The 101,405-nt window shown below is 50.0% G+C and overlaps 4 protein-coding genes across 4 annotated transcripts; 2 read left to right on the forward strand and 2 right to left on the reverse strand.

Annotated features, from left to right (window-relative positions):
• Positions 1–1,447: 1,447 nt before the first annotated feature.
• On the forward strand, positions 1,448–29,916 carry CLCN1 (chloride voltage-gated channel 1). Its single transcript, XM_006185376.2, is given in 28 exon segments — positions 1,448–1,716; positions 4,371–4,491; positions 4,888–5,019; positions 5,480–5,608; positions 5,865–5,998; positions 7,119–7,196; positions 8,234–8,312; positions 13,263–13,388; positions 13,701–13,785; positions 14,005–14,106; positions 14,407–14,491; positions 14,761–14,910; positions 19,647–19,661; positions 19,663–19,717; positions 19,910–20,020; positions 21,599–21,798; positions 21,800–21,813; positions 22,058–22,191; positions 24,159–24,403; positions 24,696–24,807; positions 25,147–25,226; positions 25,464–25,475; positions 25,477–25,503; positions 28,616–28,720; positions 28,814–28,900; positions 29,506–29,634; positions 29,636–29,770; positions 29,772–29,916. Coding segments are annotated over 28 exon segments (2,970 nt in total). The 5' UTR covers positions 1,448–1,536; the 3' UTR covers positions 29,880–29,916.
• A 4,158-nt stretch (positions 29,917–34,074) lies between these two features.
• Positions 34,075–40,381, reverse strand: FAM131B (family with sequence similarity 131 member B). The gene is given in 8 exon segments (XM_032483554.1): positions 34,075–34,698; positions 34,911–35,054; positions 36,152–36,349; positions 36,628–36,721; positions 37,035–37,070; positions 37,382–37,402; positions 37,404–37,492; positions 40,216–40,381. Coding segments are annotated over 8 exon segments (1,083 nt in total). The 5' UTR covers positions 40,244–40,381; the 3' UTR covers positions 34,075–34,225.
• Positions 40,382–58,292: 17,911 nt separating this feature from the next.
• On the forward strand, positions 58,293–67,069 carry ZYX (zyxin). Its single transcript, XM_032483556.1, is given in 10 exon segments — positions 58,293–58,406; positions 58,408–58,507; positions 58,968–59,167; positions 59,317–59,409; positions 59,524–60,078; positions 64,195–64,315; positions 64,460–64,629; positions 64,765–64,943; positions 65,830–65,950; positions 66,499–67,069. Coding segments are annotated over 10 exon segments (1,746 nt in total). The 5' UTR covers positions 58,293–58,304; the 3' UTR covers positions 66,604–67,069.
• Positions 67,070–67,146: 77 nt separating this feature from the next.
• EPHA1 (EPH receptor A1) lies at positions 67,147–81,831 on the reverse strand. Its single transcript, XM_032483555.1, has 18 exons — positions 81,671–81,831; positions 80,608–80,675; positions 76,238–76,519; positions 74,850–75,255; positions 74,466–74,621; positions 73,806–74,150; positions 73,541–73,668; positions 73,145–73,295; positions 72,623–72,719; positions 72,329–72,396; positions 71,422–71,547; positions 70,354–70,539; positions 70,149–70,210; positions 69,824–70,030; positions 69,518–69,667; positions 69,067–69,260; positions 67,585–67,740; positions 67,147–67,502 (listed from the first exon to the last, which is right to left on the reverse strand). Exons 1-18 carry the CDS (start codon positions 81,750–81,752, stop codon positions 67,424–67,426), a joined length of 2,943 nt encoding a protein of 980 aa, XP_032339446.1. The 5' UTR covers positions 81,753–81,831; the 3' UTR covers positions 67,147–67,423.
• Between the last annotated feature and the right edge of the window lie 19,574 nt (positions 81,832–101,405).

The raw sequence follows: 101,405 nt of genomic DNA on the forward strand, positions 1-101,405 counted from the left end.
TCACAAACAGGTGAAACCTTTTGTGTTTCTGAAGCCCCCAGAGAACATAATTTCACTTTGGGGTTCCGTTTTCTTTACTGAGAAAGTATTTCTTCCATCTCACACCAACCCCTTAGATCTCTTTCCTTATCTTTTGCCTACAGAGAAGGGAGAGATCACGGACCTTCAGTCCCTCAAACCATCACACATTTGTAATCTTGGCTATTGGATTATAGGCCTTCAGGCTTGTAGGATTTATGTCAGAAAAGGTGCTTTTAATGGTATTCGTCTTCTCACCTGCTTTGGACTGTCTTGTTTAGAACAAAATTTAATTGTACCAGGCGTTTGGTGTCCCTACCCTGTGGTCCCTGAACTTGAACTGTCCTGGGACAGAGCACACTTGGGGGTGGGTCCTAAACCACACATTGGCTCCTGTTTATAACTTTTCTTCTATCATGAAGAGTTCAGAGAGGAAGGACTGTCATAGGAAAATTGGTTTTAAAAATGCGATGCCAGATAGAGTAGTTTGGCCTTGGCCAAAAATTATTTATTGGCCTGAAAAGGGAAGAATCTCAGAGTACTTCCCTGTCATCTTTTATGACTGTCAGGCTCATCACGACAAGTGCCCACTCCCTTCCCCCCTTGGCCTCCCTGTGTCCCTGGCCCACTTCCCCTTCTCCCGTTGACTCACCTGCCTTGATAGACCTTGGGGGGTTCTCCACAGTCTAGATGGACACTCGGTCCCTCCCTGTACATCCAGGCCGCTGACGTGGCTGACAGATCAGTCTGGGAAGCAGAATAAAGGCCAGAACCCAAGACTATTACCCTTGCTTCCCAGCAGAGCCCCACACCCAGTGAGTGATAAAGGTGGGGTCAAGGAGATGGCCTCAAAGCATCACTGGCAGCCTCTGGCAGACAGAAAAGGCAGAGCTGGAGGAGAAAACTGCAGATTGGTTGGGTTGGGAGAGCTGGTCTGACGGATGAGGACTGACCCTCAGGAAGATGTGGAGCTGGGAGCAACCCTGCAGGGAGGGATGACTGAGGGGCACCGGCTGCTCTCCCAGGGTAAGACGCTCCCCAGGCTTTCCAGACCCTGCAGTCACTGCATCCGGCTCCCCAGCCCTCACCTCCTCACGTACTGAAGAAAAGAGGTGAGATGCTTAGAGGGGAGCACGCAGGTTTGAGAGCAGGCAAACCAGTTTTCCATCCTGGTCGGGATGATATTTATAGAGGGACCAATGGCTTGGGGCTGGAAGCCTTCTAGTGAGTAAGGAGGGGGACAGAGCTGCTGGCCCTGCTCAGGGAATTCCCTGCCGGGCCATGCCCTGTAGGTTCTCGTCCCAACCCCTCCCCCGCACGGCTCTCACACCTGCTTCGACCCCAAGCAGATCAGATGTGGCAGTGGGGGGGGTCATGTGACGGAGAGAAGGCTATAAATAGCTGGGGGTGGGCATGCTGCCCCAGACGCCTTGGGGACAGGCAGGAGGACAGGCTTAAGGAGCTGTTCTGGAGGGAGGGCAGGGGGCAGGCAGGCTCGGGCCGGCCGGGGCAGGGAGCATGGAGCCACCTGAGTCCCATCGGCATGGGGGCGAACAGAGCTGGTGGGGTACTGCTCCCCAGTACCAGTACATGCCCTTTGAACACTGCACCAGCTACGGACTGCCCTCCGAGAATGGGGTCCTGCAGCATAGGCTCCGGAGGGATGCGGGCCCCCGTCCCAACGTCCGCCCCACGCAGGTAAAGCCCTAGGGAGGGGGGCGGTGGATTTGAGGGTGCAGTGGTGCCAGCGATGGAGGGAAATGAGGAATTAGCTAAAAAGAGGGAGCAGTGTGATCTTCTTTTGTTTAGAACAGAACATGGTAATGTGTTCAAAATATGAACACTCTTCAAAGGTCTGGGTTTAGTGAAGTGTGCACTTGTAGCTGCACTGGGCTTTAATACACGCGTTACTAACAGAGCCCCCGAATCCTGCGGGGAAAGAGCAGAGCCACACACGCCCGACAAGCCCGTGCTTACATAACCCACGCGAGGTGCTTGGCAGGGGAGCCCGCACCTCCGCGTGTGTGAGCTGTCGCTTCCACCCACCCTCGCCTGCAGACGCCCCCAGATTCCTCCCTCCCCCACCCTTGGCAGAACACACCCAAATAAACACTCTGTAGAAGGCAGAAGAAAAGAGTCAGGATGAGTGGAGAGAACAGGACTGAATTGCATGTCATCAAAGATAGTCCAGTGTCAAATGAGCAGAAGAAATGTAACCAAATGTCCAGGTGGGAAGATTAATCAGTAAGAACGTCTGAAGTGTAGGCACCTGGAGAGGTACTGCGATTGCATGATTCCAGCGGGAGGGGCTTGTGAACCCATTAGAGGTGACCAGGGATAAACATCCCAGGAGCGGGGATTGGTGGGTAATGGGCATCTAGGAAAGGACCATGGGATGGGCACCACTGAGGGACAGGTTGGGAGACGGTCACAGAGAAGTACACAGGTTATGATTAGCGAGCAATGTGCGTTCAGAGAGCGACAGGATGGAACCTGTCAGGAGGACCAGGAAGTCAGGATTTAAAAGTGTTTGAGCCAACAAGGGTGCAGACTGGTTCCTTTAGTTTAGGGGGAGGGTCTAGATACAGCCGGGAAACTGATGGCTGGCCTGGACTGGTGGTCTCAGCATCGGGGGCCATGAGGGTCCAGGTCTCACTCCTGATCATCCTGAGGTTGGTGGCTGAGGACAGCCTTGGAGAATCAGGTGGGGGCGGGGACACAGAAGTCGGGAAGACTTGAATGGTGAGTCAGAGCTGGCTCCCTGGAGAAGAGGGGCCTTGGAACCCTGTGGGATTGGACAGAGACACCTCTCCTTGTGGCCCTGAACTCACTGTCACCCATGTGTGCAGTCACACATGGGTGGGACGACAATGTGGGTACAAGTGCCATGATGGTGCCGTCTGGTGACAGCAAGAAAACCAGGGACCTAACTAGAGGAAGCTTCCTACTAGAAAAGAATGCTACAGTAATTTGGGAAGTCGGGTTGGGCAGGTGTCCACAGGGCCCTGGACATAAGTTTTTCTCTATTGAAATTTTATTATGGAAATGTCAAACATACACACAAATAGAGGGAGCCATGTAATGAGTCCCCAGGTACCCTGGCCCAATGATCAGTTACCAATATTTTGTCAGCATCGTTTCATCCATCCTCCACACACTGGCGTTTTTGTTAACAAATCCAGACACCACACCCCTTTCAGGCTTGACTTGTCCCTCCCCTCCTAGCTCTGCCAGCTGGTGAGCCCTGGTCCAGCTGGCACAGATTCGGCTGTTTCAGTGTTTCCCATCCCATGTTTGGTAGAGAGCACCCGCTTCTCATCTCCGCCAGCCTGGGACCCAAGGGGGCTGAGGCGACAGTAGAGGGATGTGAGCTGACCCCTGTGGGTAGTGTGTCCTCTTAGGTCCCAGGTAGGGCAGGAGGGAAAACCGGCTTCCCTTGGTCACTAACCTCACCCTAGAAGACGGAAGAGCCGTGAGCAGGGTGTTCGTGCCTAACCAGGACTCAGCCACAAACTCTACCGCTTGTATTGTGAAATCAGATCCCTTCTACCCAGGCTCTCCCAGAACCAGCAATGTGGCCTGGCCTGACCCTGGCCTGAGGACAGAGTTAGTGCAGTGGGGGTGGGGCAGGCTAAAAGCCTTTGGAGACCTTACACAGACACACATGCGTATGCACGCGCATGCGCGCACCCCTCCCCCAAACACACATGGTCTACTCTGGGATGCGAGTGGAGGCTCCCAGATCTGAGGGGCACTGCTCTGCCCTCTTCACATTTTGGTGAACACCTCATTACCCTTCTCCAGGAAGAAGTGGACTGACTTGCCTTTTCAGGGCTGGGTCCTGTGTGTGCATAGGAGGGGAGGTGGGTGAGTTTCTCTGAGCCTGAGCGTAACTGAGGGGCCTCAAGTAAGGCTAGACACACCAAGGCCAGGTGCAACCAAGAGTCGCCTCTAGTCCATCCTCACCCTGCCCACTTCAGTGTGGGGCGTCTGGGGAAATGAGAGAGAGAGGGGCTGAGACACAGGAAGCAGTGACACATAACATCTAAGACCCCAACGCCAGTGTTAGCATCGTTCTGGTAGCATCGGTCCCCTCGATGAAGACTGCTATCAACCAAGATGAGTACAGATGGGCGAGGTTGTGGCCGGAGAGACAAGGGTGAGGAGGGGAGTGTGGGGATGGAAAATGGGGAGTGGAGGGCAGGAAGGACCACAAAGTGACCCTGGATGAGGCCCTCAACTCCCAGGGTTTTTAGTGGCTGCTTGGTCGTTTTTCCTGCGGATCTATGTGCTTCCTTCTATTTCTTTTGACTCTTCAACGAGACAGACCTTTCCCATCTCCCTCTGTCCAGATCTACGGCCTTCACAAAGAGCAGTTCTCAGACAAGGAGGAGGACATGGGGATGCCCAAGAAGACGGGCCCCAGTGCTTCCATGGACAGCAAGGATGAGGATCACTATTCTAAATGTCAAGGTGATGGGGACTGAGGAATAAAGGAATCTGGAATGGAAGGAGGTACAGGGCTTAGGACACTAACTTGGAAGTCCCAGTGCATACTTCCTGCCTCCACTGCCCCCACGTGCACACCAAGCCCTCCTCCAAGTGTTAAGGACAGGACATGGCTCCCACCTCCTTCTCCCTCTGCCTTCCTACTGTCCCTCCCATGCAGCCCCAAGAAACCAGAGTTTAGAAAAGAATCAAGTAGCCAATGGGGAGTTGGACTTTGGTGGCCTCCAAAGGGCAGGGAGGTGAGGAGAAACTCGGGGAATGAGACATACAGACAAGACTGAGGGCCCCACACCTCCCCCGTCCTCAGTCACACCGCGAGAAGTGACTGGTTACCTGCCCCTCTCTACTTTCCCTTCCTAGATTGTATCCACCGCCTGGGACACATGGTAAGAAAAAAATTAGGGGAAGACTGGATCTTTCTAGTGCTTCTGGGGCTCCTTATGGCCCTGGTTAGCTGGTGCATGGATTATGTCAGTGCTAAAATCCTTCAGGGTAAGTTGAACCTGGTCCTTTGCCCTCCCCATACTGCGACTGTTCTAGAGTTTCACCTGGGGAAGCTTGGGAGGGAGATGGTACACAGAGGAGATGAGGTGTGACTCTGACCCAGGACAAGACCAGACAGAGACCCAGATCCATTTTTCCTGCCCCTTCCACCTGCTACCAGCCAAGCTGTGGGGGCCCCTCTAATAAGGTGACCAACTTGTCCCAATTTTCCTAAGACTTTCCACTTTGGGCAACTGGAAAACATCTGGAGTCCCAGGAACCCCTCAGTACAAGGTAAACCAGGGTGGCTGGGCACCCCGCAGCCTCTAACGATGCACCCAGAGTGTGCATCTCTGAGGTTAAACAGGAGAGCCAGGCGGGAGCACGTTCCTAGCACGCTGTCCTATGCTGCGGGCGGGGGGGGGTGGCAGTGACATGAGTCACTGAGCCCAGACGCCTGTCTCTGCAGCCTACAAGTGGACCTACTACCACGTGCAGCCCAGCCTGCCTCTGCAGTTCCTGGTCTGGGTCACCTTCCCTCTCATCCTCATCCTCTTCAGCGCCCTCTTCTGCCACCTCATCTCTCCCCAGGCTGTTGGTGAGAACTTCTGGGATCCTACCCCATCAAGCAATCAACATGATCCAGCAGAATCCTATTGGCCTGGAGAACTCCCACTCCCCCTTCTTTCCTCCCCCAGCCTCCTCCCAGCCCCCAGCCCTTTCACTGCTTTGCCACTGCCCCTCCTCCCTGCCACAGCCCCCTTGACCCACCCCCGTGTCCACTGTCTGGCTGTCCATCTCTCTTTAACCTCCAGCTTGAACCTGCATATAACGATTTTTTAAAACCCTTTTAGGCTCTGGAATCCCTGAAATGAAGACAATACTTCGAGGGGTTGTTCTGAAGGAATATCTCACGCTCAAGGCCTTCGTGGCCAAGGTTGTGGCCCTGACTGCGGGGCTGGGCAGCGGCATTCCTGTGGGGAAGGAGGTAAGATAGCAGTGACTGAGGTGTGCGCTCAGGCAGAGGGCAGCCCTGAGTCTGGAGGGAGCGCTGGGGGTAGACGTGGACCATGGCACAGGGATGAGCCAGGGCCAAGTGACATTCCAGAGGGGAGGTACATGGGAAGGTCCTTGTCCTGGGGGCAGAATGACAAAAACGTCAGAGCTGGGAGGGCCTTTGAGCAGAATCTCGCACCCTGGGCACTGTTGGCATTTGGGGCTGAGGTATTCTTGGTTCCGGGAGGTCTTCCTGTGCATTGTAGGACGATTAGCAGCCTCTCTGGCCTCTACCCCCTCCATGCGAGTAGCAGCCCACCCTGTGACAACCAGGATCTCTCCAGACATTGCCAAGTGTCCCCTGGGGGCAGAATCTTCCCCCAGTTGACAACCACTGCCTTAGAGATAATCCAGACAAATTCTGCGGAAACTGAGACCAAAAAGAGGCTGTGCTTTTTTTAGGGTCATGCTTGTGGGAGTTCTTGCCCCATTGCAGCCAGAGTCATCTTTTCAAAATGGAATCAGGAAAGTCTGACCTCTGGTCAGGAACTGTGAATGGCTCTCCATTCCTCTTAAAAGGAAGTCCATGCTTCTTCCCAGGGCCTAGGGGGCCTGCAGTGATGGGGCTCCTCTCTGCCAGCCTTCTGTCCTCCCAGGCTGCCCCTCCTTCCTTGTGCTTGGGTGACAAGGCACTTCTGTTCTGCCACCACGCAAGCTTGCCCCCGTATGGGGGCTCCTGCATCTGCGGTTCCTCCAGCCTGGAACATTCTTCCTCCTGACACCCAAGTAGCTCACGCTCTCATTTCCATCAAGGCCCTACTCACTTGTGCCCTCCCCACCCCACCCCACCCTCTGTCTTGTCTCTCTCTGTCTTCTTCCCCTCTCTCAGCTTCTTCGTAGCCCTTGGCATTTTCTGAAATGATGATCTGCTGGGGTGTCCCCTCCCTTCCTCTCTGGGATGAAGCTCTGGGAAGGCAGAACCTCTTTCCTACTCACATCTGTATTTCCAGCCCCTAGTAGGTGCCTGGAGCGCCCGATGTCAGTCCATGAATGCCACCAAGCCCCCTCCTGGCCCCTTGCCCCTGACCCCCTTTCTGCCTCCTCTCTGCCAGGGCCCTTTTGTCCACATTGCCAGCATCTGTGCTGCTGTCCTCAGCAAGTTCATGTCGGTGTTCTGCGGGGTGTACGAGGTAAGGCTGAGAAGGTAAAATGAGGCGGGGCTGCGCGCTCGGGGTGTGAGGACCGGCTGCCTTGGCTCCGGGCTGGCGGCGGCGACGCTGAGCCGGGCATTGCGCTAACCCCCGCTCCCTCGCCCTCCACACACGCGCCCCACACGCGCCCCACCCGCCTACTCCAGCCACACGAGGCCGCTGTTCAGCCTGTGCCGGTCCCTGGACGCCCCTCCCTTCTCCATCCTTGCCCCTGCCTCGGGGTCTGCACGTGGCCCGCTCCTCTGCCGCCCCGGCTTCCATTCCCCTCCTCGTTTCCCTCCCGTGCCGCCCCTGTCCCTTTGTCGTTCCCGGTCCCCCACCCGCCTGGTCCGCGCGCTTCTCTGTTGCAGACAGTGCCTGGGCGGCTTGATCTCCTGGTGCCGGCCTGCGCGGTGGGCGTGGGGTGCTGCTTTGCAGCGCCCATCGGAGGCAAGTCCCACTTCCTCCCTACCCCGGTGGCCTGAGCGCGCCTTGGAAGGGGGGTGGGGTGGCTGCCACAAGCTTCGGGGCGGAGAGGGGTGCTCGCTAAGGGACTGGTGGGTGGGCCTTCAGGGAGTGAGCTGGATCACAGCCCCTGGTCACCAGCCACCCAGGCTTTTATTACCAGAGGGCTGGCTGTGTGTTCCTTTGAGGCTGGTGGCTGTTTCTTGCCAACTTTATTGGTGCTGTTTGCAGTCCTTTCCTGTCTCCCTGGCTATTGACACTTTTTGCCCTGATTGCCCACATCTCTAGCCCCTCTCTGGTGACCATTTATTGGCTTACCTTCCTTGCATATATTTGCCTAACATTTATTTCATTTTCTATTTTTGGCCTTGCGCTATGAGGTCACTTCCTGTTTGCCATAGGAACTGAGTTTCTCTTGGCCTGGGATGGTTGAGGGGAGATGGGGCCACTGGGATTCCCTGTGACTTAAGCCTCTCTTTCTGCCTTATTCCCCACCCTTGCCTGTTCTCCTTTCCTCTCTGCCCCCACCCCACCCCTCCCATCTGCCTCTGTGTCTGTCTCTCCCCTAGTAGCAGCCATACTATTACACTGACATGCTGACGGTGGGCTGTGCGGTAGGAGTCGGCTGTTGTTTTGGGACACCACTTGGAGGCAAGTGATTTACCCCCACCTACAGCAGTCCTCTTGGCTGTCTGCTCCCCACACAGTTTTTGTCAGCATCCCCAAGGACGAGTATTATCCGTTAAGACCAGACTATAACGAGAAGAGCTTTTAGTGAGCAGTTACTATGTGCAGCCAATGTTCTAAGGACTTCACATCCATTTCTGCCCAAAGCTGTACAAGATCAATATGAGAGAAGAGAGTGACTTGAGCAAGGTCATCCTGTTAGTAAGTGGTGGAGCCAGGAAGGAAAAGTCTGGCAGCCTCTCTGGTTCCTCTATCTCTACTAAAATCTTTCTGTATTGTTGGATATTTTTGCCTTTCACTCCTTACATCTTCTAATAGGGGACTCCTATGTATGTTCCTCTTTTTTTTTTCTCTTTAGTCATTCATTTTTGTGGTTGTTGTTTTTAACTGAAGTATAATAAACATCTCTATGTGCTTCCTTCTCCAAGGGAAACTTACCTTTGGTTGTATGTTGTTAAGGAACAGGAGTTTAGGTGGATCTTATTTAGATTAATGGTTAGCTTTAAATGAGGGCTACAGATGGGAGTTAAAGGGTCATTATTCCTTGACAGCAACTTGAAACTACATTGAGCTCTTTCTACAAGTGTTAGACGAAGGGTGACCTTTCGGATTATTTTCCTTGCCCTGGATGACTAACCAGTGGGCCTGGTCAGAGAAAGCTGTATCTGTTTATTTACTCAGAGATATCAGTTGTAACCAGATTAAGAGAACAGGGATGATATAGATCATTCATTTGATTCATGGGTGACAAAAAGGACACGCCATGTTGACATTTGGAGAGGCAAAATTGCAGGAAAGGCATGTGCTTCTAAACGCACCAGCTGTTAGAGGACACTTTTGATTACATTATGAAAATGTAATCAGTCTTTCTGTAGAAGAGTCTTCATGAAGCTCAGATGACTTGGCTCAGGAATGATACATGGATAAACATTTAAAGTGAATGAAAATGTCTCTGCTGACTTGTACTGACCCCACACCAGTGCCCGCAGCGGAGGGAGAGCAGGTCAGCGAACGTGTCGGCTAGCGTCCTGTTTGCACTTCCGTCGTCAGCTCTTGTCATTAAAGTCTTTAGTCCCCAGCAGTGAAGGGTAGCGTGTTTGAATTTCTGCACACGTTAAATGTTCACACGTACGTTTATACCCACTTTCGCCTTTATTTGGTCTTTTGCCTTACAAATCCAGAAAGTCTGAAGAACATTTTTAGACAGGCAGAATTTTGTTGTTTTTCTTTTTAATCAGATTCTTTTTAAAGTGATAAGCATATGAATTTTTTGCATAAAACTGGAATTTCTGGGATGAACGAGGAAGGTTTGTCATGATCCTGTGAAGGAAATAGGAAAGGCAAATAGGAAAGTTGCAGACAAAACATGGCTCTTGACATAAGAAAATTATCAAGCATTGAAAATTTAAAATGCCATTTTCAGGATATCTGTATTAAGTGGCAAATATTAAATGGACTTGCAGGTAACATTACTTGATTGGTTTTATTTTATGAACATAGACTAATTCTGAAAGCAAAAATTAGTATTAAAATAATTTATTCGCTATGTAGTCAACTCTTAATTCCTTATACCAGTGAAAGGAATCTATGTCAACATTTGGCTAAAATGACAGACATCTTTTTGCTTCTATATGTGCCCTCTGCCGTGAGCCCTCTGGACACTGTGCTGAGTCCTGTGCTCTCAGGCACCCATGGCTGAAAGAGTAGACAGGCAGGCAAACAGACCCTCACAACCTACTCAGAGAAGCGTCCCAATGGCAGTGTGGGCAAAGTGCAAGGAAGACCGTGAGAGCAGCGTCTTCTGGACAGAAGAAACAGCATTACAAAGATGTAAGGGACTGTCATTACCACAGATGAGTATTGCTAGAAGATTCAGAGGAAGGACTGACAGGACATGAGTCTGAACAGGTATCTGGGGGCTGAATTCTGCAGATCCTCATAGGAAATGCACAAGAATGTAGATTTCATTCTTTAGGCTAGAATTTACCCAAATGTGTTTTACAAAACACAGTTCTTCATGGTGTTAATAGATTTAACATGTAAACAGTGTTCCAAGGCCAGATACGTTGGAAAATACTGTGTTAAACAGACAGTGTTTTTAACTGGAGAAGTTATCAGAACGTTTGATGTGCTGACCTGCACTGTGAATATCCCAAATATGGCTCGCATACAGCATGTCCCACAGAATCTTTTGCAAGGATCTTCTTACGGGATTCATTATCTCATGGGCTTGACTTAGGGAAATGCTGTGATGGGTGAAGGGGAGCCATGGAAGAATTTCAAACAAGGAAATGATGTGGCCAGCTTTGGCAGATATGTGCGAGATAGAACTGGCCTGTGGATTAACAGGATTTATCCAAGATTAACAAGAGTCTTCTTGTTATGGTTATAGTCCTGTTGCTGGATGGTGGGAGACGGAACGGGGCAGAGGCAGAAGAGACAGAGAACAGCATGATATATGTGGGTGACAGAAAATAAAGTTGATGGCACTTGGTGGCTGATTTATGTGAGGATATGAAAGATAAGAAAGGAGGGGCAATTTATACTAACTTCCAATTTTATAACAAGGAAAATGGGGTGGATAGCAGTGCTGCGAGCAAGATAGGGGAATACAGGAAGTGAAACAGGCCTGGGGGAGTTGATAAATTTCGCTTTGAATATGTTGAGTTTGAAGTTCCTGTGGTGGATCCAAGTGATGTCAAATAGGCTGCTGGGTCAGTGAGTCTGCAGTTCAGGAGATGAGCGGAATACGGGACGTTGTTAACCAGTAGGTTAGCACGGAGGTGGTAGTTGAAGCCATGGGCGTGGATGCAATTGAGCTAGCGGGCCTATGAGCAGCAGGAGTCAGAGAGCAAGGACAAGGCTCTGGGCAGAGACAAAGGCGCCAGAGGAGTAGACAGAGGAACCTGGGGGGTGGGAGGAGAGAGCAAAATGACGGAACCAAAGAGTTCTGAGAGTTTCCAAATGCTGTTTGTGTTTTTAGTGCTTTGTTTCCTCTGAGCAGCACATTTTCTGTTTGGCTCAGGCAGGTACTAAAATTAGCTCTCATTCCAAAGTACACAGTGACAGACTGTTGGGGAGAGTGTCCCAGAACCACACCGTGGGAAAAGAAAATCTAGCCTCGGATTTCAAAAATGGGTAGTAAAATATTCATGCGTTTCATAGTTTAACCAAAGCCAACCTGGGTTTTATTCCTGCTAAAGGGAAAGAGAGGCTTGCTCCACCGGACTCCCCGCTGTGTCAAATCCTCCTTTTAGGCCCAGGAGGCAGCGGCCTTACCTGATGAGACTGGAGGCACAGGGCCGAGGGCCGATTGGCGAAGCTCTGTGTCCCATCTATTCTCTCCGGCTGGCTTTCTTCCTTCCCCTCCCCTCCCCTCCTCTCTGTTCATACGTAGAACAAGCGTTGAGCCCTGTACCAGGCTCTGTGTTAGGTGTTGGGTTCCAAGGAACTTTCAGTCCTGGGGGAACTCAGCGATGTAAATAAATAACTGTATCCGAAAGCGGCAAGCGCTCTGGTAGTGACACTGGGCTAACCATCAGGAATCCTCTGCCCAAAGGCAGCAGCTGTCCACGAGGGAGTAACCGTGAGGCCACCCTCCCCGAGGCATAAATGACTTCCTATAACCAGTGACTGTCACCTATGGAAGAGAGGGTGGGTTCCTGAGGGACTCAAGGGATGTGACTTTGTAATATAGAACAGGGAGGAGAGAGAGATGTGAGATGCCACCAGCAGAGGGAAGGAGGTGGCGGTGTAGGGCCAGCCAGCCCGAGCCCCAGGGAGAACAAGGGGAGAGGGACCTTACCAAGTTCACGGGCTCTCTTGGGGCTGGGCTGCTTCTCCGTTCATCTAACTATGGGCTGCATTTCCTTGGTTTTCCTTCATCATTTTTGATAAAGATGAGGCTTAACCAGGTGATAGGTGATTCTGTCTTCATTTTTGACTTGGCATCTAATCACAGTCCCCTCCCTTATTCTTTTTTTTTAACTTTTTTTTTTACATTTTTTATTGATTTATAATCATTTTATCCCCTCCCTTATTCTTAATATATTTAAGGATTATTTTCTTCGCAACTCTTGAGTCTGTCTTTTATGTCCTTATTAGCGTCCTTGCTCTGTCTCCACCAACTCGTGCTCTTTATATGTCTGCTTCCTCATTTTATGCTCCAGGATCTACTGTCAGAAACAGTACAACTTAGCTTTCCTTCTGCCTCGCCCACCTTTCTTAAACATAACTGTTTTTAACTTCTTTTGCCTGTTGGTTTTCCCCTTGGCTTTGTTTCTTTTCGGCTGGGTTTTTAATATTTTTTTTTTAAGTAAGACAAATCCTCTTTCTTTTCTTGCAATATTCAATATTGTCAGCTCTTACAAAACCCTTTCCTATTCATTTTTCTTGTTTTTCCTTAAGAAGTTGCGATGGGGTGCGAGGTGCCCAGGGGGAGGGAGGAGAGATTGAAGTGGGTGTTAAGGAGAGTCCCTGTGAGTCCTGAGCTCTGCTTGGCCCTCTGGTGAGCTCCAGCTCTGGAAGCTTTCTCTCTCGTAACTTTTCTGCAGGAAGTTTTCAGCAACATTTAAATCCCCGTGGTTATCAGACAACTGTGAATCCCACCCTACCCTGCTTTCTAAGGGATGGAGAGGGCATCACCACCTGACCCTCACGTGCTGTGTGTTAAAACCCCTCATTTCCCATCATCTCTGTACCTTGCTGAACCGCATCCCTGACCTGCAAAAACCTGCTAGCATGAGCAGGTATATGGTTAAGAGTGTGGGACACTCCAAGAGATCATCGCTTCCTGCGACTGCTTCTCATGATTCAAGTTTCAGCAAAAGCTCCTCAGCTCCCGGGGTGGGAGGCTGGGAGAGAGCCTTATACTTCTGTCTGCACCTGACCTTCCCTACTTCCTTGTCCCTGTAGGCGTGCTGTTTAGCATCGAGGTCACCTCTACCTACTTCGCTGTGAGGAACTACTGGCGGGGGTTCTTTGCAGCCACATTCAGTGCCTTTGTTTTCCGAGTGCTTGCCGTGTGGAACAAGGATGCTGGTAACAGGGGAGCCCTAGGGTGGGGACAGTGTGAAACGTGGAGGCTGGTAACTGGGCTTGGAGGGGAGCTCTAAGGGCCGTTGCAGAAAAGGAATGGATGGCATTATTTGGGAAGTGGGAACAAAGCCTAAGGGCATAGGAAGAGGATAGGGGAGCAGCGTTTATGCTGGTAGCATTAGAAAAAGGAATCTAAACAGAAGAGGAGACATTGGCCTTGGAGGAAGCTTTAATCCTGAAACCTGATGACCTTGGTTCCCCTTTGGCGGGTTTCGTGATGCTCCCACCATGATCCTTGGCCTTTCCCTCCTATAGTCACCATCACCGCTCTCTTCAGAACCAATTTCCGAATGGATTTCCCCTTCGACCTGCAGGAACTCCCAGCCTTTGCGGTCATCGGGTCAGTGGGTTTGTCTGCCCTGGGACTGGTGAGCCAGGGGTGGGGTGTGGCTTTGGATTGGAAGGGATCCAAGATGGGAAGTGGGGGCAGGCTTGCACAAAGTGTAAACTGTTGAGGGGAGGTGGGTAGAAGGGGAGGGTGGGTGCCTGATATCTGTTTCCCTGCGGTGGCTAAGTCCGAGGGACGAGGGCTTCGTTTGTGTGTAACTTCCATCCTCAGGATTTGCTGTGGGTTCCTGGGAGCTGTGTTTGTGTATCTGCATCGCCAAGTCATGCTCGGCGTCCGAAAAAACAAGGCACTGAGCCAGTTTCTTGCTAAGCAGTGAGTCACCACCCTTCTTCTGCCCTACCCATTTACTTTCTGGTTTCTCCAAGAGTTCCTCCCTTTTAATCTTTGTGGAAGACGTTAAATGCCTCTAGGTGGCTTGTGATAAAATATGGAAGCCCTGACAGTCTACTCGGGAAGAGTGGCGTGGTTTCCCCTTTAAAGGCTGCTTGTTGGTGGAGAGAAGGTCCGTGTGCAATGACCTGAGACTACAGTGGACAACAGGAAACTTGGGCCTAGACCAGAGTCCAGTGTGATGCTAAACCAGGATGAGGCTTCATTCTGTTTCTTTTTCAGCCGCCTGCTGTATCCTGGAATTGTTACCTTTGTCATCGCCTCCTTCACCTTTCCACCAGGAATGGGTCAATTCATGGCCGGAGAGGTCAGCTCCAAGGGAGCCAGGGGCAGGGGGTCAGGTCACTGAACACATGACTGGGACTAAGCTGGGGCTGGGCCACACAGACAAGAGGAAACAGCACAGATGTCCCTCAGGCTTCTGAACTTGGGTACTTGTGCCTGAGGATAGAGTCTCTCCCTGAGAAAAAAGCAAAAGGATCCTATGAAAAATGAGTTGGGGAATCGGTTCTCTTACAAAAATGGAAGTACTGAACACCCCTGAGAACTGCCCCCTTTTGCTTCCTCCTCTCACAGTTGATGCCTCGTGAAGCCATCAGTTCCCTGTTTGACAACAATACGTGGGTAAAACACGTAGGGGACCCGGAAAGCCTGGGCCGGTCTGCTGTGTGGATCCACCCCAAAGTCAATGTTGTCGTCATCATCCTCCTCTTCTTTATCATGAAGGTACCTACACTCCTGACTCCCGAGCTTCTGTTTCCAATCTAGGAACCAGGGTTTGCACAGGGGAGGGGAGGGGAGGCTAAAACTTCATTTGGTCTTTGTCCAACCTGAAAAGAAATAGCTTGGAAACCGGAGCATAAGTAAGTTGCTCATCTGTAGAAGTGAACCATTTCTGGGTTCATTGTTCCATTCATGTCAACTTAGGGATGGTGCCATAATTATTATAACCCTTCTAAAGGTTCCACTTGCTAAACTGTTGATACGTCACGGCAGCCAAGTAAATAAGGGCAAGATAGAGTTTAGCAATACACATAACTGTAAAAACCTCAAATAAATTAACCAAACCCCTCCGCCTATTAGATAATTAGGAGCTTCATTCCCCATGTGTCTGATTATCAATTTTTTAGATGATTTACATATCCATTTTTCCCCCAGTCTAGTGGGTAATCTCTTTTCTAGAATTACAAAAGGGATAAAATATTTAAATCAATTTTATGAGTGACTATAAATAATTTTTATAAATGTTATTATTCTCTATCTAGGTAGTGAGGCTGGGAAGATTTTGCTATTCTTAAACCAGTTTCTTCTAACTTCAACTAGGAAACAAAAGCTTATCTCACGTGCATGCGTTCTATCCCTTACCTGCCTGTCAGGTGTTTGCAAACTTCTCCATTACTGCCTTTTGCAAATATATTTTTATTTCCATCCTTGGTTGTGACATCTGTTTCAGATGCTGATTGCTTCCCCTGTTCCCCTTTTCGGATGATTACCTTATTATTAAAGTATGTCTTGCCTGAATAATCCAGCATTTTCCTCTGCGTATTAGGGCTCTCATTTGAAAGTCTGTCCACATTGAACTTTCATGTTTTTTAATACCTTGCCATTAACTTATTCTTGACACTTATTGTGAGTCTGTGTTTCCCCAGGATATAAGTCACTAAGTTATACTCATATTCTAAGAGCTGTAGTGGGTCATTTATTCATTTATTCAATAAATATTATTATGTACCTAGTATGTGCCAAATATATAATACTTGATTGTTGAGCTTTGGCAAATTTTATGCTTATGGTTGATTATTTAAAATTTTCCTTCTTTGTGTTTTGCTGTTCATTTAGTGTGCTTGTCAATGATCTTATGATTAGAGCTACCAGGTGCTTGACACACCAGGTTCCAACTCTGTCACGTACATTCTCAGGATTTGCTGTGGGTCTCTGGAAGCTATATTTATGTTTGCTCTTTCCCATCCCATTCCAGGTGGGTTAATTGAGTCTACAGCTCAAAAATTTGGAACATCTACTTTATTAATTAGATCATTTTGATTTCTCCCTTCAAAAGATTTGATATTTCTGTCATAAAGAAGTTCTCAGTGTCTTGTTAGGAATTTGATTTTTGGAATTTCATGATAGTAATCTTCTCTAATTTATAAACCCCAACGTCCTGCAATTCATTGGTTTTTATTTTTTAATTTAAAAAATTTTTTATTGAAGTATAGTTGGTTCACAACATTATGTTAATTTCTGGTGTGCAACATGGTGATTTAGTTACACATACGTACATATTCCTTTTCATATTCTTTTTCATTATAGGCATTTTTTAAAATTCTATAATTGAGTTTTGAGTACACAGACCCATCTGGTAACCACATCCAAGTTTTTTGATGGCACCTCAGAATTTATTGTTCAATGATAATAATTGTGTTTCTGATACTTGTCTAGACTGAGCTATATGGGGGGAGAGTATAGCTCAGTGGTAGAGCACATGCTTAGCATGCATGAGGTCTTGGGTTCAAGTCCCACTACCTCCATCAAAAATAACTAAGCAAATAAATATGATTATCTCCCCCAAAATTAAAAACAAATGGAATCATAGACTAAGCTATATGGTAACTTTGGGATGATATATACTTTTGAAATGTTAGGCATTTGAAAATTTTTGGAGAAACAGAATTCGGTATATATTTTCAACATTTCCTTCACACCTCACCTCACTTCCCCAGATTCCCGAGTATATATCTGGATTCCACTTCACGGATTCAAGTTTATTCTGAGAAACCAAGGATTATAGAGAAGGACTCAGCTATATGGCACTATTATTAATTTCTCACTGAATTATATCCTTGATCATGTTTACGTCATAAGTGAATCAAGAAAAGAAACTCACATCTTTGGGGCTGTATTTCAAGCCCAACTGTTTGCAGTAGGCCTATAATATTCTATAATATTTTAAATATAAAACCATTCATTGCTCTAAATCCATGATATTACCTAGTTATCACTGCTTCCAGCATTTTCACTGTCCTATCATTAGACATATAAGCGTACCCTTATTATTTCCAAAGCGTGGGCAAGCCAAGCTAAAATTTTGAAAGTGACCAGAACTGTTTTTCCAGTCTGATATGAAATTTAGCCTGCGTGGTCTTCTGGCACTATCCGTGCTCACAGATCAGGGTCTCAGTCCAGCTCTTTGGTAGCATTGATGAAGGGAGCTTCCATCTTCTTCAATCTTAAGACATGGAAAGTGCCATCTTGTTGTAAGTCTGGCGCTTTTACAAGAAGCATGAATATAATTACAGCTTCTCAGTTTCCCTTTTACTAAGTCTACCGTTTCTACCTAGTATCACGAGTTCTCCACCCAGCCTGAGGCTCTGTAGAATTCTTCTTGCCTGATCTTCCTGTGGTTCCTTCTTGTGAAGGGTCTAAACAGAGGAAAATCTGTGAGAACGGGTCTCTAGTTTCCCAGTTCTCTAGAACTGGGTGTTTAAAATCTTGGGGGCTATTTGTGTTCCAGATCACCTACTTATACTGCTTCTGGATCTTCCCTTTCATGTGCTAGTAGCTTAAAACGTTTGCAAATCTCAAGTGGCGTTTTCTGTGCTTTAGGAGCTGGTGACTTCAATGTCCTCTGATCCTGATTCTGCTCTTACACATATCTTGGAGGATAATCTAAAGTTCATCCTCTAAAGCAGATCGATCAGCCACATATTATCTGTATTACTGGAGCTCTCAGATTAAACTGAGCCTACAAAATCCCCTGTGGCTTTCATGTACTTATTCCAAAGAGACAGGAGAGAAGAGTTCAAGGGGTCTCAAAATGTTATATGTCAGGAATCTCTTAAGAAGCTTAAACTACAAGTGCCTGGAACTCCATGTCCGGTCTGATGGGGCAGCCCCCCGTGCTGTCTGGTCATCCAAGTTTAAACAAGTTCTCCCGCAAGCATGACTGTTGGAGATTTTAAGCAAACATTAGCTCTGAGAAGCTTTTTTGCCTTGCATGAATACTGTTTGACCAATCTCTCTCCCTTTCATTCTTTCTTTCTCTCTTTCTTTCTCTCTCCTTCCCTCCCTCCCTCTCCTTCCTCACTTCCTTCCTTCCTTTCTTCCTTCTTTCCTTCCTTCTACATACTACCTGAGCATTTACTGAGCATTGTGCCGATGCTCAGACAAGGCAGAGACAAGCTACACACTCGAGGAATTCTCCATCCTTATCCTCTTCATTTGTACGTGTGACTTTGCAGTTCTTAACTGTTTTCAACAGTCATAGTCTGACATGATGACATATGTATCTTCCTCATCTCAGACTGTCTGGGATGAAGCTTCTCAGAGCCTTTATCGTTGCCTCTTGAGGTCAGCCCTGGCTCCAGGGAATCTTTGTAAGTTTCATAAAATTAAGACATTTATTTCTCATTTGTTTACATTAAAGTTGGTGCAGTTTTTAAATTGTAAACATTTTGATCCTGGCAATTTGTTTTGACCTTTAGCTGCCATCATCTTTCACCAAATCAGTTTGAGATCTTTTTCTAAGATTGGCTTACTTATTTTGGAAGTGATATGTAAACCTGTTGCTTAATTTATGTATCATGTTTCATATTTTAATTTCTTTGACAGTAATTTCGAAAGTTCAACCACTACTCCTTTTCCCACTATTTCTCAGTTCTTGTGTGTTCTTTGCCGTAGAATGTACATACTGCTTTTTCTGAAATCATCTCAATTTTTGTAGGACCACTACCTGGCAACATTGGCCTTGGAGAGCTTTTTTTTCTATTATACTGGCCGATTTTGTCAGCTTTCTCAGTGTACTCTTCCAGTAGGGTCAGGACAGATCTGTTTTCTGATCCTTTGTCTAAGGTGATTTGATGTTAAAGGAAATGGCTCGGGCAGGACAGTCTTCACTCCAGGTTCCCTCTTGAGGTTTGCCATATATATGGCCTCGTAAATGACCATCTTGAAGCTAAGTCAGTCACCTAGTAAGTCACGATGACTTTAAGGTGTCTGCCACTTAGAACTAGGGGGTCTTTTTTCAGAAACATAATCTGGCCAGGAAAAGATATCCTCCAGGTTCAAGAGTTTCAGGCTGGTCTGCTGAGAGGACCTTTTTGGGCTAAGAGGATACAGTGGGCTAGGGCCTGTTGGGTCAGTGACAAAGGAGTCCTCTAGGGCTCCAGTCCTTGTTTTGACTGCCTAAAGGGAAATATTATTACTGCAAGTAGGAACAATTGGGATTAACCATCTGGAGGAACGTTCTTACGGTGCTGTCTTTGGTGATCTCTTAGCCTGAGCGTCCCATGTTTTTCTGGAGGAAGGGAGGGAGACAGACAAGACGGCTACCAGAAGGATAAGCTATCCCAGGATTTCTATAACTCTTGAAGAAGGAAGGAGGAGGATAGTGGGAAGGGGGTTGAGTGTGTATGTGTGTTCTGGGCAGAGTTGAGAGGGTGTCTTGATGTCTCTTTTCACCCCAGTTCTGGATGTCCATCAGTGTCCACCACTATGCCCATACCCTGCGGAGGCTTCATGCCTGTGTTTGTGCTCGGTAAGTTCTGATGGGAAGTCTGGGATCTTACTGATGGCTGCAATCTAGTGCCCTGGGAAAGTAAGGAAAGACCGGGAATGCTGGGGGCTTGTATTCGGTTTTAGTGCCTGAGGAGGGATTGGCTCTGAAAAAAACAGAGGATAAGGACTTTGGATCTCTCAACACCTTCCTTCTTCCTTTGTCTCTCCCCAGGAGCTGCGTTTGGAAGGCTGGTGGGAGAGATCATGGCCATACTATTCCCTGATGGTATCTTATTTGACGGCATCATCTACAAGATCCTGCCTGGGGGCTACGCAGTAATTGGTGAGACACACTCCACCCTCCTGTAACCCCACGTACCCACACTCGAACTCTCCCATGACATCTTCATCCCAGGCTACACAATATGTTTTAATGTAATGCTATTTAATTCAACTTTTATTCAAATAATCAAGCCTTGGCTCTGACTCTCATTAGCTCTTATTTAACATCTTAGAGCCTTAGTTTCTTCACGTAGAAAAGGGATTATGGGGATTAACTAAGATGATAAGGATGAGGGCGCCTACTATTGCCTCTGGATGTTTGGTAAAGGCCTTTTTTTTTTTTTTTTTTCTCCCAAAGAATCATGGAAGCAACAGTGCAGGTGACTGGCTTGAACACTCCTAATCTGCAGGGACTTAAGAGCACATGACTCAGAGCTAGGAAACATGGGCCCTGGACCCACCCTTGCCTCTTGTCACCTGGGTGACCATGGGGCAAGTTAGCTGCCTTTCTGCACCTTAGTTTCTTTATTCTAAAATGACTTCTGAGATAGCTTACAGCCTTAATATTCTGAGAGTCTGAGATCTTTTCCATGAAATCTATAGTCCTAGCCAACCAAAACCATGTCTAAGAGGGACCAGTATATTCCCCAGAATCATTATGCCTGCTGCCTCCCTCCTGTCTTCACTGAAATCTCATAGAATCTAAAGCCGTGCCTCCCTTTAATATAGAAGAGCATATCAGCTTTATAGGCAGCCTTACTTGCCCACCATAGTTCTTTGCCAAAGCCTCTTTCCCCAGGAAGAGTCCCCTGCTCTTACTCCCCATCCTCATGCCTGTCAGGTATCCCCGCAAGCTTGCTGGTGGACATTTCCCAGTATGCGTATCTCCTGTGTCAGTTCATGTTCTGGAGTATATTGTGTGCACCATCCAGTAGACTCATACCCCCGATATTTTCCTTTTGTGACTTTTTCTTGTCCATTTTCATGTATGGCTTCCCCAGCATCTTTTCTCATAGACTATCCCCGCCCCAATATTTAAATAAGAAATACAGTTAATGCACTAGGGCCTGTTTGGGTTGGTGGGAAAACATAACCAAAAACAAGTAAGGCAGAGTCTATCTTCAAAGAGCTTATGGAATCATGTTTTAGATCTGCAAGGGCCTTAGAACTGATTTAATGACCCCTTTAGAGATGAGAGCGTGGGGTTCCAGAAGAATCAAGTTCTACTCGTACAGTTGAGAAACAGTAGAATCAGGGTTCCATTGCTCATAAATTGTTGGCATCAAAACCTGAGGTCCAAAGCAAAATGCTGTAAATGGGTTTTTAAATGCTCAGTTAAGAGTGATCCAAACTTTTAAAAGCAAGGAGTAGATAGCGCATCACTATCTTTATTTTACAGATGAAAAACTGGGCACTCATACATTTTTGTAAATTGCCAAAGGTCGTAGAGTGAGATCAAAATGATGATTTTCTAACAGTTCAGCATTCTGGCCCCCACTCTTGACAACTGGTTATCTCAGTGACTGTTGGCACTGACCAGGGTCATGTCTCCCGATTCTAGCTCCCTCCCGTTACATCCCCACTTAGCCTCCATGCCAAGAACAGCCCCCCTAACCCACAGTCCTGTGTCTCATTTTAGGAGCAGCAGCGCTGACTGGCGCAGTGTCCCACACAGTCTCCACAGCCGTGATTTGCTTCGAATTAACGGGTCAGATTGCTCACATCCTACCCATGATGGTGGCTGTTATCTTGGCCAACATGGTGGCTCAGAGCCTGCAGCCCTCCCTTTATGACAGCATCATCCAGGTCAAGAAGCTACCCTACTTGCCTGACCTTGGCTTGGAACCAGCTCAGGTCAGGGGCACCAGCTGGAATTAGTTCAGATTTGATGGGGTTGGGGTGGGAGGTTCCAAGACTGAGAGTGAGGTTAGGGTCAACATCTGGAAGCACTACTTTTAAAATTATTTTTATATTCCCATGTACTTAATAAATGTTATACGTGATCAAATGCATGGCAAACATCACAGGAGGAATGGAAGGGACAGCAAAGGGACAGGCATATGGTGGGGCTAACCCCCCGTGCTTTCTCCTTCCATAGCAAATTTACAATCTTTGTTGAGGACATCATGGTACGTGATGTGAAGTTTGTTTCAGCTTCCTGCACGTATGGGGAGTTGCAAACCCTGCTCCAGACCACCACGGTCAAGACTTTACCACTGGTCGATTCAAAAGGTCAGTGGGAAGGAAGGAAGCAGTTAATGACCTGAGCTAAGGCTCCACAGAAGTGGAGGAGGCACTATGGTATGGCCCTGTCTGTAGGGGCCACCCAGTCTGCTACAGGGAGCACCCAGCTTGTGCTCCTTAGGGAACATGTCATCTTCAAGGAAGGAAAAGCATGGCCACAACACAAGCACAAGAAGACAAAGATCCAATTAAAGAAATACAGTTGAGTCTCATTATTCCTTGTAGTTATGTTCTATAAAGTCACCATTAACACTGAATTAGGGATACTATACTGAACCATTGCTCCTAGGGGAAATACAGGGTTAGGTTCCTGCAAACTTCTGGTCACCACATTTTTTTCAAGTAATCAAAGCATACACTTGTCTTATGTGTGTGTTTCTCCTTTAAGACATCTTATTTACTATCTGTTGTTAATTCAGTAACATTGAATTCGCCACGACCAACAGCACGATGGCTCATGGCTGAACAAAATTTATCTGACACAAGTATTTTCTCCTTAAGTCACATCGCAGCCTTCTTGCTAGGGGGCAATTTTAAACAGCAAAATCACCAACACAAAACACAAAAATGCAAAAAGCTTGGCATTCAATGAGACCAGGAAAGGAACACTTGCTTATAATATGAAAGCTGGGGAAAAAAAAAAAAAGGCACAGCATTACTTTGTTCAGACTCAGCTGGAAATCTGTTTGGAGGGGGGTGGCTCAGATTTTTTTTCTACTCTGCATATGCTGTGAATGAGGGGGTGAGCGTCGCGAGGACTTATTTTGGGATACAAATATATCTTAGGCAGTAGGTGAATTTGTAAATAGGGAATCTGCAAATGAGGCTCAGCTGTCAGTCTTACAGCCTCTTACGTGGTCCTCTTTGCTGCTTAACTAAGTGATAGCTGTTCGTTACAATTTGAGGAACAGATGAAATTGTTCCATATGAAGGAGGGGACAGTTTTAAAGAGCAGTGGTTTCACCTCTTTCACGATCCTTTCTCCCCACCTTTGGCACTTGGTCCTGCTTTGTATTATTTCTTACTGTGGTCTGTATAACTGTGTGTTATCTCCCTCACTAGGCTGGTTGTTCTTGAGGGCAGACACTATAACTGCCTGTCTCCCTCAGACCGCCTCCTTATCAGTAGTTAGTAGATATCAGATAAACACTTGTGTAATGTTTGAATGAATGTAATAGAGACAATCATGTAGGACCATTTGGAGCCATTTAAATGGTTAGTTCTGATTTCAGATCATCAGTGTATCTGAATTGCCCGGGTTAGATTAGTTTTAATATTTTTCCAAATAATTTCCCAAACCCCAAACACCTTTTCAGTGGTCTCTAAAGCAGTGGCTTCTCATTGGAACAGAGGTGCAGCCCAGGAGGTGAGGGCTTTTATAACAATGACTAAGACCTAACAGTAAGGTTTGTCTCAGTAACACTGCCACAGTCTTGTGGCCTTAAAACTTAATGAAAATGGTAATTATAGTAGCAGAATGCTGATAAAGATATAAAAGACCTTCCCAGGAAATGTGGGCATTTTATTGACATCTAGTAGGAGCCAGAATCTTTAAGTGATGAAGTATCAGTTATCCTTGTAGACGTCTTTCTAAGTATATTCACATCTCTGTCTATGAATGGATTTTGATATTTCTTTTTTTGGAGACAGTGTTGATTTGCCTATTTTAATAACAATTTCGCCTATTTGCAAACAGTCTGTGTGAAGGCTGCATCAAAATAAATACAAATTAGCACCAATTAGTGTACTGTCAATTGGGTCTACAAGTTCTAAACGGGTGACATAAAAGGGATCGAGTGAGGTCAATCCTGAAAGACTTTTGAAATGAATTTTTAGGAAGAGAGAGTAGGATCTGAAGACGGGGGCGCTGGGCTTCTGTCCCTGAGTTCATCTTGCTGAGCAGGGTGAGAGGGGGAGCTGAGCTGGCCCTCAGGCTGATCTCAGATCTCCCCCAGAGTCAATGATCCTGCTGGGCTCTGTGGAGCGGTCAGAACTGCAGTCCCTCCTGCAGCGTCACCTGTGTCCTGAGCGGAGGCTGCGGGCAGCCCAGGACATGGCGAGGAAGTTGTCTGAGCTGCCTTTCGACGGGAAGGTGCGGCTGGCTGGGCAGGAGCGCCGTGGCATCGGGCCCCAGGGTCGACCTGAGTCCTTCGCCTTTGTGGATGAGGATGAAGATGAGGACCTCTATGGGAAGCCGGAGGTGACCAGGCTGGGAAGGGCTAGGGGAACAGGACAGATCAAGACAAATGGGAAGTAGAAAAGGGGAGGGTTAGATGCTGATCACTGACAAAGTCAAAGAGACTAGTGCCCCTGGTTCCAGGGACTGAAGGAGATAAGGTTGCAGATGATGGTAGCAGAATTCAGAGGGATAGGGGACTTCTGACAGGGGAAGAATAGCATTAGATAGATTTCCCAGGACACCAGCTGGTAAAGGCAGGAAAGTACTAGGCAGCTTCTTCTCTGGGACTGAGAATTTTTACTATTCTTTACAGCTGCCTCCTCTTCCTTCTCCTCACCCCTTTCCTACTGCCCCACTGCCTTCTGAAGAGCCTAATGGGCCCCTGCCCAGCCACAAACAGCAGCTGGAAGCACCGGAGCCTGCAGGTGAAGATTCTCCCATCATGCCCCTCACCCTTGCCTCATGCCTTGTGGGTTATCTCTGGGCACTCCTCAACCTACAGGTTACTACTGTGAGGGGGGGTGAGGCCAGGGGATGGTGGCGGTGGGGGGATTCTTTTCATTGAGTCTCCATGTTACTGTCCCAAGGCATGGGGGCAAGGGCTGGACGAGGAGGGTCGAAGAAAGAGTGTCTGTGGGGGTGAGGTGTGTGGGAGAAGGACCTTTTGCAGCAAAATGTCAGGGACTCCTTGGGGCCCCTGACCGTTTCCTCCCAGGATGGATATTGCTTTGTTTCCATTTCCGTCCACTCACCACTCCTCTCAGGTCAGAGACCCTCCATCTTTCGGTCCCTGCTGAGCTGCTTGCTGGGCAGAGCTCGCCCCACAAAGAAGAAAGTGACCCAGGTGAGAGGAGCTGTGTCCACGTCGGGGGATGAGGGAAAGGGGACTTGTCTTTGACGAGTGAGAAACCTGTGATCCGTAAGTCGGGAGGGAAGAGGTCCCAGCAAGGAGGAGACCCTTCCTCGTATGGAAGGGACGAGGGGTTGGAAAGAGACATCCGTGTCCTGGTCACGGAGAGATGGCTAAGTTTCCAATAGGAAGGAAAGGGGAAGGAACTTGGACCTATGCTTTTTTCTCTAGGACTCAACGGACTTTAGTGGATAACATGTCACCTGAAGAGGTAAGTAAGGGGAACAGCAATGTGGGGTGGACTGCTTTGTCAAATGAAGACGTTGCTCATTGTTTTGACCTTCATTGTGTTGTTGTAAGAGTAAGATGCAAGTCTAGGCAGGAGAGTCTTGTTTTTTTTTTTTTTCAGGAGAGCATTTTGAGAGGTTGTAAATGACTATGAAGAGGGTTCTGGGCACACTGCTCGGAGGTTGGGGCACATGCTGGTGGTGTTCTCAGGGGGACCAATGTCATTTCAGAGGAGGGAGATTTTGAGCTTCCATGTGTAGATGGCCCCATGGTGCTAGAATGAGCCTTAGACCTTTTAGACCTTAGGGATATTCTGGACCTGGCAGAGACTATGAGGGAAGGACGAGATTTACCTGCTGTAGCATTCACTGGGCGGCCAGCACTTGCTGAAACTGATGTGGAAGAACAGCATGGAAACTAAAATGGGGAAATCAGTGCTTGGTAAGGTTTCAACGCTGGATTGATCAGGGCCCGGAGATAGTGGACAACTGGAAAATTTCAAGAAGCGAGACTGGGAAGGACCACAAACTGAGAGCAAATATTGACAGTGGTGCCTTGTGGGGACAAATGCCTACTTTCTAAAGGAAGTAGTTATGGAGTCCATGAGAGAGAAAATCCAGCGTTGAGTGGGTTTGGTTGTGAGCAGTGAACAGAATGTGGCCCAGCGATTGGAAGCAGGCAGCTGAGCTGTGCTGACTAAAACTGCTCTTGGGTGTGGAGAGACACCAACAAAATCCATTGACTATGCCTCAATTTGAAGAAAAAGAAAGAAAAGAAAAAAAATCCATTAGCAACCATTCCGTTTAGTGAAAAAAGAATACGCGCTTGCTGCAGAGGCTGAAAGGTAGAACTTTAAAAGTATGTAGCTGATGAAATACCACAATGCGTATTATCTTTAAATAAACATCTATTTGGATATCCAGCATAAATACGTGCTAAAAATTTAAAGTACTCAGGGCTGGAGGAAGGGGTGGTGCGTGACAAGAGGGAAAGGATGTTTTCCCCTTCTCCCCATAACACCCCTCAAAACACACACATTTCCGATAAATGACCTGAAAAATCAAATGGATGATCACAGACGGGGAAAAAAATCCAACTCTTCCTTCTGCCTACAAACAGGAATCAGATGGGTCGTGGCTACAATTAAAGAGCACCTCACTAGACACTGAAACCAACAATACTTTTTTGGATACATCAAAGAGAAAAAGCCGACTCATTGATCAGTGAGGTTATTTAATGACCACTGGAAATAAAGGGCAATCGGGGATAAAAAGAAGAGAGCTCACATGTTTTTAGCTGATGTCTTTCTCAAGGAAGACGTTAGGCAGCTCTCAACTCCCAGGGGACCCACTGAGCCATTTTGGAGAAATAAGATTCAGCAGGAGTCAAACTTCAGGATGTTTTGAACACGGTTTTCAGACTAGATCAAGATGACACCCTTGGCAATATCAAGATGATACCTCTGGGAACAGTGAAATAATTCAATTCTAGGTCACCAGAAGTCCTTGCTATGACTTGTTTAATTCTGCTGCTCTGTTAGGAACACACATGGCTAGTGCCCCGGTTTGTACCTGATGCTGAGCTTTTTCACGTGGAAGACACCACACCCGGAGTAGACAAAAGCTGGGGGTCCTGGAACATGATCGAATGGCAGTCAAGGTCAGAAGGCCACCTCTGTGTCATCTTGGGCAAACACTTAAGCACTCTGTGCTTCTATTTTCCCATGTGTAAAATGGAAGTAATGATAGAGTTGTTGAAGAGGATTAAGTGAGTGGAGACAGGTAAAGAGATTAGAATACTGCTTCGTGCAGTGAAGGTGTTTGGTACACGTGCACTGGAAGTGGTTCTGCTGCTGTTGTTCCTTAAAGGCAGGCATAAATGGAACCACGGAGGCCAGAGATGATCACCGAAAGGTCCAGGAGGACAGGATCAACCAATCCAGGGTGGGCAAAGGCCTGCCTCCCTGTCTTATAAGTAAATTCTCTCTGCAATGTACCTGCTAAGTGGTCATCCATCCTGTGCTGTGAGAGGTGCCCAGCTGTGTGTGAACCTTTAGTCAGGGAAAGTGAGAGTTCAGAGGAGGTGTGATTGCAGTCCAGGAAAATCAGGACCGACCAGATGGAGAGTCAGCACTGTGGAGCAAACACTGGGCATGAGGACTAGGGGATGGCCTTCGGTGGTGTCCTCTGAAGCTTGGGACATGTAAATGTGGACAAACGGAAAAGCAAAGGAAAGCAGTCCGTCCTTCAGAGGGGACAGCCCGAAAAGAGATTAGAGAAAATGTTAAATTCACTTACAAGAGCCAGAGTGATACTGGCTTGTTTGGAATCTTGGGGATTTTGGCTTGCAAATCTAAAATCCAGAGGAGAGTTGGACTTTGTGCCTTCACGCTTTGATCAGAGACAAAACCAAACACCTAATTTAAACCAAACACACATACACACAGAACGGCTTGTTCAAGCCAACTAGGTGCCATGTGACCCAGTCCAGCTCTTCAAATCCAACAAATCTTCACTGTGATCCGCTGTGTAAAAGGCCGGTGTGCTGCTTTCTCCACAACACACAGCGAGTGATGCCACACAAGACTCCGCAGCAGCTCCGTCTGGTAGGCAGAGCCAAGGCCAGTGCCATTACTGAAAAGGAGAGCAGCCCCGCAGAGCGCTAGGGGACCTGAAACATGGCACATCTGACTGGGAGTGTCGGGAGTGGGGTGTGGGGTCAGGGTGGGGCCCTTAGGGAAGCCCAGGCCAGCAGCTGCAGAAGCAGAAGCATGTCTGGTCTGACTGGAGCAGTGGGAAATAAGACTGGAAAGATGGGTAGGAAAGAAGAAGCCTTTGGAGCACCAGAGGGTGGAAGAAGGAACCATGTTCTGAGTGCCTGAGGGTGAAGGTCGATTTGGGGCCTGATGGGGGCGGAAGGAGGGTGCTGTCCCCTGGGGGGAAGGGAGGAGGGCTCCTGATCTGGAGGAGCTGTGATAGTTCATTGCAGATTTCAGGCTCATGGGCCAGGGCTAGGAGGGCTGTTTGGGATTAAGACTGTGGATCTGAGGTTGAACGGGGCTCTGCTACTGGGTGACGGCCCTCCTCTGCCGGCAGATTGAGGCCTGGGAGCAGGAGCAGCTGAGCCAGCCTGTCTGTTTTGACTGCTGCTGTATTGACCAGTCTCCCTTCCAGCTGGTGGAGCAGACGTCTCTGCACAAGGCAAGTCCTCGCCCACGCCCACCGCGCACTGGCTGCTGAGGGGGCGGGGAGATATGCGGCCCTGCGCTCTGACCTGCTGCTCTTTCCTCGCAGACTCACACGCTGTTCTCCCTTCTTGGCCTCCACCTTGCTTACGTGACCAGCATGGGGAAGCTCAGGGGTGTGCTGGCCTTGGAGGAGGTAAGAGCGGATGTGTCCCATTGGAGCAGCAGGAGGAAGGGGTGGGCGCCAGATAAGGAGGTGAGGTGGGGAGGATGGTTTTAACATCCGGGAGGTCCCCCAGATTCTCCTCCTATTTCTCATGCAGAGACTGGAGGGGGATGGGGTGCAGCCAGCCGGAGGGAGAGAGGATGGCAAAAGGCTGTGTGGTCCTGTGATCTTCCATGGACCTCATGGGTTTGAGGATGGAGGTTCAGGGCCTGAGTCGTGGCTTCATAAGGGTGCACTATGTAGGGTGGGGATAGAGGGAAGAGCTAGGAAGTGACTGAAGGAGGCCTGAGGGTCACTAAGAAGGGGCCGAAGGAGGACCTGGGTCAGGGGTCTTGAGATTCACTGCTTTGCAGGTGGGGCTCTTCAGCCATCACGCCCTCTTTTCCCTTTTCTGTCTTCTCCCTTTGATTCCTCCCTGCTGTCCATCTTTCTTGCTACTCAATTTCTTTCCCATTCCTTTTCCTTTTATTGTTTCTGTTCTCTGTTCGTCTCTTGTGTCTGGTGTCTGTATCTCTCACTACTCCCATCCTCTTTTCTTCCCAATTTTGTGCTCTCCCCTCCCTTCTGCTCCCCAGCTGCAGAAGGCCATTGAGGGGCACACCAAGTCTGGGGTGCAGCTCCGCCCTCCCCTCGCCAGCTTCCGGAGTACAACTTCGACTCGAAAGAATCCTGGGGGCCCGCTCCCTCCTGCAGATGCCTGGAGCCTTGCCTGAGGATGAAACTGGGGCCACTGGGTCAGGGGATGTGGCTCCTGCCTCCCCAGAGACCCCGGTGCCATCCCCCTCCCCAGAGCCCCCTCTCTCCCGGGCCCCAGCCAAGGCAGAGGGTGACCTTGAGGAGCTTGGAGCTGGTGGAGAGTCCGGGGCCGGAAGAGGAGCTGGCTGATATCTTGCAGGGCCCCAGTCTGCGATCCACCGATGAGGAGGATGAGGATGAACTGATCCTTTGACCACTTCCTGGACCTCCTCATAAAGACTGTCCAGAGACCTGGGCCAGAGGGTGGCTCTGTGTGGGAGAGGATATGTCTTGAAGTTGGAGAGATCGAACCAATATCTGGTCCCTGCTGGGAATTTTAAATTGTGATAGTGATAGTTTTGGAGGAGGGGCCAGAATTTGGGCAGAGCGTAGCCTTGGTCAATGATTTGGGCCATGTTCCCCCATCCCCAGACAGGCAGGTGGTTCTGACCCCTGTGAAGGGCCCTTGATGTTCCATGTTCTCCCTGAGTTTGTCTGTGCATGTGTGGGGAGTACCTGCCTCTCTCTGGCTCCCCTCACTCCCCAACAATTCCCCAGTGTTCTTGTCCTGATATCTTTCTGGCCTTGCCCATCTGCCCATCAGTTTCCCCAGGCAGGGGTGGAGGGACTGTGGCCTGCCAGTGCCATTTTGGAGGAGGAGATGGGACCACCTCATGGCCTTATGGACTGATGGCCCCAGAATATACTCACAAACTGTCCACAGCCGCTTCTCTCAGAGCCCCCCACCCTGTCCTTCACTTGCCCACAGCCACTTCCTGAAGTCGGCCTCCAGACTCCATGTGGCTCCCACTGTCTGCCCCCAGGCAGGGTCATTACCAGGGTGGTGGAAGGCCAATCCCGTTTCGCCCTCCTTTGTCCTCCATTGAAGCAGTGAAATGTGGATAAAGAGACTATCGGGGGAACAGCCTGCTGAGGAGCAAGGTCGCAGGAAGGCTCTGTGGGGAAGGGGCGGTGCCTTGTGGCTAAATGGTCCTGCGGCCCCAGTGGATTTGTTTAACTCCCTCTGGCAGAAGTTCCCCCATCTCACACCACAGCTTCCTCCAGTTTCCAGGTCACTCCCTCTCCCACTGTAGTTGTTGCTCTGTTCTGCCTGTGAGTCAGCTCTGCCCTCCAGCTGTTCTAGCTGGGGCTTCTCCTGCCAAGATCCAAGGCTCAGGGCAGCTGGGCCACTGGTTCACCCAGATACTAGCCCCTCTTAGGGACTGGTTATTTGTGTTCCTCTTCTAGGGGTTCAATGTCAAGATGGCAGACCTCTCTGATGCTTCCCGCACTTGGGACGTCATATCCCTGTCACCCCAAATCAGCAACAGGGAGCCTGCCATCACCCTGCCTTTTCTCCAAGTGGTCCCAGGTGCTCTGAGCAGCCAGAAACTCCTGCTCCCACATCCAACTCTTTTGTCCTCCCCTCCTTTTATGCCTTCCTTAGTTCTGCTGTTGTGCCCCATCCCCTGCATTCTCCTCCTTCCCCACCCCATGCCCGGCTTCCATCACCCCCCCAAATAAGACACTCATAGTCAAAGGTGCCACCACATTCTGTTTAGTGCCATTGAACACAGCCAGGAGCCCTCTCCAACAACAATACATCCCTCCCCCCTCCCCAGGCCAAGAGAGAGAGAGGCTGCAGCCTGGGGAGGGGGCTGGCTGTGGGCATTGGAGCCCATGCCCGTGTGTATATATAATCTATAATATATCTATTTATATATAATTCTCTCTGTAATATATGTCATAGAATCTCTCTTGGGCCTGGGGAGGAAATGTCACATTAAGAAAACATGCTAAGACTGGCCATAAAAATGGGGATTCCCCAGACCTGGAAGACGGAGAGTGGGATGAGAGGTGGGGGTGAGGAGAGATGATAAACTCATTCACCAAGGTTCCCTCCTTACCACAAGGATAAGAAGGAACATGTATGTGGGGGAGTGGGGGACAGTGGGAGGGGAGCAATGGAAGATTTGGATTTTCCTTTAATAAAATGAATTGAAAATAAAAGTGCACCCCCCACCAAAAGAAAAGCACTTAGCAAGAGAAGTTTCATTCACAATGATATAAAAACAGCCCTGTTCTGGGGCTGTTGTAAAACGTGCTGCACAGCCTTTAACCCCAAAGGAAAAGCAGCCCTCCCCCACCCCCCAACAGCCTCTTCCTGCACATGCCCCTCCCCTCCCCAGAAAATAGGCTATAAGCAAACCCCATGCACCCTGCCCCCAGCACCAGAGAGGCAGTTCCTCCCTCCAGAAGAGTCCTAAGAGGGTCCCAGGCCAGCTCCTCGGGTCTTCTCCCTCTTCAGAGTGGAGGGGGAGCTTCTTGCAAAATGCAGACCCCTCCACCCAACCTCTGGTCCGCAGCGATGCCAGCACCCTGGGGATGCCGCCCCACTAACGTCCCAACTCTGCTAGAGCCCTTCAGAGTTGTAATCATGTTTTGGCAGGGATCGGCGGGAACCGTTTGGCTTCCTCGGGGAAGGAGGGAGGAAAGAATGCTCCTTTAGGTGACCTTTCCTAACCCCACAGGGCCCTGAGCAAAAAAGGAACTGTGATGAATGAACCCGCTCAGACTGGATGTCCACTGCGGTTTGGGGGCGGAATGTGGGGCACGAAGGGAGTGAGACTAAGAGGAAAGGATGATGCACTGAGGGGGCGGGTTGACCCCGTGAGAGGAGGGAACTGTGACATGCAAAGCCCCAGGGACCTGCGGCAGGCGTGCGGGGCGGGGCCGGCGGCGAGGGCCGCCCACGCCGGGTCACGTGATCACACAACCCACAGCTTTAGACGAGGTGACTTCACCTACCTGTGCTCACCTTGCCTGCTCCTGTTTCCTCCAAGAACCAACCTCAGGCAGTCACCCTCCCCTCCCCCGATGACGTGGGACCCGGCCCTGGTTGCATTTCAGGCGCGTGCGCGTGTGCATGAGAGTGTGGACGCGATGCGCAGGGGCGGGGTCGTAGATGGACAGAAACACCCCAACTTTCAGCTTCCTCATTCCGAGGAAATAGAAGTCTGGAGCCTGGGGGTGAGGATGGTGTGTGCCCAGGTTCCGAGAGAGGGCCGCAGTAGCTCCCTTCCGGGCAGGGGAGACAAGTAGCAGGACCCCTGACAAAGTTCGGGTGGGACACGAGGCCTCGGAGCCGGAGCCTTAGTTGGGCGTGAGAAAGGAGGGAGGTGGGACAAGGATCCTCTCAGTGTGTCTCTCCTGCCCAGGTTCTGGGGCACCACTGCAGAGGGGAGGGGCAGTGCGCTGCTGCTGCCTCTCCCGTCAACCCGTCCACCCTGGCCCCTGCGTCCCGACATCTTGCAGAAGCGCCGGGGCTTCACGTGCTGCGCGGAAGTCCCCACCAGAATGGAAAGTGGGTGCGGGAGGGCGAGCAGTTTCAGGGGTGTATGTCTCAGTGTAACCCGTCCTGGAAAGAAGAATACCCTGATTCTCCTCTCTTCCTCCTCAGGAGGCCTAGGGAGGGAGGGGGACCTGCGCGGCCCTCCTGGGAGTCCTGGGAGGAGGCGAAGAGGAGCACGGGAGAGCCCACGCGGGCCGCTCCTCGGCAAACACCCTGTCCCGCCCGGATCTGACAGCACCGGACTCCTCCCTCCACCCTACTCCACCCTGAGTCCCCAAGAAGTTATAAAAATGTAGAAAAGGCAAAGAGAAAAGTGTAAACAGCTCCAGAGAATTAGGGGGTGGATGGAGGGAGACACAGCTTCATGCTTCCCTGTCTGGCCAGCACACCTGCATTCTGTCACCTGCTCAGCCCGGGGCTCCCAGGCGGGGGAATGGAAGAAGGCAGAAGAGGGAAGCAGGAGCTGGAGCAGCCAGCCCTGGTGGGGTCCCTTCCCAGATCCTTAGGGTCCTTCTTTTGGCTACAGGATATTCAAGATCCCAGAACCAGTGGCCACGTTTGTTATCGGTCTCACCAGTGATGGCCTGGTCTTTGGGCAGCCCTTGAGAGAAGGAACCATGTTTGTGCCCCGGCTGCCACGTCCACCTCCTCCGTGACTCCTGATCCCAGAAGCCAAGTTTCCTCTGAGGGCAGATCGCCACCCTCTGAGGAGACGTGGTCTTTAAGTTGCTTCTCCTGTGCCCACTGAGCCACGTCTCACAGCCCCTGAGGTCTGTTCCTCGTATGAGAGATGAGCTTGGGCCACAGCCAGAGAAAAGAGTCGGGAAAAGCAAGAGTGGCATGGAGAAAGGAGGCCTTCAGACAGCCACAGTCAGGGCTACAGGGAGACGAGAGCAGGGAGTGAACTGAGATCCTGGGGACGGCCATGAGCCGTTCTGCGCACCTGTGCCCAGAACACAATCACAGACCCAGAAGCCGGCAGCCAAGTGAAGTTCACAGCCATCTAGTTCCTGGACCTGTGGGTTCCGCAGCGTAAGCCTGGATAAAATCCCAGCCTGGCCCTCCGTTTTGCTGGCGAGGATTGGCAGCTCCTGGGCTCCTCTAGGTCTTCTGCTCCAGTTGCAGCTATACTGCTGGGGGAGGGAGGATGTTGCTGCAGCCATGCCCCTCGAGTGGGAGTGGAAGGCAGGGCGTGGCGTGGGAGGAAGCTAGTTGTTCGCCTCGCCCTCCTCCTCATCAAAGGACTGCACCCCTGAGGATGTGACATCAGACACCTTCCGGCTGAGAGCAGTGGACATCTCGGGGTCTTCTCGTGGGGAAAGTGACTCCAGGTCCCGGCATCCCGCATCCTCTTCCTCCTCGGGGGCCAACGGCCTCTTCTCCTCCTCAGCAGGGCCCCTTGCTAGGTCCACACCGCCCACCCCTGGAGCCCAGTCAGTGTCTCCCCCCAGCAAAGGTGGAGGCTCCTGAGCAGAGTAACCTGAAGCAGGTTGGGAAGGCCCCATTTCATGTAAGCTAGGCTGTGAGTCATCGAATGCAGGGCCAAGATAGGATCCTGTGGCTGGAGAGGCAATGAGGGACTGGTCGCTTGCTTCCCAGGCATCTGATGACCCCAGACAGTACATGCCCTGGGACACATAGGAGTGAGGCCATCCATCCATTGGGGCTTGAGCGAGGGCATCTGTAAAGAGAATCACGGATGTCGGTGGGGTCAGACTCTCAAAGGCAGTAACAACAGCACAGAGAACTGAGGGTGAGGCGTGGAGGAGGGAGGGGAGTAGGGAAGCTGATATGAACAGGAATTCTTAGAACAAAGGTGAATGGAGGTAGTCTAGATGGTTGAAGAGGCCTCTGAGGCCTCAGGGGTCAGGTTCTGGAACCATCATCCCTCACCCTGACTCTCCATCAGCTCCTGGTAGTTGTCACTGTAGTTGCAGCCCAGTGGTTCCTGGGTGGAGTTAACACTCATGTCCTCACCGTCCATAGAAGACCAGGCCATGAGAGTGGCCTCAGAGATAGCAAACTGTTCCATGACACCTGCAAGAAGAAATATAGTTAGCACAAGCTACCTCTGGGAAGCCTAGACACGTGCATGGGGTCGGGGGACATCAGTGTAGCTCTTTTCAGTAGAAATACAATGCAAGCCACTTATGCAATTTAAAATTTTCTAGTAACGATATTAAAGACAATTAAAAAGAAACAGGTGAAATTAATCTCAATAATACATCTTATTTAATTTAAAATATATAAAAGATTATCATTTCGATATGTAATCCATATAAAAATTACTGAGATATTTTATACTCTTTGATTCATATGAAGTCTTCGAAAGCCAGTCGACATTTTACCCTTATAACACATCTCCACTCAGACTAGCCACGTTTCAAGGTCTCAGTATGTGGCCGGTGGCTACTGTATTGGACACTGCAGCCTTTGTATATGTCCCAAAACAAGGCAAAATCATGGGGGACTCTCCAGAATGTCAGATTTAAGATTCTTAGGGGCAAGATTTGGGGGACCTTCTGGTGAGATATTCTAAGGGATTGAAATTGGGGATTTCCAGAAGTTTTATCTTTGAAAGTTTTTAGGCCAGAGTTGTAGGTAGACTATACGCTTGCCTCACACCTGCACTGAATCAAAGCTCTTCTGGACGCCCCCTCTCCTCACCCAGGTCCCTCGATCTTCTGGTGGTTGTCACGATAATGAGCCCTGTACATGAATTCATGACTGCAATATGCAGATGGGCAAAGGCTAGAAGAGAACCTCAAGGCTTTTCTTTCCTTCTCATCAAGAAACATAAGAAGAAGCAGAGCTTTCTGAAGTCTAAAGCCCCAGCTTTTTTTTCCTGTCTGAGGGAATTCGGGGGTTGGGTAGTCCCACCATATAGGAGAGAAGGCATCAAGTGGACCCATAATCCCATGTTAATTCCCCTCAATTTCTGAGATAATAATGTAAATAAGTTGAGGGCTCTTAGCAGAATTAACAAGTCTGAGTCCTTGAAATTAGAGCTAGCTGGGAAATTGTCTGATGGTCATCACATGGACAGAGCCAGTCCTGCCACAGGGGAGCGGGTTGGAGGGTCGGTCTCCAGCCATACTGAAAATGTGTCTATTAAGGAGTTGGGGAATAAGTACCTGCTAGGAAACGTGCCTCCTTCTCACCATCGCTGAGGTCGGAGTAGGCATCTGTATCCCTGCGCACGGCCTCGTGGCTGTGTTGCGGCTGAATGGCTGGTGCCTTCCCCCAGCCCTGCCACTCAATCATGTGGGCCACCCGGCCCTGCCCCATGGCTGTGGGCTTTGTCACGTGGTCCTTCATGCTTCGAGAAATCCCTGAGGGGCCAGACATTCCCCACATCCTCCAGAACATCACACAATACCCATACCAGACCCCTTTGATTATCCCCTCCCTAGTCCCATAAGAGGGGCAGGGATGCCCCAAAGCTCCATACCCGAGGGGTGGCTGGAGGATGGGAGGCTTGATAGAAAGGGCAAATAGGTCAGGGGTATGGGGATGAAGGTCTTCTTCAGGCCTGGAGGAACAGGGAGACTGAGACCAGGAGCCTACAGGTAGTCTCCTGTCTGATGCATCCCCAGGTCGGGAGTCTCACCTGAGAACGATGACTTGGCCAGGGCCCCAATGCCATAGGCGTTAGAGTTTCGCTTAAGCTTCGGAAGAATGGAAGTGGTGTCCTCCATGGAGAGCTGGGGTAGGGGATGTGGGAGGAGGGGCAGAAGAATAAGAGGGTGTGGGGTGCTTTATATGTGGAGGACAGTCCATGGCTTCCAGGAGGAAGGATGTGAGCTAGGGCAGGTGACAAGGAAACCATTATACCCAGGAGTCCCAAGGAGGCCTATCCCCCAAGCACCCTTGAAATTTTGGGGGTAGGTAAAGACTGTGAAGACTCGCAGTACCTGCTGGAGCCAGGGAGCACTATGTCCTAGGGCAGGTCTAAGGGAGAGCACAAGGAAGAGGAGTTAGGGTGGACTGGGGAGGTCTGGGGGAAGCTGCACTCACATTGATGCCATCCCAGGAGAAATCCGTCCGGGTTTGCTGTGAGGAGAGAGGAAAGGGAGTGGGTATCTCGGGCACTTCCAGGAATGCAAGTAACCTCGCCTTCCAGAAGAGTGTGGAGTAGGGAGGGCTTTCCTGAGATTAATGCAGGGAATTAGGGTCTCAGGGTGGAGCATTTGGCTTGTGTTGGAGGAAAGGAGAAATGTTCTGTGAAAGGTTCAGTCTGAAGGCATGTTTGGGATGTTGTCCTGGAATTTAGGACGATGACGGAAGGACGAGGCTTTGTGCATGGTGGTTCCGGGGACTTTTAGAGGTTCTTTGGGAGGAAAGCTGAGCTCGGAGGGCCTCACCTCGGTCGATGGCCGGTGGATGGCTGCTCCCATGCAGCGAGCTGGTGCTGTCCATGTTGATTTGGTCCACATCCTTCAGGCCCTTCCAGTCGACTGCGATCACCTCATTTCCTAAGGTGGACAGATGGTTAGTTCCTCCCCTTTCATCTCCCTATGCCCACCCCAAAAGCCCCTCTCCGTTCTTTTCCTTCAGAATGCAGAGGCCACAAATGGGGGCCAGCCCCTGCCAACCCCTCCCTTCCCTCCAGCTACTGCTTCCTCTTCTGATTGACCATTTCCTTTCACATCCCTGCTCTCCTCAGAGTTTTGGTAGGAGAGATGATGCTGAGCTCAACCAAAAACAGCACATTCATAATAAGGACCTACTGTATAGCAGAGGGAACTATACTCAAGATCTTGTAATAACTTACAATGGAAAAGGATCTGGAAAAGAATATATATATATATCTATATCTGAATCACTTTGCTGTACACCTGAAACTAATACATCATTGTAAATCAACTACACTTCAATTAAAAAAATAAAAGGCATAGCCCACCCAGAAAAAGTGTTCTATGGCCTTATTTGTTGTTTAAATGGAAGAGGCAGTGGCTGGGTTTTAGCGGGAAAATAGTGCTTCCACTCTGTCCAGGGGAACCTCTGAGAGCTTCTGTAGGGGAGTATGTGGGAATGACACTTGTCCTCTGTTATGTTTCTACAAGTAAGGGCAGAACTCTTCTAGGAACAAGCTTCCCTAAGTGTTGGCTTTGTTATTTGTGAGGTGGAAGAACTGTATCTTCCCTGGAGGACCCTCCATAGGAGTTGATGAATTTGTGTGACAGGAGGGAGTTTTGGTGGGGACAGAGGTAAGACCTGGGTGTGTTCACCTAGAAGCAGTGGGAGCAGAGGAAGCAGCGAGTGAGATGGAATCATTTTCCCTGACTGTGGGGAGATGAGTGATGGATTAAAGGGGAGTGAAGGGGGACAGCAGGAGGGCAGCAGGGGACTCTTTGATACAGGAACTAAAAGAATAGGAGCTCAAGTCAAAGAGAAGACAAAAGACAGTGGGAGAGGGTGGACAGGGCTTGAGGGCTTACTGGGAAACTGGAGGCCGGTAATTGTTCAGCCCAGGCCAGAGGTCCTTGTGAAGGGAGCCTGCTGGTGTGAGGGCAGGGTGTGCCTACTGGAAGGCTTGGGGAAGAGGCACTTGGTGGTGGATGCTCGGGATTCAAGCACCAGATGGCTGCCAGAACCATCTGACCTTTTAGATCCTTTCTGCACATTAAGTTGTATGAATGTGAATTTAGGATTAGGGGTCCACTCTTGAGAAGGGGTGAATTGAAGGGGCTTGGGGCACCAGGAGGCATTCAGCATGCAGTAACATAGCTAGTGCAAGAGGAAGGGATGGCGGTTACCAGGTCTGAGAGAGCTAAGACCCGTCCAAAGTGGGAACGCTCTCCCCTGGGGCTACGGGGAGTGGTGACCTGGGTCAGACCAGAGGCTGTGGCTGGGAGGGAAGAGAAAAGATGGATATCTGGCCGTACAGAGTAGGAACGGGGCAGGCGGGGAACAGTCTGTGAGGAGAAGGGAGATGGGGAGGGCAGAGTGGGAGAGGGCTGGGGGGGTGGCCTTTGTAGGAGAGGGAGAGCTGAGTCAGAGCCATGGGGGGCAGGGAGGGGGAGGGAAAGAACCCAGAGAAGAGGTGAAAGCAGAGGAGAAGGGGGGTATCCATGGAAATAAATCGGGGCTCAGAGAAATCAGGCTGCCGGAGAGTGAGTTTGTTTGTAATAATAATACGAATTATTCTCTCAGCCTGAGGTCACTGGGGCATGTAGGCGGGAGAAATTGGAGTTGGAATGGGAAAAATTGAGGGGTTTGGGAGAAGGTTGAATCAATCTGTTGAGCTGTGAGAGCGGAGTGGGTGCATGGGGTTGGGGAGAAGGGGGTGGTAGCAAGGCAGAGGTGAGGGGAGAATTAGGAGGAGCCTCTCTTCCCTCGCTCAGTCAAAGGTAAATAAAGAGCCGGCCCCGCCCCGCCAGCCCCCGCTGACAGGTGCAGTCAGGTCCCCGGGATCTCTCGCCGGCCGGCCCCACCCTCCTGGGAGCGGGCTCCCGACCCCTCTCCCGCGCTCTGAACCCCTGCCTTCTCCGGGCGTCCTCGGCTCTTCCCCTCACCCCAGCCCAGCCCAGCCCCATTCCCTTCGGGCGTGGAACCCATTCCCCTCCCCAAGGCATCAGGCTCATCCCGCCTCCGCCCCGGAGGGAAAATGCACGTGAACAAAGCAAATCGGGGGAGGCAGAAACGACAGAAAAAGGCAACAGAGAGGGAAAGAGATGGGGGCAAAACATCAAAGCCAGATGGAGGCGGATGGGTGAAGAATGCGAAGGGGACTCGGGGCTGAGAACTGAGTCTGGGGGTTCTTAGAAGGGGGGCTGCTCCAGAAATGGATGAGGAGGATAGGAGGCGCTGGGGAAGGCAGAGTCGAGGCCGATGGCCTGGAGGTAGAGGGTGAGGGGACGGGAGAGTAGGGAAGAGCGACGGAGGAAAGAGAGGAGGTTGGTGGATGGAGAGGACCGCGCCTGGGGGAGGGCAATGGAAGGAAGCAGGAGGGAGATGGAGAGAACGGAAAGAGCCCAGAGGGATGCAAATCCCGGAGGCGCAAGAGGAGAGCAAGGAGGAGGGAAGAATGCAGGGACCGCGAGAGCTCTCAGGGAAAGTGAGGGAGCAAGGCCGGGCCGGGCGGGTGCGGAGAGAGGGACCCCGAGGGGCGCGGGGGGCGGTGGGGGAGGGGGCCAGAGGACCGGACCCGGCGGAGCCCTGCCTCCGCCCGCGCCCGCGCCACCGCGGTACCCACCCACGGTCCGGGAGCCGATGCAGCCCATGGCTCCGGGCCTCCAGGCCGGGCCCTCACCGACGCGGGGCGGGCGCCGGGGGGAGCACCGGGAGCCGCGCCGCCGCCGCCCCAGCCGCTCTGCAGCGCCGCGGCTGTCTCCGCTCGGCTCCGCTCCCCCCTCCCCTCTCCATCCCTCCCCACGGCAGCCTCCGTCGCCGCCGCCGCCGCCGCCGCCGCCGCCTGGCTCCCCCGCCCCGGCTCGGCTCGTGGCGGCGGGGAGGGGGCGGCCCGGGGATTGGCTGTGCCGGCGCCTCCCCGCCCTGCCCCCGACCCCGCCGCCCCGCTCCCCGCGCTCCCCGCGGCGCTCCCTCGGGGAGCCGGGCTGCCGGCGGAGCCTCGCCGCCCTTCCCTCCCTCGCCCTTCCCCAGTCCCGCGCGGGAGCCTCTCGCGGGGTCCCCGCTGGACTCGCGCCCGGGGGCTGCTGGAGGATGCCCGCCTTGGGTCTCAGGAACTGGGTGAAGAACCCCGGGCCCACCCTTCGGATCTAGGGGATTGATTCTGAGAATCATGGTTGGGGATGCCTAGGGAAAAAGTGGGGCGGGAGTGAGAATAAAGCCTAGATGAAGGTCCTTGGCCGCCAAATCCCGCAAACACTTCTTTTCTTCCTGGGGCTGCATCTGGGACACAAATGGGAGCGTGACTGGATACAGCTCCGATTGCTCTGCGTTTCCCATGCGCTGTCTTGTCCACCCAAACAGAACGAGAAGTCTTTGCAAGTGGATAGTGTATTAGACTTCCCTGGTGCTCGGCGCTCGCGGAAAAATCAGGGCATAGATGTGGGGATGGTGCGGATAATCTAACTCCAGGCCTGATCGGGGAGGGAGAATAAAAGACAATTCAATTATATCTCGGGAGAAATAAAAATGTCAGGACCCAAGGCTGGATAGAAGACAGTTTTATATCCAATGTAACTTTTCTGAGCCTCGGTCTTCTCTGACAGATGAGAGGTTGGACATCAGGACACCAGGCAAAAGACAGGAGGATTGCCCTCTGGCCTGTGGGATCGGGTCGGGTGGGTACCAACGGTCTCCTCTGTGAGAGACTGAGATCTAAGTGGAAAGGGTCAGGTGGGCACTTTAGTTAAGGCAGGCAAGAAGTGGAGTCCATAAAAGTCACATGAGAAAAGAACGAGACCCTTCTATCTAAGCAGTACACCCAAGTGTAAGAGAGCCCACCGAGGGAGTACCAAAATAATTCAGGGTCTATTTGGTGCCCACCTGCTTTTATGTCCTCTTGAGGTTGGACAGGGAATAGGGCAGGGGCCGGGGACCCTGGTGTGGTCATGGAACAGGGAAAGAGACCAAGTCCTATGGAATGCAATTAAAAAATTTTTAGATTATGAATAGGAAGCTAAACTTTAGGGTGATCACCACTATATTCTGTGGAATCCCAGATGAGAGATATGGGAGAAGATACTAATAATTTAACTGCAGATTTGGGAGATGGGATGATGGAGAGAGAACTGATCTTTGGCTTCTGTGCATGAAGAAATAAATGAAATCTACATTTACAAAACCACGAGAGAGAAGAGGGAAGGGTCAGTTGTACTGAGATTTTATTTGTCCAGTTTACTTTGTGGCAGGATCTGATGTCTTACTTTGACAGTGGAGAGGATTAGAAAGCATTTTTCCCCCATGTCAGCTTTTGTTGGTTATACAAAAGAAGTATCAAGTCGCTTCTGCCCTCCTGGAATATATTGTCTAGCTGCAAGGGAAAGAAAATGGAAAGATGATTTTTAAAAAAAGAGAGATAAAAGAAGCAACAGCCTTCATTGCTATAGCAATGCTCCCAAATCCCTATTGTTTGATGAGAGAAAGCACTGACTCCGGTGGCCAGTTCTGCTCACACCTTCTCACCTGAAACAGCTCTCCCCTTGGGGTGCTCTCTGATTCCACCATTCTCACCATGACTCTGGTCCAAACATGAATACAAACCTTCCCCTGTCTCCTTAACACAGCTGTACAAGGCTGGATTTATCCAAATGATTTAAATCAAGTCAATACAAGGGATCCCAGGTCTAAGACTCAGTTCCATCCCATGTTCTGTCTTAAAGGTATTTCCAACATCAGTGAAAAGTAGAATCCCAGAGGCACAACACTGACCTGCTTCTCACCATTTAGAGACATTCTCCCAATCTCTTTGTCATCTTCTGAGCCAAGGTCAAAGATGCCAGTTCTGGTATGAACCGGAACAACCTCTCTGGAGGACAATTTGACAGTACTGATCAAAAAATCTTTAAAATATGCATTGCTATTGTTAACTAAATTGTGACACAGCAATTCCATTTATAGAAATATTCTAAGAAAATAAAAATAGAATGTGGACAAAGATTAAATCCATAGCACCCATCAGAGCACAGTTTATATAATAATGAAAGATTGTACACAACCCACATGCTCAAACCTTTATTTAATTAAATCAATTGTGCTACAGGCCTATAATAGAATACTGTACAGCCATTAATACTATCTTATAACTGTATTTGTTGACAGAAAATTATTCGTGATGTATTGTGACTTTAGAAAGAAACAGGCTATGAGAATTAGATCAACTTTTGTTTAAAAATCACACACACAGGTAGATTCTTCTCCTGCCTTTTGTCAGGCCTTCCATCCCAAATAATTTATGGAAATCCTTGAGGAAAGCCTATGTTTTACAAATGTCCAATTCTGCTCATTAGTTAGTTTGACTCTCAATGAAATTACAATATTAATAAGTCCATTTTGAAGGTCTAAAAATATAGGACTTTGGCAGAATGCCCCAGTATAACACTGGCACGTTCTTAACTGGTCCCTTGAAACACAGCCCCAAGGTGAAATTATGCTTCCATCCTCTCTGTGGTTGCTGCTTCGTGCTCCGAATCTCCTGTGGATGGGTCTTGGATAGAAGGAATAAACCCAGTTTAGAGATAGTACTGTCTTAAACAGGGACTCTTGTCCCAGGATCCATGGACAGAATCCAGAGTCCATAACCTTGGATTGGAAAAAAAAATCTTCATGGTCACTAACTTGTAACTGAAATTCCCCACGCACTTCAGCTATGCACGTAGGCAGCAAACCACAGCTGTATTAGAGGTATTGTGCTGTGTCTTTATCATCCATAAAAATTGCAGATGTTTCCATTACATAACAGTTGTAGATTTTTTACATATCTTATGTTCATCACTATTTTGAAATTATGGTAGTACTGAAGCTGCCTCAACATTTTCTTATTTAATGCTTTTATAAAGAAGCAGATATATTACTATGTTATAATTTTATAATAACTGTATTTTTATATAATTGATTCCCTTTGTAATTCTATGTCTTTTGTTTCCACATTTAGTATTATTCTGAGGGGGAAACCATGGATTTTCCAGATTGCCAAGGGGTCCAGGGCACAAAACAGTTTAAGAACCCCTGGCCTTTAAATACATATTTGATGGTGGTGACGGTGGTGGGACCTCTAATTCTGCAGGAGCTTAGCAGTCCTGTTAATAGAACCAACTTAAATGACCAAGCAAGACACTTAACATCCCATTTTGAAGCCTGGGTCCCCAAGAACAGAGATACGTCCCTTTTATCTGCAGGACTGAAGGAGACACACCAAAGGCATGCCTGCCCCCAACAAATGGAGAGACAGTTCTAAAATACAACAGCCTAAGAAAGTGCTTCTTTTGTCATAATGGGAGACACTAGATCAGTTAGGGGATTATGAAAAGATGTGACTGAGGAGGGGGACGTTCAAAGTATAAGAGGGGAAGATGAATCGATACTGAGTGCGAATTCCTAAGGCAGCCACAGGGCTGGGGGCAGAGTTCAGGGAGGAGGACTAGGCTCGAATGGAGGGGTCCGACTCCTGTTCCAGTGGAAGGAAGGTTGGAGCAGATGCTGGTGGGTTGCACGTTTGATGTTGGCAAACCAGGGCTTCCTGTCTGATGGAGTCTATTTTCTTTGAGAAGCAGGAAGAGAGATCATCTACTAAGAGTCTAGGGATGGGGGAGACAGAGGATAAATAATAATCCCTAACATATAAATATCACTTTATAGTTGACAGAGTTTTCAGTCTCCTCTTACAACAACCCAGTAAGGAAGCCACTGCCTTTACATGGCAGCTTGAGAACACTGGGGCTAGAGGCTGATTCACTCTTTCCCCCAGGATCACCCAGCTGGAAAGAGAAGGAGCAAGAGCTTAAACGTAGCCCCTCAGATGGAAAATTCATCCTGGATGCTGCAGAGAAAAACTTGATTTATGTGTTTGCTCATTTACAAAACAAATCAGTAGAGTGACTTGGTTCGGGAAATTTTATTTGATACACATTCTCTCACTCCTGTCTTTCTTCTATTAAGGTGGGACCATTAGCTGAAGGAAGGGATACATCCACCTACATTCCCAAAGCTTTAAAAGCAATGATTTGTCCCCAGGGCAACTTGCAGTCCTGCTACAGATCTTTGGTGCTGTCACAAAGTACTGACGACAGGAGTGTCTCTGTTCCTGCTTACAAGTGTCTGTGCATCATATCTGAGTCTGTATCTCCAGGTGACAAGCAGGTGATTCAGGCATCTCCAAACTGAGTCAGCTTGGGGAAAGGCCTTAGTGGCTCACAGGAGGCCCTCTTTGCTTAAGGCACCAGAAGCGGACGTGCTGAGCTGGAGACCCTCAGGGAAAGGTAGATTGGCAGGTAGATCAGCAGTGGCTTACCTGGAATAGCATGGGGGCTGGGTGGACATCAGAAGAGTCTGAGAAAGGTGATGGAGGTCTGTATTCTTTTAAAAGGGAGTTGTTTCCTCCATACCCAGTGAACCAGAAGACAAAGGACAGGGCTTGGGGGTTGGGTTGCTGACACACTGAGACAGACTCAGAGCTAAGTCACGGATGGGTCCATGGGGAGACATAGGTAGTAAGTTGTATGTCCACAGCATAGGAGGTGGCCACAGGGTCTGTGCCAGTGGTCTGTGGAGCTCTCTTCCCCATGTCCGCCATCAGCTGGGTCCCCAAAGTAATCAGGAGATGGAATTCCTGGCCACTGTGCTGCGGCAGGAGGTTTCCTGGGCAGAGCAAGTTTGCTGAGGAAGGAAGGGCTTCTCAGGGCAGCGAGTTATATAGAATGACACGTGCCATAGCAGTTCTCTGGCTTTAAATGAGCCTAAATGCCTCATTTGACCAATTTCTGCTCTGTTGGGCTCTGAGGAAGATAAAACCTGTTACACTAGCATAAGTCACTGCACATTTTACTTCTAGGTGAGGTTTGAAACCTTTGCTAAATATTAGAGATCTATGTGAACTCACTCCCATGTGTAGTGGAATAAGGAAGCTTAGCAGCAGGGGCAATGGTGGATGACCTCCCCCCGGACCCCTGCCCACCGTGGTGCAGTCCCCAGACACAACCCTCCGTGCATGAGCCAAAGCTTCTGCCTCTGGCAGGTCAGCATCACTGAATCCACATTTCACAGGAAGGATCCTGTGGTTCCCATTCAGCAGAGAAGAATGCTCAAGCAAATGTTTCCCTGACGATTCTAATAATTTATTCTTTAGATTATCAAGGGAATGCATTTGCCCTTTCCTTTCTTTGTAAAACAGGACAGTGAGAAAGTCTGGAATAGAATCAGCTCAGATTTTGAGGGTACTAGCCAAACATTCTTGTTAGAAAGGCCAGGCCAGGAGTTCTGGGCAGGTGGGCTCCTGTGACTCTCTCAAAGAAAGGGAGGGTTTGATCCAGAGGTCCTAAGACAGTGTCAGTGCTTTATTCCTGCTTCCTGACCCAAAGCATACATAGGGGCTCGGGGTACCATCATCATGTCCAGGTTACAGGCTGCAGTAGACCAGGCGGGATGCCAGGACCATGGAAGCAGGCCTAGAGTTTGGGCAACTATGAGTCAGAGGCCAAGTGAACAATCAAAAATGGAGTTCATCAATCCCAGAGAGGGAGGGTGGAGCTCATTGGTAACGCACATGCTTAGCATGCATGAGGTCCTGGGTTCAATCCCCAATACCTCCATTAAAATAAATAAATAAATAAAATAAACCAAATTACCTCCCCATCTCCCCCCCAAAAGATAAAAATTAACTCCAGAGCGCCAGAGCAGATGGGATCTTCAGGGCCCAAATGAGTTCTCAGCACTTGTAAATCCCAGAGCCACCGACAGAGAAAGAGAAGCAGTCAAATACCTAGCAGCAGGCAGTTGCTTCTTCCAGCCCTAGTGACCCCACCTGCCAGCTTTATACTCCTTCTCCAAGAAGACCAGTGAGAACCCGGAATCAGAAGGCTTGCTCTCAGCATCACAGATAACTGCCTGGCTCATGTTTATGAACTCAGGAAAGAGGAGCAGCTGACGTCACATCATGTCTCTGAAGCCCTCTTGCCTCCCCTGCTGGCACCCCTCAGACCCCACCTTTATGCCCAGCTCCTCCAGGAGAGACAGCCTACCTTGTGCTTATAATGCTTCCTCTCTTGGTCCTGCCTCTGACTCACAGCCTGGTAAGTGATGCTCTGTTACTACCTGTCAGACTTCTCTGTCACCAGGTGACAGCTGATAGCCCACCTCTGGGATTCCTGGATAGAACTATTCTCGGTTTCCCAACTGAGCTTTTGGAATATCCTGCAGCTTCCACTTGAATTTCTCCAAATATTTTCTTGGACAAGGACCTATTTTTGCTGCAAAGTCTAACTGCCTGGAACCTTTTCTCCTCTCCTGCAGCTGGTCCTGATTCACATGGTATGTTTAATACATTATTTGTCTGGGTAGCTCCAGATCTCAGCCCTTCCAGTCTGCCACCTTTAAGCAAACCGACAAGTCCAGAGAGGACAGCAGAGGCATTTTCCTGACGATGAAGGAGCAGTGGACGTACAGGGCATTGGGTACAGATCCTTGAGTGTTAGAACTGGACGAGATCTTAGAAATCAAACTCGTTGCTGCACTTTCACAGACAAGGAACATGCATTCCTTTCCTATCCTATGATGCCTCCTTAAATCTGTTAAACTATTTTTCTGATTTTTATTATAACCCTAAATACTGTTGAAATATACTCACTCCTCATACTCTTTTCACTCACATAAATGGATCAACTCCTTTCAGATAAAATGAGGGAGAAAGAACATTGTTCTAAGAGGGTAGATTTCATGTTAAATGTTCTTATCACAACAAATTTAAAATGAAAAGAAAAAAACATTGTTCTAAGTTGGGAGTTCCAAAGCGAACTGGTCTCTTGTTCTTTGTGTCGAAGAATGAATGTCTGACCCTGGTATGTTCTGGTCATTACTGGTTAAGGTTTTTTCATGATGATGAGCTGATGGGGAACCAGGCTTTACTGTTTTGGGTGGTGGGGAGGGTAAAAGTCTACTTGAAAGCTGTTCATTCACTGAGTCAGTCATGATTGTCCCGCTACTGGGCAGCGGACCTGCCCAGAAGGGAAAGCTCAAAAGAGACTGGAAATTTTGAACTCCGGGTGGTGTGTACATGTTTCTCGTGTCATATGTACTCATTTTAGAAAAACTTTAAAAATACTGGTGTTGATTTTTTTTAATCTGACACCAAAAGCAAAAGCAACAAAAGCAAACAATAAGCGAGACAACATCAAAATAAAAAAACTAAACTAAAAAGCTTCTGCATAGCAAAGGAAACAAGCAACAAAATGAAAGGCAACCTACGGAATCGAAGAAAATATTTAAAAATCATATAGCTGACAAGGTCTAATATCCAGAACATACAAAGAACTCATACAACTCAATAGCAAAGAAAAATTGGATTAAAAACTGGGCAGAAGATCTGAGTAGAGATTTTTTTGAAAGGAGACATACAGATGACTGACAGGTACATGAAAAGATGCTCAACAGTACTAATTATCAGGGAAATGCAAGTCAAGCCCACAATGAAATATCACCTCCCACCTGTTAGAATGGCTATTATCAAAAAGAGAAGAAATAACAAGTGTTGGTGAGGATGTGAAGAAAAGGGAACCCCTGAGCACTGATCATGGGAGTGTAAATTGGCTCAACCACTGTAGAAGACAGATGGATGTTCCTCAGAAAATTAAAAATAGAACTACCATATGATCCAGCAATTACACTTTTGGGTATTTACCCAAAGACAATGAAAATATTAACTCAGAAAGATATCTGCACCCCTATGTTCACTGCAGCATTATTTGCGATAGCTAAGATATGGAAACAACCTAAGTGCCCATCAGTGGATAAATGGATAAAGCATTGTGAGATTCTATATATATATAAAGTTTATTTATATATATTTATATATATAAAGTAATATTATACATATATATAATGGAATATTGTTTAGCCAAAAAAAGGAATGAAATCTTGCCATTTGTGACAACACGGATAGATCTTGAGGGCATTATGTAAAGTGAAGTAAGTCAGACAAAGACAAATACCACGTGAACTCTCTTATAAGTGGAATCTTTAAAAAAAACAAAAACAAAAACAAAAAACAAGCTCATAGATACAGAGAACTGATTAGTGGTTGCCAGAGGCAGTGGGTGGGGTGTGGGAGAAATGGGTGAAGGAGGTTAAAGGTAAAGAAAAATATTGCAGTTGATTTAAGGCAGACATTGAAAATTTTAATCATATTCAAAATATTCACTTTATATACATATATATATATACACATACACATATATATATCTACATATATGCTAATGTATATGACATAGGTATATTATAGAAAATATATATAAAAACATTGATGAACATCGATTATTTGTTTCTACAATAATGAAAATAAAATATCACATTATAAAAAAAGAAGACCTTTAGCTTCCATTCTGATTGAAATAGGGAAGGAGAGTTTTGATCAGAATATAACAATCTGAAATAAGATGAAAAGATAACATTGGCTGCTGTATTGAGAGTAGATTGTAGGGAGGTGAGATATTGCAGTAAACCAGGAGGGAGGAAATCCGGAGAGAAGATGGAGTCTTTGACCAGAGAGACAGTGCTGGAGACAGTGAGAAGTGGGCAGATTCTGGAACTGTTTGGAAGAGAGTCAGCAGGGTGTGATGGATTTGGAGTGCCAAAGAAAGAGAGATGTTAATGACTCTGAAGTTTTTGGTCTGAGCCAAAGAATAGAATTTCTAGTAACTGACATGAGGAAGATTATGTGTAGGCATTAAATATCAGACACTTTTCATTTGAAATGTCTATTAGATAATCAAGTGGGAAGTGTAAGAGTTTGGATATATGTGTTAGGTCATAGGAAAGGTCCAAGATAGAGATATAAACTTGGGAATTACTAGCATACAGATGGCATTCAGAGGCTTACAACTGGGTATGATCAACAAAAAGTGGGTAAAGTCAGAGAAGAAGAGGTTCAAGGACTCATCCCTGGGGTACCCCAACATTTAGAGGCTGAGCAGATGGGCAGGAGCCAAACAAGGAGACAGAGAAATATGGACCAGTGAAGTTGAAGGAAAAATAGGACAATGTGATATGCAGAAAATGAAGCAACAACTGCTTCACAAAGCTGAATCAAATATAGTTGATGTGTCAAGAAGAGTGGGAACTGAGACGGTCCATTGAATTTAGCAAGATGGAGGTCATTGCTAACCTTGAGAAGACTAATTTTGGTGAAGCACTGGGGGCATAAAGGATGACTGCAGCAGATTAAGAGAAAATAAAATGGGAGAAGAGAAATCAGAGAAAGTAAGTATAGAATACTCAAGAAGTTTTGCTGCAAAAAGGAGCAGAAAAATGGAGTAGTAGTTGGAGAGGAAAATGGGGTTATTGTTTTTTTTTTAAAGTTGGTGCAAACTATAGCATATCAGTATACTGGTGAGAATGATCTAGTAGAGAGGGAAAGACTGAAATTCAAGAGAGTGCATTAACTGCTGGGGCAACATCCTGGAGCATGTGAGAGGGAACAGAATGTACTGCACGAGTGGTGGAGCAGGCGTTAAGCAGGACTGTGGGTACTTCCTTTTACTGTAGTGAGAGGAAGGAAGGCAGAGGGCAGGGATGCACGCTCAGGTGGGAGGGTGGACATAGGAGAGCCCAGGCAGTCTTTTCAGTTCTTCAATTTTCCCAGTGCAACAGGAGGCGAGATCATCAGCTGTGGGTGAGGATGAGGAAGAAGAAGTTGAAGAGAGAGAAGTCTTTCAAAAGAGTGGAAAGTGACTGGACAAGAGAAATCGGTATGTTGACCGGAAGTCGAATTGCTGGGTGGCACCTGAAGCTCATCATGAATTTAAAATTAGACTGGTCAGAAGGGCTGTGTGTTTTTCGCCAGCCCCACTGAGCTGCCTGGCTACAGGGGTGAGCTTGGTAGAGTCAAGTTGAACTCAGGTTTGGGTTTTGCCCAGTGAGTACCACAGAGTGAGCAAGGCACAAGGGACCCAAGAGCAGGTTCATGGGAGTGACTCTCATGATTGCTCAAGGAATTTAAACTGGTAAGGAGAGCATGATGGGGAAGGGAGAGAGAGAGAGGGCGATGTGAAGTGTAGGTCCCACTGGGTCCAGGGATTGTTAGGGTTAAAGTAAAATAAGGGAGTGAGCTGGAAAGCTAGCAGGAGCTGGCTGGAGAGAAAGTCACTTAAAATGGAGATTGTGAAGGGGTGGTACAAGGTCTTTCTAGGACTGGGTAGTCCAGTGCAGTAACCACCAGCGATGTGTGACCACTGAACACCTGAAATGGGACTAGTCTGAACTGAGATGTGCTATAAGGGGTAAAATTCATACAGAATTCTCAAGACAGCATCAAAAAAGGTAATGTATTTCACCAATGTTTTTGGTTACATATTAAATGATAAGACTTGGGGTATCTTGGGTTAAAGTGTATTATTAAAATTACAATCACCAGTTTCTTTTTTCACTTCTTTTAAAATTACACACGGGGCTCACATCATATTTCAATCAGTCAGCATTGGTTGAGGTGTTAACCATGAATATAGTGGTTGAGGTAGAGCTGTATTGCGGGAGGAGAGAGGGCAGAGAGGCAGGGGATAGGGACGATCACCTCTATGGTATTGAAACCACCAAGAATCAATAGTAAAGGCATTTTGGAGAGAGTGTCACTGAGCTAGGACATAACCATGTGTGAGGAGTGAGGATGAATGATCCAGGCAATAGATGCTCTTCCAGGATGGGCAGTAGGTCTATGAGCTCCAGAGGGCACCTTCGATGGTTTTCAGGAGTTGGGCAGGCAGCAAGATGTGGGGTGAGCTGGGAATTTGGGGCTTCTTCTGGTGACTGACATATTGGGGTTAAGTGGCTTAGTGAAATTCGTTCTGGTTCTCCAGGCAGGGCAAATGAAGGTGAGGAGGTGAGTGTAAATGGATTAGGGGGAAGACGGGTCCTTCCTTCACTCCCGCTGGAAGAGACATGGAGGTTGGAAAAGTGAAGTCTATGGAATCTTACTCTAAGGATCAGGACTCTCTTTTCCACCTGTCCACCAAATACTATCATGCATCAAAGCATCCTAGGCTTTCTCAACTTCCCATGTAATACACACTAGGTGACTTTTTCATCCAATAATAGATTCAGATTGCTCCTTGGAGGTAGATGTCTCATAAATGTGGAGCCTCCGCACAGTCCTCTTTTCTCTGCTCTAGACCTGGATATCCCACTGCCTCCCACACATCCTCTTTCTCAGCACGTCCAGAACAAAACACGCAGTCTTACTACCAGACCTGCACCCCTCAGCACAAGGCATCGCATTCTGAGCAGGTACTAGCCAGAAGCTGCGCTAGGTCCATGATTTCTCTTTCTCCCTTCCACCAACGCCCTGCCCCAAATTCCATCCGTCACAAGGTTCTGTTGATGACGTCATGTCCTAAATAGCCCTCTAATCCACCCACTTTGTCCATCACCACAAACCTCCCCTTTGCACTGAAAGCTCTACCATAACCTCTTAACTAGTCTGTCTGTGTCTGTACTGGACCCTCCTGTTATGCTCCGCATTGTCCCACGGTTGGAAATCTTGGGAGATTTCTTAAGTTCTTAAGCCTTTTCCTGCCATTCTTTTCAACCTGAAACTCTGCAGCCGCTCCCCACTGTTCTCCGGACAAAGTCAAACTCCTTTAACATGATTCACATCTCTGCATGGCCACGTCTCCAGCTTTTCCGCAGTCCATGCCTGCACCTCACTCCCACACACCCTGGCCACGCCTGCCTCCCTCCCTAGGTGCTTGGTGCTCCCGCAGGGCAGGCTGTGCTCACAGCCGTCACAGGGCTTTGCAAATGCTGCTCCCTCTGCATGGATGCATTCCCCTCTGACTTTGCCTGCTTAGCTCCTACTTACCTTTCAGATCTCAGCTTGGACCTCCCCTCCTTGCGCTCTCCAGCCAGGTCACATCTTCCCATTATGTGCTCTATGCCTTGCATCAGCTCTCTTTCTGTTGAGATTCTTGTAAGAGTTGCAGGGTTACATTTCGTTTGTGACTACTTGATTAATGTCTCCCCTGGTCAGCTCCTCAAGGGCGTGGACCTTCACGAGGGCTTGGGATCACATCTGGTTTTGCTCAATATTATATCCCAGCACCTAACAAAGTGTCCCGCCCAGAATAGGTGCTCAATAAAAACTTGTTGAGTAAACGAATGAATGAGCCAAGATGTTATAAGTTTTACCAAATGCAGGACCTCCCTTGATCTAGTATGGGATTTCAATGGCTCTGGAACTCTATTTCAGTCAGTAAATGTATATAAGGCCCTGGCTTGGTGTCAGGCACTGTGCTAGGCCTCCTCTGCTGCGCTGCCACTGAGCACAGCATGATAACTTTGCTGGGACCACGTAGGCTGCTCTGTGGCATCACTGTAGCATCTCACCCTTGGGGACAAGGGCCTACCTCCTGGCTTTCTCAAGCATGTTGAGAAGCCTAAGTAGGAAGCCACCTGCTGCTCTGGGTGGCTCCCCTTTCCTCTTTCTGAGACTGAGTGTTCATTTGCCACATTCACCGCATATCTGGGTGGTGGTGAGGTAACTAACAACTAAGCGGGTGGCAGGAAGGCACCTGGGCAAGCTCTGAGGGTTGCTCCAGAGCACTCACTTCCTGTGTCCATGGTGGGTTTCTTTACATAGGCCCACCTTACTAAAGCGAGTGGGGCGCAGGAGCAACTAGAGGAAGGGAAGTACGTCTCATCTCAAGCATCGAGGTTATCTCTCTGTGTTTAACCCCCCCACTCCCTGACATGTTTACTTTCTGTAAGGACTTAGGCGGCTATTTTCAGTGACAAACAATCTAGCTTCTAGCCCTGGCTTCTCTGATTTTGGCTCCCCCTGGGTTTTGGGGGAAGGAGGGCAGCAGATGCTCCACTAGCGGCGGCCTTGGTGCCAGCAACCTGCCTGTGCTGCTGTTGGTGCCCTGGGTCTCTTTTCCTGTCTGCCCTTCCCAGCTCCCTTGGCTGCTGACTCTTCGCCATCTGACCATCTGGCTTGCTCTGCCCCCCCACAACCACCACGCATTTCTGCCTCGCTGATGCTCGCAGTGTCTCTGGGTGCCCATCTGGCTCAGACCTTGGGATGCATGGAGCCTTCTGTGGCTACTCTGACCTCTGTTCCCTTAAATGCCCTATGCAGGCTTTGCTCCCCTGTCCTGGAATCCTCACTGCTGCTTCGGATCTGGTGGGATAATAATAACAATATTTAATCTTCACAATAAACCTCTGAGGAATGTATATTATCATCCCACTTTTCAAGGAAACTGAGGCCAACTGGATGTTGGATTTTGCACCTCCTAAATGGCGGGCTAGCCTGGTCAGAAGGCCACCAGCTACTGTAATTAGCACAGCCACACCAAGCAAGCACTACTGGTGGGTGAGAACTTTTTATCTAATCTTAACACTTACGTTATGATACTAAAATGTTTACTTAAGTGTTCTTCCTGTAGATGAAGAGTACCCTGAAGGAAAGTACCGGGTTTATGTATCTTTATATCTGGGGTGCCTAGAATATAGATGTTACTGGTAAACGTTGTTTGAAGTGAGTTTGGCGAATGGAAGAGAAAGATGCACAGAGGATGATATTCTGCCGTCAGGAAGGAAGGGGGGAAGTGGGAGCATTTGTGGTTGTAAGTCCTGTCACTTCTGTTGCAGGCGTAGAGGATTGCCTTCCCCACCCCCAGCAGGAAGCTGCTCTTCCTTGGCTTTGCCACGAAGATCCCCGGGTGTTCCTGGGTGCTTCACCCTCTCCCACCCCCATTTTCACCCAAGCCTCCATTGTGCATGCAGTCCCACCAGTGATTCCATTGTAAGACTAAGAGAGGGGTAAATTTGGGTGGAAGTGGGAAAGCTGCAGACCATGTGCGCCCAGCATTCAGTGCAAGAAAACTCTGACATAAGGGAAAAGAGGTGATGCTCTGTCATTTCTCTCCTTTCTTTTCCTTTTTATAAATTATAAAAGTAATTCACATTCGTGGAGAAAAAGACAGTTATAAAAGCCTTCTTTCTGTCTTCCCCCAATTCTGTCCCCTAACACTAACTACTGTTAACAACTCTTTGAGAAGGCTCTGGAAGTGTCCTATTATACAAATAAATATTTTATATGCATATATATCTCATATATAAAACGTATGTGTATACACACATGCAGATGGACAGAGAGACAGACAGACACAGTTTGATGGTGCCACATGATGGAAAAACAAAACGGTGACCCAGGGACTTAAAGTGGGGGATGGAGTTGGAGGCTGACCTGAAGAGGCTGTTGATGCACCGGGCTGGGGCTCCCGAGGGGAGAAAGTGACACACTGCAAGGATAGAAGTGGGGGGCAGAAGTGTCTTCAAATAATAAAATGTTTGCATGGCAAAAATATACTTGCCATTTAGGAGGATGCCAAATCCAACATCCGGTTGGCCTCAGTTTCCTTAGCTGAAGAATAGGATGATAATATACACTCCTCAGAGGTTTATTGTGAAGATTAAGTGGGGGGAATAGGCTTCGAGTGCTTGGTATTGTGCCTGGCGCCAGGTACTGAGCATTGCTGAAGCGTGTGCTACTGTCATTGTCATTGTCATGACGGTTGCTGTTCTTGCTGATGTATGTGTGCCGAGCTCAGCACCTGGCACGCAATTGGCCCTCTGCCATCCGCAGCCAGCGTAGGGGATGAGCCTCGTGATGGCATCCCTCTTCTCCTTTTGGAATTTATTTTTTTGCCACTGCTCTCGTTCCTCCCTTCCTTTTTTTCTTAGCTGCTTCTAGCTTCTTACTTTATGTTGTGTGCCCTTGAGGAAAACTTTCTGGCACCTGGTGGATATAAATCCTCGGAGATGTGTAGAGATGTTTTAGGTAGCAAAACTCCTGGTCCATTTTCTTGCTTCCTCTCTCTTGCCTGGACACAAGCTGCTGGAAGTGAATAGGTGCGAACATCTAACTACTTGCTACACTTTACTCACACTACCTGAGATCAATTCCAATTGCTTACTTTAGAAAAATACCTAAAAATCCTTAGGGCCACTCCTATGCATTTCAAAAGCATTGACCCTGCAGCTCCACTTGAGACATCCTGGCCTAGTGTCTGTCCTTCTGGGATACCCTGTGTGTTTCTAGCTGTATTGAGAATGGCTGGCTTAAAATTCTTAGCTTTAATATTCTGCATTCCGAAATGCAGTAAAACTAAGCCTGCCTACGCACTCTTCTATTCTGATTTATAAATAGGCTCAGCTGCCTAACAATTAAATATACTATATTTTGCACATGCACATTCCTTAAGGAGACATTCAGAGGGCAGATGGCTTTTACTCTTGTGATGCTATCTGGAAACCATCTTCCTAACTTTCCTAAGTGGATCTATTTCGAAGGATTGGCGATGAGACTTTCGGTCTCACAGGAAATCTAGTATCAGATTTCTAGCAGATCTTCACAGGGACAGGCCCAGGACTGGCTTATATGTGTCAAAGGTCTGGACTACATGCTTTATATTATACATGGCCACACAGGCTTGTGGCTGTGAGAGATACCAGTGACAAAGACAATAAGACACCAGAGACAAGAAAGATGAGTGCGGTCTGAGAAGGTGACTGAGGATGTGATCTTAGGTATAATTAAATATTTGATAAAGTTGAAGGAAGGAGAGGGCATATACCAAGGCTCAGGAGAGATCTGCCTGGCAACCCAGAAGGGGACACAAGGGGAAAATGGCCTTAGGTTAACCTGTCAGAACTGGGACTTGAATAATAATACTGAGTATTATATACCAGTTTCAGATATTGTATTTCACTTATCTCTCTATATAATACAATAAGGTACATGGATTAAAGAACATCACTCTTTTATACACGGAGAAACTGAAGTGGAGAGAATGAAAAGACTTATCCCTGAGTTTGGGCACTCCCGCTGGGTCTCTGCCCCCTGACCTCACTCCGCTCTCCTGGACCCAGCGTTGCTTCACCTGACAGCAGGGTGGAGAGGAAAGAGCTCTGCCATCGGAGCCTTCAAAGACACCCAGTTCTAGTCTAGACCCTGCCGCTTACTAGGCATGACCCTGGGCCTACCTTTTAAGCTCCCAGCCTGTTTTCTCATGGTAAATGTAAGGGGTGAGTCTGAACAATCTCTGGAGCATAGCCACGATGCTGGTTGACAGTCGGGTGTAGCCGATCTGGAGGGCCAGGGGCTGGAAATACCGAGTAGAGTGTGCACCAGGGGACTGCCTTAGATGGCAGTGAAGGCTGGCAGCACAGAGAGCGCGAAAAGGAAGGGCCTGAGGGAATGAGACTCAAAAGCCAAAAGGCCTTGTGAATCCATAGTTTGTAGGTAGTGAGTGTGGAAGAATCCAGGAGGCAATTCGGTAAGTTTCCACGTTCAACTAAACAGCAAGAAAAAAGAAAGAACCCAGGTCTGTCCCTTCCCTGTAGCCTGGGGCACAAGAAGGCTGAGGAATCCGGTCGGACCAATGGGGGGCTCCACCGAGCGCAGTCTCCGAATCCCTCGAGGGCCGCCCCGCCGCGCGCTGGCTCGCAGAGGGGTAGATCACGGTGGGCGCCGAAGAACTGGCGAAGACGTGTCGCCCGCGTCCACATCCGTCCTCCTGGCCCCAAGTGCGCCCTCGCCTCCGCCCCGCCCTCTCACCTCCATTGCCCAGCCGGGTCCGCCCCACTCTCGCTCCTGCAATGTTTAACTGATCCGCAGGCGGGGGCGCGTGTGATGCGAATTCCTAGAAGCCTTAAGCAGCTGCCCAGGATTTGAAGTTAGAATCCCCTAAAGGACCCTTGAGGTTCATGCACACACGCCCACCCCTACCTCAGGTCACAGAAGGGCCCAGGAAGCCGTGGGCAGCGGGGACGCCCCACTCACCATCCCAGTCCACCTAGGAGCCCAGTTCCATCCCAGTCCTGCCAGTCCTGGCTGATTTGGAGGGGATTTGGGGCGCGGGGCTGGCGGCTGGGTAGGGAGGCGAAGGAGCAGCTGGAGGTGGCGGGGACAGGTAACGGCAGGCCGGGAGAGGACGGGGCTGGGCCAGGGCGGAGGCGCCACTGGGCTGCCTGGCCACCTCGGGGACACCAGCCCAACCTCCGCCGGCTTAGCCCGGAGTAGGGACGGTGAGTCAGATCTCGGGCACCCGCGGGTCGGGCGGGGAAGGGGGGCAAGTCAGGAAATGACATCAGAGGCCTGTGTTTGGGGAGGGGTGGTCTATGCCCAGCCGGGGGGGCGGGGGCAGCGGGGGCAGCGGGGGCGGCGGGGCCGGCCGGGAGTGGGGTTGGGAGGACCTCGGTGAAGCCTGCAGCCCCGGGCAAGATCAGGGCCTCTTCCTGGGGGAGTTTCCTGGCGCGTCCGCCCTCCCCGCCTCTCCCCGCCTCTCCCCGCCCCCTCTCCGGGCCGCTCCTTGTATGGTCTGGGCGCCGCTCTCTCCCCGCCCCCTCCCTCCCTCCCTCTTCCCTGCGTCCCTCCCCGCCTGGCTGGAGGCAGCTCGGGACCGGGACGCAGAGTCCGCGGACTCAGCTGCGAGGCGGCCACTCGAGACGCAGCGCACGCGTTCCGGCCCGCGGTGAGGCGCGGGGAGCCGCCCGGCGGGCGCCCACGGGGTGGGGGAGCGGGGGCGCTGAGGGGAGCCGGGCCCGAGAGCGGGTCCTCCGCCGGGCTTGGCGCTGCGTAACCCGGCCACCCACCCCCCGCAGCCCGGCCCGGCCATGGCGGCCCCCCGCCCGCCTCGCGCGATCTCCGTCTCGGCGCCGGTCTTTTACGCCCCGCAGAAGAAGTTCGGCCCGGTGGTGGCCCCAAAGCCCAAAGTGAAATCCTTTTCGGCCCGGGGACAGCGAGCCTCCCCCGGCCGCCGGGGCCCAACGCGCACAGATGGGCCGGGTGGGCGAGATCCCACCGCCGCCCCCAGAAGGTATGTGGCCGAGCTTGGGGGCTGGACCTCGGCGGGCGCCGGGCTGGGGGCAGTGGTTTCGGAAATTTGGGGATGTCTGGAAAGGTTGCAGCGGAGGGGGCTGGGCGCAGCCACCCAGTCCCGAGCAGATGTTCTTACCTCATCGTGGAGCTCATGGCTGGGAGCCAGGGCTCCTGGGACTGTTCCAAGGCCCCCGCCTGGGGGTGGGAGGCGGGAATGTGGGGCACGAATCTTCCCCTCTGGGTCCGTTTTCCGAAGTGTAATGAGAGATGTACCACTCCTTGGCTGAGCCCCGGCCTTTCCTGACCCAGTGCTCCCAGGACGCCCTGAGCCCCCTTTTACTTCCCATACAGACCCCCGAGAGAGTTCTTCGTTTAGGGGATTAGAACTGTAGAAGGGGGGGAACTTGGGGAAGGGTAGAGGGGTCCTTGCTGACTGCCCTCTCTCCTTCCAACCCCAGACTTTCCCTTACCGCCCCCTCCCGTGCTTGGGGAGGGAGACGACGCGGAGGGCGCTCTGGGAGGTGCCTTCCCACCTCCTCCTCCTCCGATCGAGGAACCGTTTCCCCCTGCGCCTTTGGAGGAGGAGATCTTCCCTTCCCCGCCGCCTCCAGTAGTGGATGAGGGAGGGCCTGAGACCCCCATACAGCTCCCACCACAGGTATGGAGGCCTGGGAGGGGCAGCTACGCTGGACACCCCAAGGGAAGGAGAGGCGGGTCCTTTCCTCTGACCTCCCTGCATCTCTGCCCTGATGGGGGTGAGGCGGCAGTGGAAAACTGGGATGGGTGCTCTGACCCCTGACCCTCTAGCCCAGGGAGAAGGTGAGCAGTATTGATCTGGAGATCGACTCTCTGTCCTCGCTGCTGGATGACATGACCAAGAATGATCCCTTCAAGGCCCGGGTAAGGGACAGGAGAGTAGGAAAGGCAGGGCAGGGAGGAAGGGCGTAGGGTTAGAATTATGGAGGGCAGCACCCTCCTCTGACACACTTCTCTCCCCTCTGCCTCCCCTTGCAGGTGTCATCTGGATATGTACCCCCACCGGTCGCCACTCCATTCATTTCTAAATCCAGTACTAAGCCTGCAGCTGGGGGCACAGCACCCTTGCCTCCCTGGAAGTCCCCTTCTAGCTCCCAGCCTCTGTCCCAGGCTCAGCCTCAGAGCCAGACACATTTCCACGTGCAGTCCCAGGCCCAGCCCCAGGCCCAGGCCAAGCCTCAGGTCCAGCTCCATGTCCAGCCGCAGCCACAGCCACAGCCCCAGCCCCAGGCCCATCCCCAGCCTGTGCCTTTGGCTAACACCCAGCCTCGAGGTCCCCCAGCCCCAGCTCCAGCCCCTAAGTTTTCTCCAGTGACTCCCAAATTTACTCCTGTGGCTTCCAAGTTTAGCCCTGGAGCCCCAGGTGGACCCGGGTCACAGCCGAATCAGAAGTTGGGGCCCCCTGAAGCTCCCTCTTCCACTGGTGCAAGCTCCCCTCAGCCCCCCAGCTTCACCTATGCTCAGCAGAGGGAGAAGCCCCAGGTGCAGGAGAAGCAGCACCCAGTGCCCCCACCGGCTCAAAACCAAAACCAGGTGAGGGAGGGTGGGAGGGTGGGAGGACCAAGTTGAGACCAGGGGGCTGGGGGCAGGGCTAAGTCAGGAGCCAGAGGATAAGGGGGAAGGTGGTCTCAGAGAGTGGGGTAGGGGCGGTGGGATAGGAGTTTCAGTCTCTGGGGTTGGACTGGTGCGACCACGGTAAGAGAAGGCTCTTTTGGAAGAGAGCCAGGCAGGGTCTGGGGTTGGGAGGGGCCTGGCTGGGAGCTGGGGGAGCTGCACAGGCTCTGAATTAGGAGGAGGATTTGGTGGACTCTCCCTTGCGCCCTGCCCCAGAATGTTAAAGGGAAGGGATGAGATCATCACCCGTCCAACTTCAGATCTTCCCCCTTCTTGGATTCTTGAGTTAATCTCTGCTCCTCTGATTGCCTTCTCCACCCGAGGGCCCATCTGGTGATAAGAGTCATTGTAAATACTGGCTGAGCCAGCCAACATCTGCCCAGTGCCAGGCACTGTGCTCTGTGCTTGGGTGGGAAGAGATCTCAAAGAGGTTAAGCCTGAGGGAATCAGTGGACCTGGAGTAGAATTCCTGGCTTACAAGACCCCAGGCAAGTTAGGTGAACCTTGAGCCTCAATTCACTAAATACCCTTACAATGGTTGTGAAGATTAAGTGAGCTGATGCGTCAAAAGTGCTGGGATCTGTATATAGCACATGAATGCTCAAAGTAGAAAAGTTATCATTCCTGCCTGACCATTCCTGTCCTCCAGTTCTGGAGACAGATCTGTGTTTAAGGGACCCTGCCAGTCATCTAGTCCAACCAGCCATAGAGTTAACTGGCAGCTGGGTTTCTGTGCAGGCCCTGGGTAGGAAGAGTTGCCAAGTGCCACTGAGTTTTGCAGAATCCTGCGTCACAGGAACTCTGAACTGGGAGCCAATGTAGGGGCTGGCAAGTTAGGAAAAGTCATCAATGGTGCTGGCGTACCTCGAAGGATGGTGCGACTTAAGAATCCAGAGAGGAGAGGGAAGGGCACTCGAGTGGGAATAGCATGAACAAAACTCAAGGGCACGAATGTACCCAGGGGTCTCTGGAGAACAGCAAGTGGAAGGTACCTGTGGGGAAATTATAGAGCGATACTTAGAGAGGTAGGTGGGGGCTCAGGGGAGGAGGAAATGAAACAGACCACTCGGGAAGCTTGCGGGCCCTGGAGAGGCGATAAAGGATTTTGAGTAGGTGTGTGGCTGGGTCTGGAGGCCAGTGACAGCATCGCTTTTGGAAGCTTTCGGGAAAGTTTTTCCAGCAGACGTAGGAGGTCAGTCACGTGTGGAGGTTTCCTCATATTAGCGGAACATTAGTGGAAATGAAAAAATACAGGCCCAGATATGGGAGCTCTTACAAAGGAAGAGCCTCCAGTCTCGGTAACCAATAAAGTGCTTGGAAGAGGAGGGGGAGTAAAAAACAAACAAACTAACAAAAAAATGCCTGGGTGTATTGGAATGACAGTATTGCTGACAAAATAGAGAAGTCCAAAAGGGGAAATGGTGTGGACGGGAAGAGGAGGGTCCAGCTGTCTGCATGTTGAGCAACAGGTTCCAGGAGGACCTTCTCTCAGCTGGAACTGTTGTTCAGTTAGAAGTGGGGGACAGGCGGCAGGAGAGAGCCTGGGCTCGGGGTGTGCGTTTGCGTGGTGATGGTGTGCAGTGATACTGAAGCCCAGGCAGGGAGCCGAGGGCCTGGGAAGACCCTTGGGTGATGCTCCTGTGGAGCAGGGGGGAGGGGCAAGAATGGAGGAAGGAGGAGGAGAGTCACAGGTCAGGGTGGGATCCCAGAGAAGAGAGTGATGGCCATGGGGCTCTTCAGTGGGTGTCTGAGGACTAAAGAACGCCAGGGACCAGACGATTTGGAAGTTGTAAATGGCTGTGTCCTGTGGTGGGGACAGAGTGGTGAGTTGAGCCGTGAGTAGGTGGTGAGAAAATGGAGTTGCCAAGAGTTGCCTGTTCTCAGCTTGGCAGGGAGAGGAAAGACTGAGGGAAGAACTCTGTGTGTGTATGTGTGTGTGTGTGTGAGAGAGAGAGAGAGAGAGAGAGAGAGAGAGAAGCCCAAGGAAGAGGGGTTAGGGGTACTGCTGGGACAGTCCTGGAGGAGGGCTGGCGGCCGCCCTGCCCCCAAGGCATTCCCGGAGAACTGGGTGGTGTGGCCGCAGGCTCGGTAGAGAAGAGGAGCCATGAGGGAGCTGGAGCTGGCTGGCTTCCAGCGCCTCGGTCACGGAGGAGGTGAGGTCATCTGTGAGAGCGAGGGGGTGAAGCATTTGGGGGCTTGAGATGGAAAGGTTTGGAACAGCTGCTGTGGGGAAGGCGACTGAGAACCCACGGGAGCCAGATACCAGACAGCCGAGCTGAGGCGGGAGGGTATGGAGGGCGCTGCAGTGTTTTGTGAACTCTCTCTGCAGTGTTCAGTGATCTCCCCACCTACTTTCTGCAGCTTGGAGGCAGAAACAGGAAGCGGGTGGCGGCTTGACCCAGGGTTGAGATTGGACCAGATAAATGATGGTGGCTGAAGGTGGCAAGCAGTGGCCATGAGAGCCTTGTAGAAATCGATGGTCAAGGGGCCTGGCTTGAGGGGGAGGCAAGCCAGAAGGGCTGGATGCAGAAGGCATATGGAGAGGGTTGGGAGTCAGGAACTAAAGCCTTTCTGAGCAAGTTCATTCAGTAGGTGTGAATTGGGGAAAGGCGGAGGAGGTGATGGTTGGGAGGTGAAGCCCAGGGTCTTGGAGGTAGAGGCCAGAAAACCTTAGGTCCAAGGTGTTCCTTGGTTGGAAGGTGCCTGAGATGGAGGGATGTTTGGACAGTTGGAGTTGAAGAGGTCTGAGTGCCGTGCATTTTGAAGTGGGGACATCGGTGCTGGCAGGCTGAGAGGGAAAACAGTGGCTGGATTGAGTGTGTCCTGAAGGAGCCTGGATACCCACGGGGAGCTGATGTCCAAATAGTTCATACTTCCAAAGAATGGAAGAGACGTTTAAGTAGTACCAGAGAGCAAGGGCTGGCTGTATCCTCTTCCTCTATCCCCAAGATGCCTGAGAGAGGAAAAGGTGAAGCTTACATAGAAGAGGGGGCTGAACAGGGGACTCACACAGTCAGTCAGTGAAGGGCAGCAGGGGTCTGGGGGGAAAATGGCTGAGCTGGAGCATCTGTGGATCTGTGCTTCCCTAGGCGGATGCAGCTTTGGATGCAGACAGGGCTACTGGGGGGCGGGTGGAGCCAGGGCTGAGGAGAAGGTGGCCTTGGGAGGAGGTAGCTGGGAGGTCCTGAGGTTCCAGATGTTAAGAGAGTGGAGGCATTGGCAAGTAGGGCGTTCAGTGATGGGAGCCACAGTCCAGGGTGACCAACTCTGCATTCCTGTTGGACTGTCTCATGGAAATGCTGTTGCAGGTCAGATAGTCCCTGTGGGACCTCCTCCCAGGGTTTCTCTGGGTTACTGGCACTGTCCCCCTAACCTTATCCCCACCCCCAGCCTCAGGATCCCCTAAACAGGAGGGGTCGACTGACCTAGAGAGTGGCCCTTCTCTGGAGCCTTCTGGAGAGGGAATGGGGTCAGGTCGTCCAGGACCCCATCTAAGGAGGGGCCCCGGGACCGCTGCGTGGAAGCTGCGGGCTGGCCTCCTGCAGACGGCGCTGGGGTTTATTTAACCTGACTCCCACCTGTGTTGTATCCTCACGCTGTCAGGGGCTGCTCGGCAGCCGGCGGGACGGGTAGGTGTGTGTGCGTGTGGGTGCACACGCCATTGCGTGCCAGCCTCTCCGTGGGGCCGTGTCCCAGCATGCGCTGTGGAGTTGATGCGTGGCCTAGTGTGTTCAGTGCTTCAGTGACCTGAGCTGCTGTGTGCGTGGCCTCCGTCCGCTTAGTCAGTCTGGCCTGTCTGTGACTGCCCGGGGCGGGGCTGGGCAAAGCGGGAGGAAAGGTCATTCCCCCCTACCCTTATCTGTGTTGTGCTAGGGATCCGGGAGGGAGAATGAGGCGCTTTTTGAGTCCAGCCTGAGTGTCTGGGAAACGGGAGCAGGGTTAGTCCTTTTTGGAAGAAAGTCAATAAGCCAGCTGGGGAGGGTTCTCGGAGGGGGTCATCCTGGAGAGAGCATGAAGCAAGTGTTGGGGTTTCAGGTGCGCTCCTCTGGGGCCCCAGGACCTCTGACTCTGAAGGAGGTGGAGGAGCTGGAGCAGCTGACCCAACAGCTGATGCAGGACATGGAACATCCTCAGAGGCAGAATGTGGCTGTCAATGGTGAGCCCACTGCCCACCTATTGGGACATCTCTGTTAATGTGCAGCCTGGTGCCTGTGGCTCCGCTCCCTGTCCTAGCCCGCTGATCCCTTGCAAGCTTTACCCCCTTCCTCCTATTCATTTCTGTCTTCTCCGGCCTTCTCAGAGTTCTGTGGCCGGTGTCACCAGCCCCTGGCACGTGCACAGCCGGCAGTTCGCGCTCTGGGGCAGCTGTTCCACATCACCTGCTTTACCTGCCACCAGTGTGAGCAGCAGCTGCAAGGACAGCAGTTCTACAGCCTGGAGGGGGCGCCGTACTGTGAGGGCTGCTATACTGTGAGTCGGGATTGGGGCTGGGGGCATCTTGGCGCTCAGCCACGGGGAGGGGGCGGCATGGGGCAGACAGATGTGCCCTGGCAGCTGGCCCTCGGGTGCCAGTTCCCTGCCAAACTCCTGCTGCTCCATCCTCAGGACACCCTGGAGAAATGCAACACCTGCGGGCAGCCCATCACTGACCGCATGCTAAGGGCCACAGGCAAAGCCTACCACCCACAGTGCTTCACCTGTGTGGTCTGCGCCTGCCCCCTGGAGGGCACCTCCTTCATCGTGGACCAGGCCAACCGGCCCCACTGCGTCCCCGACTACCACAAGTGAGGACCCTGCCCACCCACCTTCTGGGCTCTTCTCTGGGTGCCTACTATGGTTTGTCTGGGAGCCAGGCTGTCCCCCTGCCCCCCGGTCCCAAGACAGCTGCAAATCCCTGGACTTGGTCCCCACATCCTGTCTATAGACAGCAGAGACCAGTCCCTCTGGACTTAGCTGTCCAGCAGCCTTAGGCCTGGGTAGCAGTCTTGCTGCTGGCTCGTCCCCCTCCCCTGGCCCTTGGCTCTCCAAGGTTTCTTTCGGGTGTGGTCTTGCATTCAGCAGTGTGTTCTGGAGTGACTTCATTTCACACACAGCTGGATTCTGAAAGCTCCTTTGGCGATCAGCTGTTTGGAACTCTGGTTTCCCCTTAGAAACAGTGCTTATAAGGTGGCTACTTTCTCAGGCCAGCGGCAAAACCCCATAATGTAGCTAAAGGGTGGCAGCAGGGAAGCTGCAGACTCTGACTCTCACATGAGTGTGTGTGAGGTGTGTTTTCAGGTCATATCCCTCCAGACGCCTTAGCAGCTGGGCAGGGGCACCCGAGGTCGCGGGGTAGGCGAGGGTCAGGGTCCAGGAATGGGAGACGGGGAGGGGCGCCTCTGGGAGCGCTCTGTGCAGGGGCTGCAGTGTGACTGTGGCAGGTTAGAACTTGGTGGCAGAGGTTCCTGGGGCGGATGGTGCTTTGGGAGGATGCGGGGATGGTTGGGAGACTCCCCTTGACAAGGTCAGTCTTGGCAGCCAGTCTTAGGCCTTTCTATTGAGCTTCCTGCACCTAAAGGGGTGGGACAAGATGGCCCAAGCGCTCTGCCGTCTCATTTCCCTGCACTCTCGGGGGCAGCGCCCGGTGCCCCTCGCCCCCATTCTGACTCCCAGCACGCTCTCTGCCCCCAGGCAGTATGCCCCGAGGTGCTCCGTCTGCGCCGAGCCCATCATGCCTGAGCCTGGCCGAGAGGAGACTGTGCGGGTGGTCGCCCTGGACAAGAACTTCCACATGAAGTGCTACAAGTGTGAGGTTGGCCGTGCCCCCGGCCCCTCGGGGCTGGGAGGTGGTGGGACACAGCTCGCCCACTAGGTGTGGACAGAGCCAGGCTGGAGGAAGGCGGGGATGCATTTTGAGGGTGGACAGTGGCGGAACCCACACCCGCTCAGCCCAGAGCCTCCGTCACTGTAGAAAGTGGGGTGTGGGGTTTCGGTGGGGTCACTGAATTTCAGATAAACCAAGAAATGGCAGCAACCAATGGGAGGAAAGGGGGTTGTGTTCAGTTATGGCAGGATTGAGGGTCTCAGGGCAGAGTGAGAATAGAGGTGAGACAGGTGGGGGAGGCCACATATCCTGTATTGGGGTGCACCTTGGAAGCAACTCTACCCACTGCCCACCCGCGGGAGGGTCCTGAGGGACAAAAGTGGAAGTGGGTGCTAGGAGTGGAGGTGGCTGTGATCGGGGGGACAGATGATAAGGACACTGGCTGAGCTGTGAGCATCCAGCCTTCCCAATTTTAAGGTGGGAGGTGGGGTGCACAGGGGGCCTCCCTGCCAGTGCGCTCTTTTTCCTTCTCCCAGGACTGTGGGAAGCCGCTGTCCATTGAGGCAGATGACAATGGTTGCTTCCCATTGGATGGCCACGTGCTCTGCCGGAAATGCCACACGGCCAGAGCTCAGACCTGAATGAGGACCGACCCCCTTTTCAACTGCAAGTCCATTCCCCAGCAGTGGACCACCCACCATGAGACCACCCCACCCCTCTACCCACCCCACCTCCCTGCAGTTATTTTTTGATGTCCAGCCCTTCCCTCCATACCAGACCCCACCCCAGTATCCTTTGTGTGCTGATCCAGGGCCCCAGTGTGGCCTAGGGCTGCAGAGTCCCAGCCCTGGAGTCCAGTCCTCCCCTATCCTGCAGGGACCACCCACCGTCGTCCAGGTACCCCAGCCGAGGGGGCACCAGGCTGAGCGCTGCTGCTTTCACTGCCGCACCGATGCCCCGAGCAGCCTCGTACTCTGCTTGCTGAGGGCCAGGGGACACCCTGACCCTCTGGGAGCTTGGGCTGGGTCACCAGCCTGGACATTCCCACCTGCCCCCGTGCCGCCAGGTTGTGGCTACAGCTACAAATAAAAGAACTGTTTTCCAGAATTCTTAGTGGTCGACTCTTTTGTGCCTACAGCCCTTGAGAGTGAGATGGATGAGATAAAGGATAAAAAAACCCCTGGTAAAGATGAAAACTCAGTTCCTGTTTATTTACAAAAATATATATGTATATGTATATGTATATATATATATTAAACCCTCCCCCAACTCCCACAGTTACTTCTACCCCACCTCCCTTTTTAAAACAAAGAGACTTCCGGGCTCCAGCGGCAGTTCCTCAGGGAAGGGTGGGCAGGAGCAGCACCAAAGGCCAATGTCTGGCAGGTCCAGGGAAGGGGCCTGAGGCCTGACCACGGCCCCATTTTTGCTCCCTGAGGACAGGGTGGGTGTGGGCAGGGCTCAGTCCTTGAATCCCTGAATACTGCAAAGAATGCGTTTCTGATGTCCCGGCAGTGTGATCCCCATCTGCGCCAGGTCCCTGTGGGCAAGGAGAGGGGATCCTGAGTCTGCTGGCTCAAACCCCAGCTGCCCTCCCCTGCCCAGGCCCCCAGGGTCCTCACTCGGCCGTCAGGTCCAGCACACACTCCATGGTGTCCAGCCCGGCAGAGCGGAAGTGCAGGATGTAGCGTTTCATTCGTATGGACTCCAGCCACTCAGCCACGCTTCGGTAGGGGATCCCGTCTGAGCCACTCAGGCTGGGCAGGCGAAGGGTCACCCTGTGGGACACAGGCTACCTCAGTCGCATGGGGGGTGCAGGGCTCTCCCGAAATGAGCTCAGCCTCTGTGCATGTGCAGCCGGCATTCAAGTTGGGTGTCTGAGCACAGAGATTATCTAGACTTTGTGGATTAGCCCGGCCATTGTCTGTGAACCCATTTCCTGGCCTGTTTCCTGGCAACAGCGACAGGCAGGCTGACAGTCCTACTGCGCCGACAGAGCCGGGGCAAGCGGCGGCCCCAGAAGTCTGAACAGAAGGTACCACCAGCCCATCTCCACTGCAGTGGTCAGCTCTGCATGAGGGGGCTGGTTAAGACACGAACTATATCCCAGCTGAGAGAAAGCAGGAGGGGGAGAGCAGAGGCCCTGGAAGCCGGGTGTGGTCCTGCCGTTTTTCAGGGTGGCCCCCCGAGTTCTGGGAGCAGCCCCCTGCCTTCCACCTCCAACCTCAGCTGTTATTCTTGCACTCTGACACCCGCAGTACAATGAGTGTTCCTGTACTAAAGCCAGCCAGAGCCAAAAACCATTAGCAAAGTAAATCTGCTGGGGGAAAAATATCCAACATTCCAGAAAGATTAGCACATGCGGTCTCCAGTGTACGAGGGAGTTGTGCTCCAAGAGATAGTTTCAAAAGTTGGAACTTGGAGCACATTTTCTCCCAGAAACAAGGTTATATATGGTGGTTTGATACGGAGGCCAGCACACGAGGGCGGGTTTACCCGATAAAGCATTTGAAGTCCGTCCATGCCTGTCTCCCCCACCTTACCTCCTGCAACCAGTTGATTCTCCATATTCTGAGCAACAGTTTCAGTAGAATGGAATTCTGACCATGTCCCTCCCATGCGCAGTTTTAAAAAATTGGTTGGTAGTTCTCTACACTCAGGATAAAGCCCAAACTTCTCCGCACCCTGCACTATTTGCAACTGGCCCACTCTCTGCTCCCCAGCCCTTGCTGGCCATATGATCTGGGAGCCTTCCAGACCCTGCAGGTTGCCCCTCCCAGTCACCACGTGCAGCCATCCCATTGTCCTGCTCTTGCAGGTTTCTCTGTCTTCCCTACCCCAGTCTAAGCGACCAAGCTCCCTGGAGCAGGTATCAGGTTGTAAGCTGCTTATATGTACTTTCCATCTCAGTGTGTTTACTTCCTATCTTCCATCAAACTAGAGCTCTCAAGGGCGAGACACCGCACCTCCTACTTCCTGAGGGTGCAGACTGGAATCCCTCCTCATCTGCCAAACTGTCAGGAGCTCCATGGGCCCAGGGTTCCGTGGATGTGGCTGAGCGCCCATTCCCATTCTCCCAGATTTGCCCTCCCCAGGGTGGTTACCTGGGATCAAAGTTGGCAATGGTTCGCAGGGAGTGGGGGTTGGCCTGTAAGTGCTCCAGCTGTGCCTTCAGGCGGTGGAAGGGGGGCCGACGGGCTCGGTCATAGGCCCAGCAGTTCTTCATTAGTTCATAGAGGGAGGCAGGGCAGTCCACGGGAGGGGGCAGCCGGTATCCATCCTCGATGCTCTTCATGACCTGCAGCGAGGAAGAGAGGAGGGACGCCCAAGGGTAGGAAGCTAACCTGGCAGCCCATGAGGAACCTCTGTTCCCACCAGATCACTGCAGTGGAGCCTGATCAGGGTGTGGGCGGTAAAGAGAACAGGGCTGGAGATGAAGGCGACCAGAGCAGATAGGAACGTAGACAAACTGGGTCAGGAAGAAGAGAGAAGGCTGTTTGCAGGAATGGGCCAAGGAAGATTTGGGAAGGGGACGAGAGGAGCACCCGGGCTCACCTCCTGATTGCTCATCTCCCCGTAGGGCTTGTCCCCAAAGCTGAGCACCTCCCACATCACAATCCCAAAGCTCCACACGTCGCTGGCCGTGGTGAAGATCCGGTGGGCGATGGCTTCAGGGGCTGTCCAGCGGATGGGGATCTTTCCTCCCTAACAGGGCACGTGAGTTCCAGGGCAGGGAAGGGGATGGGAAGTTACCATGTCCACATGAGCATGCGGCCCATATTCATTACCCACCCATGTGACTGTCCATACGGCATGTAATTGTGTGTGTGCAAGTGCATGGGGTGAGTACAAGGCTCTCACCTGGGTTTCATAGGTGCCATCAAAGTTGTCCAGGAGGCGGGTCAGGCCGAAGTCAGACACCTTGCAGCACAGGTTCTGACTCACCAAGATGTTCCTGGCGGCCAGGTCCCGGTGGACGTAATTGTGGTCACTGAGGTAGTTCATGCCAGATGCTATGCCCTGCAGCATGGCCACCAGCTGCCCAGGGGCCAGCTGGTCCTCCTGCTCCTGTAGCAGGAGGTGGGTGACTTAGTGGGTGGGGCAGGTCTCCTCTTCCCAGACCCGGGCCAGTGCCCAGGGCCCCGCGGCGCACCCCTCATCCCCGCTGGTCCTCCACCCTCCTCACCCTCAGGAAGGCATCCAGGGCTCCGTTCTCCATAAACTCGGTGATGATCATGATGGGCTTTCCTGAGACACAAAGCACACATCACCATGGCAGCCTCCACCCCATCTCCACCCAGAACAGGCTTCCTGCCTTTCCGCTTCTGGTGGTCTCTTTCTCTCCTCATCCACCCCTCCCGCCTCCCGCTCCACGACACCGCCCCTCATACGCTTTGTGACAACGCCTTCCAGGTGCAGAATGTGTGGGTGGTTGAACTGGCCCATGATAGTTGCCTCTCGAAGGAAGTTCCACCACTGGCCATCTGGAGATGTGTCTTTCAAGGTCTTAATGGCCACAGTCTTGGCGTCCTGGCTGGGGATTCTCAGCGACCCTCGATATACTTCCCCAAACTCTCCTGGGTGGAAAGAAAACAGGGTCATGGTCAGATGCACTGTCAGGCTCCCCAAGGGGGATGGGCAGCGATATCTCCAGTCCTCCAGTTCCCTTTTCTTCTCTGGACCAGAGGATCAGAGACATGGTGTGCCCTCCTTCCTGGGACAAGGGCTTGGCTGTTCTTCCCGGGAAAGGGGACTGGGGGTCAGGAGTAGGAGTGCAGCCCTGCAAACTGGTCAGCACTGTCTCCCCAGGTAGCAGCATCATGGCCAATAGGAGGTGCTCAGAAGGCACTGGGTGAATGGGGGTGGTGCAGTGGGACTGGGCTGCGTACACAGAGGGCAGGCTGGCCAGGGACAGTGCACAAGTGACCGGAGAGGCTGACCACTGCCGCCTCTCTTCCGTAAGCTCCTCCGGCCACAGCTTGGCCAGCTTGACCACACAATCAGCAAAGACACTGACAAGCTTTGTTCTCTGCTCAGATCCATTTTCTCTGGTGACCCAAGGGACCAGGGCAGCCCAAGGACACTGGGCCCCTGGTGGAGGGGAATGCAGGCCTAGGGAGGCTTTGAATCTCTCCCACGTTCAGGAACCGTCTGAGAACAGCCTGAGCCTGGGCACGGCGAGCCCTCTACTGACAAAGATGGTGTCTACTGCTCTTTATCAGAAATTCCGTAACTACAGAGGCGGATGGAGCAGGAGGCGAGGGCTGTTCCAGGACACCTGATAAGAAGGTTATAATATGAACACAGTGGTTCCAGGACACAGGGTAGAGCAGGGAGGGAACCCATCTGGGAGCTCTGGGGCCAGGGGAGAGGCCAGCTGGGCTCCACAGGGGAGGGCCAGAAGGAAGGGGCCTGCTAGCAGCTCTGTGCTGCCACACAGAGGGGACTGCAGGGCTCACCCTCCCCTATGACGTTGTCCACAACCAGCCAGGCTGGATCGAGCTCCTGGGTGAAGTCCAGGGCTCCCTGGGCAGGGTCCTCATATGCCTGGAGATCCACGTAAGGCTTCAGCCACAGCTTGTCCTCTGTAAGGAGACCAGGGAGGGCTCAGCCCCTGGGGAGCCCTAGTGGGTAGGGGGAGGGAGGGGCCCCGCCTGCAGACCCCAGACTTCTCATCCTTCTCTTCCCCGAGGAGTCCTGTTCTGGCTCTATCCTCCACGGCCCAGAGGGACTGCCTCCTGACCATGTGAAAAACTCATGTGTCCTCAGCTCCCAAGGTCCAGAGCAGAGGGCCAGAACCCAGACCCTAAAGCATGTTCACAGCCTCAAGTGACCCAATCTTCCTGTGGCTCACTGACGCCACGTCCTTGCCCGTCCTCCTCACCCCTGCTCACCATACTCCTCCACTCACTCACACCTCATTCACATTTCCAGACAAGCCTCACTGCCGCCCTGTGACTTGGATGGACCCCAGACTCCCCCTTCCGTGGAGCATCTAATGAGGTGACCAGCAGGAAGCCCACATGCCTGGGAGGAACTCAGGGAGCCTGTGGGCAATCGCCGCCTCCCGCCCAGCCCCAGCCCACAGACCTGGCCAGGCAGGATAAGGAAGGCTGCCCAGAAGCCGGGCATTGCCGCACTGGCACCAACAGCTAACAGGTAATTGCACAGAGCCTCTGGGGGGCCATCAGTACAAAGTTAATTAACCAAAGTTAATTAAGTAGCAAAACACAAGAGCCCTAGGGACAGGAGAGCCCACGTGTGCCCCCAGAGTTGTCCTAGTAAATGTGAGTCCCTTGGTCCCATCCCAGCGGCACCTCCCCACACACGCGCACACCTGTGTGCACCCAGGTTCTTGTGGCTCACCTCTGTCCCCATCGGTGATGCGGTCACGCTGCCTCTGCTGCCTCTGGTGCCGTCGCTGCCGAGCTTTCCTGTGGGGGTGGGGATCAGCTTCTTCAGGGTCCCAGGACCACCTCAGGTGCCCAAAGGGCTTCAGTTGAGTTTTCTTCAGAAACAGCAGGGGCTGGGGTAGCAAGTGGGTGTGGGGACACTGGAGCTTTGGTACTGGGGGTTGGGAGGGCTGCTGGGCTGCCTCCAGGAGCTTCTGCCTGGGCAAAGGGCCCCAGGGTGGCTGATGGGGAGGGGCAGGAGCAGCACCTGGAGCGGAAGATGAGCATCCCGAGCAGCAGAGCTGCACCCAGCAGCAGAGCAAAGGTGATGGCCACGATCTCTCCTCCAGTCAGGACCCTGGGAACTGCAGGCACATGGGGTGAGGAAGTCTGGGGGTGCTCAGGGCCCACAGGGATGATGGAGGCCACAAGGGCGCACGGCGTGTGGGAGGTCCCTCAGTGGCCTAAGTAGAGAGATGGGTGCGTGTGTAGGCGAGAGAGCACACGGAAAGGGCCCCACCCAGGGACCACCAGCTTGGGCCACCTGCCAGTGGACACTAAACTGAGAGGTTAGGAGATTTGATAGGATACTGGCTGCCAGTATCCAGTATTAGAATGTGTGTCTGAGAAGGGCGTGAGGTGTGAGTCCATGTGGGGCTGTCTGCCCAGGCAGCTTCTATGGGTGTATGTGTGTAGAGGAAGGAGAAAGGTCACCGACTAGGACCTGGAAGCCTCAGGGGGATGAAGATTGTGTGCATGTTTGAGACAGAACACAGGACAACCCACTGACCTGGTGGGCTGGTCCGAAACTCATGGTCTGGGGAGAAGGGGCCAGGGCCCAGCGGGGTCAACATCCGGACTCTGACAATGTACGTGGTGTCTGGCTGCAGTTCCGTCAGCAAGACCCTGGGTTCCAGAACCATCTGGTGCCGTTCTTCATCCTGCGGTGGGGGGACTCGTGTTACATGGGCCGTGCCGAACCAGATTTGGCGGAGGAGATGGGCAGTCCTGGGAGCAGGTGGGGAGGGGTGGGTTGGGGAATGGCCAGGGCAGGGCTCTTTGTAGGGTGTTGGGGAGAAAACCACGCAGATCACTGCAGGCAGCTCTCCCCTGTCCTACATCCCAGGCTAGGAATGTTGGGGTGTACCCAGGTACAGACACGGGAGATGATCAGCTGCGTCCTCACCTGGTTCAGGATGTGCAGCTCGTAGCTCAGGTTACCCCCAGGGCTGCGAGGCCGGGACCCCGCCCAGGTCAGCTCCAGCTGCCTCGGGGCCTTTTTCACCAACCTCAGGGACAAGCCAGACAGGGGCTCTGGGTGTCCGGAGAGAAGAAATCATGAGTAGCTTCTCATTGCTTCCTGCCCATCAGTTTGTCCCTGTGGTCCTATGTACGCCCTGTGGTCTCCTCCAGGTGCTGGAGTCCACCCCCCTCCCCGCCCAGGACCTCACCTGCATGCCCCATGCTGATGCTAAGTGAGGCACTGGCATGCTTGGAGGCACCCAGCCCCGACACTCCATTCTGAGCTTCAACATTGAAGGTGTAGTTGGCGTAGGGTTCAAGGCCGTCCACACGCACAGTGGGCGAGGTGAGCCCTCTGGGCCCGGGGTAGAAGCGCACACTTCCCCCACAGGGCTGGCAGGGCCCCTCCTCCAGCGCTGCTCCCCGACACTGAGAACACCCCACATCGTATCTGACATCCTGCCGCCCCCCCATGTCTTCTGGGGGTTCCCAGTGCAGGGAGAGCTGAGTCCCCGAAACAGAGAAGCTCAGGTTTCGGGGGACTGAGGGAGGACCTGTGGGAGAAGACAGGCCATCAGTAGGGGCCAGCGTTGCTCTCACCTGAGCTGCCTGCCCATCGCTTCCTCCCAACACCCCAATTCTCGAAGTCCTCCAAAGCCCTCGCCAGATTTGATTCCTAGTGGGGAAAAAGTAGCTTAACCACTACTCTGCATCCTTCCAGGGAGAGTGAGGGTGAGGGTGCGGATTTTAAATGGCCAGCACCCTGCATTGTCCCCAGTATCAGATAAGCTCTGGCAAATTGTGACCCTAACACAGGCTCAGCCCAAGTCCCGCACTTCCTCCCAGCCAGGCCCTTCCCTGGGACTCACGTGTGCAAGCCTCCTGGGAGCCCTCCCCAGGAGCTCGATAGTGCCCGCTCTCACAGGTACAGACGGTGGCCCCTTCAGAGTCGGCTGTGCTATGCTGGGGGCACTTGAGACAATGCGGCGTGTCCACATCAGCCCGGTAGGAACCGCTCGGGCAGGCTGGAGAGAGACGCCGCAGACCCATGGCCGTCCAGTGTTCCACAGGCAGAATCACAACTCTCCCACCCAATACCCAAATCCTTTGTACGGAAACACCCCTGCATCCGTCTCTCAGGCCCTTGGACACACAGTTAAAAAATCACTGAGATGGAGTATTGGCTTTCTTCCCTCCCTTGGGACCCAGGAGGCCCACCCCTGAGTTCTCACCACCTCCTCGAGTCTCCTTACCAACGCATGCCTTGACACCGCCGCCGCCTTCCTCGTAGCCAGGCTCACAGTGGCACCGCCCCACCAGCACCAACCACTCACCGTCGGGGCTGCAGTGCATGCGGGGCACACCTGAGGAGCTGGGGATGACCTGGGCATGGGGCAAGCAGGTCCCAGCCACTTCAGCCAACCCACCAGGCGCTGGGAGAGTGTCGGGGAACTGGGCCAAGCCATGCACAGCCTCGGGGCAGCGCTGGTAGAACACCCGGACGGACACCAGGGCCACACAGGCACCCGGGTTGTGGAAAGCAAGATAGAGGCCTCGGCGGGTGAGGTGGCCCAAGGAGCAACGCTCCACGTTCAGTTTCACTGCTCCAGATGCAAGGTCTCGAATGGTGAAGCTCTGGTCTGCAGCCACCGTGGTTACCTGGGAAGATGTGGGGAAGGGGGAGTCACGGCAAAGCTGTGCTCTGTGCCACATAATGGAATTGGCCGCTTGCTTAATACTTTACAGTTTACACAGCCATAAACTGAGGGCTGATTACATGGGAGCTGCTGAGCTAAGCACTTTTATGTGCACTTACACTGCTGTGTCCATTCAGTAATCCTACAAGGTAGGATAAATCACCTTCCCCATTTGACTAATGAAGAAACTAAGGCTAAGAGAGACTGAAGACCTCGTACAAGATCTCACAGTGACTACATAATGGGGCTGGGGCTGGAACCCAGGCTGTGGGAGGCTGCAGCCAGATAATTTCCACTATTTGAAGGTGTTCTCAACCTCAGTGCCAATGAGGTGATCAGTTATAAAGTGTGTCATCGTTAATTTATTACTAATAACACACTTTACGACATAGTCTCTTTGGAAAAAGATGAAAGCACATCCTATAATAATGCACTCCTTCCTTTTTTTGCATTCCAGTCCTGTTTTCCTGAGTAGGGAAGAGAGAGGTGGGATCAGAGAGTAGCTTGCAGAGAACTGTCTTCCCCTACAACTCTGGGTATACAGACGGGCGTGTGTCACACACGAATGAAGGGAGCACTGAAAAGGTCCAAATACCTCTTCCCGGCCTCCACCAGGCCAGGCTCTTATCTCAACAGGTGCCTTTAAAGGCCTCTAAAATAGATGAGGCGGGCACTCATATGGTTAATAATAAAATGTCATCACTATTTTAAGACAAGGAATCCAAAGCTCAGAGAGGTTTAGTGACATGACCCAAGTCAAAGCAGAAAAAGGTGCCCAAATCCAGCCCCTCAGATTTCTAGTGCTGCATTCTTTTCACTTTTCCACTCCTACACTCTCTTCCTGCTTCTGCCACCTTCTCTTTTTCTCAGTGGAGTCGGGTCATGGAAAGGAGTGGGGCAAGGATCAGTGTCAGGGCCGAAACGGCCCTGAGGGGTAGAAGCACCTTCTGGAACAAGGGCCGCCGGAGCTGAATGCCCACGTCCTGGTCACTCTCCATGTACAGGAGGTTGAAGGTCTCCTTGCAGCCCAGAGGCCCGGCTTCCCCGGGGAAGCTCTTGCAGTCCCGCACGGTGAACTGCAGCTCCACGTGGACGCGGGATGCCTCCTCGCCCCGGTAGATCCAATTGGAGCGAAGCCAGTGGTCAGTGTCTCTGCTGTCCTGCACTGGGCAGTCCTGGTACATGTACAGGGGGGTCCCATTCAGGATCTGCTGCACCTCACTCCACTGCGAGAGGAAAATCAGAGTCAGGCTCCGAGTGGTCATCACCTGCTCCCCAGACACGCACTTTCCAGATTGGATGGTGAGGAAGCTGGCGTCAGAGCTCCCTGGCTGGGTTCAAGCCACTTGTCCCCTCCCTACCCCTCAGCCCCAGGATAGTTGGTTAAATGTTCAGGGTCAGGGATTTATTTGGATACAAGATGGGCAAGACAACACTCTCTTAATAACCCTGGTCAGCCCTGGACCCTTCAATTAGCCCACTCTAATCACAAGAATATGAGCCCCATTTTTACCTATTTCATCAGCAATAGAGCCCCAAAGGCAGATTTTTGTAGCAAAAGCTCATTCACAAAAGCTTTCTGCCTAGTTGTTCAGAGAAGAGGAGACTACGTTTAATATTGAGGCCCCTAACTTTTGGAGGGCAAGAACAAGCATAGAACGCTCCGTATAAGACAATTTTACCCTCCCCACTTATGGCCACCATCAGGATCAACAACGGGGAGAGCTGGTTGGACTCCTAGATGTCATCCATCCCATCCACCCTCCTTGACTTCTTTTACTTTGAAAGATTTTTTTAAACCTAGTAATAGTAACGGCCAGCACTATGTAGCACTTACCACGGGCCAGTCACTGTTGTAAGCACTTTTGATGAAGAAACTGAGTCACAGCAAAGTTAAAGGACCTACTTGCCCAAGGCATCGGCTATTAAAAGGAGGAGCTGGGAGCTGCACCCAGACACCCTGGGCTCCAGAGTTCACGCTCTTAATCATTGTGCCTCTATGTGCTTATCATAAAAACTCAAAGAATAAAAACTTCCATATAATAAAAAGTGAAAGTCCTCCCATCTGTCCACCCATCCTTAACAACTCAGAATAAAACTTCCCAGACCGAAAATGTTCAGTGCCTCTAGAGAAATATTTGAATTGTTTTTCATGTGCATGTATGTTTAACGTAACTGTTTAACGTACAAGTGTTATTCTGTAACCTACTGTTTGTTTTTAACAAATAAAGTGTTTGAAAGTTGTCCCCAAAGTACATAGATCTACCTAATTCTTTTTTTAAAATAGATTTATTTTTATTTTGTTTATTTTTTGAAGGGGGAAGGTAATTAGGTTGACCTATTTATTTACTTATATTTTTAATGGAGGTACAGGGGATTGAACCCAGGACCTTGGGCGTGCTAAGCATGCACTCTACCACTAAGCTATACTCTACCCCTACCTAATTTTTTTAGCAATCCATAAATAAAATGTTTTCCTACTGTACGGATATACCATAATTCACTTAATCATTCACCTATTGTTGGACATTTAGGTAACTTCTAGCTTTTATTTTTAAGTAAACATGTAGAGATTTCTATCAGATTTCTTTAGAACTGCTGTATCAAAGGGTAAACATATTATAAACTTTTTAAGAAGACATTGCCAAATTGTCCTCCAGAAAGCCTTTATCAATTTACACTTCCATAACGCACAAGGGCTCATTTTCTCAAAACCTCCTCAACACTGGATGTCCATGATCTTTTTACTTTGGCCAGTCTTATAGACAACACGGCTTCTTGTCATTTTAATTTAATTTCTTTGAAGGGGAGGTTGTGCATTCCTTTTTTGCTCACTGGCTATTTGTGCAGTTACCAGTAATCTTTGATTGATATTCTGTTCTTTTGGATGAGTTTTGTTTTTGATTTTACATCATAGACATTAATCATTTGCTTGAGATATATGTTATATATTTTCTCTGTCATGCCGAGGAAATTTTGTTAGTGATGTCTTTGATGTTGACATACCTTAACATTTTTTACATGATGACATCCATCTTTCTTCCTTTTTGTGTTGTGTATTTCGCTTGGGAAGTGCTCCCATTCTGAACGTATAAATATTGTCTATATTCCTCCTAACATTTTTGTAGGTTTGGTTTCAGGTTTTTATTTCAGTCTTACTAGAATTTTTGTGTGTGTGTATGGTGTGAAGTGAAGATCTAACTTAACCTTCTCCCTTTTTAAAAAAATTATGGATGCCAAATTGCCACTTTATTGACAAGTCTATACTTTCCACATGGATCTGCAATTTCAATGTTACCACATATTAAAATCTTGGTTACGTGGGTATGTTTGGGGACTTTCTATTCTGTTCCACTGACCTGAGCATTCTTGTGCAATGCCAAATGTTTTAATTATAATTGATGTATATAGTATTTTCTGATTTCTGGTAGGACAAGTCTGCTATTTCATTATTCTTCTTTCTCAAAAAAGAAAATCTCATCTGTTCTTACATATTTTCTCTGCCAGATGAATTTAAGAAGCTCTCAAATTCTAGAAAATACTCCATTGATATTTGGGTTACAATTCCCTTATTTTATAAAGAAGAGACTGAGGCCCATAGAAAGTCCACTTTCCCAAGGGCTTTCATTGCTACTCTCAGCTCTGGGAAAAGGCAAGAAAAAGTATCATGAACTAGAAGTTGGGGTGGCATTGGGCAGGGGCAGAAGTATATGCTGCCGTGACACACATATTTCTGTATTATGTTAGGGAGTTCAAAGATCAGGCAAGGGGTGTCCAGGCTGCAGTGATGGAAAGCCCCAGGAGCCTGTTCTTAAGAGGAAACTGTGATGGGGAAGTCCGAGTGGAAGGCTTGGGGTGGAGATCAGGTGCAAGGGTGGTAGGTGGTTAACGCGCAGCTCATTAGCCAGACTGCCATGGCTGCAGCTGGAGCCAGGGGCAGCAGCTGTTCCCAGCCGTAACTCGCTTCCCCCAGCTCCGGCAGTGACAGATGGGGGAGAACCAGCAACCAGGATCCTTTCACTTATCACTCTGGCTGCTGGCTGCTACACAGGTACATTCCGGGGGCCCTGAATCTGAATGTGTGTGTGTGTGTTTTGAGAAGATGCAGAGGGGAAGAGAAGGGACAGGACAGACAGCGGGAGTGTGTGATTATTGCTGCTTCTTGTCTTCCCAGTGCAGAGCTGTTTAGCCTGAGCTGCAGACGGGGCCCTGCTTCCACTCCAGCCCAGTCAGGGAAGAGTCATTTGGGTGAAGGCTGTGGGAGTCAGCAGATGGACCCGCAGTCCTCACTGTGGAGTGATTAGCTGGTTTATGAGATGAGGCATCTATTAGGGCAGGCCTAAGCTAGGATTTTCCAAGCAGCCCCTCCTGTAGGGTACATTATGGTTTAGTCTATTAATTCTAATTACAGGCCACTCTGCGGGAGAGCCAAGTGGAGCCAGGACCCTAGGACCCAGAGGGAAAGAAAGCAAGTAAGCCCAACCCCAGAAATAGAGGCTGGATTCCTACTGGGGTGGGAAAGCGAAAGGGAACACCTAGAGAACAGGGTCTAGGACCAGAAGGAAGGGACCTGAGGCCACAGTTCAGGAGGCCGAGGCACCTGGGAGCCTCCCTTGGGTCCAGAGACAGTGCTGTTGAGTGGCTCCGCTCAGGCTCTGGGACTCACAAGCTCCCACCTCTGCTCACTGGGTCTTAGGAATATCCAAGGATGGAAGGGGCTGGGAATGCATGGTGTGACTTGGCTGCGGAGGGCAGAGGAGGGGCCCAGGGCTCAGGGACCTCTATGGGGGCCACTTTTAACTTTGAGTGAGTCAAAGACCCTTTGAAGAATTTGATGAAAACTGAGTCTCCTCTTCAGAAAAAAAGTCCACAGACATATACACAACTTTGAATACATTTTTATGGGGTTCTCTGACTCCCTGAAACCTCTCTGAGCAACTCCATTGGGATGGATGGACCTCACGCTGAGGACACTTTTCTGTGTTTGGGTCACAGCTCTCAACCATCCCCAGGATGGTCCATTCTCTTCCCAAGGGGCCCATCCTCCTGGAGGTCCTCACAAGTATTCAGCCTCTCTTGCTGGGTTAGGGAGGGGAGGAGCCAGGCATTGAAGCGTTCCCTATGGGGTGAAGCCTGACCCCCCCCCCACCCCAGGTCCCATTCAGAAGACTCTGACTCACCTCCCCCCCTCCCAGAGGAGACACTTCCAGTTTTTCCTGCTCTTTTCACCGTTTCTCCACCCACCTCACCACCCCATTTCCCACTGGCCTTCAGGCTTGAGCTGCCCTCGGCCGTCTCCACCCCTGACACTTACCCCGTCCTCTGGGGGATCCAGCAGCCAGCCCAGCTCTCCCTGTGCCTTGCTAGTGTCCATCAGAGTGACTGAAGGTGGGGAGAAAAAGGGCCTGTCACCTCTGGGGGAAGAGGCCTCACACACACAACACACACTCCACCTTCTGGGACCCCAGCCCCAGGCTTCAGCATCCTTTTCCTAACAGCTGTGAGTTCCTGAGGTGGAGGGGAGGAAAACGGGCCACTACGGAGGAGTGAAGAGTTCCAGCGATTAGTCTGTGAAGGGAGGAAGGCAGAGTGGGGCAAGGGTTGCAGGACTGGACCTTTGACCAAAGTCAACACAGGAAGTCTCAGGAAGAGCCCCTGCAGAGGTCAGCCTCTCACTCGGGGGGCTGCTGCAGCCCCGGGGAACCCATTGGCCGCAGAACTGGACGGGTGGATGGCGAGAGAGGAGCTCAGCCTCTGGGGTCCTGAGTGGGAAGGGTGTGGACAGGGGACTTTGGAGTGGGGTCCTCGGTGGCAAAGGGCCTGCTCGGTGATGTGGGGTGTGGAGTGGGAGTAGAGCTGCAGCTGCCAGTCTGGGAAGTCGGGGTAGGAGGGTCAGAGAGCCTGCTCAAGCGTCCACTTGAAAGACTTCACTTCTGCATCCGAGAACCCCTGCTCCCTGAGTCCTGACCCATCCCCCAAAGGCAGATCCCTCTGTCCCCCCGCCTAGGTTGGCACAAGGAGACTTCCCACCTCCGACTTCAGAGCGTTCAGATCTCTGGGTCGGACACCTGAGGCTGGGACTGCCTGGGAATGAGGAGTCCCCACGATTGCTGGGGTGGGGGTTCTGGCCTCTGCTTCCTCGCAGCGGCCGGGAGCTCACTCCCCACCCCCAGGGGCAAACTGCTGGCCAGAGGGGGCGGGGGTGACTGACCCGGGAGAGCAGCTGTTTGGGGTTAAAGACCAAAGACTGGCCAGGCCAGGCGATCGCCAGGCGGCCGGGCTAAACAAGAGCGCCGGAGAGAGGCGCGAAGAGAAGGCCTCCTCAGGAATGCCGGCTCCAGGAGAAGGGGGCGGGGCGGGGCGGGGGGGGTCGGTACCTTCCTCGGCGCGCGCCCCCGGGGGCAGCGGGGCGCAGAGCAGCAGCAGCAGCCCGAGCCCCAGGGGCCAGCGCCGCTCCATGGCGCCGGGCCGGGACCTGGGACCACGGCCCGGACGGCGGGGCCAGGTCGCGAGGACTGGGAGAGCCTGGAGGGCCGGGCGGGGGCGGGGGGCGGGGGGCGGGGCCACCGCCGGGGGCGGAGTCCAGGCCTCACCTGGATCACCTTCTTAAAGGGGCAGCAAGACAGGAAGGAAACTTGTAAAACAGGTAATAAACTTCAAAAACCGGAGGTATCTTGACCGGAATGAGACTGCGGGCGCCGCCTAGTGGGTGTGATTAGGAATTGACTAACCCAGTGCCAATTCTAACACTAAACTCAACCTGGGCATGATCCAGCCTTTGGCCTAATTCTACCTCGGACTTGAACTACACCCTTGTATTCCTCCCTCTCCCTTTCTTCAGGGCCTAGCACTGTAATGGACACGGAGGAAGGCAGGGTAAGAGACACGTCTTGACGTTCCCGTCGGGGAGGCTTAGATGACCATAATGCAAGGCAGGTGCAGTTCTTAGAGAGACACGTGGGAGGTTGAAGAGGAAGCAAGCTCAGCGGGGGGCACAGTAGGTGAGGCTTCTGGGAGGAGACTGTGTGAGCCGGGTTTTTGGTGGCAGAGATTGGGCAAGGCATGAGCAAAGGCCTGAAGGCAGGGAGCCTCAAGGTGCCTCTGGGAGTGGTGAATGGACCAGTTTGACTGCTGGGGCACAGGATTGTCTTGGGAACCAGGCAGAAAGGCAAGTGTGGGCCAGGGTAGGGAAGGTCTTGGTAAACAGGTTAAGGAGTTTGAACCTTACCATGCTCTTTACAGAGCAGCATGAGGAGTTGGTGAGGGCTTCTGAGCCCAAGTGGTAGGGAATCTGGTGGTATTGACTCAGGGCTCTTCTACCTGTTGGAGACTGCCTTCCATTATATTCAGTAAATGTTTCTTCGGTTTCTACTCTGCATGCAGCAAACTCTGAAAACTTCACGGAAGAATGAGATAGCCTTGCCCTAAACTAACTATTGTCTGAGGAGTGTCAGGGGCTAGGGCATAAAGCAAGCACACAGATGACTAAAATGACAGGCAGGAGAGGACCCCAGGAGAGGCACAAAGCAGGGGTGACAGTGGCTCCAAGGGGAATGATCATCCACTGGGGAACTGTGGCCAGCTCTACTCCTAGGGCCTCTCCCTCCTGCACCCCTCTCTGGCTCCATCTCATTAGGGTGAATCGTTCATAGTTTTCCTATCATTTAAATTGCAAAATGTTTTGGTCACCATGGAAGAAGGGAGGTGGTGCGTTATAGGTGCTTATTTTATTTTAAAAAATTAACACTTCTCAGGGTTTGTTTAAAAAAGCATATACAGATAAGTATAAGAAGAAAATGGCCTATAATTTCCTGGCCCAGACTAGCCTCATTGGCATAAATAAATAAGTGTGATCCAAGTACATTGCTTGGAAAATTCACATTGATAGGAAAGAAGCTAAATGGAATGTAGGCTCCTCCCTCCTCCCACCCTCCAATTCCCTGTCCCCAAAGTTAGCCACCATCAACTGTGTCTTGGGATTCACCCAGAATCTTTCCCCCTATGGACTCACCATCTTATATGTCTCCCTCCTTTCCCCCGACCCCAACACACGCTTTTATAAGAGACATGCAGAGAGGCCAGAGGATACACAGACTCTGCACCAGGGGCCTCTTTCTAACGGAAGGACTTTGGGAAGGAGGAGGAGGAGGCTCCTGCAGGCTCACTTGGGTCAGAGCTTTGTGATTTCAGCAGGGAGGAATGGGCAAAGGGTGCACAGCCAACAGAGGGGGGAAATGGAGCAAGCTTTGGACAATCGTCTAGGAAATAAGCCAGACTGTGGTGAGGTAATTCATGTGCTCGGTGCTGTGGTTCGTTAAAGTTACAAGACCCTTGGGACTCAAGGGGGTGGGGTGGGGGCTATTCCATGCAGGGAGAGGTGGAGTCCAGAGGAGCCTGGCTTTTGTTTTAGGATTGCGTCTCTGTCCCAGGCCTGGAAGTGTTGCAGAAGGGGAATGAAAGCCCACTTCCATCTGCATTCAGGATGACCCCAGTTTGACAGTTCCTCATTCTGTTTGTTGTAGGGAGAGGCACGCCTTCAATTTTGGCCTCTGTCTTTAACTAGCAGTGCAGCTTCTTCTCCTTCTCCTTCTTCTTCGTTATTTCCATTCTCTAGATCTTGGTTTTCTTAGACCCAGATGAGCTCTGAAACCATTTCTAGGAAAGACGGTGGGATATGGAGTCAGAAGACATAGGCCGGTTCTCTTAGCCATCATGTGTCTCTGTTTCCTTAGCTATAAATTAGGATTAATCATGCCCACCAGAGGGTGGGTGTGATGATCAAAAGAGGAGAAAGTGCTTTACTAACTGTAAAGTACTGAGCAAACACTAGTGTGCTGGGAGAATGGAGGCTATGACTTTCTGAGATTCTCCTCCAGGCCTCCCATGTTGCTCCCAGAGTCGAACAACCACTATGACTTAAGATATCATTTTTTTTCTTTTAAAAGAAACTTTATTGTGGGATCATTTGCATAAAATAAATTGCACCCATCCCGAGTGTACAGTTCTATGGGCTCTGACAAATGCATACGCCCTGGAAACCACCAGCCCGGTCAAGCTACAGAACACTTGCATCACCCTAAAACCTCCCCTCCTGCCTTTGCAGTCAGCCGCACCTCTGGCCCCAGGCTTTCTCCTTTGCTGGGTTCAGAATGTCATATATTCTCTTGAATCTGGCTTTCCCTTTTCAGGGTGACAGCCCCAAGTTCTGTCTATGCTGTGGGCACCCGCAGTTCTCTCCTTCTGTATGGACACCCTAAGACATCGTTAAACCGTATAAAATGCAAACCAGAGCGTCTCCCTCCGCTCCGTTCTCCCAGGAGCCATAGAGCTTTTAGCTGATGGGCCTCAGGTGAGGGAACCCAAGCTGTCTGGCCCTGTCCTCATTCTGCAGTCCGGAAGGGGAGCTTGCATGTCCTGACAGCCTTGGACTTCTGGGCTCTGGCTTCTCTCCTCCAGGCCCAACCTAACACTGCCCTGTTGAAGTTGTCCCCCCACCCACCCCACCTGAGGTGGGATCCACCCAGCCTAGGTCAAGGCCTTGTGTGTCCACAAGGCTCTGAGTAAAACGCAGCATAGCCGGGAGGGTAACCCAGTAAGTCTGCCAGCGACCACTATGAGAGCATCAATACAAATTGGCTTATCAGATTAGAATCAGGTCTCTAGCAAGGGCTTTCGCCGATGCGAGGAAAACAGCTTTGTTTCAGCTGCATGGGGCTGGCCTGCACTTGTAGGCAGCTAGATCCAGGAGACTGCGTGGGCATTGGGAAGGGACGAAACAGCCCTCCCTGTGTGGCATTCTGGTGGGTTCTGCACATCTTTGATCACAAGGCCAGTTTGGTCCCCACTTTTCCTCCGTCTGTGTTCTTACCCATCTGTCCTCTGATCCTGCTTCACCATCAGGCAGCAGGGGCAGGATAATCATCATTACCATTTATTACAGCACCTACGCATGCTGCCAGGGCATTTCACATACATCGTTTCGTTTACTTCTCACACCAACCCTTTGAAGAAGGCATCATTAGTCCCATTTCATAGATGGAAAAACCCGAGGCACAGGGAATTGAAGTTACTTGTTCAAAATCACTCAGTTTCAGAATCAGGATTTGAACCCAGGTCTGTCTGACATCGGGGCCCACTGCCCCCTACTCAGTATTTCCAGAAGCAAAGAAGCTAGAGAATACCTAAATTTTGTATTACTACTTCCCCCTACCCTTAGCCTCACCCATTTAAACTCCATGGATTAGGTTTGCTTGTTTTCCAGCTTCATAAAGTGGAATCACCTGATATGTTTTCTTTGGCATCTGAGTTCTTCCACTTCCTCTTATGTGTGTGAGATTTATTCATGCAGTTGTGTGCTGATTCACTCTTACGGCTGTGTGGTATTCCATTGTATAAAGAACACCTTATTTTTAAAGACCTCTTGACTTGTTGTTAAAGTACTGCACTTGAATTGCTGCATTGGGCAACTCCTGAAGTTTATCCAGCTTGTCTGGGTGTCTCTGAAAGAGGTTTAATCTGCCCAGAAGTTACTTCTGTTTTTAAAGGTGATTTTTGCTCACCCCCGGCTCCTTAATTGATTAAATACAAGCAGAGGTGATCTGTGAGCAACGCCACTGGACTTGTTACCTCCTCTGCCTCCCCTCCCACCTTGCATGTCCCTTCCCTCTTCCTTGTCATGTTGCCGAGAGGAAAACACCTGATATTGTTTAAGTAGCTGCAACTCTTCATACCAGAAATAAGACTGGTTTTCTTTTTAATTAAAAAAATTTTTTTAAATTGACGCATAGTCAGTTTACAACGTTGTATCAATTTCTGGTGTACAGCATAATGTTTCAGTTACACATATACATACATATATTCATTTTCATATTCTTTTTCATTATAGATTATTACAAGATAGTGAATACAATTCCCTGTGCTATACAGAAACTTATTTTTTATCTATTGTATACATAATAGTATCTGCAAATCTCAAACTCCCAATTTATCCCTTCCCACCCCCTTTCTTCCTTGGTAACCGTAAGTTTGTTTTCTATGTTTGTGAGTCTGTCTCTGTTTTATAGCTAAGTTCATTTGTCTTTTTTTTTTTTTTAGATTCCGCATATAAGTGATATCATATGGTATTTTTCTTCTTCTTTTTAATTTATTTATTTTGGGGCTGTCTTGAGATAAAGGCTATTTGAAGTTTCCTCTGAGATGTCAGGAGCAAAGCTGCTGATGAGAAAGTTCTAATATTTTTATTGAGTGGCTGTGTAATCTTGGGCAAATCATACAGCTTTCTTGAGCCTCAGCTTCCTCATTTACAAAAGGGGGGAAATGGTGACAACAACGCTCGTCCTGGGAGGAGTCTGAGTAGCAATCAGCCTCTGAGTCAAAATGGATATTTTGTTGAAGCTCAGATCTCAAGAAGAGGCAAGAGAAGAATAAAGAAAGACCGAGAAGAAGTCACTCAATTCATTTAGACTATGAGTCTCCACGGGAATAAACACCATCCTAACACTTTCAGGGCATGTTGCAATTTTCCCTGCACTTAAAAAAAGAAAAATCCCGTCTGTCTTTGCAGTGTTAAAATCCTCCAAAGCATTCTGTTTGTGTTAGAGGCCAGAAGGTGGTGGAGAAACTGTGAGCCTACACTGCATTGCAGCATAAGCCACAGGGAAGAGGAAACTTGAGTTGAAGAATGGATAGTAGCAGCCAAAAGGAACAAAATCACATTGTTCCTGGTGCTGATGGGAGTGACAAAGGAGTGAACTGGGAATTCGCTTGGGTTTATGCATTACTCCAAGCATGTCTTTAGGTAAAAGCTTGGCAACACCTTCCTCATTTCAGTTCTTAACTGATCTCACTACAAAGTAAAAATAAAACCAATTCACAATCAACCTATTATTCCCTTTGGTTTCTGGAGTGGTGCTATGAAATTGTGGAGGGGTAAGACACATGAAGGGGCTCTGACTCAAAATTCCTTATAGTAATATTTGCGAGTTTCTCGTGAGAAATCATGGTGTTTCTACCTTAATGTGTTTGCTTGACTGCCTGAGAAGATAGTGTTGCTGACCTGAGAAATGAAAAAGCTGCATGAATACCTGGGCGGGTAGGAGGGAGGGACAGAAGGAAGAGCACAGGTGAGTCTCAGTGAACTGGGGCACGTCAGAAATTTAATAAGAACAAGTCCTGACAAGTGTTAAACCAGAATCCCCTGGGAGAAGAGCGATAGCTTGGTCCTCATCAAAAAAACTTTTGCTGGTTAGATGGCAGGAAGAGAAGAAAGAGGTAACCTAGCCAAGTTTCGAAGTCAGTTTTAATTTAGCTAGTATAAGAGAGGGGAGGGTCGAAATAAACCGTCAGCTTTCGTAAACATAGTTTATTTGTAAAGCTTCCAATTGTGTTGCTAGTCCAGGCTGGGAGTTCTGGGGAAGTAACCTCTTATAGCTGGGGTGGACATTGGCATAACCCATACTTACAGCTTTAATTTATTGGTCCTACGATCCGGAGGCAACACTTATTATTGTCTTATAAGAGAAGTATTTGATAAGTAGGGGCCCTATTAATTGGGCATAAATTTGATTCCTTTTAAATTTTGCTTTGAAGACGTTTTTAATACAGGGATTCAAATAGGGCAATCTATAACCTCTTTCAACAAGTTATAGTTAGGAAGTTGCTGTTATGAATGTATACATGCAGAAACATATGAGTTGGAATGTACAGCTACCAACCACCTCTGTTAAAAAGTTAATGTACATTTAACTTCTCCAAATACATCCTTGAGTTTGGAAGGTACCCAGGCCATGGGTCATAAAATAGGAGCGCCACCTGGTGAGGAGAGTAGGTAACTGCATATGTATTCTTCAAATTCAGACATGCTATTAACAAATTAATTACTGTTTATAAAATCTTAGAATGTCCTGAGACTATTCACCAACATGATATGAAAGTGACAGTGATTTTCATAAATTCTAATTATTATCATAATGATAATGGGCAGGCTTTAGGCTAGAAAGTAGCTTTTTTAGCTTGCCCATGTCTCATCCCAGTCATAACAGCCTCTGACCCTGGAGATGGGGATAAGGTCCAGGTAGAAAGGAAGGGATGGAGGGAGGAAGGGGCTCACAGTGCTGTGATGAAGGGCTTGCCTTCCTTTCAGGCTTCAGTTCTGGACACACAAAAAAGCAGACACCAAATTTTCTAGGAGGGGCTGGCTGGGAAGGAAGAACAACCATTACTTGTGAGTGTCTGTTGTTACAAACTAGAGAGAGAGGCTTCACTCTGCTCAAACCTTCTTACCCCGAGCTGCCAGGCATCTGGGCAGAGAACTGACTAAGGAAAAATCACAGCGCTGTTTCTTCTCTTTTTCTTCTGTTCTTCATCCCCTTCTTCCTTCCCTTCCCTTTTCTTTTAAAATAATTCTTGGAACGTGCATTTTGTTAGACCAAAGTTAAGACCTGTCCTCATTGTACTGGGTGTTTCATTTACTTCAAAATTTTCCATTTCGGAGAGGCACCGAGGGTTAGTGGAAAGGAAGTTTAGTGCTTTCTGTCTCCTAGGTGTACAGGCATTTTTCTTAACCTCTCCAGGACTCAGCTTCCTCACATGCAAACAGTTCCTCTACCTTTAAGGAGTTTGTGTGAGTTTTGGGGAGGTGGTAGGCAGCTCCGGTAAGCCCTAAGGTGGAGGCAGAAGCAAGCACCCATGGAATGGGGTGCTGATTCTCTCAAGAATGTTCTGGGGAAAAGGGTGGCCTTTGGGTTGGGCCTGGTAGTGTGACTTCAATAGGGCACTTTGTTCATTCATTCAAGAAAAATTTATTGAGCTCCTATTATGAGCGAGGCTCTGTTCTAGGTGTTGGGGATTCACTTGTACACAAGGAAAGAGAAACTAACAACCCTGCCCTCACTGAGCGCATGTTCTGGGGGAGGCGCTGGACTGGACACAAATAAATAACAAAATATGTTTTCCAGATGGGGAGATATGCCAGGAGGAAAATTAAAACAGGGTAGGGGGATAGGCGTTGTGTGAGGAAGTCCCGATTTTATACGGATAAGGTGAGTTTTGGGCAGAGAACTGAAGGAGATGAGGGAACACACCAGCTGAATCCGGATCGGAGGGCCGAACAACCCGGGTGGAGGACACGGCCCCAGGGCCTGGGCAGGCGTGTGCAGAAGTTCACGGAAGGGCAAGGAGGCTGGTGTTTTAGTCTGACCAAGCAAGTGGGAGGTGGGTAATAGAAAGATATTGAAAGGGAGTAGCACATAGAGGGCCTTCCAAGACGTTTTGGCTTTTCTTTTGAGTGAGATGGGGACCCTGCTTTCCTTTGAGTGAGGGGTCAGTCAAAGGAGATGTTCATTCTGACTTACCTTTTCAAGGGGTCACTCTGGCGAATGTGCAGAGAATAGATGGGTGTGGGGTTGGGGAGGAGAGCCAAGGGCAGAAGCAGGGTCAAGTTAGGGGCTCAGTCTTAGTCTAAAGGGAGAGATGAGAGGGCTTGGGGGCAGAGTGTGGATGGACTGTGGGGGGCTGGTGAGAGTCAGGTGTGTCGCAAAGGTTGTTTCAGGTCCAGGCAGGCAGAAGCTGGATTAGTGTACAGAGAGGCAAAATGGTGATCTGCCCAGGAAATGGCCTGCAGTGTGGCGTGATGGGCTGGGTTGGGGCAAGGAGGGAGAAATGGGAGATAAACTCAGGAAGGTAGCTGGGGTTGGCCTTGGTGAACAGTTTACAGAGTGTGAACTTCTCTGTATAACCTGGAGGCAGTAACAGTTTTCAACACGAGAGCCGAGTGATCAGAGAGGGCTTTGGGCTCTAGTGGCCAATGAAGGTAAGACTACAGGGGGAGGAGAGAATCAGAAACCACGGTCCAGGTAAGAATAACAAGGGCTCAGACTTAGGCAGCGAGTGGAAAGGATACCTGAGTGACATTTTGCCAGTGGAGTAACAGGGAAGTGAGGGAAGTTAACCGACTGATATACAGTTGACCCTTGAACAACATGGAGTGGGGGAAGTCAAAAATCCAAATGTAACTTTATAGTTGGCCCTCCATATCTGCGATTCCGAATCCAAGGATTCAACCAACCTCAGATGGTGTGGTCCTGTGGTATGTATTTACTGAAAAAAATCAGCATATAAGTGGCCCTGGGAAGTTTGTTTAAGAGTCAGATGTATAATCACTGAGAACCATATTTCTGATTAAAAAAACCGTATTTCAGTGTGGAAGTAAGTGTGCTGGAATGAATGTCTGCCCCTCCCTTAAATGCTTTAGAAGTAATGATGATCAATAAAACCCTTGCAGTGTCTTGTGAGGAGAGTGATAAAGGTGTCTTTTTTATGTTAATGAGGCAACTTGTGGAAAGCCCCCAGGTAACCTAAGGATGGGGCCCTGGTTGCCAGGGGAACTATTGTGATTAGAAGGTTGGAAATTTCAGCCCCACCCCTGACTTCTAGGGAGAAGGAAGGGGCTGGAGGTTGGGTCGGTCACGAACGGCCCACAATTTAATCAATCATGACTACATAATAAAGCCTCCATAAGCCCCCAAAAGGACGGAGTCTGGAGAACTTCCAGGTTGGTGAGCACAAGGGGAGTCTGGGAGAGTGGTGCCTGGAGAGGGCTTGGAAGTTCAGTGCCCTGTCCCCCTACCTATGTATCTCTTTCCTCTGGCAGTTTCAGAATTATATCCTTTTACAAGAAACTGGTCATCTAATAAGTGCACTGTTTGCCTGAGTTCTGTGAGCCACCCTAGCAAATTAATCCAACCTGAGGAGGGAGTCGTGGGAGCCTCTGATCTACAGACTTGGTACTGGTGTCTGAGGGTGGGCCCAGTCTTGTGGGCCTGAGCCCTTAACTTGCAGATTCTGATGCTGTCCCTGGGTGGATAGTGTCACAACTGATTTGAATTGTAGAACACCCCGCCAGCATTGAGGAATTGCCTGTGGTGTGGGAAAAGCTACGTAGAAATTGGATGCAGAACCGTTCTAGGAATCCTAATCATTAATTAGGATTTTGTTTGGCTGAGTGGGGTGTGCAAGCAGGGTAACTGAGAAGTGGGGTTGGTGGTGGCCAGTGAGAGGTAGGGAACCAGAGAGGCCTTGGGAGAGGGTAGCTTGAGAGAGAACAAGAGGGCAAGTGGAGATGAGGCAGGTGCCTTCTATACCGACCCTTTCCAGTCAGGCCCCTACCCTTTCCTCCTGCCCAGTGTCGCTCCAGCCAATAGAATGAGACCATGTTTAGCTCAGAAGCAACGGGAAGCTTTATTCTCCGATCTAAGAGAGGAGAGGTGCCAGCTGTGCTCCGGAGCACACCCTCCCCCGTACAGGCCACAGTGGGGCCGCTTTATAGGGTTCTCGGGGCCGGGAGGGGAGGGGTGGAGTTCCCCTCCTTCTGGCCCAGCTGTGCTGCTCCAGGCCCCAGATCGCAGTGCTGGGAGCAGCCTCTCTGCACGGGGCCCGCCGCCGCCATGTTGAATTGCGGTGTCGTGCGCGGTCCCTCTGCCCGCGCGGCCCGCCGCCATGTTGAGTTGCGGTGTCATACGTGGTGCCTCTGCCTGCGGCCTGCCGCCATGTTGAATTGCGGTGTCGTGCGCGGTGCCTCTGCCCACAGCTGGCTGCCGCCATGTTGAATTGCGGTGCCGTGCGCGGTGCCTCTGCCTGCAGCCCGCCACCGCCATGTTGAGTTGCGGTGTCATACGTGGTGCCTCTGCCTGCAGCCCGCCGCCACCGTCTTGAGTTGCGGTGTGCACAGCGCTCCAGCACACGCCCCCGCTGAGGCGCTGGTGGCGCCATTTCGCAGAAGGAACTCTGGTCTGAAGCGCCAGGGGTGCGAGACCTCCGCACCGGGCGCCCTGTGAGCGCGTGAAACTAGACGCAGCCCAAAGGAATAGACAAGGTGAGCCTTTACCTTATTACCCACATTCTATTTTCCTTTCCCGGGACTTGTTGACGGGCGTGGCGGGTGACGCTTCTGGAGAGAGCACTGGTTGAAAACGGCTGGGTCACCTCAGGGGGACGACTGTGAAGCTGCACAGGGAGCCGGGGGTGGGAGCAGCCGCCTCCCGTCTCCCTGGAGAGGCTCTGTGGAGGCCAAGTCAGCGTGTGGGGCTTTGGATCCAGCCGTGGTTTTTCTGGAAGGATGGCGTGGGTGCCAAGGGCCGTCCCCCGCGAGCAGGCCGGCCTTGTGTGCGCTGCTGCTCGGCGCCTGGCAGGGGAATGAAAAGAACGGGGATTCCAACTGCACACCGGTGTTTTCTCAGTCTGGTGTGTTCTGTTCTTTCTTCTGCTCTGCGCTCGCCTCTGTGACGAAGGCTTTGCTTTCCGTCTCCCGACAGTCCGGCTGTGTTAAAAAGGAAGCTCCAGGTCACTCTTCCCCTCCTTTGCCCTCCAGCTCCTTCCCTCAGCCCGGCCTTCTGCCCAAAGGCAGGACTTGTCCTGAGAGGCACCGCCATTTACTCAGTCCTTTCCTTGTCTTTTATTTCCCGGTGAGGATTTGTTTTTGTCCCCTCTTCCTTTGTCACCTTTCCAGCCTGAAACATCCCTTGCTGTCATGTTGCAAGTCTCAGAACTAAAAAGAAAGCCAACAGGAAAACAGAAAAATGGTGTCCACCTTGCCTTTATCATAATCACCGTTAGTTCTCTCTAATGGCAGCTGGCCCGGGGGGACAGCAGTGAACACGCAGTTTTTGTACAGAAACTCTTGGTTCTTAGGAAGTGGGGAGTTTGGCCCCAAGAACCAAGGACACTCGCATACAGTGGAAGTGACCAAACGCCCTAATTTAATTAGGCACATCCTAACTTCCTTCTGTGTTTGATCCTCCATCCTTTACTTTGAGACCCTGGGCAAGTCTTTTGAGCTCGAGTCTCGGCTTTGAGTGGAGATAATAAGACTTTCCCTAAAGTTAGGGGCAGGACCCCGTGATCTTTGAAAGGCCCCTCCAGTACTAAGATCTACAATTCTATGAATCTCTCTACTCAAAGGTCCCAGAAACAAAGTCACAAATCAGCATAACTTAAGAATTCCCACTCTCCGCGGAAGTGTTCTGCGATAAGGAAACGGGGCTTAAGAAAGGAGAGTGAATGGATGTCAGAATGCAGGGCTCTAAAATGTGCATCCCTGTGTAGGAAATTGTGGTGGGGTTTCATCTCCACTTCTCTCCAGGTGGCCCTGGGACAGAACATTGAACTCTTTTGGAGTCTTACATAAACCATAACTGTGCTAAGCGCGTCACGTACATTGCCTTTTAATCTTCAGAAGAAGCCTGTGAGTTCTGCTCATTTACAGTCGAGGAAGCTGAAATCCAGGAAATTACACAACTAGTTCTAGCTAAGTAATGGTAAAGATGACTTTCACACTCAGTTGGTCTGACACCAGAATCCACACTCTAAATTGCTACATTAAACGCTTGCCTCTCTGTGTAGACACCAGGAATCTTACTTATGTGAAGAGTTTGTTAGCGATGGGTAGGTTCTGGGGACTTGGGTTTACACTGTGTGAAAAATAAAGGAGCAGTAAAGAATGTCACCGAACTGGACGCCTGGAAGGCAGGGAGCTGGTACGCAGGTTTGGAGAGAGTGGAGGTGTGTGAGCTTGACTCATGGCACTCTGGTCTTGCCGTCAAGGAAGTTTTCTCAGGTGTCCTGGTCTTGAGCTGCTAGTCTAAAGTGTGTTTCCTGTGTGGTCACTTAAAGGCTTGACTCTCTAAGGTTGAAGGAAAGAGCGTGTTCCTCAGAAGCAGGACCACCCCCGTGGGAGCTGCAGGGCGTGGTGGTGACATGAGGACATGGGCAGGCAGGGCAGCAGCCAGACAGGCAGCGACAGCAGGGAGCCTGACAGCTGTGGGAGCAGAACCCTGCACAGCTGTGTGGGGGCGTGGAGGCCTGGGGGGCCGGGTGTGGAGATTCACAGAGCAGGCTGGCAGGGTACCCAGAGCCTAGTGCCTCTGTGAAGTGTCACCTGTCCTCCAGGCTGCTGGGACTTGGGGAAGTGACTGTTACCACCACATACCAGTGGATCTGTTATATTTGGAATATCTTCTGCCCAGCCGGGCTGTGTAAATGTGCCCTTCTGCCTGGGTCAGAGTGCCTTCTGTTTCAGTCTCCTGTGCGGGATGCAGGGATCCCGGAGGGTAGGGGGGCATCAGGGAAGTCCGTCCAGCAGGAGAGGCTGGCTCCCAGGGAGGTGGCCTCGCTGTGCAGAGGTGCTCCTGCAGAAGGCCACCCTGAAGTTCAGGCCAGGAACATGGGGGTGACAACTGTGAAAACTAAGCGCAGCTTTTTTCCCCAGCAGTTCTTTTCAAAATTTTTATTTTAGCAGTCTTAAATTATGTAACGAATACCTGAGTACATTCTCTGCGTACATTCAAGCATCACGAATAAAGTGCAACTCCACCCTGGCTACCATTCCTGTAATCAGTTCATTGTACAGACTTTCAGATGCTTCCTGCACACTTTTTCCTCTATATGTATATCACCATACATAGTGTAGTTTTGTGTGCATGTATTTTTATGTAATTGGTATCAGCTGTACATGCTGCATAAATTTTTCTCAAATAGCTTTCTTCACTCAACTACCTGTTGAGTGATTTTTCCATATCATCGTATGTAGATGTAGCTGACTCTTTTAACCATTGCAGAGTATTCCATAGTATAAGGGATCATATTTTATTTAATTAAAGATTCCCTGTGGATCAGTCCCTCCTTTTTGTAAAAATATTGGAGAATACCCCCATACTATCCTGAAATGAAATTCATAAATAATACGTTACTTAAAATATGGTTAAAATCAATACAATGTTCTAACTGCAATATAAGGATATAAAGAAAAGCAATTTATAATAAATTAATATGTACTTTAATATATAGAAGTCTTGGGCACCCTGCAACAGGTGACGACATCCAGTAGACAGACGCTTGCAGCTATATGTCGTCTCAAGTGAGTGCGACAGCCTGGAGCGCAGACAGATTTAGGTGTGATTTGTTGCTGGATTAAATACCCCGAGTGACGTTGCCGTTGACTTCATGATTTTTCTGAGACAATGAACAACTGGTCGTGAAAATTCAAACAAAGCAAACTTCCAGTGTGTCTCAGTTCATTTGGTAGTTCCATTCGTAGAAGCCATTCACATGTTAAAGTTGTGCACAAATTGCTTTGTGTTTATACATAGTGGAGTTAAGTTTTTGGCTCAGCTGTTTTTCACCTACACTTGCCTGATGGGGAAAATTCATCGTGTGGGTTACATCGTGGCTCCCAGCCAGTGAATACCAGTGGTAGCACCCCAAGATGGCGACAGTCACAAATGCCTGCGTACATTTCCTAGATATCGCTTGGTGGGGGTGGGGGGGGTGGCACTGTCCTCTTTGAGAACCAGTGATTTAATTTATGCTTTTTTTTCCCTCTAGATTTTTGCTGTTATAAACTAAGTAGCGAGGAGTATCTTTATATTTGCCTTTTTTCTGCACATGTCAGAGTAGTTCTTCAAGGCAAGATAAACCCCCAGCTTGTTTCAGCTGAGCTGCTGTCACAGGTTGGCTGGGGCACAAAGTGTGACTTCTCTAGAGGATGGCTCTTTGGGTTCCACTTTTTTTTCTTTTCTTTCTTTTTTTTTTTTCTGTTACACTTTTTTCTCTTTTTCGGGTGGCTCCCAGACCTGGGTCAGAGGTTGTTCTGCTTCCCTGGGAAAACCCAGAGTCACGGCCTCCCTCCCACCTCTTCCATCAGCCCTCCTTGGGGTAGGCTGCTCTCACCTGTCCTTCTAATGAAGGCGGCACAGTCATGATTTCAGAGCCACCCCACGCTCCCCACATATTAGGTTCAGAATAGGAGCAAAATCATCAGAATCTGTTATTACTAGATTAATTTTTGATTACTGAGGTGTCCTAATGGTGCATACGGACAATTATAAGTGGCCTGAGGCATTTCTTGGAGAGAGTGAAGTTGGACTTTTTCCCAGAGAGACTGATGAAAAAGAGGTAAAAAGTTCTCCCACAGTGACTGGGAAAGTGAGAGAATAGCCAGAAACATGGACTCTCAGGCTAGCAGAGAACATTGAGGACATTTAGTCTGAGGCTTTGATGCCCATTCTGGGAGAAGGGAGCCCTTTAGGAAGCCTCGGAAGGAACAGGCGCTTCTGAATGTTTGGAGAGAAAGAAGCAGGATTTCAGAACGTGACAAAGAAGCTGGTGCAAGATTTGAGATTTGTTCATCTGTAAGAAACAGAAAAGGCAACTTTTTTTAAGTGAGGAATGATGTTGGAGCGGGAGTGTTGTGGGAATGTTTCCCTTCAGAAAGGGAAAGCAACAGACAGAAAACTAAGTGAGTTTGCATTTTCTCTCTTGCTTTGTCTACATCATCTTTTCTGGGTTGTGCCTGTTTTACTAAATAATATAGAGGGCTTAGCAATGGACACAAATATTTTAATATGTATTGCCTCGTCTAACATTCACAAACTTGCCAAGTATTTATTGTTAAATTCTTCACACCGAGGTTGAAAGAGGGGGAGACTTAATCCAGGGTTACATGTTGAGCAAATGGCAGAAATAAAACCAAACCCAAGTCTTCTGAACCTAAATTATGTGCCCTTTACAACAAAATGGCTCTAAGTTAAACTTGTAGAATGTTAAGATGAGCATTTTATTTTTGTAACTTTCTCTGGAATGTCATGGTATTTTCTTAAATTCTCTCTATAATGTTGCTTGCTGGGGCATGTTTATTCATTGCCACCTGGTGGTAAATAAGAAATATTATGGGGAAGAGAAGCAGCAGGGAGAAGAGGAAACACTTGTTACTTACTCCGAACAGCCATCTTAGTTCATTAATTTGGGTTTCAGTCACTGAAAATGAGCAATTAGGGAGAGCTGACTTCTTTTGGTACCGCCAGGCAATGGAAAACTCTGTCAGGCGACATGGCTTTCTGATCTTCTACTCAGGGCAAAGGCAGAGTTCAGGCAGCTTCATGATATTTTCCCGAGGGGGGAAAAAAAACAGACACAGACAGTGCATCTAATAATAAAGAGCACAATCTGGAGCACATATGGCATTCCTAAATAAGATTAAACGAGAAAATGATGTATGCAAACGTGCTTAGCTTAATGCCAGCCACAAATTAGGTTTTCAATGAATGTTGTTCAATTTGAGATTATATTTCTTACCTGGAACTCTCCACTGGATACTTTGTCATTAACAAAAAAATTCTCTCTTCTTACTTTTACTACCATGGTCTGATGGGGAAAAACTAACTAATCTGCCAACCTACCTGCAGGGGAAGCCCTGTGCGGTTCCCTACTCGTGCCACATTCACTTACACAGTGTCCCACCACTGTTCTGCAGTCCTGCCCTGAGGTCACTCAGTCAAGAAACTCTACTGCTGCAACCAGTGGAAATCCCTCTTTCCTTCATCTCTGCCCATGCAGACAAAATGATGGGAGCTTTCTGTGGGGATTGTCAGGAGCAGTTGGAAAAAGGAGAATACTTTTTTTCCCTCTCTTTCCAATTTTATTGAGATAAATTGATATACAGCACTGTGTAAGTTTAAGGTGTACAGCATAATGATTTGACTTACATCAGGAAATGGTTATTATAGTATGTTTGGTGAACACCCATCACCTCGTATAGATACAAAATTAAAGAAATAGAAAAAAATTCTTTTCCTTGTGATGAGAACTCAGGATTTGCTCTTATCTATCTATCTTTCTTTCTTTCTTTCTTTCTTTCTTTCTTTCTTTCTTTCTTTTTTATATTTTTGTTTTTATGTATTTGTTTTGTTGTGGGCGGAGGTAATTAGGTAATTAGGTTTATTTATTTATTCATTTTATTTATTTATTTACTTAATGGAGGTACTGGGGATTGAACCCAGGACCTTGTGCATGTTAAACACACACTCTACCCCTGAGGTATATCCTCCCCCCTCTCTTATCTTTCATATACAGCATACAGCAGGGTTAATTATATTTCTCGTGTTGTACTGTACATCTCTAGCACTTACTATCTTATTACTGAACTTCATATCTTTTGACCACCTTCATACTATTTTCCCTCGCCTCACCCCTGCTCCACCCCTAGTAATGACAAATCTGGTATCTTTTTCTATGAGTTTGTTTGTTTGTTTTTGAAGTCTAAGTGACCTACAGCACTGTGTTAGTTTCTGGTACACAACACAGTGATTCACTATTTCTGTGCATTTCAAAGTGATCACCACAATAAGTTTAGTTACTATGTGTCACCACACAAAGATATTATGTAATTATTGACTATATTCTCCACACTATCCATTTCATACTGGTGACTCATTTATTTTGTAACTTAAAGTTTGTTCCTCTTAACCTCCTCATCTACTTCTTTCCTCCTCCCATCCCTCCCCTCTGGAAACCACCTATTTGTTCTCTGTATCTATGACTCTGATTCTGTTTTGTTAAGTTTGTTCATTTGTTTTTGTTTTTTAAATTCCACATTTAAGTGAAACCACACAGTATTTGTTTTTCGCTGTTTGATTTATTTCACTTAGCATAATACCCTTTAGGTCCATCAGTGTTGTCCCAAATGGCAAGATTTCATTCTTTTTTATGGCTGAGTAATATTCCATTGTATATCTATATATCTTCCTTATTCATCTATTGATGGACGCTTAGGTTGCTTCCATATCTTGGGTACATTTTTCTTAACTCCTTCTCTTCTCCATTGAGTTTGAAGGAAACGTGTCAACTTCCACATCATTGTGGGAACATAATGGATACTATGTTCTTTGTTTGCCTCTTTATTTTATCCCTGAACTCCCACTAATAGTGGTATATAAATCAGAATATTTTGGCCTCATCCAAAGAAGCATTTCACAATCTGCTACCACCAACAGTCCCCTCACCTCTTACGCCTCTAGGAAGTTGCAGGATGATGATGACGAATGGTGGATAGGGGGGGTGTTTGAGGATCCTAGAAGGGACAAGATGGAGGGGGTTGGAAAGAAAACAGGTGAAAAATCACCATTTGAAAAATGGATAGCTTAAATTACGATTTTTTTTTTAACAAGATGATTAAGCCATTTTAGAAACATGACTCATGTTGACTTCTGCCCTTTTTTTCTTCCAATGATTATGAAAAACACATACTTGGAAGATTTTAATAAAATTACAAGTAACATTAGATCATGATAATTCCTGTCTATGGAGGACAGCAGTCCAATACTTAACTGCAAGATGAAAATGAATCCGTGCTTCTATGAGGCACTGCCATTTACAAAAAGAGTAATTTGGCTATTTTAGCTTCTAGCTCTCGACTTACTGTCTTCTCTCATTTTTTCCTTAAATTTCATCAAAGTTATACATGCATCTAGTATAGAGCCAGATATTTCTGACAGTTTATTTTGAGAACAGTGGTTCTTGCTCCCATCCTCTTCCATTTCCCCTTTCTGAAGGCAGCTACTTTTACTTCCTTTGGGGTGTGTGTGTGTGTGTTTATGGCTTTTTCTCTAAATTATATGCTTGCATTGCTACTTTTGATTTTTCAGTCTCAGGCATTCATTCCACTATGGAATATGAAAACTTGGTTTTCCTCACTCTATTTCCATGGCAGACTCTTTTCATTCCACTTTTCAATATAGCTTAATTGTAATGTTGTCTAAATCAATATTCAGTGTTTGAAATATTATGGCATATAAAGAAATACACATTTGGTCCCTGCCTTCAGTTCCTGACACAGAACTCCTTAAAATCCTTGTAACTTCCTGAGTGTTAGAGGTCTAGGAGCCTCCTCTATCTAATACATGGTCTTTCACCTAATTCCTGACATAGGAACTTCTAAAACCCTTGGAATCCCCAGAGTGAAGGAAGTGTCCTTTTGTATGCTAATGAGATGACTGGGGGCTCCTGGCTTCCGGATGGGGGATGGTCACAGGAAGGACTCTTGAGCTTTCAGCTCCAGCTCCGATCTGGAGATTGAGCTGATCACCAGTGGTCAGAGATTTAATCAGCCACACATACAAAATAGAGTCTCCATAAAAACCCCAAATGGGGATTCAGAGAGCTTCTGGTTGGTAAACACATCCTACATGCTGGGAGGGTGAGGAACCCCAACTCCACAGGGACAGAAGCTCCTGCACTCAGAACCCTTCTGTACTTCACCTTCTCAAAAAGAACACAGGCCCCAAATGGAGTCGCTTGTGTTAAGGCCCCAAATCAGCAAATTAAGACTAACCTAATTGCAGTTACAACCTCTCCCAGAAATGTAACCTTTAACCAATCACTCAGGAATTACCTGGTCAGCAATAATGAGATACTCCACTGTATGGGCCCCTCTGTTCCCTGAGGAGGGTGACCTTGTCTGAGACAATGCATTTGTTGTTGGTAATTTCCTTTTTTCTTTCCTCTTGCCACCTTTAAAAACCTTGCCTTTTCTACAGCTGGGTAGAGCTTTTCTATTGGTGGGATAGGTGGAATGCTTCCTGATTCATGAGTTGTGCAGTAAAGCCAATTAGATACTAAATTTTAGTTGGATGAATTTTGTTTTTTAACAGCATTTTATATAGCTTTTCATCTGGCTGTTCATCTGAATCCTTTATAATAAATCTGCACACATAAATGAATTGTTTCCTTAAGTTCTATGAGCTGCTACAGCTAATTACTAAACCTTAGGTCGGGATGTGGGAACCCCCGATTTATAGCTGGTTGGTTACAAGTACAGGTGACAAGTAGGGGGTAGTCTTGTGGGACTGAGTTCTTAACCTGTGAGCCTGTGCTAACCTCGAGTAGTCAATGTCAGAATTCAACTGTAGGGTACTGAGTTGATGGCTGGAGATTGGAGGATTGGTTGGTGTCAGAAAAAAACGCCCAACACATTTGGTGTCAGAAGTGCTGTTGAGTGGAGAAACAAGTTTTCTTTTAATGATGGTGTAAGTGCCATTCATGATAAAACCATGTATTAGCAATATTTTTTATTTCCTCTACAGATTTTCGCTTTGTGTTCAGTTAATAATTGCCTTGTTTTGTTTGCTTTTGCTTTCAAACTCTTCATCAGTTGTTTAAATCTTTCTCAACACTTTTGGACTCATCAGGTATTCAAAGATTTTATTTGAGAAAGCTCTCCTGGCGCTTCCTGTTCTGCTCCACGATAGACGTGTCCTCATGCTTGGTGCACCTCCCTTCGCTCTG

Source organism: Camelus ferus, chromosome 7, assembly GCF_009834535.1.
Source record: "Camelus ferus isolate YT-003-E chromosome 7, BCGSAC_Cfer_1.0, whole genome shotgun sequence".
NCBI lineage: Eukaryota > Metazoa > Chordata > Mammalia > Artiodactyla > Camelidae > Camelus > Camelus ferus.

Coding starts and splice junctions, on each gene's coding strand:
- EPHA1 (XM_032483555.1), bottom strand. CDS start 81,752: ATGGAGCGGCGCTGGCCCCTGGGGCTCGGGCTGCTGCTGCTGCTCTGC. Junction 74,151..74,465: donor CTCCCAGGAGGCTTGCACAC/GTGAGTCCCAGG, acceptor CTTCTCCCACAG/GTCCTCCCTCAGTCCCCCGA. Junction 69,261..69,517: donor GGGAGATGAGCAATCAGGAG/GTGAGCCCGGGT, acceptor TCCTCGCTGCAG/GTCATGAAGAGCATCGAGGA.